Raw genomic sequence first — 144,179 nt, 5'->3', positions numbered from 1 at the left:
GAGGCGAGGCAGAGCCATGTTTACCCATGCCACCATCTTGGCCCTCCTCCTCTCCATGATTTTAATTTTAATTCTTAAAATCTTCAGCATGAATATCCTAGAAGTTGTAAGGAAACAGTGATGTCTTCTCATGAAAGTCTTTCTTGCTTTTTGTTTCTCTCTCTCGCCACCTAATTGTACATCAGCTTTTTCTATCCAGCTTTGACTCTTTCTCTTTTTTCTCTCCTCCCCTATCCCTACATTCTATCTTTGTTCTTTAGTTGAAAATATTTCTTATTATTATTGAACAGAATTTTTTAAAATTTTGTTTATTTTAGTGTTGGTTGGTAAAGAAGTGGTATTTTATTTTATTTTATTTTTTATTTTTTAATTAATTTATTTTTTATTGCTTAAAGTATTACAAAGGGTATTACACATGTCTCCTTTTTCCCCCCCGCCCTTGACAATTCCCTGGCCTCCCCTAACCCCCAGTGTCTTATGTCCATTGGTTATGTTTATATGCATGCATACAAGTCCTTCGGTTGATCTCTTACCACCCCACTTCTACCCCCCTACCCTCCCCGGCCTTCCCGCTGCAGTTTGACAGTCTGTTTGAGGCAGCTCTGCCTCTGTATCTATTTTTGTATAAGTTTATAATGGTCTTTATTATCCATGAATGAGTGAGATCATGTGGTATTTTTCCTTCATTGACTGGCTTATTCCACTTAGCATAATGCTCTCCAGTTCCATCCATGCTGTTGCAAATGGTAAGAGTTCCTTCTTTTTTACAGCAGCATAGTATTCCATCATGTAGATGTACCACAGTTTTCTAATCCATTCATCTACTGATGGGCACTTAGGCTGTTTACAGATCTTAGCTATGGTGAATTGTGCTGCTATGAACATATGGGTGCATATATCCTTTCTGATTGGTGTTTCAGGTTTCTTGGGATATATTCCTAGAAGTGGGATCACAAGGTCAAATGGGAGTTCCATTTTTAGTTTTTTGAGGAAACTCCATACTGTCTTCCATAGTGGCTGCACCAGTCTGCATTCCCACCAGCAGTGCACGAGTGTTCCTTTTTCTCCACATCCTCTCCAGCACTTGTCATTTGTTGATTTGTTGATGATAGCCAGTCTGACAGGTGTGAGATGGTACCTCATTGTTGTTTTGATTTGCATCTCTCGGATGATTAGTGACTTTGAGCATGTTTTCATATGTCTCTTGGCTGTCTGAATGTCCTCTTTTGAAAGGTGTCTATTTAGATCCTTTGCCCATTTTTTGATTGGATTGTTTATCTTCCTTTTGTTAAGTTGTATGAGTTCCCTATAAATTTTGGAGATTAGGCCCTTATCAGATATGACATTGGCAAATATGTTTTCCCACACAGTGGGCTTTCTTGTTGTTTTGTTGATGGTTTCTTTTGCTGTGCAGAAGCTTTTTATTTTTATGTAGTCCCATTTGTTCATTTTCTCTTTAGTTTCAAGTGCCCTAGGAGCTGTATCAGTGAAGAAATTGCTTCGGCATATGTCTGAGATTTTGTTGCCTTTGGATTCTTCTAGAATTTTTATGGTTTCCTGTTGTATATTTAAGTCCTTTATCCATTTTGAGTTTATTTTTGTGTATGGTGTAAGTTGGTGGTCTAGTTTCATTTTCTTGCATGTATCTGTCCAATTTTCCCAACACCATTTATTGAAGAGACTATCTTGACTCCATTGTATGTTCTTGCCTCCTTTGTCAAATATTAATTGAGCATATTGGTTCGGGCCAATTTCTGGGCTCTCTAATGTATTCCATTGATCTATATGTCTGTTCTTGTGCCAGTACCAGGCAGTTTTGAGAACAGTGGCTTTGTAATACAGCTTGATATCTGGTATTGAGATCCCACCTACTTTGTTCTTTCTCAGGATCGCTGCAGCTATTTGGGGTCTTTTTTTATTCCAGATGAATTTTTGGAGAGTTCGTTCTAGATCTGTGAAATATGCCGTTGGTATTTTAATGGGAAGTGCGTTGAATTTATAGATTGCTTTGGGTAGTATGGACATTTTGATGATGTTGATTCTACCAATCCATGAACACGGTGTGTTCTTCCATCTGTTTATGTCTTCCTCTATCTCTTTTTTCAACATCCTGTAGTTTTCTGAGTAGAGGTCTTTAGTTAAGTTTATTCCTAGGTAGCTTAATTTTTTTGGTGCGATGGTAAATGGGATTGTTTTTTTAGTCTCTCTTTCTGAAAGTTCACTATTGGTGTATAGAAATGCCTCAGATTTCTTGGGGTTAATTTTGTATCCTGCTACATTGCCAAATTCATGTATTAAGTCTAGTAGTTTTTTGATGGAGACTTTAGGGTTTTGTATGTATAATATCATGTCATCTGCAAATAAGGACAGTTTTACTTCCTCTTTTCCAATTTGGATGCCTTTTATTTCTTCTTCTTGTCTAATTTCAATGGCTAATACTTCCAGTACTATGTTGAACAGGAGTGGTGAGAGTGGGCATCCCTGTCTTGTTCCTGTTCTTAGGGGAAATGGTGTTAGATTTTGTCCATTGAGTATGATATTGGCTGTGGGCTTGTCATATATGGCTTTTATTATGTTGAGGTATGATCCTTCTATTCCCACCTTGCTGAGAGTGAACAGAATTTTTTTAACCCTTGCTTTTACTTTTAAAGGTTGAAGGGTGAAGTAACTTAGATCCCTATTTATTTGAAGTCATACAACTAAAGCCATTTTTTAAAAAATCTATGTAGAAAAAAATTTCCTCACCAATGCAAGTACACATACACGTATGCTGTGAGTATTAACAAGGTAACATGGCCAATTGTATTATTCGGAATAATGTCCATTGGACTCATTCATTCTTCATCATGGCTGAACTGAAGTTAAGGGGCTAAGATCTTTAAGAAATCAACAAGGTGAGCTCTTAGGGAATCAAAACTTTTTTTTTAAAGAGTTACGTCAGTGACCACATTTTAGCAGAATGTACAGGTGTGTATATGTAGAAAGATCTTGATCTACTTTCTCAAGTCAGATTCAGATTAGGAGCCAACAGTAAACCTGAAGAATTCAAAGTTTGTGTGCTAGCAGCTGCATCACCAGGCAGAAGCTTCACTCAGCAAAACAGAACTCTTAAGCACACTGTCTTGTGCAGAAAAAATTTCTATTCTATTTTTGTTTTGTTGAGACCTAACCATATTTATAGTTATCTCCAAGAGTGTTGGTAATTCCCTTTTGGAAGAGAGGATGGATGTTACTAATTCTTCAGTAACGGCAAATAATTTATGTCTAGCTCTAAGTCCTTGTGCTAGGTGTTGGGAATGCAGACAGGACATAATTTCCTGCTCTTAAGGGGCTTATATTTCACTGGGCAATGAAAAGGTGGGAAATATATGAAAGACTTATTTTTAAACAATATGTTAGTTACATTTTCAAATAATATGCTCAACATATTTTTTCTTTAACCTCCAAAAATGAATCCAGGAGTGGGTGTTGAGGGGGGTGAGATGCAGTAAGCATACTATTTTGCCTGTATGTCCAGACATTTCGGTATATTTACAATTTGGCAGTATATTAACAATTTATCTTTTATTTACTGATTTTTTTTGCTCCCCACTGATTGATGAGATAGCAGAGATCTCTGAAATTATATATAATAATACATGTGGCAACTACTGATAAGAGGTGCAGCTACATCAAGAAGTTTGAGAATCACAGAACAGCACTGCAGCCAGTGGTGCCTGGGCCTCTACACCCTGCCAGGAATATGATCTTGTCATAGACACTTACACATGCCCCCTAATGAGCTACATTTGATAGGAGCCAATAAGAACACTAAAATAGATCTCAGCACACACCCATGGGCCATTCTCAAAATAGTGCTGTGGTGAACTGCACTCATCCTAGCAGGACATGAGTAGCAGGAGGTTCTGCAGAGTGAAGTGGGCAGGCTGCCTTAAGGAACGTGGGCAGAAAGTACATACATGGTAAAAAGCTAACTACAGAGGAAGTCTTGGCATTGCCTGCCTCTGCTATAGTTTGAGAACCCTCAGGACCCTGCCCATCCCCAGAGGAGAACCTGGGGGAGCAAAAAGAAGACTGATGGGCCCTCGTGGCCTCTTTGGAAAACACTCCCTTTCCTAACAGATTATCGTCAAGGTTCAGGGAGAGGGTGTTGGGTTCATGGTCTCCCATCCTGGGTTTAGGACTCCAAGTGCAAAGGCTCCAACTTAAGGAGGGGCCTATTGCCACTCTCTGGACAACTTCCAGGCCATCTGGGTTTTTCATGCTCTCATTCTTCTTCATTGACACTGGAAAGAAATAATCCATGGGTGAAAAGAAGGGGTGTTCCTCAAAGATATTACTGTGGACTTAACCCCGAAGGAATGGGATATTATGAACACTGCTCAGAGCATCCTGCATAGAGATTTGATGCTGAGGGGCCACAGGGACCCAGCCCTTTGGGGGAAGACTGCACTCCCCTATGAATGAGGGCCTCGCCTTTGAAATGACTCGAGTCATTGACTAAGAACTATGAAATATGCACCTGAGCCAGGGGTGCACATTTGGTGGATTGTGTTTTTGCTCTTTATTTTCCAGGGAAAAGTTTTATTTTCAAATCAAGTTTATTAAAATATAATTTACATATATAAATTGTACCCATTTAACGTATACAGATTGATGAGTTTGGAAAGATATGTTGCACGTGTGTCACCATCACCACAATCAAGTTAGAACATTACCATCACTCCCAAAGTTCCTTGTGATTTTTTCCAGTCACACCGGTACCCACCACCTTGCCCTCAAGCAAGCACTGATTTACTTTCCATGATTATAGATTAGCTTTGCTTTGTCTAGAACATCATATAAATGGAACCATACAGTATTGCCCGGGCTGACCAGCAGCCCCTGAACGACGGATGAACAGATTACTCCAACACAGTTTCACTGCTGGGGAGAGGGGTAAGGGGCTTGCCTGGCTCAAGGGTCCTAGCAGCCTCGATTGCCTGCCTCATTAGGCTTTTATTGGAATTTTTATCTTTAGGTACTATCAGTAGGGTGAGTAATCTTGGGAGGACACATGTGTTTACATTGTCCTCTAGGCAGGGGCATCCAGGGATTAAGCATAAGGATTCCAGTAAACACCCGGGGGTCTACACATGCACAGACTTGTTTGGAAAGGTCAAGAAATAATTAGGGGCACCGCCTTCGACACTCCCCTAAGTCTCCCCTAAGTCGGAATTCCAATAAAGAGGGCAGGCGGCCTTCCACACACTTCTCTTTTCTCAGAATGTCCTCACAAACTTTCCAACCAAGCCTCATGTGCTCCCCAACACAGTATGCCACCTTTGAGTCTGGCTACTTTTATTTAGTTTAATGCCTTTTATATTTATCCATGTCATTACATGTTTCAGAAGTTCCATTCTTTTTATTGCTGAGTAGTATTCTGTTGTATGGATGTACCATAATTTACCCATTTACCAGTTGATGGACATATACATTGTTTCCAGTTTTTACTCTTATGAATGAAGTTACTGTGAACATTCATGCACAAAGAAAAAAATTCTGCAGTTCTAGCAAGTTCAGTAGCTAGAACAGCTTGGCAGGTGATAAAGAGAGGACTCAAGTAGTTGATGAGCTGAATTCTGAAGAGCAACTGGTTTTATAAAAAGCAGCTATAACCAAGTTGGCGGGGGTGGAGGGGTGGGAATGGGGGTGGGGAAGAGCCTGTATTGAGCTGAGAGGACTGCTGATTAGGTGTCTTTCAATTGCATGGGAAAATGGATTGCAAAATCATTAGCAGGACAGAATAATACATACACAGGCGTTTTCTTTTGACATGGGCTAGAATTGAGCCAAAACTGGTAGACTCAAACTTTTCCTTGCTACTTCTTCAGGATATGTTTGAAGCCTGCCAGGAAGCATGGACAAACAACTCCAGAGTTAGAAAGACAACTGGTTGAGTAAGGATAAGTAACCTTGGCAATGACTGCCTACCTTAAGGGCTGTTAGGAGGATTAGATGAGAATCTATATAAATCACTTAGCAAGTGTTTAATGAATAAGGAGGTCTCAGTAGGCATAAATTACAGTACTTAAAAATCATGTAATACCGTTGACTTACGTAGAATCCAAATATATTCTTTAGGAAGTTGAAATATGTTAATGTGTTTTTAATTACATGGTGAATCCTTCCTATATTATATATATAACTATTGAAGAATTGAATTATTAATCAAAATCTGGTTAGTTTTTAAAAATATATATTTTTATTGATTTCAGAGAGGAATGGAGAGAGAGAAAGAGATAGAAACATCAATGATGAGAGAGAATCAATGACCCGCTGCCTTCTGCACACCCCCTACTAGGGATGGAGCCAGCAACCCAAACATGTGCCCTGACTTGGAATCCAACGGTGATCTCCTGGTTCATAGGTGGATGCTCAACCACCGAGCCACACCCCCCGGGCATGGTTAGATTTTTAGAGACATATCTTCTCAGTCACGAAAACTTCCAGTGGCTGCTACATTGGCCCATGTTGTCCTGCAGCAGTTGTCTAGTTCCAAAGCTCCCACCAGATGCTTCTCAAGCCTGAAGAATTGGGTTTGTCACTAAATCTGATTCATGAGCACTTCCTCAGGAGCCGATTCTGGGTGTCTGTGGCCTGCAAGCTATACCTGCAATCTTTCTCAGAGGTGCCCACTGCGCCTCCACATCCTCTGAAAGGGTCCCTGTGGTGGAGTGGAATGAGCAGGGGTGGATTTGAATACTGACTGTATTGCTCCCCCCACCTCCCACACCCCTAGCACACACTTGAAGTCTCTTCCCTGACCAAGCCTCACTTTCCTTATTTCTACTGTGGACTAACCTCATCCCACTAGGCTGTTGAAGAATTTCATGACGTTGCAGTGCCAAGACCGGTCAATGAATGCTTGTTGACTGTGTTAATTCCATGTTTTATTTTACAGTCTTTCGTATTTCCCACCGTTTCCAAACTCCCCTGGCTGCATGCTAGTATAAGTCAAATGAAAAGGAGCTTGCTTGAAAGAGTGATTCGGGAATCTCCCTGTAAACAGTCAATATTGTAAAAACTGTCCCTGTATGTTCACCTTCCAGGAAAGGTGGGGCTCAAGTTAGCTCCTGGGTTTGAAGTAGAAGAGGAAATTCTTAAGTTATTGGAGCCACACGTGTAGCCTTGGCTTCAGGAAGGTCGTTACCGAAGACTGAGGGCTGGGCTCGCCGCTCTTGCTCCCATTCTCCCTCCCCTTCCTGCCCTCTCCCCAGGCCCTTCACCCACCTGTTCCCAGACCTGGGCAAACCCTGGCTCCCCGCGGCGCCCATTGGTTGGTTAGCTTTTATTGGTCTGGTCTGAGCGCTCTCCTGGCTTCCGGCGCGGCACCAGGTGCTGACCATTTTGCTCTTCTAGACTCTATAAGAGGGTCAGGTTTTTCCTCTTCCCCGGACCCGTGCGGATCGTCGCTGGCGGCGTGGGCCCCCGTCCTATGGATGGGTCGGGTTCTGGGGCTCACCCCTTTGCGCGCCGGGTGCCCACTGGGGTGGTGGGGAACCAGCCCCGGCTGAGGTCTGCATGGGCAGAGCGCTGCGCGTTTCACTCCCCGCGCGCCTCCCAGGCCCGGCCCGAGCGGAGGGGATGCGAAGGCGGTCGCCCTCCACCTTTGCCCTCCTTCCCCCGGGTGCTCTCCGTATTGACACCCCTGGGAACTTCCCGCGGGGAACAGCATCTCGGGTGAACTCCGAGGTCTTTGGACCGGTTGCTTGAGGGACCAGTGGCGTTTGAATGCCCGCGTTACTCCCATTGGAAGAACGCAGGCCCGGCCCACCTTGAACTGCTGGTTTGGACAAGGGCGGGCTCAGGTGCTCCAATCGCCTTGTTTTGTGTTTGTGTGTGTGTGCGCGCGTGATTTTTTATTTTTTTTACAATTATGTCAAACCCAGGTGGCTTCTTAAGTGTTCTAAACTAGAAGATGGCACTACTGTTTTTCCTCACTTTCTAAAAAAAAGGAAGGGAGGTGTTTTTTAAAAAACCTGTCTTAAGATACCTTTTTGTCTTTAATATAGTCAAGCATGGCTGTTTTGAAATTGCATCTTTATTGAGGAAGGAGGTAAAAGCAAAAGCTAGAGAGACCCGGGAATGTGTTATTTTGTGTATGCGATTGTTTGGACCTTCAGAATTTTCCTGTGAAACACAAGAATAGTTAAAGTAGATTCTAAGTAGCACGAAACATAGATGGCATTCAAGAAAAATGTAAGCTTTAGTCGGTTTGGCTTAGTGGATAGAGCCTTGGGCTGAAGGGTCCCCGTTTCGATTCTGGTCAAGGGCACATGCGGGGACTGTGGGCTCCATCCTCAGTGGGGGGCTTGCAGGAGGCAGCCAATCAATGATTCTCTCTCATTATTGATCTCTCTCTCCCCCCCTTTCCCTTCCTCTCTGAAATCAATAAAAATATATTTAAAAAAGAAAAATTTGAAAAGTAAAATCAGAGTTTTTATTGGGAAGAATGTAATAAAACTCATCTCTCATTTTCAGTTAGAAGGTCTGGTCTATGATCACTTTGGCTTGTCGTTCTGTAATGTACTTACTACTAAAAAGGGGGAAAACAGCTTTTCATCTTTTCTCTCCCCCATTCTGTTTTATTTTTCAGTCCAGAGCACAACCACCAGAAGAGAACAAAAGGAAGCCAGTTTTGGGGAAACTTGGCAATCTGTTCGCCGCAGGAAGGAGAAGGAACACCAGAAACGGGTTAGAGAGTCCCACCAGCTCCCATGCCAAAGCAGCCTCTCCCAAAGACGCAACCTCCTCCCAGCTCCCTGCGCGAGAGGATGAGAAGAGGGCGTCCCCCAGCAGCCCAGCAAAGCCAGCCGACAGGTGCGGGGAGGGCTTCCCCCAGGAGCAGCCCCAGGAGCCTGAGGGCGAGCGCTCTGAGCCCTGTGTCCAGGTAGCCCCCCCGGACGCTCACCTGTCGCCTTGCCCGAGCAGCCGTGCAGCGGCGGCGGGGCTACTGTGCCCTGGAAATGAATCACCTCAATTAGAACCTGTGCACTCACAGGGAGAGCCCTTCCCAGATGCCACGGCCGCTGCCAAGCAGCTGCATTCCTCTCTAGAGAATTCCCCCAGGCGAGAGGACGCAGAGACGCTGGCCCGCAGTCCGGGGGAGGACGCATTGCCCGGCGCTGCTGGCGCACCGGAGGCGGCCCAGGGTGCGGGGGGAGCTCCAGGGTCGCCCACCGCGGAGCGGGCCGCTGACAGAGACTCGCGTGTGGGTGCCGAGGGAGGCTCCCCGGAGCGCCTCGACGCGCACAGCCAGCCCCCGGAGGGCGCGTCTGCTCCGCCAGGTGAGCCTCCCGCCGAAGGTGCGGAGAACAGGGCCGGAGGACAGGTGTGCCGGCCGGGCGAGCGCGCCCATCCCGCTAAAGTGTTAACTTTGGACATCTACTTGAGCAAGACCGAGGGGGCGCAGGTGGGCGAGCCGGTCGTCATCGCTCCGGGGGCAGAAGATTGGGACGATCAGGACGACATGGATAAGAGGGCGAGTGGCCGCAGACCAGGGAGGCGGAGGAAGTCGCAGAAATCCACCGACTCTCCGAGCCCAGACACGGCGCTGCCGGACGGCGCGGCCAGGGACGACTCGGTGTTCGACTACGAGGTGGCGCCAAACGCGGCCGCCGAGAACGGCTCCGCGGAAAAGAAAGTGAAATCTCCCCGGGCGGCCCCGGACGGGGGCGTTGCCTCCGCGGCCAGTTCGGAGTCCAAGTCTAGCCCTGGCTCCAAAGGGCAGCCCCGCGGGGAGCCGGAACGGAGCAAGCAGCCTCTGCCGGCCACGTCCCCCACCAAAAGGAGGGGGAAGATCCGCGTCCCCGAAGCTGTGCTCATCCCGTCCGCCGGCAGCCCGCGGGCTCCCGCCAAGGAGTCCCCGCCCAGGCGGGCGCCCGCGCCCGACTCCAGCCCCGCTGCCAAGGCTGCCGCGGGGGAGAACGGGGAGGAGGCGCCCCGAGTCATCCCCCGCGAGCTCACCGTCCGGAGCAGCTCGCTGCTGCCGGAGATCAAGCCGGAGCACAAGAGGGGGCCGCTCCCCAACCACTTCGACAGCCGGGGAGAGGGAAGTCGGAGCAAGGAGCTGGGCAGATCGTCTGGAGGCCCTGACGCCGAGGGCTTGAAGCCCAGGAACCATTTCGGGGCGGGCAGGTCGACGGTGACCACTAAAGTGACCCTGTAAGTAACCGCGGGGCTGGCTGGGGGGTTGGACCGGGCGAAGAGGCACGTGCCGGTGGCCCATCGGTGTTAGTGGAAGAATATCTGCGCGCTGAATTTTCTCTTGTGTTGAAATTAAGGTAGTGAAGAGCTATTTCACATAGTTCAGGTTTAAGACGACGCATTCGGGAGTATGGTCAGCTGTTAATTCCAGTTTTAATTAAATGAATGTAAAAATGTGGTATCTCTTGAGGCTCATAAGTGATAGAAGACTGTATGGCTTGACATAAGCGAATTTTATTCTTTATTCAAAATGTGGCTGGTATTCTTGGGCAGAACATTCTTAAAACACATATGCAGTGATTTTCAAAACATGGAGCAAACACTAATATGTCCAGTATGTCCCAGGAGCTTTGACATGAGTGAGTTTAAGAGTAGTCGTAGATACTTTTAAGAAAGGTCAGTGGTCTTACTGGGAGACTGTTTGCTAAATGAAAAGATACAGAAGAATCAGGCTCAACAACCGACTATTTGCTGTTAAGTTGATTGATTTTTCTAATATTGAGTACCTTCTGTGCATGGCATTGTGCTATGAGCTATGGGGGGGCTGGGACCCACAACTATGAGTCAGTATTTTGCCCTTGAAAAATTTATGGCTCAGTCTGGAACACAAGATGCTGACAAATCAAATAACAATATGAAGTGATTTCTGATTAAACTGCCAATGGGTGTTACCATCTGTAAAAGTTGGGGATGTTCAAAAGAAAGGAGAAAATCACTGTTGGTGTTGTGTGTGTGTGTGTGTGTGTGTTTTGGGAGGACTTGTGCCTTGATGATAATGTAAGTGGTATGAGTGGACAGGATAGGGAGGGTAATATAAAACTCTTAAGATACTCCCCCCCTTCCCACACTCTCCTCCATCTCCCAGTCAGCATATGTGAATAATGAGTGTTTATCTAAACTGCTTACATTTTTCCTGCATTCACACGTTTTAAAAGAGGTATTTTCACAACATTGTCATTTTTAAACTAAAATAGACCATTCTATTTGACTTCTTGGATAAGTAAGCTTTAGAGTAGGAGATCTGTTTGGTAAACACTTGAGAGGAAAGTCTGCTTAATGAATAAGTTGAGCCACCTCACCAGCTTCGAACCTGGAGACCTTTGATTTAGTCAGCTATTTATTCTGTAACAGCAGTGGTGGAGAAATAACCTGAGTGAATGATGCCCATTATTTGTAGAAGGCCAGTGTGCCAACATTCAGACCTCCTAGTGTGAGCCTCAGAGAAAAGTGGCAGTGTACCTGGTGAGGACGCTTCAGCTTCCCCGGTCTGCCAATGGGAATACACCAGTGGAAGAACCAGAAATGTTACACTGTTCAGGAGCAGGGTAAACAAACCCGGCAAGCGGATCTTACAATGAAACTCTTCAAGTGCTGTTGTCTGAAATAGAACTAAACCAAGTGTCTTTTTCTCAATACTAATTACTTTCTACCTAAAAGTTTTCCTTTGCCAGACACTTTATTTAATTTTGTTTTCCACAAGGGCCTCAACTTAGTGAATTGGCAAACTATTGAAATGGAAAATTAATAATGATTTCTAGTTTTTTCTCTGTGACTGATGGGGTGTTTCAAACCCTTTAACATCTCCTTGATTGCCTTTCAAGAAAATACGTTAACTCAGATTATTTTATTTTATATATACACTAGAGGCCCAATGCACTAAATTCATGCAAGGGGCTCGGCCCTCGCAGCCCCTGCTGCCTCAGCTGGCCCTCGCAGCCCCTCGAAGCCTCGGCTGGCCTTCGCAGACCCGGCTTCGTCTGGAAGGTTGATCAGAAGGTTGCCCGGAAGGTCATTCTGCTGCTTGGTCTAATTAGCATATTAGCTCTTTATTATATAGGATATATGTGTATACACACACACACACACATATTTATATATACATATATATTATTTCAGAGAAGAAGGGAGAGGGAGAGATAGAAACATAAAAGAGAGAAAATCATTGATCAGCTGCCTCCTGCATGCCCCCTACTGGGGACTGAGCCGGCAGCCTGGACTGGAATCAAGCTGTGACCTCCTGGTTCATAGTTTTACATTCAACCACTGAGCAGCACTGGCCAGGCAACTCAGATTATTTAGAAAATAACAACAATTTGAATCTGAAGTTTTAGAGTTAAAACTATATTCCCTCCAAAATAATGACTATGGCCCTAGTTGGTTTGGCTCAGTGGATAGAGCGTTGGCCAGCGGATTGAAGGGTCCTGGGTTCAATTCCAGTTAAGGGCACGTACCTCAGTTGCAGGCTTGATCCTCTTCCCTAGTTGGGGCTCATGTGGGAGGCAACCAATTGATGTGTCTCTCTCACATCGATGTTTCTCTCTGTGTGTCTCTCCCCCTCCCCTCCACTCTCTCTAAAAATCAGTGGGAAAATATCCTCAGGTGAGGATTATAACTAAATAACTATGAAGCAGTATGTTTCTTGAAGTTGTGAGAAAAATGATCTTCTGTTCTCTACCAAGTATTGAATGTTGAGATTCTTAAAATGGTGTAGTTAAAATAAGGAGAATTTTCCTCTTGTATTATAGCCATAGCTTTTTAGGCTCCATTATTTTCTCCTCACATTGTAATGAAGGCATTACAACATGAATTATAGGAGTCTTTTAATCACTTTGAGCTAGGTTAATTGCAGTGACTCTTGGTAGCAGAAGTTAATAACACAGAAAGTCTGGTTGTAAAAATGTATTTTGATCTTGGTGTAAATCTTTAATGTGCAGATGTTTCCTGTTCTTAAGGTAGCTTGTTGGCTAACTTATAGCATTTTCCATTTACATTCATAAGATACACTTTGATGTTTGTTCTTAGAGATGATTAGTGAGAATTTTTAAATGTATATTCCCTGGTATGTGAACATCCCTCATGATAGCTTTCTATTGGAAACTTTCTATTTCTAATCATCTTACTCGTTTTAGAATTTATCTTTAAGGAAGTGCTGATAAGTTAATATGCTTTTAAATTTAAGATATGGGCCCACAGTGTGCAAGCCTAAATATCTAATGGAGATTGGGGGGAAAGCAGCCAGGGAGAAATTAATGAGAATATATCAAATTTAGTATTTAAATAACATTTTAAAAAATGAAAACATAAAATCTTAATGCTGCATTTGGGAAAGAATTCTCAAGTCTTCTCATCTTATCTACAAGGATAAGGTGGCTCACCCAAAGTCATATCTTCCGTTCCTTCAAAAGGCTCCTCAGGCCCAACCTTCTTGAAGAGCAGTGAGTCCATGTGGAAGACAGTGGGAGATTTCAGTGCTTCTCCACTTTGTGTTCTCATCGTGGTGGCCTCATAAAGAGTGATTACTTTATCTTACAGAGTTAAGTCATTGACTCCTTGGATCCTAAGGAGGTCATTGAGGCGAGTCTTGTCCGACCCTTTCTGGGGAAGCAGAACAGTAGCGTGGTTGAGAGCATGGCAGCTGAAACCAGAACAACTAGCTTCAAATCATGGCACTGCCACTTACTAGCTGTGTGACCTCAGGCAGATTACTTGCCTTCTCTAAGCTTCAACTTCCTCATCTTAAAAGAGAATGGATCACATTGTCCCTTAGGCAAGCCATAGAGAGTGTTTCTCCAGGGCTTGGCAATCAGCGAATGTTGGTGGTCATTATCTCTTCCATTTTATAAACCACTAGACCACTAGTTTAGACATTTTTGGTTTTGTTTGGTTTTTTAGCTTTGGAGTCCATTCTTCTAGGAAAGCTTATATAAAAGTGATATATAAAACAGATAAGTAGAGTGATTCTGATTGAAAGGACGGTGGCTGGCCAACAGCCCCATCCCTCAGTCTCTACTGTTCCCAACTGCAGCCCTTGAAGAGAACTCCTTGAAGGGGTGGGGGGATGGGGGAACCAACTCTGTTCTAAACTATCTAGTTTTTGTTTACAGATAGAGAAGGTAGAGTTCGAAGAGTAAAAGTAACTTGACCAAGTACACATAGATAATTAGCGTAAGAGCCAGGACCAGAGCCAGCTAAGGACAAAAAGAAAAAAGTGTGCACATTCAAAGATTTATGATTTCCATTAGGGGGGTAATTACACCCAAGAGAGGAGACTGAGGGGGGAGACCCACTTTGCTCAAGAAATGGTGACAAAACCAACAATTGACTAATTGATAGGTACTTATGGTACATCCATATGACGGGCTCTTAAGCAGACGCTCATAAAACTTTTCAAATAAAAATTTTGGTAACTTAAAATATTAAAAATGTTAAATATAAAGTTAAGTAATCTTATTTTTAAAAACAAGATATCAAACTCTATGAAGAGAATAATCTTAATTCTATTAAGACTATTTAACTACATATAAAAAGACTGAGCATAGTCTAAAATATTAACAGAGATATCTGAATGGTAGGATTATGAGTGATATTTTATATTTTCCAAATTTTCTGTGGTGTGCATACTTATATAATCAGATAAAAATTGTGTAGGGGAAGGATAGTGGAAATAAAATATCCAAAGAGGTAAATAATAGATAAATATTTTTTATAACTTAGTTTTTTAGGATAATATAAAAAATTATGATGAAATAAAAATTACACAGTTGATGTTTAGAGAAATCATTTACGTATTTAAAATATGGGAGTGCATTAAATATTTAAATTTGTTCTAATGTTCTTGAGGCCCTAAGACGTCATAACTCTAGTGCCAAGCACTGTATGTACATACCAGGTACTCAATAAACTTGCTAACTTCCCACCTCTAGACTTTCTTAGTTATATAATTTTCTTACCCCTCACACTGAAGCAAAACATTGATTAAAAATAATTGTTAGCATATTTAGGATTGTTTAAAAACTGTTTCTTTTTTTTTTTTAAGTTACATACCAGAAAAATGTTGGCTTTTTATAGTTTTACTAAAGGCCCGGTGCACGAATTCATGCATGGGTGGGGTCTGGCCCGCCCCATCAGGCCGATCGCGGAGGCGGGGGAGGGGGGACAAGGAGGGGCTGTGGGCGGTTGGCCAGCCGGCCCCGCCCCCTGGTCAAACTCCTGGTTGAAGGGACAATTATTATATAGGATAATAAATTGATATGTTCACTTCTTAAAACTAGGTCGTAACTGTATCATATTGCTTTTTTCTTGCAGCCCTGCCAAGCCTAAAAATGTGGAACTAAATCTTAAATCTCCTAAGAATCTTGACAGTTTGGGAAATGAGCATAGTCCATTTAGCCAGCCAGTTCATAAAGGAAACACTGCCACCAAAATCTCCTTATTTGAAAACAAACGGGCAAACAGTAGCCCAAGACACGCTGACATTCGAGGCACAAGGAGCACCCTTGCCTCTAATAAAACATTTGTCGGGAGGGCGAAGCTGAATTTAGCCAAAAAACCCAAGGAAATGGAGCAACCTGAAAAGAAAGTAATGCCAGGTAGTCACCACAATGGTGTTCTGGTGAAGGAAACGTCTGCAGAAACCAAAGTTATTCTCTCTGAAGAGGAGATTCTCCCAGCAACCGGGGGTCCCGGAGGAAGAGGAATGGAAGGGGAGCCCACCGAGGATCAAGCTCTTGGTCCTCAGCTTAAGCATGGTGATCAAGTAGATGCTGGCTGCCCTTCTGAACCAGTGGCTACTGCTCTGATTCCTGTCAAGGACCACAAACTCTTAGGAGAGGACGACTCAAAGGCTGCTGACAGCAAAAGACTTGTACTTGAAAATAGGACTGAGGCTTCACAAAACATTCCCTCCATTCTTGATACCAGAGACTCACCAACAGCCACACCACAACCACAGGATACTTTTTCTGACTCACAGCCCCCAGCTGAGTCATCTAATCAGCCTCATTCACTGCCTGCACCCATTCCTGTGGATGTGCCCAAAGACACGTGTGCTGAAGCTCCCGTGAGCAGTTTTCCGTGCACTGATCTAAAAGTATCAGAAAACCACAGTGGATGTATCTTGCCTGTGTCTCATCTGGATCATGAGAAAAAGCTCCCCTCCAAACTTGGAGGAAGAAGAGAAGGAGAAGGAGGAGGAGAAGTCAGCCTTCCCTTGTCCACAGAGCACAGCCCAAAAGTTGTGGGAACTGAGAGTCCATCCAAGGTCCTGGTCCAGGTCAGGTCCTTCGTCCTTCCCGTGGAGAGCACCCAGGATGTAAGCTCCCAGATCATCTCAGATAGCTCCGAAGTGAGAGAAGTGCAGTTGCCAAGTTGTCACAATAATGAACTTGAAGTGGTTTCCGTTGCAAGTTGTGCTCCCCAGAAAGAGGAAGTACTGGGCAATAAGAGCACATCACCCAAACACATTCATTGCAAAGAGGAACATGCAGCAAAATCTGGCCCACAAGTCATGCCGCTAGAATCAGAGAAAACTCTGCCTATCCAGGCTCAAAGTGAGGGCGACAGAGCACTCCTGGTGGCTGAATCCAGCCTCACGCACTCCCCTGGTGGCAGAAACCATTTAGAAACCCCTCAGAGGCCAGATCAAAGTGTTGTGAATGGCCAGGACAGCCCTGCCAGTCGTTTGAATGTCTCTGGTGGTAGTGATGATAGTGTACTTGATTCTTCTTCTGATATGGAAAAATTCACTGAAATTATCAAAAAGATGGACAGCACTGTGTGTGTGCCTCAGAAGAAGAAGAAAGCCAGGGTGCCAAACTCTCCTACCCCTCACTTTGTCATGCCTCCTATTCATGAGGACCACTTAGAAAAGGTGTTTGATCCCAACGTGTTTACCGTTGGTTTGGGAAAGAAAAAGGGAAGCCTGCCAGAAATGTCGCCGGCTTTACAGCTGATGCAGAATGTAGACCCAAAGTCCACACCGAGGTCCAAACGCATGTCCACCGAACAGAGTATCCTCTTCAAGTCCTTGCACGCTCACACGAACGGGAAAGATGGGCCTCTGGCGAACCCAGAAGTGAACGACAAGGAGAACAGGGAGGTCACAAATGGTGGAGTTAAGAGATCTAGGCTAGAAAAAAGTGCCCTTTTCTCAAGCATGTTGTCTTCTTTACCACAAGACAAAATCTTTTCTCCCTCCGTAACGTCAGTCAATGCTATGACCACAACTTTCAGCTCTTCTCAGAACACTTCTCTTTCTCGGTCTCCTGTGTTACCGCCTGTGGCTGAGGGTGCCCCACCCTGCTCTTCAGAAAAAGAACAGCCAAATCTTCCGCCCAACAACCTCTTAAAGGTCTTCAATTTCGACTCGTCAAATACATCTCATTCGGGCTTGAAAAGTCCAAGCTACATGGAAAAATACCTGCAGAAAGAGGAAAGCAAAAAAGATCTGGATTCACGAAGCAACCTACACCTGCCAGAAACAAAAGTTTCTGAATTTTCAAAACCAAAGAACAGCGATGATGTGGAAAAGGTTAATCACGTTGAAAGTGCTCTTACATCGAACTTGCTGAGCTATGGGAACAGTGACACAGACTTCATGGATCTTTTCAAATCCAGACCTTTTGACCCAAACATTTCTTTTTCTGGAATGCCGTTGTCAGATCCAACAGTAAGTAGCAACATATGATCACTTATTTGGGGTACTTATAAAGTGAGAGGAGAGACGGACAGTGAGCAATTCATGTTATTCTTTTAGAAATAGTTATGCTGTACACAATCATTTTTTAATTTCTTGAGCGCATATTTGGAAACCTATGTACAAGGGACTGCTAGGGTCCAAGAAAGAGATACTAAGCTTCTGCTCTCAAGGTATTTGTAGTCTAGCAGGGAAAACAAGTTACTGATATTTTAAGGTACTTGTGAATTTATATGCTGTATTAGGAAAGGTATAGATAAAATACCTTGAGAGTTCAGAGAGAGACAAGATTTTTTTTTTCTTACCTAGTTTTGCCTAAAAATGCTCAGGACTATAGTTAGAATTTTGAAGATTTGTGAAGCAGCTACCCTTATTCCTAATCCCTTCTCTTGTGCTGTGAGGTTCACTCTTTCTTCCCATAAGTAGCAATAAAGATGTCTGCTATGCATTTGAGAAAGTATTTTCTCTTTATTTGGAATTACTTTTCATCAGGGGAGTGTTTTTTCCCCACAAAGGCTTTGAGGAGTAAAAAATTTGGGGCTACATTGACTCTTTCCTTGAATATTGTAGAGAGGGCAGCAAAATATGATTTTGAGCAACAATTATGATTTCTCCATCTTCTTATGTCTGACTGCTGATGTTTTCTTAGTCCAATTTTTGATGTGAATTTGTGCCTTTCTGTTACCAAGCTTGATACTCAAGTTGAGGGAAGACAATGAAAGAGGAAAACAGAATACAAGGTTTAGAGGTCAGCTCTGTTAGCCCAGAAACATGAATGCACCTCTATATTCCTGTTGCCCACCCTATGAGCCAGGCCATCTGTCAAGTGTAGACCATCATCTGAAACAGTTTATCCAAGCAGAAAATACCTGGCACCCTGCCTCATGTCCGAGGCACTGCCACATGTTTCAGTTTGTTGTATTGGCTTTTACTGCAAGCCTATCTTAGAATGTAATTCTGGAAGCTCTTTAAAAAAATGTAGTTGGGCCCTGCCAGTGTGGCTCAGTGTTTGAGCCTCAACCTATGAACCAGGAGGTCACGGTTTGATTCCTGGTCAGGTCACATGCCCAGGTTGTGGGATCGATCCCCTGTGCGGGGGGTGCAGGAGGCAGCCAATCAATGATTCTCTCTCATCATTGATGTTTCTATCTCTCTCCCCTCTCCCTTCTTCTTCAAAATCAATAAAAAGATGTTTTTAAAATTTATATATATAGTTGGGTTTCCGGCAAGGTACAGATCCCTCTTTTCAAAAGTTTTCAAACTTTGGGTCTTAGGATGCTTTTATATTTAAAAATTATTGAGGACTCCAAAGAGAGTTTGTTCACATGGGTTTTACTTCTCAGAATTTATTATGTTAGACGTTAACACTGACGAAAGTAAAAAGGCACAAGAACACACAGATGTACATTTCATTAGCCATCATGGCAATGATGTCATGGACACTCAGGGAAGTGCCATTGTATCCTATGAGGTGAAGAGAGTGAAAAAAGTAAATTGCCTCTTCTTCCTATGAAAATAGTTTTGATCTTGTGGACTCCCTGAAAGTACCTTGCGAGCCCTCCAGGAATCCCTGGATCACTCTTTGGGAACCACTACTGCATATGAACACTTAATTTATAACTCAGAGAAATTATAAAATGTTTAAGTATTTCTCTGAATCACAAAATTTCCACTGGTCTACTTCCTGTTCATGACAGCCTTATTCTCTCTTTTTCATCGTTCTTGGGTCACTTCTCTTATTTGACAACAGTCTGGTGAGTCTGACAACAGAATACACAGTTTCCCTGAGGAATCTCTTGAAAAACAGCCAAAATGGGATAAAAAGGAGAAACAAAGTGCTGTAGACCCCCCTTTGTTTTTCTTTAGCTTTGGGGCTTTATTGATTATATATAACTATTCTATCTTATATGTGTTACCTGAATTTTGTCTTAATTTTTAGGCTTTTTCTTCAGCTTATCTATTTCTAATGTGTATATATAAATAAGTCAATGCCATTTTGATTTCTAAAAATGCTTTCCTGAGACCTTCATCTGGTCTCTTGGGCATGTTCTACTCTGGGATGATGAAAGAGTGATCAGATCAAAGGCAGTCCTTAGAGTAGGTATCCTGGTCAGCATTGAAAGTAGTCCATGTTTTATCCTTTTTTTACACGTATAATTATTATTTTTATTGTGTTATGCATTTCTGGTTTTACTGGTCTTTGTATTTTATCTATCAAAAAGGGAGTAATTAAATACTATGTACAAGGTACATTGTGAAATAATCCATAAGCATGTTATTGTGTTGTTGTTTTTTTATTGATTTCAGAGAGAGAAGTGGGGAGAGAGAGAGAGAAACATCGATATGAGAAACATTGATTAGTTGCCTCCCATACACGCCCCTACCTGGGATCAAACCTGCAACCTGAGTATGTACCCTGCCTGGGAATGGCACCCGCCACCTTTTGGTGTACAGGACGACACTCCAATCGACTGCACCACAACGGACAGGGCTTCATCAACATGTTTCTATTTAGACTAGTAGTTGTTATGTGATGGTAGATATTACTATGAAAAAACTATATAGATTCAGATAAGGTGTATATGAACACATAAAATTGATTCAGCTCATTCTAGATAAGTGATTAATACATTATACTTTCTCTTTCTTTATCTGAGATTATACCAAGATATTTTGAATTGTAATCTGCTGAGTTCTTATTCTGCAAATTCATATAAAACATAGGTCTGACTCTTGAGGCCTAAATTTTCTAGATTGGTGAAAATAGCCTAGGCATTTACTAGTAAGTGAAGAGAAATCGAAACGGCGACTTCACTTGGGCATGGGAAGCTCTTAATAGTATAGACTCAAAGAGACTTTTACTATAACTTAGATCAATGGAGACTTGTTTCAAGATTGGCAGATTGTGAAGTGAATATGATCATACTCAAAGGATCATGGGAGGAGAAATGAGGACTGGTACGCAAAGTTTAATAATTTGTTGTGTTTTTGTTCATCTGATTACAGACGCTTAGAGGAAGTGTCCAAAATAAAATCAATCCCCGACCTGGAAAGGTAAGCTTATTTTCTGTTTCTAGTCTAGCTTTTATTTTTGTCTGATAACGTACAGTAAGAAGTGCAACCACTCCCACTCTCTTGTAGGTGGTGATCTACAGTGAGCCGGAGGTCTCCGAGGCGTGCATTGAAGTCTTCAGTGACACCGAGGACTGTAGCTCGTGGAGCCTCTCGCCGGTGGTGCTTGTGAAAGTTGTTAGAGGCTGGTAAGACTGGCTCTTTGACTTCCTGGCTACAGGGCTTACATTTTACATTTTTCATTACCTTTTCGGCCCTCAGTCCTTACTTAAAATTATGCCGTTAGCAATGTAAAGGGCAGACAGTACTAGTCCCAGTGAATATTAAATGGAATTCATAACAAAGAAATATGGTTTTTAATCATGTTTCTGATTACAGGAATGAAATGTATTTTTGTTAGAAAAATCAGGAAAGTGTAGCATTTAAGTTTCTTTCCCATGTATCCCCGTGTGCATAACATTGGTTTGGACTAATGGACATCGGAGTCCATGATATACATTTATTTGGCTTATGAACTTTCAGTGAGGTTGATAAGAGTTATACTAGTTATGTTGGTAGAGTTTTTTAAATTCCATAAGGAAAGACATTTTGCTAACATTTTATACAATAGTTCAGTGAAGGATGAAGTTAGAAGTTATTTTCCAACTTTTTGATAACAGGTGGTAAAGAAGCTGGTGAAAAAATTCTTTTACCAGTTTAATTGCTTCTAGAACATACAAAGGAAGTTGAATTAAGAAACGCATTTAAAAAATTTACTTATGAGGCATGAATACTTATCTTTGGTGCCTATCTGTAAACTTGTTTGAAATAAAGAGATAGGGCTCTTGACATTTGTGGTTTAAAAAATTAGTAAGCTTTTCTTTTGGTTTCCATTTGATTAAATATGCAGCATCTTTCCTAAAAAGTTTTAGATATTTTACTATATTTTTCTATACATTCAACATATTCATTAGAAAATATAATTAGCTTTTGTTTTTAAATTTGAAGACTGAAAATAACATTAACATTTTTGTATAACAATTTTATTTTTAATAAAAGAGTTCTGGTTTTTTTGCAATTTTTGTTGGCTTCCCTCTTCTTGAAAGCATAATACAGGTGGGCAAAAGTAGGTTTACAATTGTGAGTAAAATACAATTTATGTTTGTATTATTACTTTATTATTTTTTTCATACGAACAATTGTAAACCACACCTGTACTGAAGTGAAGTATTTCTTCAGTGTTTGGATATTGTTGTGAAGGATATTTTTTTAAAATGCTTTTTATTAACATCTGTAGTTCTTTATATCAATATATCCATTTTTTAAGTCTCCACTAACTGGCAATTCTATAGAACATTAGTATCTCTAGGACATTAATATTGATAGTGGAATGTTCTCTAAGGTCCTGATATAATTCTTGAATTATCAGAAGCTAAATTTTAGTGAATTTTTGGGTTAGAGAAGGCTAATACATTTTCACAGTGAGAAGGGATTTCAAGGTGGTGGCAGAATAGGTGGAAGCTACACTCACCTCCTCCCATGACCACACTGGAACTGCAGCTAAATTAAAGGAGAATCATCCTAAATAACAACTGAAGGCTGGCTGAAGAGGAGTCTTTAACCAGGGATTTACAAAAGAAGCCACCGGAGTCTGCTCCACACAGGCTGCCGAGGGCCAGGCACAGACAGGGCCTGACATTGGCCTGCACCAGAGACCCATCCAGTGGCCAGCTTCAGACACCAGCGCAGGATCCGATAAACCTCATAAGCAGCATATCGGAAGGAAGATCTCGGCAGGCACTAAACCCTGCTGAGGCGAATTCCGCTTCGTGTGGTCAGCACCTGCACAGCAGCTCGTACACTGTGGGGCTGATCCTCACAATCAGCAGCCTGAGGGTCCATTCCACACATGAACGGGCCAATTGCAATCACTGATAGAGAACTGGCCATAATGTGTTTTATATATGGTGGCTTTTACCCAGAATATTTGAGTAACCTAAACCTCTCCCACCAGGCCCGGCTAATAGTTTTGCTGTGTTTTATTTGTAGTTGGATTTTGTACGAGAAACCAAATTTTGAAGGGCACTCCATCCCCTTAGAAGAAGGAGAATTGGAACTTGCTGGTCTCTGGGGTATAGATGATATTTTGGAAAGAAAAGAGGAGGAAGAGTCTCCTAAACCTGTGGTGATTGGTTCAATCAGACATGTGGTCCAGGTAGGTTATGGGAAAACCAGAATCCATCTGTTCATTCAGCAAATACTTATTGAATGCCAGGGATGAGTCTTACTTTGAGAGAAAAGTTCATTTTATGGAATAAGTGGTTGGGAAAAATATTTGATTGGTGCTTATGGATATACTTTTTATAAGTATTTGTACACTTTAAATGAATTAGAAAAGACTGGGTTATTTCACTTAGCATAAAGTAAAAGGCAAGTATCATATGATTTCTCTCACATGTAGAATCTAATGAACAAAATGAGCTAACAAGCATAATAGAGACAGAGTCATAGATAGAGAGCAGAATGACAGCTGTTGGGGATGGGGGACTGGGGAGGGGTGAAGGAGGGTAAAGGGTGGAAAAATGGTGATGCACGGAGACTTACAGATGATATGTTGTAGAATTGTGCACCTGAAACCTGTATAATTTTGTTAACCAGTTTCACCCCAAGAAATTTTGTAAAATGGAAAGAAGAAATAAAATAATGTCAAAATAATGATTTTAAAAAATGAATTAGAAAAGAAACATTGGTTAGTCACCTTTTTCACAATAAACCTTGAAGGTTAATTTTTTACGCCTGGCCTCCCCATCCCTTTTCCAAGTGTATTTTATATAATAACCTGATTTTGATAAGTTATGAATGAACAGATTTTTCTTTTATTTAGTTTTGTGGGGGTTTTTGTGTGGTTTTTTTTTTTTTTTTTTTTTTTTTTTTTTTTTTTTTTTTTTTGTGCTTACTGAGTGAGTTCTGATTACTTTGAGTGGCTTAGAGAAGTCCTATTTGGGAAAAATAAATAATTCAGTTGATAGTTCGGCTCTGGGGTTTTAAAAAAATAAGTCTTTGAGGCTACATTATGGATTGGGTAAAATTTCCTTGGTTCCTTTTTATAGCAGCATCTTTCTTGTGGCTGTTGAGATTTGATGATTCTTTACCCTTTTTATCTTTTAAAAATGTAATTAATGGTACTTTCCAAATGGAAAATTAAAACTGTGTTTGTAATAGAGATGGGTGTTGGGGTGCAATAGGGAGAAAATGAATGTTCTAAAATGAGAACGACTAAGAATGAGTAAGACTTTTTATATAAGTGCATAATGTGATAAAGCTTAAGAAAGACATGAGGAGCCCCTTTTAAAAATAGCATAGTGGAATAATTTATTTGCAGTTTTTATTTATTGCTGAAAGAATATTGGTAATACAGTAGTGTTTTAAAATAATCATCCAAATCCCACCAACATGAATTTTTCTTGATATTCTACTGTGGTTGCTATCATAATACAGGCACAATGCTCTTTTCCTTTTTTTCACTTAACACTTTAGTTCCCAGTCCGTTTTCTCTTTCCATACAATTTTTCTGAAGATCACACTCCCATTGGTAACATCTCTCACTGATTTGCAGCTGAGGGAGGTATCAGAATCTGGTGGGGTGGAGATTCAGGCGCATTCAAGAAGGTGGGGGAAGGGAAATCGCCTGATAACAGCAGACTTGATGAAGTTAATGCTTCTCATGTCCACATCCTTTGGGGTTTCCATGGAAGTGATGTACCATCATTTATTTTTTCTTTCTACACTCTGTGGAGCTTCAGGTTGTTTCTAGTTTTTTACTATTTTAAATAACGCTGCATGAACATTTTTGTACACATAGTAATTTATACATTTCTGCTTTATTTCCCCGAGGTAAATTTTTACGAAGGGTGTCATGTTAAAGGGTAGGAAAACTTTTACGGCTCCTGATATATCATGAATTATTATTATTATTATTACAGTTTGTTTATGGTTTTTTGAAACACAAACATAAGTCACAGCAAATATTCAAGGGAATCATCTTTTTAGTCATTGTTTCTTCTGTTAATGTTTGAAAGAGCCTCCCCTGAACTAACCCAAGTGTTATTGTTTCTTCTGTACATCGGTTCACCTAGCTAAGCAATCAAATATTAAGAGAGATTTGGTTAGCACTTAGGCACTCAGCCAGGAGAGGCCTTTTGAAGAGTGTTTGATGGGCTGTGGACATGCAGGGCATGGAACAGTGATCAAAGTGCAGGGATTTATGAATCACCATAACTGTGCCTTTGCAGTACTCAAACGAGACGGGCATCATAGGAGTTTGGTCAGTCAAGGAGCGTTTCCAATGGGGGATGGAAGGGCACAGAACAGCAGTGGAGGAAGACTCCTGGCACAACCACTCTATAGACCTGATTCTCTGGAGTTGGGTGGTCACATCAGAGCAAGGAAACGAAAACTCCTGCCCTAGCTGGTTTGGGTCAGTGGCTAGAACTTTGGCCTTCGGACTGAAGGGTGGCGAGTTCAATTCCGGTCAAGGGCACATACCTCGGTTGCACACTCAATCCCTGGCCTTGACGGGGGCATGTGGGAGGCAACTGATCGATGTGCCTCTCTCATATCGATGTTTCTCCCTCTCTGTTTCTCTCCCTCCCTTCCACTCTTTTTAAAATTAATGGCAAACATATCCTCTGGTGAGGATTAACAAAACAAAAACAAATTAAACTAAACTAAAACTGCTGTCACCAAGGAAAGCCAGCAGTTTTCCAGTGAGGATGAGAGAAATAAATATGTCCAAAACTCTAGTTAAATATATTTCTGATGCTCTTTGCTTGAATTTAAAACTCGAATATATGATCAAAGCAATGTGTCTGTCCCAAAAGACCACCTATTATTAAGTCATGGGTGAAAACAGGAAAGGGATAAAATGGCAGGTGCTCTGTGAAAGGTATGTGTATATTTAAAGCTTATTTTAATTCTTTGGGGAAGATGGGCTTACTGTACAGTTTCATTCATGGTGTAATTATTATGTATGTACATGTATTTTTTATTTTTCAGGATTACAGAGTTAGTCACATTGACTTATTTACTGAACGAGAAGGGCTGGGAGTCGTCAATTCCTACTTTGATGACACTGAAGAGATGCAGGGCTTTGGTGTAATGCAGAAAACCTGTTCCATGAAAGTGCATTGGGGCACGTAAGTGTTTTATTTTAAGTACAATTTCAATGAAGCTTTTTTGGTGAGTGTCGTACTGGAAAGAAGACTTAAAATATTCTGTCTCTAATTTGTTGTGTTGCTAAGTGATTAGTTATTGACTAAAAGGGTTGTTGTTGTTTAATAAGGCACATAAATTCTGATGTTGTTGTACAGCTCTTACAATGATTTCTTAGGGGAAAAGTAAGGGGGAAATGCATTTTCAATGTGGGGATTTCCTTATCGCAGAGGAACCTGATTCATTCAAAGCTGAGTAGGAGATTTTACCTTCCTGGTCGTTCAAAGCCTGTGCCCCTGATGTTTCAGCCGGGATAGAGGCCAACGCACGTGGCACTTCCTTTCACGTTTCACACAATGCTGTCCAAAGCCCCTAGGATGTTGATTTCACAAATCACAGGAAACTGCAAGAGTATGTTGAAGGAAATGAGAATATCTCAAATGGGGGAGAAACGAGGATAGAAAGTGCAGGCTGCAAGACTGAAGGATGGGGTCTGTCAAGTGGAGTGCACAGCCTAGGACACATGAAACGCAGCCATTGAGACACAGAAAAAAGCCCAGCCCCAAATACTAAAGTTTCTTTATATTTTATTTAAAATCTCCGTTTAAGATTTCATTTTTGTGTATGTTTTCTAATAAATTCATGATATGTTCAGTGGTAATATGTAATTTATAAATACTCATGTATTCAGAGAATGTGCACAAATTTTTATTAATGGGGTCTGCATAAGACAATGCATGTGTAATGTGTCAGATGGTAAATACTACAGGAACGTAAGTTACAGAGAGGGACAGTGGTAATGCTACTTTAAAGTGGTCAGGAAAGGTCTAACTAGCCAAGCAGACACCTGGAGGAAGCCAGGGAGTCAGCCCTGGGGCTGAGGGAGGAGGGGCAGGGGGCGTGGCCTGGGCAGGAAGCACAGCCTTTGCAAAGCCCTGCTGGGCAAGCTCAGGGAACAGCCAGGAGGCACATGTGGCGACTAAAGTGAGCCAGGACGCCCAGGGGGAGAGGCGTCATGTCATGTCAGGCCTTTTAGGCGTTGGGATGGATTTTAGATGACTTGAAGGGATGTGGGTAATCACGGATGGAGTTTGGTCTCACCTGTGTTTTAGAAAGGTCACTAACTGCTGTATAGAAAATAAACTGTAATGAGGCGAGGGCGGAAGCAAAGAAACAAGTTAGGAGGCAGTTGCAGTTATGTGGGCAAGAGGTTTTGGTGGCTTGGATGGCGCAGCAGTGCTGGTGAGAAATGAACAGATTCTGGATACATTTTGAAGGTGGAACTGACAACATCTGCTGACAGATTGTCTGTGAGGTGTGAGGGGCTGAGAAACATCCAGGGTTTGGGACCCCAGCATTTGTCATAACCTTGAAACAGAAGCATAAGTCACATCATTTATTCAAGGGGGTCACCTTTTTAGTTCATTAAATTTGTTCCTTTTGTTAAAGTTTGAAAGAGCCTCCCCTGAACTAACCCAAGTGTTATTGTTTGTTCTATACATCAATAATAGCCCAGCAATCAAATATCAATAAAGATTGGAGAAGACTTGGAGGAGAGGCTAGGAGGGACAGTGCCCGAGTTCAGTGTTGGAGGTGTGAGGTTGGACGTGCCAGCTGTTCTTTGAGGGTGGAGGCCAGGCAGGAGGCCGGGTTTCTGAGGCTGGAGTCCTGGAGGGAGGCTGGAGATGTGAATTCAGAGTCCTCAGGCGTGAAGGCATGCACACCATGCGCTGAGGAGACCTCAGAGGGAGGGAGTGTAAAGAACAGAAAAGCCATCTGAGCCTTAGCCACTTCTATATTTAGTGATTGGGAAGAGAAGGAGGGATCTAAACAAAAGGAAAAAAAAAAAAGATAAAAAGTCTTCATCTCCTGGCGCCTTTAATTTTTTCACATCAGTGAGACCTAAAGTAAGAATGTCGAGAATATCACTTTCCTCAGAGAGGAATGAAATAGGCATCTGCCATCATATTTTAATCCCATGTCAGAAGGTTTGCTGACTCAGGCTTGGGCTATGGGGAAGCCTAATGAGCTGCGCTTTAGAATCAGTTGACTTGTCTCGTGGGTGGTAGTTAGAGCCTGTCACAGCTTTCAGGGTCTGACGGGCTGGCGTGGCACGGACAGCTTTTCTCTGGCTGTTCATTTCTGTTGCCTCCAGGAGAACAGAAGGCTGTCTTGGATGTCAGTTCAAAGTTTGGGCACATTGAACTTGATAGGTCAGCAGTGGGGCCAGGTCATTAGCACTTTTACAGATCTGCAAGGCCAGTCCTGAGGGGCTTGGAGAATTCGCGGGTAATAGGTAGCTGAGCTCATTTTGCTTCTGTTGGTGCTCCAGTCCCCTGAACTGGTATAAGAAAGATCTTTGCTGTGTAAGGAACTTTTAAAAATGTCTGTAGGAGATTTATTCCAGGCCTGTTTATTCTGGATACACATATACAAAACAGGGTATTACTTGTCATAGTTTTATTTGGGAAAATGAGTGATCTCTAGATACATTTTTCCTTTCATATTCTGTTGCGTGTAATCTGTTTTTAAACCTTCATTTTAATAGCTCACTAATGCCAGTAGCCATCATCCCAGAGGTGAGGGTAGACTTCAGAGGAAGCATAAAGACCATCTGTTCTAACACCATTATTTAGCCAAGGAAGACAGGCTCGGTCATTTACTCAGCGTTACGAGAATGCAGAGGTTCTGAAATCAAGGGACATTTTTAATAGCCAAATATTTTTGGTCAGTTTTATTATGAAATAATTGATAATACAGAAGCATGTATGTATGTGAATTATGAAGTCTAGTAATAAAACAAACCTTTGTGTGCCCACCACCCAGCGTAGGCCCTCCCTCACCATTACTGAAACTGTGCAGCACCCTGCACAGCCCCCCCTGCCCCATCCTCCTGGCCCCTCTCCACACACATAAGCTCTCTGGAATTTTTTTTCTTATACCCTTGTTTTATAGGGTAGCCCTATAGTCTCTGTCCCTACAATATTTTAGTTGTGCTTGCTTTTGCGCTTCATAAAGATATTATCAAAGTTCCCTGTGGCTTGTTCCTTTCTCTCTACATTGTTTCTAAGATTACCCATGTCAGTGAGTATATCTGTATTTTATTTTTTTCTTATTACTATATAATATTCACTGTACTTCACCCTGCATCTCTTTACAAGGACATTGTCCTGCCTAACTATCAGGATCACATCTAAAAAAATTAGCAATACATCCATGATAATGTCTAATCTATAGCCCATAACCAAATTTTCCCAATTGTCTCAGAAATGTCTTTTATGGATTTTTTAAAAGTAGTCAAGATCCAATCAAAGTTCATATAAATATACTTGGTTGTCAGTCTCTTTTAAGTCCCTTTCAATCTCTTAAGTACCCCCATCTTTGTTTCCCATGGCACTGGCTTTTGTTTTGTTTTGTTTTGTTAATCCTCACCCAAGGATATTTTTTCCATTGATATTTAGAGAGAGTGGAAGGGAGGAAGGTGGGGAGGGAGAGAGAGAGACACATTGATTGGTTGCCTCCTACATGCTTCATGACCTATCAGGCCGGGGATTGAGCCTACAACCCAGGTATGTGCCCTTGACCGGGAATCAAACCCATGACCCTTCGTTGCGAGGGCTGGTGCTCTAACCACTTAGCAACGCTGGCCAGGACTTCCATGCCACTGACTTTTGAAGTATTTAGGTCAGCTTTCTTAGAGACTATACCACACTCTAGATCAGTGATGGCAAACCTTTTGAGCTCGGCGTGTCAGCATTTTGAAAAACCCTAACTTAACTCTGGTGCTGTGTCACATATAGAAATTTTTTGATATTTGCAACCATAGTAAAACCAAGACTTATCTTTTTAATATTTATTTATATATTTAAATGCCATTTAACAAAGAAAAATCAACCAAAAAAATGAGTTTGCTTGTCACCTCTGACACGCGTGTCATAGGTTTGCCATCACTGCCTAGATTCATCTCTATTTCCTCATGATACCAATTAACTTGTTCTTCTGTTGCCTGAATTTTCTGTATATCAGGGGTTAGGTCTAGAGCAGGGGTGAGCAAACTTTTTGACTCGAGGGCCACAATGGGTTCTTAAACTGGGCCGGAACAAAAGAATGGATGGAGTGTTTGTGTGAACTAATATAAATTCAAAGTAAACATCATTACATAAAAGGGTACGGTCTTTTTTTTTTTTTTAGTTTTATTCATTTCAAACCACGGCTGGTCTAGAGGTATGATCACATGCAGGTTGAACGGCATAGGAAAAGTATCGCCACATACTTGTGTTGTGCGCAAAGGTGGCACGTGCTAACTAGCTTGCCATTAACCACACCAAGCTGAATTGCTTGGTAAAAATAGTGCCTCCCTCACCTCTCCATTGTAAAGGCACATTTTCCCCTTTGAGAGTCATAGCTCAAACTCTTGAATAACCTGAAAGTTGGCACATTCACATGTAATCTTTTGAATACCAGTTGGTTTCTGTACATAGGCAACACTCGTGTGTAGCCATGTGTGGAGAATAAGACTTGGGATCCAGCTGGAAATACTGTTTTTGATTTAAGTGCAAGTGAACAAGATAAGACAGTTTTTTTTTTCATGCGACGTGAAGGGTATTTCCAAAAAGAGTAATGACACAAGGTTATTTAAAAATAACGGAATAGACGGGCATTGTTATTACTTCAACAGTATTTGTGTACGTATATTTGTTAGTTGTTGTTTGTTTGTTTTTAAAGAAGCCCATACTTTAGAGTTGTGCTGTTTACTCCTAATTCAGGCAAAAGCTACCTAATAAGTACATGGGACAATAAAAGAGACTGAAATAACTGCCTGAAGACAGTTTCCCCCTCTCCTGACCGCCTGGTGAATAATGTAACTTGTTGGCCTAGAATTTACGAAAAATGAATCACTATCTTGTTAGAATAGAATTAAGGAGAAATGAATCACACTCTGTAAATGAGATTTCAGATTCTAAAGTCCATCAGCATCCAGAAATGTCTGCCTGAGCTCCCCAGGCCCTAGGACTCGCTCACCGGGAAGTCGCTCAGAGCAGCAGCCTTTCCAGGGTGTCAGTTTGTGTTCAGAGTTTTAGCAAATCCCCCTTCACCCCAGATGACTTGCTTCTATAAATGTCAGGTGACTAAGTCGCATGTTTCCAGGAAAGTGAAATGGTTGGTATCAGATGAATAAATCCCCTCAGAACTCAGACTATGAAAGGAAAGACTTAATGAAGTCAGCATCATTTCAAAGTCTCAGAGTTACTTGTTTGAGCCATTCATTGTGTTTATGAACAACTTAGCCCATTCACTTGGGAGGAGTCAGACTCGGAGGCCCTTGGCTGGTTAGCCTAACAGCACAATTTATGGTGAACTGCCATTATTTACTTAGGGCATGAAATGAGTGTGTGCCCGTGAGAGCACTGAGTTCTGAAAACATGTAATGCACCCTTCACTGTCATGCGTCAAACATTAAGGAGGGTTAAAGGACCTCAGTCTTTTAGCTTCTGTTTTCTTGTGGCATGGCAGTGGTGTTTAAAAGATAAACCTCTTTTTTTCCTTAAATTTTTAATTGATGTATATATAGCATTTGTACCAAAAGGTGCATGACAAATCACCAGTGTATACGCTGAGTGAATTTTCAAAGTATAACCAGATCAGGAAATAGAATATAACCAGTGTCTCAGAAGCACCCCCACATGCCTACGGCTCATTGCCCTTTGCTCTTGCTGTAACTGTTATCCTGGCTTCTAACACTAGATTCGTTTTAATCCCCACATACACACCACACACAGCCTCTGTGTGTATGTGTGTGTGTGTGTGTGTGTGTGTGTGTGTGTGTGTGTGTTTTGACTAGTCTTTAGTAGGATTTTGATTGTAAATCCTTGTACAGTTAGTGAGTTAAAAAGTTACTGATTTATCCAGGGGAATTTTAAACAATAACTCACCAAAAAAAAATGTGCCCTTGGGCCAAAATTGGGAACACGAGAAAAGCAAAGGGAGAATCAGATGCATGTGCTGGTAAGAGGCTTCACGGGCAGCCACCCCCTTTTTGGTGTGGTTTTCTGGGAACATGGTGGAGTGTCCCCGCTGGGACGCTGGCAAGGCTGACAAAGAGCTGGAGAGAAGTGATCACCAAGAATTCCATATTTGTTTATGAAGAGGGCATATAACACCTGTCTTACATAGAGCTCACTTCTCCAGCTGCCTCACCTTCCCAGAACCCTCCAGGAAGTTGGTAAGACTTTGCACCGTCTTTAGGGGCAGTCCTACCAGGCATGAGTTTCTGGTTTCCTGGTTTCTAGCCCATTAGGGGAGGGTGAGGCGGCTGGTTCCCTGATGAAGGAGAAGTGACAGCTGACAAGCCTAACAAAAGGGTGTGGTTTTGAAAAGCCATAAAAATCCAAGAACTCAGAAAGCTCCCCCGGCACCCCCCTTCCCGCCCCCCGCCCCCCCCCTCAGGCCAGCACTGTGCATTGTCATGCTCCTAGTGGGGATCCTGAGTCATAGTGGAGAGTCAGTTACACCCACGCCCTGGAATGAAAAAACTGCCATAAGAAAATGATTAGGAGCCTGGGTCTGGATCAGTGGGGATCAGCCTTGCGCTTGGTATTTGCAGCTGTGTGGCCCCGGGCAGTGTACTTCACCTCGTCCCTAAGATGGGGACAGTAGGGCTCCTTCCTCATAGCGTTGTTGAGGATTAGATGAAGTTCTGGGTGGTTCCTTATGAGCTCTAGGTGGATGTTAGCAGTTATTAGTCTTTGACACTGTGACTGACCAGTAAGTGGAACATCCTGTTATTTGGTTACAAATGAGATGTTGCCTTTTAAAACACAGCTTGAGGTTTCCTAGTCAGGGTCTCCCTCTGTAAATACATGCCAAGCAACAAGAGAACTGCAGCTGACCCTTGAGCAACATGGTCTGACCACGTTGCTTAGGGATCACATGTACTTTTAACACTTGGAAGTAATAGAGATGGTTACACTTTAAATCAGTTCATAATATAAATTAAATGGACAAAACCAGCCAAGGAGACAAGCAAATAGTCTTAAGAAGAGGCGTGTAGAACGGTTTATTCCTTGAGTCTAACGTTGCTCTGAGCATCACCGTACGTCATGCAGATGCACCCACATCTGCTTTGGTCCTTGTCTTTGCTCGTCAGGGGGCTCTGTGTACTGAAATAGATAACGCATTGTCTGTTTCTGTCTTTCCTCGGTGCTACTTAGATGGCTGATTTATGAAGAACCGGGATTTCTGGGTGTCCCGTTTATCCTGGAGCCCGGGGAATACCCTGACTTGTCCTTCTGGAACACAGAAGTGGCCTACATTGGATCCATGCGGCCTCTGAAAATGGTAAATGCGAAATGTAACAGTGTGCTTGGAGTGGGTGGTTCTTTGCCAGCCTGACACCATTGATTCACAGGATGTGACTTGGAAGCAGTAAAGCAGACTAACAAAATAGAAATAACAGAAAGGATTGTTGTAGGCGGCGGGAATGGCACCAGTTGTCTGACCGGTGGGTCAGATCAAAATTGGGTTCAGCAACCTCGGTACTTGAGGAGGGTGAGGCGCTGGTTCCCAAATTGTAAGAGGACATTTACTTGGTAAATCGCAGAGGTAGAAGAAGTAATTCCCAGAAGAATTGGGCTTAGGAAATAAGTTATGGAGGTGAAGGAAGGGCTCTGGAGCTTGGGAGTGAGGAAGCTAATGGTGCTGTGCCTGGGAGGGGTGGGAGGGAGAGGAAAGTGGAAAGGGAAGGGAAAGGCACAGGTGTGCTCCTGAAGAAGAGTGCACTAGGTCCTGCACCCCAAGGGTTTTGAGGGTGAAGACTTTAGGGAAGGTCCTAGGGCAGTGGTTCTCAACCTTCTGGCCCTTTAAATACAGTTCCTCAAGTTGTGACCCAATCATAAAATTATTTCCGTTGCTACTTCATAACTGTAATGTTGCTACTGTTATGAATTGTACTGTAAATATCTGATATGCAGGATGGTCTTAGGCGACCTCTGTGAAAGGGTCGTTCAACTGCCAAAGGGGTCGCGACCCACAGGTTGAGAACCGCTGTCCTAGGGAACGATCTTAATGGAATGTTCAGTAGCCTCCCAGGTGCATCCATTCAGGGTTGTGGTCTCCACTGATTGATTGGCCTGCACCAGAGCAGGGCGTCATTTTTAAATGCAGCTGGTCCTGACGTCAGCTGTGGCTGGCTTTGTTGTTTACCTGGGCCTGGAGCTGAAATACAACTGAGACATAGACGCTGTCTCCAGGGAGGAGAGGTCACGGGGTTCAAACCAACGATATGCCAGGAGAGGAAAGGTCACCCTGCGGGTGAGGTCCCACCCTACCATTGATTGTCCTTTGCTAGGCACCCCGGGCTTTCCACCCTGGTGACCTTCTGTGCTGGCCCGTGGTCCTTGCTCTGCTCATGTCTGTCTGCCTGCAGCAGGATAACTTGCTAGATGCTTTAGGTGAAAAAATGTGGCACCGCCCTGGTCCTCTGCCCTCAGGCATTCTCAGCCCTGCAGAGCCCCAGGTGTGTGCACGGGCTTCAGCACAGGGCAGGCTTAGGAAGTAAAGAAAATGGACACAATTGAACCTTTCTGGAAAAACAGGGGGAAGGACAGATAAACTCCAACTTGTTGGTGATGTGACCGGGAAGGGGATACTTGGGAGGATAAATCGAGCTGGGTCTTAGATGGCTGGTTTTAGATGGCGATGTCAGAGAAGGCCCGCAGGAGCTGGGCTGGGGCTGGGCAAGCTAGAGTGACAGGAGGCTGGACTGGGCGGCAGCTCTGGGGGCACTGGAGCTGGATGTCTAAATGAATGTTGTCTCCCCAAGCATTTGCCGTAGAGGGGCCTGTGCTTGCTCTGCCCCCACCCCCACCCCCCCACCGTGTTGTGCCCTGTTGTCTGGTTCCTGTGCTGGACTCTAAGCCTTGGCAGGATCCAGGCTGCAACTGTCCTGTCCCCGTACTGAGCAGTGTGTGCCAAGGTGTGGTGGGTACTCCCTGAATCTGCCGGGCACCAGGGAGGCTCTCCTTACAGACATGGTTTTGAAATTCCACTCTGCGGTTGTCTTCCGAGTCAGTTTGAAATAAATGAGAACTTCAGGAAGACAACTTTTTATCTTAATCTCACCCCTTCTGCCAGAGCTTGTGGTTATGTACCTGTGTATTTGCTGGTTTTATTGTAAATGATTTGGGTTTTTTTTTTCTAAAACTAAATCCACTCTCAAAGAACAAACTTCTGTTAGTTGTGTGAATGTATCAGAGAATTGCCCCTAATTTAAAAGGCAGTTTTTAGTGGTAATTTACAAAACTGTGAAATTGATGGCATTCAAATTGGATTACTTTAGAAAAGGGTACTTGCTTCTATAAGCTGTAGTTTGTTGACAAAAGCAAGCACATTCCTTTATAATTACAGGTCATTTGGTACATTTGAGCATCATAGGCTGTGCTTTTTATTTATTTATTTAAAGCTGTTAAATATGTATTGGTGAAAAATATCCTTCTGACTTTCCCACCGCTGATGTTAACTTTACCCTGCTTACTATTCCTGTATAATCCCTTTTCTATGGTTTGTTTTAGTGAATTTTAGAGAATTTAAGAAGTTGGTTTTTTTTGTTTTTTTTTTAAATATATTTTATTGATTTTTTACAGAGAGGGATAGAGAGGGATAGAGAGTTAGAAACATCGATGAGAGAGAAACATCGACCAGCTGCCTCCTGCACATCTCCTACTGGGGGTGTGCCCGCAACCAACGTACATGCCCTTGACCGGAATCGAACCCGGGACCTTTCAGTCCGCAGGCCGACGCTCTATCCACTGAGCCAAACCGGTTTCGGCGAATTTAAGAAGTTTTTAATTATAAAAGTATAACAACCCCCATAGGCCCATCCTTTGGTGTATTTTAAATTTTACCTGACAGTGTAATTATTTCAAGAGTCCTCCAGACCATATTGTGAGCTTGTATGAACTTCAACAGTTTTGTAAGCCATGGGTTGCAAAATCAAATGCCTCTGGGAGCAGGGCAGCAAATAGACAGGAGCGAGGTTGGCTGGGACTGGACCGAGGGAAGGTGGAGAGAGGCAGACCGGAGCCTGAGTCCTGGCTGGAGGATGAGCACAGCGTAGGGTTAGTAAGTTCGGGAGGTGAAGTTTATTGCCTGTGAGAATTTGGGTCCAGAAATGTCAGATCTTAGGACTGTTTCTTAAACGAAGTGAGAATGTGCATTTTTTAAAAATTGTTTTCAGAGGGAGAAAGGGAGAGAGAGATAGAAACATCAGTGATGATAGAGAATCACTGATTGGCTGTCTCCTCTACCCCCTCACCCCCACTAGGGATCAAGCCTGCAACCTGGGCACGTGCCCTGATAGGGAATCAAGAATCAAACCTCCTGGTTTATAGGTCGATGATGCTCAACCATTGAACCACACTGGCTGGGCTGTATTTTTTTTTTTTAAAGAAATTTACTGAGTTAAAAAGAAAACAACGAAAAGTTACTGAGTCAAAAAACAAAGCTGAGATGTAGATGCAGCTTACAGGCCAGTCTGTGAGCCTCTGCCCCAGACCAGCTTCCTCATGTCTTCATCTGCGTTGTTGGGAATTTTAGAACTGTCTCAACATAAATGTAAACAAACTGGAATGTTCCCTCGCTGTGAGGTTTGATGGTGTAAACTGACATGTGTAATATAAAAAGATAATGTATCACTGAAAAACCACTTTCCTCACTGTGTTATTTTCTTTTCAGGGTGGTCGTAAAGTTGAATTCCCTGTAGATCCAAAGGTAAAACTATATATATTTTAAATTTTATTTCCACTCTGTCTCTATGAAGAGAATACTTGTGTGATTTTACAGTTCAGCCTAAATGAAGCATAATTGCAGCCAAAGGAAGTTATCCCAACTGGCACGTGCCGTCCTTCAGGCTGGGAGATGCTGCTGATGGCTCTAGCTGTCGCCAACAGCACGTGCTTCCATGGCTCACAGGTTCATTGTTGTATCACATTTATATTTTGTAGTTGTATTTACTAATTATAGGGCCTGTGGCTGCTTGCCAGTTAGTTAGGAAAAAGCTTTCAAGACAAGTTCTCCCACCTCCAAAAGGCTTTCTGCTTCCCACATTTATGACATAGTTTGATCTCTAGTTTGTTTCGTTTTTGTAATGTTTATCGACTTTCAGAGAGAGAGAAACATTGGTCAACTGCCTCCTGTACATACATACACGCCTCCCATCGGGGTTCCAGCCCACAAACCAGGCATGGGCCCTGACCAGGAATCAAACCGGCAACCTCTCGGTGCACAGGACAACACCCAACCAACTGAGCAACACAGGCCAGGGCTAGTTTGTTTCATTTTAAAAACAACTTAGACCCTTCTGGTTCCTTAGTTTGCCCTAAGTGAAATTCTAAATGTCAGTTCTAGACATTGAAACAAGACCCAATTATTTATAAACTGTCTTTTGAACCTTAGCTTTGGGCTGGATCCCGACAGGAAAAAAATTCTGATTTTTTAAATTATAAGATACTGTTATTTAATTAATTTTTAAAAATATCATGAGAAATTTTAATTTTGTTCCAGGACTTAGTGCTGTTAAATGATTGATTTAACATTTAGCTGTTGAGATAGTTAACGTCTTACAAATTACTGGTATATCTCATTTCTGTTGCAGGTGGTTATTTATGAAAAGCCTTTCTTTGAGGGAAAACGGATGGAACTGGAAACAGAAATGTATAATTTTATCACGGAAGGAGGCGAAGCAGAGGAAACCGAGGGAGATGCCTGTTTGCCGCTGACGTCGGTGGGGTCCATGAAAGTTCTCAGGGGCATGTAAGTAGAGAGGCACAGCCGTGAGGATTCCTTTTTCCTCTTTAATCAAGTGATAACATGCATGCCCCCGCCCCCAAAAAACATTCCAGATGGTGTGGTAGAGAGTTTCAAACGTGTTCTCCTCAGCCAGTTGTGGCCTGGACTTGAGAGCAGCAGTTTGAGGGGCTGTTTGGGGTCAGTCAGCTGTGCAAGGCTGGTAGATTAGCCCATCCAGATTGACCAGATCTGCAATCTCGTTTATTAATGTCATGCTCCAAACTATGCAACTGTTGGTTTGCTTTTCATTTTTTATGATGATATTTTGTACTTTCTAGATCTTATATATTTCCTTGGAAGTACACTGCATGTGGTCTGGTAAATAGCCAAAAACATATAATATTTTAATTGCTATTTGGAGAAAGTTTATCCAGTTTTATTTGCTGATGTCCTTTTGAGTCAGTTCTTGTTAAACACACACACACACACGCACGCACGCACGCGCGCGCGCGCGCACACACACATGCACAGCCCTATCTCCTCCTTTACACAACATTGATGTATGTTTCTTAGATTGTTTTCTTAGGGCCATTCTGTTAGTCGCTTAAATTTTAGAGAAGAATTCGCATTATCAAAATGACTAAGCCCATCTGTGGCTTTATTTATTTTTTTGTTAATCCTCATGCAAGGATATTTTCCCATTTATATTTAGAGGGTAGAAGGGAGAGGGAGGGACACAGAGAAACATCCATATGAGAGAAACACATTGATTGGTTGCCTCCTTCACCCACCCCACCGGGGCCAGGGATCAAACCTGCAAACCAGATACGTGCCCTTGACCAGAATCAACCCAGGACCTTCAGTCCATGGGCTGATGCTCTATCCACAGAGCCAAACCAGCCAGGGCCATTTGTAGCTTTATAATGATTTGTATTTGTCAATGAAACTGATATATACAATGGAAACATTTTAGCACTCCTGAGAATTTCTACTCCTCCATTTTTTTTTTCTGTTGCAGTTGGGTTGCTTATGAAAAGTCTGGATTTACAGGTCATCAGTACTTGCTTGAAGAAGGAGAATACAAGGACTGGAAAGATTGGGGAGGTTACGATGGAGAACTTCAGTCTTTACGACCTATATTAGGTGTAAGTCAAAGAAAAGTTAATGGCTAATACTTGGTGTTTTAGGGTAATACACCAAATGGCTAACCTTTGAATTTTGATTTTTTTTTCTCAATAGGATTTTTCAAATGCTCACATGATAATGTACAGTGAAAAAAACTTTGGATCCAAAGGTTCCAGTATTGATGTATTGGGAATTGTTGCTAATTTAATGGAGACCGGATATGGAGTGAAGACACAATCTATTAATGTACTGAGTGGAGTGTAAGTGAAATAGCCCAACTTGGATTTTAAACATGGGTTTCACCTTGGTTTGTGTTAAATTTATACCTTCTCTGACACAGAGAATTAAACTAAATATTAAATCAGTCCTTTAATACCTACTGCCACTATATTTTCATAATTGCTTTTTAAAACCTTTCTCATTTCATTTTTTCATGTGTAATAGAATATTGGAGTAGGCTTTGGGGTTTATGATAGAAATCCACAGGCGCTGTTCCCCTGTCATTCTGCATGGAGACATTTCATGAATTTCTTATGATGGGAATCAAATAATAACAGTGATTTAACATGAAAGACCTGAGGTTGGGACAGAGTTCCATTCCATTTCCTGTGGCCCCACACCTACCCCATTATTTTGACATAAAACTAATTGTTTCAATGTCCCTGGAGTTAGCAATTGAATGCTTTAATAATGCCAAACTAAGTTTTTATTGAAAGGTGATTAGTCAAGACACCTTGGGATACAAGTGACGGCAAGCCAACCTGGGTTGGTGTAAGTGATGGGAATGGAACTCACTGGCCTACATACCTGAAATGCCCTGCTGAAGGTTTGCTTCAGTCATGGCTGGACGCAGGGGCTCAGACACCTTCATCAGGATGACGTGGTCTCTCTCTATCTCTCTTGGAATCTTCTCTATATTGGCTTCACCTTAGGCAGGCCCTTCCCTCTAGTGGCCCGGGGCAGGGCCCTCTAGCTTTTGTTCTTCCATCTCACTATCCCAGTGAAAAGAGCTTCTCTTTCCCACAAAAGTTCCAGGTGTGACTTTGATTCCGTGGGCTTGAGTCCTGTGAACCTGCCTAAGTCAGTCACTGTAGCCAGGGAGATGGCTGTGGCTGTGTTACGTGCCCATCGTTGGAGCTGAGATGTAGTTCCAGTCCCCTAGGAACCACTCATATATGATTGGTGTGAACAGTTCCCAAACATCAGAGAGAATGGGCACAGATACTGGATTGGGGGTGGGGGGAGGTGTCTGTTAAAAGGAATTCTACCATTATTCTTATGAACCAGGCTGATGTCAGTTATAATTTGCTACGAGTGAGAGTATTCTTAAATGGTTATATGAAATCATTTGACATTGGTTCTGCTGAAAGTGCTTGATGTCAGGTTTTTTATGTCATGAGTAGTAACATAGGCCATTTGAATCATTCTAACCTCAACTCCATTGCATTTCATGGGGCCTTCCACAAGATCCCTGGATATCTGGGGTGTGTCTCAGTGTAGTGTGCTGTCCCTGTGAGTCATGTCCACAAAATTCTTGTGCAGGCTGTTGCTTGTGGCTCTATCTTGGCAGAATGACACCAGGGGCTTCTGGGTCTGGCATTCTTAACAGGAAATATGTTCTACTGGGTCCTGTTCTGGAACCCTAACATTTTAGAATCTGCCATAGATTAAAGGAATGGTATGGCAGAAGTCATCTGAAATACTGCTGTGGCAATATGTAAAGACTGCCGTTGAAGTTAAGTATTTAGAAGGAAAATATAGTGGCCAGGTCTAGGTGGCAGTTGTACATTTTGATACTCAGCAGGTGTGTTGGTTCAATTAGTCAGAGCCCAGTCATGCAGCCTAGAAGCGGAAGCCCGGCCAGGCTAAGCAGAATTTCCCTGGGGCATTTGTGTAGATTCTGCTGTTGGCACAGATAAGAATTTCTGTACCCCTGCCAGTCTTTTTTTAACCCAGCCCTTGTTTATTTGAAATCACTTTTCTTTATGAAATGTTGCTTTTATGTGTTTCTATTTTTAGTCACTTCTAGTAGCATTTCCTGGCGTAGGCTCTTGTTCTGGGTGTAGCAGTTGAGGTTTAGTATTGAAGGGAGGCATGCGTACCCACACCACTTCCTTTCAAATTGTGTGGCTGTGGGAAGGGCCAGCTGCTTCCTCATATTTCATTGGTCGTTTGACAAATATTTATTGAGGCCTATTATGTACACAGCATTATACTATGTCCTCAAAGAAGTTACAGTATTTATATAAAATATAATTATTGCTACAAAAGACATGGGGATTAAGTGCTTTGAGAATCCACATCAGAGGGATTAATTTCCAGTGTGAACTCAGGGATGACTTTAGAGGCGCTAGCACTGAGTTGGGGCTCGTGGGGTGGGAAGGTGGAGCTGTGCCAAGATCTGAGGGAGGAAGAAGAACCTATTCGTGTTTCATGGTTTTAAAGAAAAGTTATCTTAATGACTTTATTCTTATTGGTAAATAAGCAGTTTAGTTTGGTTCTTTATTTCCTAGTATGGAACTCAAAGTCAGAAAAAAAAACTTCTTTGAGAGTCCTGCTCTGTGAGTTTTTGTTGAAGTCAGGCCCTTTACATAGCATATTCGGAATCTGTTTTAAGTACGAAGTGTGTGGCCTAAAAGGAAACTTTATAGGACAATTGGCAGTTGGGGTCAGGAAGCGAAGAGAACCTGGTGAGCCTCAGGAGACTCAATCATGGGTTCGATCATCCCTGGCCACTAAGTGATGATGTCACCTTGCACAAGTCACTTCCCATTCAGAACAAACACCAAAAAATAATTCCATTCAGAACAAACACCAACATATAATTCCGTGAGATGCTTGTTATTCATCTGTTAGCTTTGGAGGGCAAGGATTTTGTCTTCCATCTTTGCACACCTCGTGCCAATCTAGTTCCTGGCATATGGTAAGTGGCTAATGTTTGTTGAGTGAATAAGTGAATTAACTTTTAATAAATGAATTAGATGTGAAAGCATTCTGGAAAGTTCTTAGTATGCACACAGGCATATAGGTTTTAATCCTTTAAGCTTCGAGAGGATCAGGAGGGCAATGAATTAACTGGGGGAAGATATTTGAATGTAACAGAATTGAAAAACTTTCTCTCAAAAGGCTTTATCTTTGGGTAGGAAATAGCATCCAAGAAGTTGGTTTTGTTGATTTCCCTCTCCGAGTATAGATCACTTAAAAGATAAAGGAAAACATTTCAGAGGGATTTGTCTTTAGTATTTCTGAGAATTTGATCAATTTTGCTTATTACATAGTTGTGTCATGTTGGAAATCTGGTTTAAAACAAAATTTTTGTTACTTACTTGGTTTTTTTGGTGTTTATTTCTTCTGTCAACTTTTCCCCCCAGTGTGGTTTGTAGTGTAGAGACATAGCTTCCTGTAATACCAGTGTGTTTATAGTTGTTTGTATGAAAAATAATACAATCTATAATAACATATAATAATAAAAGCATAATATGCTAATTAGATTGGATGTCCTTCCACATGAAGCCAGGGCTGTGAGGGAAGCCTGGGTCCCGGGTGTCTGCTTGTGGCCAGAGGGAAGCCCGGGTCCCAAGTGCCAGAGGGAAGCCGGTGCCAGCAGCCGGGGGAAGTACGGCCTACTCTTGCATGAATTTCGTGCATTGGGCCTCTAGTAATCCTATCTAATAATAGACAAACATGGTAATTGACCGTACCTTCGCTACGCCTCCCACTGGCTAATCAGCATGATATGCAAATTAACCACCAACAAAGATGGCGGCTAATTTGCATACTGCAGGCAGGGTGGGACAGCACCATCCCACCTGCCCTGCCGCCATCCAGGCCTGCTATTTGCCACCCGGGGCGGTGGGGCGGGACAGCGCCATCCCGCCTGCCCTGCCGCCATCCGGGCCTGCTATCTGCCGACCCAGGGTGGCCAGGGGGCGCATCAGCGATCGGCCGGCTCGCCCAGGCATCCCGTGTGCGACGCAACCCGACCCAGGGCAGCCGGATGGGGCAGCGAAGGCTTGAAGGCGGCTCCGGCCGGAGCAAAGGCCTGGGTCCCGGGTGCCGGAGGAAAACTGGTGCCGGCAGCCAGGGGAAGGGAAAGCCTATCGCACGAATCTTTTCGTGCAACAGGCCTCTAGTTAATAAATAATAATAAAGAATAAACTATGTTTCGTGTACTGACAACTGTAGACCTATTTTCCCCCCAGCCAGTATACTTCTGGAAAGAAAATTTAATGTTGATAACAAAAAGAAGTATTTGCCTACTAACAGAACTTTGACAGCTACTTCTTGAAAGTCTAAATTGTTTCCTTGGGATAGAATTAGAAATACAGATATATCCCCACTGGCACTTTCTCAAGGCAGAGGCTTGGATAAGTTTGAAAACACCCAAAAGGGTCACACAAAGATACTTATTCACTTGCCACTTTGATTTCTAATCCAGACAAATCTATCTGCTCTTAAAAGATTAATGGAGAATCAGGAACATTATTAAGGTTGCTGATTGGTGAAACAAATGAAAGTTTCTGTATGATACAGTTACTCAGAGGTGTGTGACAGTTTTGTTATATATGTAAACTATGAACTGACTAACCAGTGTTTTTGTCTCTTTAGATGGGTAGCCTATGAAAATCCTGACTTCACAGGAGAACAGTATATACTGGATAAAGGCTTTTACACCAGTTTTGAGGACTGGGGAGGAAAAAATTGTAAGATCTCTTCTGTTCAACCCATATGTCTGGTAAGAAGTTATATTTTTGTATGAGAACACTTAACTGAAATTTGCATTTCCTTAATGTGTGCTTCTGATTCATGTATACTTAACACTATAGAAGCAATGCCGATATTTTTTAACAGTAATTGCTAATTTGGAATAAAAATGTATTTTAAGATGTCTGCTCTACTTATTTCCTTCTCTCTTCCCTTTAAAACACTTTAGGATTCTTTCAGTGGGCCAAGGAGACGAAATCAGGTAACTTAAAAAAATATCCTATCTTTATCATTAGGAGCCATCCATTGAAAAGCTGAACATACATGTAAAACTTCAGACATTTGGGACATTTTGATAGTTTTAACCATTTTTGTGCCTGAAAATATAACTATTTTTAAATTAGATTTAAATTTTCAATGCTCGATAGCATTGACGCATATCTATATACTTATAAAATGGTCTCATTATGTAATGTTAATTTTCATTTACTTTTTAAAAATTTATCTTTATTGTTGAAATTATGACAGATGTCCCCTTTTTTCCCCACTGATCCCCTCCACCCTTCCCCCAGCCCCCCTAAATTTTTATATCATTATATTGACTAAGAGTTTACATGAATATACTAAAATATTTCAAACAATATAGTTATTGTGATAAACAGTATGAGTTTTCATATTTGCTGTGTCTGCATTAGACAAACACTTTATATGGTCTCTTGAACATGGTCTCTCACTGGAGCCATTACACTTATTATTTGGGCTTTTTAATGGAAGTGTTCAGACAGCCTTAATTACAGAGGCACAAACACCACCGTAGCCTCCTTTACTGGCATACACAAGATTCTAATAAGTCAGCAAGTATCTTCCATTGAGAGGAAGGAAAACTATAGTGTTTCCAAAATACAGTTTCCTGTTAATGTTAGAACTGATGAACAATTTACTTTTAGCCACAATAAAGCTTTAAAATGCCTCCCGGCTTGTTAGGACAGGGTGCACTATAGAAAGCTGCCTCTATTGTTGGATTGTCCTTTGGTGTCTCTGAATTAAACAGTTGTGACTGGTACAGCCCAAGTATTTCTAACGAGATTAGTGTAGAAGTAGAAAATTAAAGGATTTATAAAATTCATGTCAGTTTACTGTAACAAGCTAACAGGTCGTGGTTGGGTCATCATTTCAAAGGCTGATTGGGTTAATGTGTCTGCAAAATGATTTTATGTATTTCCATTTACTTTTTCCAAGATTCACTTGTTTTCGGAACCACAGTTTCAAGGTCACAGTCGATGCTTTGAAGAAACAACAAGTCAAGTTGATGATTCATTTTCTACCAAGTCTTGCAGAGTTTTAGGAGGCAGGTAAGCAAAACAGTGGACTGGCAGAGCCTCATCACCAGGGGAACATAGAATTCACACATCAGCAGTATTTAGTGCCACCTTTAGATGCTTGGTACGAGATGAAACCGCCCAATAGTACAAGACCCTGGAAGTACTAAAGTATACTTTGCTGGGGATAAGTGCTGGACACAGAGGACCTGGAGATCAGTGTGGGTTGGGGAAGTTAAAGATCACCATCTCATGGGGTTTAGACCAGGTCCTCTACTTTCTAGGCCTATCCCATCATCCATAAAGGGACTCTGAATAATCTCTAAGGCACCTCCCAAGGTAGATTTTTTTTCAGGTGGATAGGAGGATAGGCATTCTGCACGATAGGCGAGTGCATGGCTGCAGTGGAGTTGGTGTGTATGCTGACTAGGTAGCACACACCCTCTCTAGCTGGGAGGGCTTTGCACTGGGGAGGAGAAGCAAGTCTGGAGGGTAGGATTGGGTCGGGAAGGCGCCCCCCTGAGCATATGAGCTTAGATAAATGCCATGGGAAACACGATGGGAAAGGCAATGAGCTCAAAGTGCCATGCTGAAAACTGGTTCGAAAGCTTTAGAGAGGGGAGAGCCCAAGGTCAGGGCAACCTGTGCCAGGGTGATGAGGACTTCTGTCTAATGACAATAGTAATAGTGCCTTTACTTATATAGTTCTTTATGGTCTAAACAGCACCGTCATCACACTTAGCATGGCAGAGTGGAAAGAGCACAGACTTTGCATTCAAATGCAGATTTACAGTAAAACTTCACTGCCAATCAGCACATCCCTCCACCTATCCTGGTTCCTCTTTATCACCTACCTACTTCATTTATTACCTGCAGACATAGGAGTTTTTTGTTCATTTATCATCTTTCTCAGCTCACTGGAATGTAAACTTCGAGACAGCAGGGACTTTGATTTGGCCTCTGTTCTATCCCCAGCAATGGAAAAGTATCTGACACACAATTAGTCCTCAATAAGCATTGTTGAACTAAAAAACAAAACAAAGAAACGCCACTCTTCTAGGCAAGCTGATAAATCACCATTTTATCAATAATGCTGAGGCCCAAGGGGCTAAGTGACTTGGGTAAGTCACAATGGTATTTTGACTCCTGGCCCGGTGCTAAGGTGTTGGAAATAAGGAAAAAGGAATGTGAGAGAAATTTTGGGAGGAAATCAAGCAGATCCAGGCAACTGACTGGCTGTGAGGGTTGAAGGATTATTGAGAGGACTCCAGGGCTTAACAACACCTCACTGGCTGGGAGAACGTGGCACCCAGGAGAGGAGCAAGGAATGCTGGCAGGTGGGGAAGAAAAACATGAATCATTTCATGGAGAGATTTTATTTCCCAAATGCAAAGCTAACAACTGACTTATTATAAATATTTGTCACAAGATTGAATGCAGAAAATACGTCTAGATATTTTTGAAGAACACTGTTAGCCACAAGCATTATTTTATAGCAGGCTACCTTTAAAATCAGATTTCTCGAATAAGAATACTCCAATCATGTGTGTGTGTGGTTTTTCCTATGTAGCTGGGTTGCGTACGACGGAGAAAATTTCTCTGGTAACCAGTACGTGCTGGAGGAAGGCCACTACCCGTGTCTCTCTGCAATGGGATGCCTGCCTGGAGCAAGTGTGAAGTCTCTTCGTTTTATAGACGTTGTGAGTATGTCCGTGTGGATGTCTCGTTACGGAGCTGTATGGTTCACATGGCTGATGGCCAGAGCAGAAACCAGCAGGTAGACCTACTCCAGGCTTGAAGTTGGAGGCAGAAAAAACAGTTGCAGTACAACTTTCTATCCTGTAACTTTTAAATCTCCTTTTAGATGTTTAACATATAAATTGTTTTTGTTTGCTGTTTTCTTAGACTTCAGGTGAAGTACTGACTCAGTCGTGGCACACAACCATCATGAGTTACTAGTTCAAGGCCGCTCTCCTGTTTTTTCCCATTTTATATCTGATTCCTCTCCCTTTCATAGACACCCATGGAATGTGTGAGGGATATAACTTGGATATTCTTATAAAACATATGTTTTCAGAAAATCTGTATCTAGGCTTCTTAATGTTTCTATTGAATTTAGAGAGAGGAAGGGAGAGGAAGAGAGCGGAAAAGAGAAACATCGATGAGAGAAATATTGATCGGCTGCCTCCTGCATATCCCCTGTGGGCATGTGCCCTGACCAGTAATTGAACCGGCTACCTCTAGGTGCATGGGACCATGCTCAACCAACTGAGCCACGCCAGCCAGGGCTATATATAGGCTTTTGATTTATATACAGTATTACACTATAGTTCTTACTGCATTATAAACATAACAATACTTATATTAAAATTTTAAAGAGCTGTTCATTATGCTGTATGTATATCTCATACATAACTGATGCAAGTATCCCATCACAGTGTTTTATTTAATTCTCATCTGTGCCGCCCCATAGGCCTGTGGGGATCTCTTGGGCATGTATATTAAAGAGTGCATTTGCTGGGATTGTGTACATGAATATGCAGCTTCACTAAGTCCAGTTCTACCACTTCAGACTCTTGCTGGCAGTGCGTGTGGGTTTGTTTTCCACATTGTTGCCATTACTGAGTATTCTGACTTTCTAACTTTGGAAGGAACTGGGTAGAACGTATTCTCTCATTGTTAACTTGCCTTTTACTATTAGAGAAGTTGGTATTTCATATACTTATTAATCAGTTGGGTTTTTTGTTCAGTGAATGGCCTATTATGTCCTTTGCTCAGCTTTTTTATGGTTTTCTGTATATCTTGTTGTTATTGATTTGCAACAATTCCTTACAGTTTTAAAATTCATTACTCTGTCTTTTAGAGATTTGCAATCAAATGGCTCCTCCCAATTTATTATGTGTGTCCTAAACCAGATTATAGTGCCCCTTTGAACAGAAATCTTTCATTTTAATGTAGTCAAAGCAATATTAAATGGAAAACTCCAAGATAATGTTCAGATGTTAGTCTGAATGTGTAGTTTTGGAAATATTTTAGTTTTTGGTAGCTGATCTCTCCTAAGAAGCTTTAAACATATAGCTGATTTTAGGCAGGAGTTGGCTTTATCTCATCCTTTGCTGCTTGTTCAACTGACTAAAGTGTTGACCTTTCTCGAGATGTGACAATAGTAGCCATGGAACATGGGATGATGTGGTACCATGCCACACAAACTACCTCTGAACATTAATGTGCTGTTTACTGGTCAACAGAACCTATGTGTCAGGGCACATTCACATAAATGAAGCAAGTCCCACACCCTTGCCACAAAACTTGAAGCAGGTAGGGAATTTCTGATGATCATTTATGATTTTAGGATTATCATCATTAGAGCTTAGTCTAGGGTCATAAGGGTCTATAATTTGAAAGTGAGTTTGAACATAGAGCTTCCATCCGGTAGTTTTCTCTCCTCCTAACAATATTCCTACAGGAAAGTTTGGGAACATGCGTGCACAGAATCACTGTCTGTTGACAATTAAAACAACAAAAAAAGACAGTTGAAAATGCATACAAGGAGGTTCCTGACTAGCAATTCCACTAGACCCTAAAGACTGCAATAGGCCTCCGACCCTCGCCATTTACGTCCATAGCTTTCCAGTCCTCGCCCCTCCTTATCCTAATAGAAAATAGCAGGATTGAAAATAAATTCATTAGCTGTGTTGATATTTCAGACTCATATACCCATTCCTTTGTGCCTGGGATATCCCCCACCCTTCATAGCACTGTTTACATTCACCTGCCTTTCTATGCAGTAGGAAAACTTCCTGTCCCCCCTTCCTTCCTCTCTGGCTCTGGAGTGTATAAACACCCCAACTTCCTGGGAAAGGGAGGTTATGACAGGCCAAGATCTCGTGCTCTGTCCTTGTGACAAGATGGTTTTCAAATAAGTTCAAGTTACCATTAAAGATGAGTAACATTATTTTTGTTCCTAAACAGGAATTTTCTGAGCCAACAATTATTCTTTTTGAAAGAGAAGACTTCAAAGGGAAAAAGGTTGAGCTTAATGCAGAAGCAGTCAATCTCCGATCCCTGGGATTCAACACACAGATACGCTCAGTTCAGGTGATCGGTGGCATGTGAGTTACCTACTTGTTCATTCAGTAAGAGATGATTTTAAAGATTAAGTTTGATCATATTTCTTTTTCTCCTACGTTACCTTAAACAAAGTGACGTAAGCCCCCCTATTTTCTGTAAGGGTCAATGATTACGCACCTTTTCGCACTGGGAAGAGCCATGTGTGAGGCCTCTCTCAATTCCTCCAGGCTTTTAGTTTACTTAAGGTAAGGACTTGGTCTTCAACCCTCAAAGTTTCTAGGGGAATGCTTTGCAAAACAGTGCTCAGTAAGTTTACTGACCACTCTTTAGCAAGTATGAGAGAGCTCATTTTTCTTTTCCCTTCGAAAGACCAAGTCCTTTGATTTTGGAGTCAGGGCTGGGGTTTTACTTTAATTAGGAGTGACTAACAGATGCTGTGCACGCTTAAAGGTCAATATGGGAAGATTTTTCTCAACTTTGAATAATTGTGAAATTAAGTAAGATGTAAAAATAAGTAAGCACTATCAATGTAATAAATGTTTTTAAGAAAGTATTTTTGTTTCACTCTCAAAAATAGGTATGGTCCACTTGTATGCATCAAGTATTGGAGGGGACTATAGCTGTTTAAAAAACAATTATTTGGGTGCTTTAGAGTTCCAGGATGGAAAGTCGAGGACATTCTTCCTTGGTAACACATGGGCCAGAGGAAGGCTGCTGGGTGCCACATGCCATTGCGTGCAGGAGTCCACATGTCTTCAGGTGTGGGCACCAGCATCCCTAGGAGACCAGAGTATCGTTAGCAGTTTTCTGGACTGAGGAAGATTCCTCTCATTTTAAACAAAAATTTGAGTTATTTACTTTTACTTAAATAGCCCTTTAGTATTTATCATATGCCACACAAGAACTTTACAAATATTAGCTATTTTAAATAAAAGATCCATTATTTCAACTGGAAATGTTTTATAAAAAGCTCACAGGAATACTGGGCTGTCCCACTAAGACTATAATCTCTATTTCATTGCAAAGGTAGAGGAAAAACCTTACTCATTTCTCTTCAAGAATGGTTCTTTTTAGCATAAATAAGTACCAAGAATTTGCTATTTGTTGAGAAAAGGGTGCTTGAAGTGTTTTAGAAAATAAGGCAGTCCCCCCCCCTCTCCTGCCAATGTATATTTTAGGTATAAAGCTCAGTCTAAAAATTGAAACGTCCTAAAATATAATTAGGGCTCATTGTCAAATGGATATTGCCACTTATTTGTGGTTATCTACTTTTTTTTCCAGATGGGTTACTTATGAATATGGCAATTACAGGGGACGGCAATTCTTACTGTCACCAGCAGAAGTACCTAATTGGTATGAATTCAGTGGCTGTCGCCAAATAGGTTCTCTACGGCCTTTTAATCAGGTATTTTCTTTTTCTCCATGTTTGAATAGACTCTTCTCTGAATTTTTTTTGTAAATGTAATTTAACATTTTCAGTTTGAAATTTGCCACTCCCTTCACCACCATGAACTTCTGAATTTGGGCTGTTTCTGACTGCTTTCAGAAATGCTCTCATGCCTGACATCAAAACGTGGTGTGTCCCAAACTCCAAGCGCTGGGTTCCCACAGGCAGGCTCTCTGCCCCAGGCACTTCTTTGACATTTCACCAAAATCTTCTCAGCGAAAAAATCCTAAAGCCTCTGGGGCTCTTGGGTATAGAAACTGTCCCTAATACAACCTCACCTTGAATTTGGCCCCTGCTGTTGATGCTTGTTCAGAACTTCTAATAGTACAACTTACTTGTGATCATTGCTGGGGTTTTGTCTTCTAGAAACGTATTTATTTCAGACTTCGAAACAAGGCAACAGGGTTATTCATGTCAACCAACGGGAACTTAGAGGACCTGAAGCTTCTCAGAATACAGGTCACGGAGGACGTCGGTGCTGACGATCAGATCTGGATTTATCAAGAAGGATGCATCAAATGCAGGGTGAGCTTTAGGATAAGACAAAGGTCTGTGACGGCATTTTTCAAATTAATGCTATTTCATTAATTTGGACCACCTTCAGAAATAAGTTAGGTTATCCATGAAAATATTTCTTAGCTCTTATAGAACCAGTCTACAAACGTAAAATGGGAGTAAATCTAACTCTGATCCAAGATAGAGCACTGATATCTATACTTGATTTTTATATAGTAACTAGAGGCCCGGTGCATGACATTCATGCACTGGGGGGAGTCCCTCAGCCCAGTCTGCGCCCTCATAGTCTGGGACCCCTCAGGGGATGTCTGCCTGGTGGGAGGGGGGAGACTACCTTATTTTCTAAGCTGGCAGGCGAACCTCCCCTGAGGGGTCCTTAGTGCTGCCGCAGAGGCGGGGGAGGCTCCCACCACTGCCACTGCACTTGCCAGCCATGACCAGGCTTCAGGCTGAGCGGCGCTCCCCCTGTGGGAATGCACTGACCACCAGGGGGCAGCTCCTGTAGAATGTCTGCCCCTGGTGGTCAGTGTGCTTCATAGCGACCAGTTGTTCTGCTATTCAGTCGATTTGCTATTAGGGTTTTATTATATAGGGTAGAAAATTACATAGGAATTTCTACTAGGTATAGAAATTAACTATAAGCCCCAGCATTATCAACAAATTAGTCTTGGTTTGCTTCCTTTTTGGAGGATCTCAGACTAGAATTAAGGGTGAAGAAGTACCAGCTTGCGTACCATTTCCACATTGGCACACCTTGAGAATGGACAATGTCCCACCTCCCTCCTATCACTCCTCCATAACACGATTACGGGCTGCAATGAGTAAGCGTTTATAAGAGGAGCTCATGCTTCTGTTGCAGATATTCTTTTTAACTTCCTGATTTTATGGGCTTGGCTGTTTGCTTCCGATTTTTTTCTAACTGTGGTGCCCCATGAGTCAGCAGAAGGCACACAGCCTGTGAAAGGTGTGTTAATTAGATCTGTGGGGCCTGAGGGAGAGGCATCCTTCCAGTAAGCATAAGGGCTGTTTAGACTTGCACAGAAGGAATAGCAAGAGCTGTTAACAGAGAAGCACAAAAAGCCAATTTCTGCCTTTGAATTATCTTAAACAATTCAAGAAATTGGAGCCTTTCATCAATTATTTGTAACAGATATTTTAGTGATGTTATTTAACGACTTTGAATTGAGTAGGTCAATGAGAGGTAAAGTAGCCTAGATCATCACAGTCCTTTTATCTCAAGTAGAACAGTACTTTCCAGTTCTCTCCATGAGCATTTTCTTCAGCGATCTGTGTTAATGTCATGTGAACATGCGACTACCATACACTGTTTATATATTGAGAGTAGTACACTTCAGAGAAGGACCCATAAAATTCCTACATGAAAATACCCTTTACTGTATTGGTATTTTCTTCTTTTTATGGTTGGATAGCATGCCTTTTTAGAAAATTTGACATTTCTCATGAAGAAAAGTCAAGAGAAATAAATGGGATTTCAAGGTTTAAAATGACAAAATGCCCTTTTAGCCACTTTAGTGCTACAATAGCCTCCAAAATTAGAGGTGCAGCCACATTCTAGAAGGGTCTGGCTGCACAGAGGTGGTTCTGTGGGGGTAGGTTTGGTGGCATGATCAGCCTTGGAGGACAGTCATTTCTGGGAGGGAAAACCATCATAAGGGGCAGCTTTGATGTTCTCAGGCTTCTCTCACTAGGAAGACAGTCTCCCAAAGGGCAGAAGTCCCTTAAAATGGGTAAGAACAGAGAACCCTCTGTCACTCGTGTCACCTGACTAAAGGGCATAAGGGTGAATGAAGTCAGGATCTAGGGTGGCTTTAAAAATCAGCTTAAACAGGGAACTGATCACAGTGACACTTGAACGTGTGTTCCTAAGACACGTATCTCTGTACCAAGCAGATAGCAGAAGACTGCTGCCTGACGATTGTGGGGAGCCTGGTCACTTCCGGCTCCAAGCTGGGCCTGGCCCTGGACCAGAGCACCGAGAGTCAGTTCTGGAGCATGAAGTCCGACGGTAGAATCTACAGCAAACTGAAGCCAAATTTAGTTTTAGATATCAAAGGTAAGGCTTGTTCCCTTTATCTTCTTGGTTGTGCCTTTTTTTAGTTAACTAAAAATCTCTTCTTTACTTTTGAAAATGGTGAGCACTAGTATAAATAGTAAGAGATCTTTCACTATGTCAGCCACTGTGCTAAACACTTTGCATTGTCATGTGATCGTCACAGCAAATTATGTTATCCCCTCCTTCCCATCCCACTTTACAGCCCCCAAAACTGAGGCTTAGAGGCAATAAGTGTTGAGGTAGAGTCTGGACATGGGCTGTTTCAAGCCTTTTATTTTAACAGTGAGAGTGAAAATCACAAGTTAAAAGGCTGTGGTCTCAGTATAGTTGATGATTCTCATGTCTATACATGTAATCTTTCATTGAAAAGATCTAAGATCTAAAAGGAATTAACAGAGCCAAGAGGATTTCAACTGAACATCTGTTCAATGAAAATCCAAAGCAAATTGATGGTGCTTGAGAAGAACAAGGAAATTTAGGACAGTGTTTCCCAAACTTTATCTGTATCAGAATCACATAGAGGACTTATTAATGGAGACTTCATTTCCTACCAGGAAAGCCAACAAGATTATGTTTATAAATTTAGTGAAATGGTTATAATGTAGCCTTACTATATCACATACTTCATTTTAAAAAATTGCTAGGAAGTTGGCTCAATTTTACTTTAATCAGGGCTCTCGGCCAAGCTGTCATTAAAAATTGATATAGGGATAAAGAAGCAGCTGCAACTCAGTTTTAAAATAATTTTTCTGGATGATGGAGAAGCAGCATTTTTATCAGGGACTTTGGGGACTGTGTGAGGAGCAGAGGTGGGCGTCACCTGTGTGTGACCTCCAGGTGGATGGTGGCCAGCCCACTTAATAACAGGATTAGAATTCACAAGGAACCTGAGAAGCTGGAAGGGTCCTCAGGGGCAAAGGCAGAGTACACTTAGGGCGCACAAGCTAAGTAATATAACAGGCTGGATGGGAGCCAAAAATAACATCAAGTGCAAGATATAAGAAAGTAGATGTAACATTCAGAGAATGAATGGTGATATAAATACACCTCCTTCACATTACATTGGATACAAAATTTGTCATTTGTGGACATTCTACAAATGGTCAACTGGAAATTCAGACTGGTTAAGAATCACAGAACCAGACCCTCCTCGACTCTTATTTTCATCAACCTGTTCAACTGGAACTTCTCGGTCTATAAGATAGTTCAAAACCTCCAAAGAAGCCAAGGAAAAGCGACTGAGTTGGAGACGTGGGTTTTTTTGAACACATGGATTCATGTTTCTTACAAATGTGATCAGCTTCTGTGCGAGGCTAAGGACACTGTCATCCTTATGAGCTAACTTCTTGGAGCATTTTTTCTTTTGTTCTTTCAACCTGTATTTACTGGCTACTCACCAGGTGGAAGGCTCAAAGTGGGAAAAAGGATACTGTCATGGCTTTAGAGAGCTTACCTTCTAGAAGTGCTAGGCATACAGGACTTTTCCCCACTTGCTACATTAACAGCTGACCTGGGAGTTAGGACACCTGACTTTTAGTTTTACTCTGACAAGAACTATGGGACTCTAGGAGGTTCCTCCTTAGGACTTTAAGTTCCAGAGTCCCTTCCTAAAACGCACTGAAATTAGCCAAATGCCTCTTGAGTAAGGATATTGTCTGTAGGCTTGTGAATGCTCAGTCTATCTAGTATGGTAGCTGCATTAGTCACTTGAGGGCTTGTTAAACGGAATTTGTCTCAGAATGTGGGAGAATGGTGCCATCTTGTGGACATGAGCAAGTAGGGCCACATCCCACAGACTGCTAATACAAATACATCTCTTTGGTGCACTTTATAGGAAACTATAATTTTCATTAGCTATAACTGTGGAACCATTTGTTACCTAGTGATTTTACCATAAAATTTATTAGACCTGTCTCCTGGTGTCTGGGGAGCGAGTTGTTTGGGTAGACAATCACGTATTGTTCCAGACCACAACATGACAACAGTGGGTGCTGATTCATGCTCACTTTAAAAACATCAGATGTCTGGGCTGATTTTAATTCTCCCAAAGGAAGAAGAATGAATCAGATTATTTCTCAGGAACTTTATAGTCTTCATGATTCTAATTAGAATTATGCTGTAATGTACACAGAAAATAAGTTAAAATACTATAATCTTGAAGAAGGGAAAGAGGACATTGGGACCTTGAGAGGGCACTTCCAGAAATCCCAGTGGAGCACACTGTGTCTTGATGGGCACAGTGGGATTTACTGCAAAAGTACATGTGGAAGGCCGAAGGCGCACTGCCCTTGTAGTCTGTGCTACACCTAGCCGTGTGCAGGCTCTAGACCCGTGGTCGGCAAACCGCGGCTCGAGAGCCACATGCGGCTTTTTGGCCCCTTGTGTGTGGCTCTTCCACAAAATACCACGTGGGGGCGCGCACGTACAGTGTGATTGAAACTTCGTGGCCCATGCGCAAAAGTCGGTATTTTGTGGAAGAGCCGGTATTTTGTGAAAGAGCCACACTCAAGGGGCCAAAGAGCTGCAGTTTGCCGACCACTGCTCTAGATCAAGTATGTCAAACTCGCAGCCTATGGGCCGCATGACTCATATATTTGGCCCATGTTAGCCTTTGAGTTTGACATGCTTGCTTTACGGTCAGTGATGATAAACCAAACTCTATGAGAGGAACACTAGATAAGAGATGATTTCCTTCCCCAGCTACCCAGCTCTATAGTGTAAGTTTTCAAACCTTTTGGATATTTTGTAAGTGCTTTGAAAGAGAATAAGGACATTTAATTCTTAGCTTGAGGCTGCAGTATGATTTCATTGCCAGTCACACTAACCCTGCAGCCAGATGAAGATTTTTATTCTGATGGAGTCCTCAGTGACATAGCCTTGGTGCAGAGACTTATGCTAGAAAACTATAGGGTATCTGAAAGGATGTTTATTCCACACTGGGGGGAAAGTCAGATGAGAAGACGCTTTAACACTCTGAAATATCTAGTAGGTCCTGTTGGGAAATATTCTTACAAACATTCTGGTGAAAGGAGTTTATGGAGACCATACTAGTACAATGGAACTCAGCATCTGAAACGCCGTGAATTTTATACACCAAAGCCTGTGAGCTCAGTAGTGGGAGTGCTGCCCATACCTCTGGTGTCATTCAGGCCTCCCCCTTTACCTAATACAGCCATTTTTCATTGTTCATGCAAAACCTGTTTCAAAAAGACAACCATCCCACTATATCAGGTCTGCTTGCTTTTCCCTCACTGATACCTCAAATCCTTGACCCCACCACTGAATATATTTCAGTCTCTGCTCCTTTTCCCTTCTCTATATTCTTCCCTGTGCTCCAAATATCAGACATCTTAATGACTGTGGAGTAGGTTTTGAGACTTGCATAGGAAAAGGAGCCCAGAAAGTAGATCCTGTGTGGAGCTGCTGGTGCCCTTATGGGATTTTAACACATTTACCCCCAGTGGCTGAGCCTGTCTGAGCCTATCAGACTGGGTACTTGTCAGGGTTCTGCTCCTGCTTTGTTTCATGCGGCACATGGCTGTGCACCTGGTTACTTCTACTCTCGTTACTCTGGTGCTGAGGTTAAATGTGTTGGCTTCACGGTGGGGACATTTCCTTTCATGTTTTCCTTTTTTTCAGGGGGTGCACAGTATGATCAAAACCACATTATCCTCAACACCGCCAGCAAAGAGAAGTTAACACAAGTGTGGGAAGCCATGGTCCTATAACCCTGGACAACGCAGGAGGACTATTTCTGGAGGTCTTCCAGCTACCTTATTTAAAAAGAAAAGGACTGCGGACAGGAACCAAGAGGAAAGCGGATGTGCTCCTCAGCAACTCTAAATTCACTCATGAATCACAGTGCCAGGAGCAGGACAACTGTCTCATCTCTTCAAAAGACTAATGGTTTTAAACCAATAATTTGTTCTTCTTTCACTTCTTGCCTGTCAGTTCCTTTCAGCAGCTGCTTAAACAGGTTGCCTCATTAGCAGCGTTGGGGTGTTTTAAAAAAATCTTAAGTGCGTTAAGACTGTACATTTTACATGATTTCCAAAGACAGTGACAGGAGAGAACAGGAACAAATTCACCGACTTGGTGAACCTACATCGCCTTACACTTTAAAGGGAAGGGTAAAGCTTAAGTCTGTAAGGTAGAAACTGTTTAGACCTTAGAAGAAATAATGTATTAGGTCTATAGTTTTGGTCTTTGACCTTCTATTTTCTGAAATCATTAATTATGCTGTATAGCCAATTGGGAAATTATATATTCAGACATATGTTAAGGAATTGAATGAGTATAGACAAAACACTTGAATATTAAAAACTAGAAAATTTAAAAGATTTCATGTCCATGTCTGCTTACATTTATTAGCAGGATTTGGATTATTTTAATTCACCGTGGGCTGCCCTAGATTTTCACACGAGTGTTGTTTGAAGCTTTTCTTACAGATGCTGCTAGAACAGTATACCATGACCTAATTTATTAGCCCATTCCCACTCATCTATAAGTAGTTCTGAAGCAATGTTATGCAATCCTTTGCTAAACTCAGGTAATTTAGCCTAATTCCCTGCCCTCCTCCCATCCAGCTGCACTGGCAGGCCTGCGCGGGGCTACCTTACCGGTGATGTTGCACAGTCATGCTCCGAGGACAGCTCAGGTCTCAGGGTATTGCAGCCCATGGTCACTTTGGGTGTGGAAGGCTCAGGAGGATGACCAGCAATTCTCCAAAAGGAAAGGACAGGAGGCCTTCAGTGATGTTTGTTGGTCAAATCTTAGAACTCTGAAAACCCTAAAATTCAGCAAGCACTTCAATGAAAGTTCAAAATGTTTAACTGCTGACGATACACTGCCCAGATGGTGCTGTTCATACTGTGGATACTCATTTTGAACAAAACTGCTAAAACAGTCTTTGAACACCCTCTTCCTCTTTCTGTCCCCACTTCATTGTCCTCGGCACTGAATGCTGGTGCTCTTGTCACAGGAAGAACAAACCTGGTTTCCTTTTCATGTTTCCCATTCTGAAGTGTTGATCCTCTCTGGAGTCTGTGGTAAGCAATTATGGTCATCATAGTAGGATCTTTGGTTTTAAAGTAATGTTTGTACATGTCCAATAGCAGCCAGCATGTCTGTCTTGTTCTGAGGTGTGTGGCTCTGATTTTCGGCCTTTGTGCATCCATTACAGTGTGGTGGGGTAAGACATCATACAGTAGCCGCTGTTGAATTTATCTCTTGAATAAACTTGTTTCTGGTTAACTGTGTTATGAAATCGGTTAGTAGCCCTCATTAACACTTCAAAGAGAGTCAGCTGGCAGATTAGAAACAAATGCCTGATTAGGACAAAGCAAGTTTCAGGGGGGCTAGAATATGGCAGGGAAAGGTCAGCTGACTCCCCTCTTTCCAGACACTGGTGAAAGGGTGAACTACACTTTTTTGAGTGGACATGAGGGGGAGTGAGGTCTTGCCTTGAGTTTACCCTGCACCACCCCCTGGGAGTCCTCAGAGTTAAAGAGCTGACTGTTCAGGTGGAAGTCAAAGTGGTGTATTTACAACTGAAAAAAAAAAAGTTTTTTCTTTTGAGATAAGTCTGTAGTGATGAGATCAGCAATTCCAGAGAAAAGCCCTCATCCAACACACTAGTAAATGAGTATCTAATAGGAATAAACTAAGCAGAAAGTTACTCAAACAGGTCTATATCAAAAGCTAAACGCGAGTGTCTAGGGTGCAGTAATGATCAGTACAATAGGAAATCGACACTCACCTGCAATGAATGAAGGGCACACTAGAGATTCAAAAGCCGCACTGGGCATTTGCTAGTAAAGTCAGAAACTGGAGAGCTGTGGGCCCCAGTGGAATGGTGGAAATTTCCCTGGAAAGGTCCCCAGAGAAGCATGTTTCACTGGTTGAAGGAGGTCTAGCTCTTATGCAAAATGTAAGGGTTTTTAAAAGTTAGGCACTTTAGCATCACTTTCAATTTCTAAGAGTAAACAACCAAATCCAGCCAGATGTTTACATCTGACCCCAAGGGGTTCAGAACTCAGCAGAGGAACAAAAATCAAAGGAAAGCGTGCTCACTGCTGAACCTAAGAGGGAGCATAAAACAGTAAAATCCGTTTCAGCCACTAGGACAGAAGGTGCCACAACAATTTGCAAATCTGGTGTGAAAGAACAGCTCAGAAAAAACAACATGCAATTTTCACCGACTTTATAGACAAGCCCAAGTGTGGCTATGTTCACAGTGTGTCTTACATGTGCATCCATTGTGCTGGGCAGAGGACAGGCCTCGCAGCAAACAGGAATGGGTTACATCAGAAGGCACTCGGCAGGGCAGAGGGATGTGTGGAGGGTGGCGGTGTGGCTGTAAAATCAATCTCTGCTCAGTTTAGAAGACAGGAAATTACTAGCAAAAAGTGTTCTTTTTTATATATATAACATGGAACTTATAGTCTAATCTGGAAAGGGATGGCTAAAAAAAAGTTCGGGCCCACCAGCACTCACCAAATAAGAGAGCCAGTAACCACCAAACACTATTTATTTAAATGACATTAATTACAGTCTTTCCTCGTGCATGTCCTCTTTCCACCTTCAGAAAGGCTTCTGGAACTTCAGAAAAAGGAAAGGTTTTTTCAATAACTGGCTGAATCTGTAAAACACAAGAAAAGGTTGACTGGTGGGTAAGAACAGTGACATCCATCAAGGCAGGTAACGTCTATAATCAGTTTCTTCACTAAGACAGACACAGTCTCTCTCCGGTCTGTCTGTGCCTCTGGGGAGGAGCTCTGTGCCAGGCCAGGCCTGTGACTGCTGTCCATGCTCCCGACTGCTGTCCCTGCTCCCATCTGCTCCTCCCCTCTGTGAGGTAGCCCAGCTGCATCATCACTCAACCTAACTTCTGCTCAGTGCTGGTCATGTCACTCTCCTACTCAGAACCCTTCAACAGCTCCCAAAACTTCATTCAAAGGCCACCACCATCCAAACCTCAGCCCTTATGCAGACTCCACTCTTCACCAAAATGGTCTGCTTGTCATTGCCTGACATGGTGAGTTTGTGCCTCTCTGTGTTCTACCACCCTTCCCGCCCAGGCCTCACACGACCCTTCCTGACCTCCCAGTTTGCAGTGTTCTCTCTGAACTGCTACAGGACCCATGAGGCCCTCTTCATGGACTGCTTGTTACAGCTGAGTACACGTCTTACCCACCCAATTGGGAAATACCAAAGAGGGTACCCCAAGGTTCTTGCTGTATGTATACCTGTGGCCTCCTCACAGGCAGTGCACTGAATGAGGACAGATTTCTCTGTTTTAATTTGTTAACTGTTTGGCATATTTACTTGACCCAAGCTGAGGGTATCTGTGGTATAGGCCACCTCTTTTGTATCCTCCACAACACCCAGAACAATGCTAGGCATGTGACAGGAGCTCAATAAATATCACTTATATCTATGACAAAGGAGGCAAGAATATACAGTGGGATAAAGACAGTCTTTTCAATAAATGGTGTTGGAAAAACTGGACAGACACATAAAAAAAGAAACTAGACCACTTTCTTACACCATATACAAGAATAAACTAAAACTGGATTAAAGTAAGACGAAAAACCATGAAACTTCTAGAAAAAAACATAGGCAGTAAACTGTTTGACACCGCTCAAAAAGCAATATTTTTTTGGCTATATCTCCTAGGGCAAGGGAAACAAAAGAAAAAAATAAACAAGTGGGACTACATCAAATTAAAAAGTTTTTGCACAGCGAAAGAAACCAACAAAATAAAAAGACAACTTACTGAATGTGAGAAGATATTCACCAGTGGCCGAAACCGGTTTGGCTCAGTGGATAGAGCGTCGGCCTGCGGACTGAAAGGTCCCAGGTTCGATTCCGGTCAAGGGCATGTACCTGGGTTGCGGGCACATCCCCAGTGGGAGGTGTGCAGGAGGCAGCTGATCGATGTTTCTCTCTCATCGATGTTTCTAACTCTCTATCTCTCTCCCTTCCTCTCTGTAAAAAATCAATAAAATATATTTAAAAAAAAAAAAAAAAGATATTCACCAGTGATACATCTGAAAAGGGCTAATATCCAATTATATAAGGAATTCATACAACTCAACACCCAAAAACAATCCAATTAAAAAATAGGCAGAGGACCAAATAGACATTTCTCCAAAGAGGACATACGGTGGCCAATAGACATATGAAAAGATGCTCAATGTCAGTAATCATCAGAGAAATACAAATTAAAACCACAATTATATATCACCTCACACCTGTGCTTATCATTAATAAATCAACAAACAACAAGTATTCACTGCAGCATTACTAGATATGGAAGCAACCTAAGTGTCCATCAATAGACAACTGGCTAAAGAAGATGCAATACATATATACAATGGAACATTACTCAACTGTAAAAAAGAATGAAATCTTGCCATTTGTAACAACATGGATGGACATACAGGGTAGTATTATGCTAAGTGAAATAAATCAGAGAAAGACAAATACCATACAATTTGCTTATGTATGGAATCAAAAAAGAAATGAACAAACAAAACAGAAACTAACTCACAGATACAGAGAACAAAACCAATGGTCAGCAGATGTGGTTGAGAGGCTAGGTGAAAAGGGGAAGGGATTAAAATGCCAGTTATAAAAAAAGTCACAGGATATAAAATACAGCGTAGGGAATTTAGTCAATAATATTGGAGTAACTGTGTATGGTGTCAGATGGGTACTGGAAATATCAGGGTGATCACTTTATAAGTTATATAAATGTCTAGTCGCTATGTTGTACATCGGAAATGAATATAATGTATATCACCTATACTTGAAAAATAAATATTTTTTAAAGGAATACAGAAAAATAAGACACAGTAAATAAAAAAAACTTTTTTACTGTCACTTAGGTGGAAGCCAGTCAGATAACTGGAAAGTAAGAGTCGTATGTGGGCCAAAACCGGTTTGGCTCGGTGGATGGAGCGTCGGCCTGAGGACTGAAGGGTCCCAGGTTCGATTCCGGTCAAGGGCATGTGCCTTGGTTGCAGGCACATCCCCAGTGGGGGGTGTGCAGGAGGCGGCTGGTCGATGTTTCTCTCTCATCGATGTTTCTGACTCTCTGTCCCTCTCCCTTCCTCTCTGTGAAAAATCAATAAAATATATTTAAAAAAAAAAAAGAGTCGTATGTGGGCAATGTGGGCCTGAGGAGAACTCATCCAGGGCTGGAACTGCCTTGGGAGACTTTGCTGAACAGCAAAGATGTTGGTCAGAATTTACACAAAAGCCGCCTCAGCCATTCAAAATGCCTGAATGTTATTTTTACCATACAGTTCAACAGTACTACCAAACACCTCCTTCAGAAACTAGGTCCCAGGTAGCACCCTCTCCTCATGCTGAGCTCTTCCTTTTCAAAGCTTCAAGCAGAGTTAATAATTGACACAGTGGACCACCTACTGTACCTCCACGGATGAGTTGTCAGAAGGCATAAGCCAACACATATGTTTTCTGACACCTTTCCTTTTACAAAAGGAAGAAGAGTTATGTAGTGTTCGGATGCACCTTTCTCTTGTGTGAATTTCCCAGCTCAGCCACCAGAAGAGCACCTCAGACTCCAAACGTTCCCGTCTCCAGAGTTGGAAATCCTTCTGTACCCACAAATCACACTAAGCTCATGATAAAAGTAACAGCTGATACGTGTTGTCCTCCCTGCGACAGGTGCCCTTCTACGTGCTCTATATAGTTTACCTCATTTAATCCCTATAACCACCTTACGAGGTAGGTACTATTCCCACTTTACAGATGAAGAAATTAAGGCACAGAGTTAAGTAAGTTGCCCAACACATAACTGCCAAGTGGTAAGGCAGAATTCGATCTACTGCCAGAGTCTGTGCTCTCACAACTGCTCACTGAGCCTTTCATATAATGTCAGCTGCTTTCTACAGCTCCTTCTAAAATATTAAGGTGGGGAAAGGTAGCCAAGGATTATAACCACTTACCTGTATCTTGGCTCGCATGCCTCGTGCTATGGGATCATGCCAGCTGCAGAAGTGGTCCCTAAACCCTGTGTCCAGGCCACTGAGATGGTAGATGTGTGGTATATATGCCACCCCTCCCATCTGCACCATGGAGGACATCCTTGATCAGTAATCATGGTCCTCCCAGCAAGCTGAGCATGACTTTCAGAACTCAACACTGCAGCCACTATGAACAGATCTGAGCCGGCTTGTTAGATGAAACCTATTTGCCTTCTCTGCTAAAAAGAATGGAATGCACTAATGTTGTGTCTTGCATGTCCCATATCAAACCTCCTAACCCTCCAATCTCTCTAAAGCTCCTGGGACATTGTTTTCTGGACGCTGATTACCTGAATGCATGCTCCTTGGCCTCCTGTTAGAACTAAATGAGAATCTCTAGGGATGAGGTGGAGACAATTCATTTGAAATAAGCTTCCCAGGTGAAATTCTGCACATTAGCAGCCTTTTGCCCTATTCTTAGGGTCCCTGACTCATATCATACACACATTTATTCATTCCACAAAGACTGACTATGTGCCTTCTAAGTGCTAGGCACTAATCCAAAGCCGAACACAAAACAGGCACCTGTGACAAATTAAGAAAGGAGGCAGTAACATAGGCTTGTCATAGAACATTGGACACCAGTCACAGAACCAAGGCAGCAGCATGGCACCAGAGGCCATAGAGGACCCCGAATTCACTGCTCCGCTCCAGCACGAGCTGCCTCGGGTCATCCCGCTCTGGTCACTTTACACTCTGACGGGAGACCGGGTCTGGAACTGATGACACAGGCCGCCTGCAGCACACTTTCATCGGGTGGTCAGGCCTATTGTGGGGATAAGCCCAGAAGGCTGACTGTGGCATAATGAGTCATTCAGCTCTTCCCATAAGTGACAATAAAAAGAGGCTCTTGATTAACGGGCAGGCAAATGCCAATGTTGGCCAAACATGTGATAGCAAATGGAGATTAACTAGATAATGAGGCAGTGCCTGTGGACAGCTTCGCTTCAGACCTACAATGCTCGTTTGTTATGGACAAAGGGATCAGTAAAAACCCAGAGGGGAAAGAAAGGTGACTCGCAGTGAGGTGGAGACATTTATGTGATGACACTGCTATAGTCCACCCAGCTCAGGGAGCCCTGTTATAAAGCGAGTGGGCTCAACACCACACCTCCACTATGGATGGGGCTCACAGCTGACCAGGAGGCAGATGCCATGGCAGCAGCACTCATTCCAGTCTTGGCCCCAAACTCGGGGTCTCCTGAGGGTGCCTTATCTTCCTTAAACACAGGCTGTAGAAAGCCAGGCCCCAGGGGTTGGCACTTATTGCCTGACATCCCTCCTACGAGGAGTTAGGGACAGTGGGAACCTCAGCCTCCCTTTTTCCTCCGAAGCATACTGACGCTTACCAGCCTCGGAGCAAAACCCTGTCTGCCCCTTGAGGAAAGAGGCAAGAAAAGCCCGCTCACCACAAAGCACAGGAAAGCTGGTGGTGCAAGGACATCATCCAAACAGGCACAGCAGAAGGTTTTCCCTCAATTCCCATTTTCCCAGTGAGAGCTGCAGAACAGTAGAGCTTAAAAGGCATCCCAATACTAAGCGAGCCTATCTGATAGATTGGGAAACCGAACCGCAAGTGATTAAGTGCAAGGTCAGAGCGGTCAGCAGAGGAGACACACTCAGGACAGCATGTGTGAGTGCACTGTGGGGAGGGAAGCTCAGGGCAGTCTGCCCAGCTGTCCTCCAGACCCCACCTCAGCATCCACTGCACATGGAAACCGCAGATCTCAGAGGGTGGGGTGTATGAGGAGAGACAGACGAGTGACAGGCACCAAGATGATCTAAGGGTCCTGGCATGAGTCCAAGTCCACACTCCTGTGGACAGACACCAGGGAGCCAGGGCAGGGTGACAGAACCACAGTCCCAGCCTCTAGAACAGGTATGGCCCTGACCTCCGAGATAGGTTCAATATTTCCAGGGTCGGGGTAAAGGGGAATGAGGGGACTTAAACTAAGGAGACATAAAGAAGACAAAAGAAAGAGGCAGACTTTGTTTGGATTTGCTATTTCTGGAACTTCCTGCCCTAGATAGAAAACATTAAGCTAGAAGATAGGCGGTGAGATGGGGTGGGATGGGGATACTCTCAGAGGGAGTAACTGTGCCCATTTTGGAAAGCATCCAGGACTTATCCCTAGATCCCCATGAAAAAAAGGCACTCCTTCCTGCCAGGTGTGAGGGAAACTCTGACTACATTTCCCCCACAGAAATAATCTCAGCAGCATCAGAAAACGTCCGTGGCGTCAAGGCTTCAGATCCATGAGGCACTTGCCGTATCTGGCAAGATAACCCTTTTCTAGTGTTCCTAGGATTCAATTCCTGATCACCGCATTCTTTCTATGGAGGAAAAAATCCAGTTAAAAATAAGGAGCCTACAGTTTTGCAATGTAATTAACTGCCTAAACTAGGGGCTGGCCATCTCAACAGAGGTCTGGGAAATTGCCTGACTCGGAACTTGATACATTTTTTCTCTAAAACTGTACTGTCCAATACGGTAACCTCTGGCCACGTGTGGCTATTTGAATTTAAGCTGATCAAAAGTCAATAAAATGAAAAAGTCAGTCTCTCAGTTGCACTAGCCACCTTTCAAGTGGTCAACAGCCACATGTGGCTAGTGGCTACCACACTGCACAGTGCAGACAGAGAACTCCTCCATCCTACAGGGAGCCAGTGTACAGCACTGCTTGGAGGTAACTCAGCGTTGCCAAAATACCTCTCCACATCCTCCTGGGTAAAGCAGAGTACTTGTGGGCCCTCAGTAAATGTTCTGAATTAAATTCGAATTAGTACATAGGAACTATTTTGATGCTGGCTCAAATAAAGACATAAACAGAAGTATCTACAGCATCACTCAATCAAGAAGCTTGGCTGGTCACCTAGGATCTTCAATAGACCTGTGGACATTAAGTATATGCCATCAAAGGTCTCTAGTAATTACATGAAGAATGTGTGCAAAGAAACATACTCAAAAAGATGAAAGGGTACAAAGAAAAATTTCCCTTCCATACTTGATCCCCAGCCAACTAGTTCCCCTCCTTAAGGGCAACCAGTATTTTAATTTTTTTTTCATATCTTTTGAGATATTTTATGCTTGTGGCGGCCAGAGTAACAAAACCTGCGAATATGATAATTTAATTTGCAAAAGGGTCTCTGCAGATGAGACTGTGGTCAGGATCTTGGGATGGGAGAATTAGCTGGGTAAGTCCAACATAATCACAAGGGGGAAGCAGAGGATTAGTCAGAAGGAGAGAGATGATAATGGAAGCAGAAGTCGAAGTGACGCAAGGCCATGAGCCAAGGAATATACGTAGGCAGCCTCTAGAATAGCGGTTCTCAACCTGTGAGTCTTGACCCCTTTGGGGGTCGAATGACCTTTTCACAGGGGTCACCTAAGATCATCGCAAAACACATATATAATTACATATTGTTTTTGTGATTAATCACTATGCTTTAATTATGTTCAATTTGTAACAATGAAATTGGGGGTCACCACAACATGAGGAACTGTATTAAAGGGTTGCGGCATTAGGAAGGTTGAGAACCACTGCTCTAGAAGCTGGAGAAGGCAAAGAAACAGACCCGCCCCACCACCTGCCTCCAAAGGAACACAGATCTGCTGACCCATTTTGGACTTCTGACCTCCACAACTGTAAGATAATAAGTGTCATTTTAAGCCACAACACTTATGGCAATTTGTTACAGCACCAATAAGAAACTGACACATGCATATAAAGGCAAAGATATATAAATATTTTCCCTCAAAGCACAGTCATTTTTATCAGTGGCTGATTGTGATCTTAAGTCTGCCTCATCACTTCCTCTCAGTCCTGAAAGATACTGACAGATTCAAGAAGAGAATACTGTAGATCGAATTCAAGCTCCACCTATCTAATACATGGATGACTAAGCAAGCAGAAAACAATGAAGGTTCTGTGAGAAATTTATTTTGATTTTTTAAAGATTTTTAATTGATTTTTCTAGAGTAAGAGGAAGGGAGAGGAAGAGAGGAGAAAAATATCAATGTGAGAGCGAAACATCGATAGGCTGCCTCTTGCATGCCCCCTACTGAGGTTAGAGCCAGCAACCTTTTGGCTCAATCCTCACCAACTGACAATATCCAACTGAGTCCTACTGGCAAGGGAGAGAAATTTAGTTTTTAACTATTATTGTCCCAATCTTAAAGGCAGCAAAGGATGATAGAAGGAACTGTCCCAGAGGTCATGAGACCTGGACCCTGCCTAGCTCTGTGACCTTGAACATGTCATTTAGTCTCTTAGAGCCTCAGTCTCTTTAAATGTGACACAGTGGTAGGATGGGGAGTGGAGGGAGGCGAGGATAGTAAGCTAGATATGTGCTAGGTTTTCATGTTTTTAATCTTTGAGTATGTTAATCAATGACACATGTTTGGCCCAAATCTAGTATTTGCTATGGCCCTCCCACTCCCAACAAAAAATGATTGCTAAATAGTATAAAAAAACAGAAAATGCTTATTGTGCTTAGCAGAAAATGGCACAAGGCACAATTTCAGCTGCCCATTACACTCAATGTGTTGATTATAAGCCATTCTCTGTATCAGCCTACTGATACACAGAACATATTTGGAATACCCAAAAAACTGGTAACACTAGTTGCATCTGACAGGGAGAATCTCAGTCACTGAGGGACAGGAGTCAAAGGAAGATTTCTTAAAATTACTTTTCCTACCTTTTAAATTTAAACCTTGAAAATGTATATCTATTTAAAAACTTTAAATATTTTGAAAGAGTAGGCTCTTTTGGTTCATGGCTTCACAGTGTCAAAGAACAACTAACTATAGGTCCTCTATCAGACGCCTTGAATTAGAGTCATTAAGCACTCAGCCAAAGCTTAAAGAATGTCAATCTTTACTAACCACATGTTAGTAAACACAGGATAAGTAGACCTGATACGTAATCCTTTCTGATTTCCAAGTGTAGGCAGTCAGTGACCTGGTGCACCCACAACGAAGCAGGATGCACGATAAGAGAGCCGACCTCACCAGGACATCCAATGTCACATATCAACTTCCATGGCTCCAGAGCCCTTCACTGTCAGAATTACACCCAAGCCCAAGTAAGTCTGGTGCAGAGAAGGTCAGAAGAATATTTCTTCACTGCCCCTCATTCAAGGATACTTCAAGGGCATCTTTATTTATATCATTTCCTATATTAGCCATTCTACCAGTTATCTGCCAAATTTAATAGATATATATACACAAGTCACCTCTCTTCTTTGTTTAGTAAATAGTATTTTCCAGGTAGAGAGAAAGAGGCAGTGTTTTGAATACAAAGTGGTAGTGGTAAGTGGACAGCCTGAAACAGCTATCAGGACAAGCACAGTTGTGTGGTGGCCGCTGTAGGACAGGGACCTAACAATGGAGCTCCAACCACATGAGCACTATACAGAATCATGGGCCAAATTATCTTACAATAGTTTATTCCCGCCTTTCTAAAAATAAAATAAGCATCCAAGGGATGTGGGAAGACCCCTGCAAACGGTCACTCACACAGTCATAATAAGGATGAGCCCTCCGTCTACACACCCAGATTCAGAAGTCCGAGAAAAGGCATGCAAATTTGGAACCAAAAAATTTAGGGAAGAGTAGTAGGTCTTTACTATCACATAATGTATGTAGTTCCTTGGCTGTAATAGAATTTTAAAAAAACAACACTACATGCATAAAAAGAAGTCAGGAGTTCCTAAAAACAGTCCATTCCACAACTGAAATGGAACAACAAAATGGGCCAGCAAGGGGCAGGTGCCAGCAGAAGCAAGTCCATCGCAAAGGGTTCTTTGCAAGTGGCTTAGCATGGATCACGTGGAGGTAATGCTGGCCCTGCTCCAATCACTATCCCTGCCCCCTGTAAAATGACAAGGGAAGTCCAAGATCAGACTTAGGCACTAAGATTGCAGCTGAAGGTGGAGAAGGAAAAGCACAGGACTGGGAGTCAGGAAGTATGAGTTCTGGTCCCACCTCTGCAAATGAGCAAGTCCCATTATCTCTTTGAGCCAGTTTTCTCATCTGTAAAATGGGAATGATTTTATCTATGCCCTCTAGAGTATATAAGGTTCTCCATCCTATAATTCCATATAATCTCTCAATAAAGTCATAAATATCAGCACCAAAATATGAGTTTGCCTTCTGGGTTATCCTTCAAAGATAGAATATCAGAGAGATTAAGATTGTGTACAAACTCAAATAAACGGCAGTAGCTGAGTAGCCTTTCAACCCTCAACAGCCCTGAATGGCCTTTTGATACCCCAAAAGATATGACCTGAATATAAGCAGCAGTCCTTCCCCACAATGCCCACTGCAGGATGGCCACAAGTGGTCGGAAAACCAACCAGTTATCCCCACAAAGTCTCCATCCATCCTCACCCATGTCCTGCCCATCAACCCTCTCAGGCATACCATTTACTGGCCCTCGATTTTCTTACACCAGCCAGGGGATAGGAGACCCCGGTACCTGACTTTCAGTCCAGTTCTGTTGGGGTTTAAATTCCAATGTTTGGTCTCCTTGCCCGTCTGGAAATCCGCTTACCTCCAGAAGCAGTTCTATCGTAAACTCACGAGTATGCCCCCACCTCCTTGCACACTGCCTTCATGGTGCCTTCTTTTCAGGACCATTAGCAGATAGTAGCAGCCCAGCTACAGACCCCAGTTCTGCTAACCACTAACCAATGGTCCTCAGGGGAATCATATAACCTCTCTGGGCCTGCGTTTTCATCTATAAACCAAGAGGATTCGACTAGACAGTGTGAGCTCTTTTTCAGATATAGCAGTCTACATCTATGATTCCCAGGGAGGTAGAACCAAAAACACGGCACTTAAACTTGGCCATGTGAGGCAGCACGCATGCTGGTCGAGCCCACCTCTGCAGAGTTTCCAAGGACTGGGCTTGGTGGGCAGGCTGCCCAGATTACAAGGAACACTCTAGCAACACAACAGGCTGCACATACCTTTCCTTCATCCACCAGCTTTGCAATGTCATCCAGATATAGACCACTGGCCATGAAAAAGGCCCAGCGGTAATGGACTCCTTGCCAGAAATGCTAAAATGAAAAGGAAAAAAAGACATGTCAAATACAGAAAAGGATAAATTCTGACTAAATGCAAATTTAGAGAAAAGTATTTTCTGGAGGACTAAAACAGACAAACTGACTTCCCATTTCATGCTGCCACAATGAGCTGTATGCCCAGCACCTTGGCACAGTGAATGACAGTGAATGCTCTGTGAATGTTTAGTAAATAAATGAATGAACAAAAACAATCCCTGTGAACCCAGGCTTCTTCACCAATGTGTGATTGACAAGTAAGCACAGGAAAGCTCTCCTTAAAATGACAGTCTAGATCAATGGTTCTCAACCTTCTGGCCCTTTAAATACAGTTCCTCATGTTGTGACCCAACCATAAAATTATTTTCGTTGCTACTTCATAACTGTAATGTTGCTACTGTTATGAATCGTAACATAAATATTTGATATGCAGGATGGTCTTAGGCGACCCCTGTGAAAGGGTCGTTCGACCGCCAAAGGGGTTGCGACCCACAGGTTGAGAACCACTGGTCTAGATGGTCTTATACACTCAATTTCTTCCCTACGAGAAATTACGGCTGATACCTCTAGGCCTTCTCTACTAAGGTTTGAGTTAAGGCCGAGAGGCACCAGAAAAGAGCTTTTTACCTAATTCAAGAATTCTTTGAGGGCAATAAGGCATCAAAATATAATTTTAGATAAGAAACCCACAGGTTTTTTTTTTTCTGGCTCTGAAAGTAATAAGATAGTTTTAAAGGCAAAACAAAGTTAAGGGTTTTTAATGTATCATGGCTGGGTCTTCCCCTATAGTTACAGCAAGTCCAAAGCCACCTAATTTATAATGGGACAAAACACCTCCTGGTGAAGATAAGCAAAAATCTTACACCAAGAGGGTTCACGAACACTCACTGCCATACCTACTTTGAACTGTTATTATTTATTATCATTAGGCAATGATGAAAACAACAAGTGAGCTGAGGATCTCCATGATACCCCACTGACCTGCCCAACTACACTTGGTCGGATGTGAGCTATCCTGAGGCAGCCAGGACCGAGTGCCTCCTCCCCGCATGTGCCCACAACTGCTGGGATGGCTGACTTCTCTTCCCTGAGCCCGCCCGCAACGTTGCCTCAGCGTGAGTCAGCTGCTGCCAAGGCATGGAGCTGGCAAGTATAATGGAACTCCCCTGCTACTCGAGCTCAGGCACTTAATAGCTGTGTTATTTAGGTCAAGCTACTTCTTTCAGACTGTTCCCTGGCCTGCAGAATGGTGATGCCACCACCTAGCGCCCAGGGTTGTTGGAAGGATTAAAGGAGAATGTATGTAAAATGCCTGATACATAAAAAGTATACAACAAATGTTCCCCTAGTGCTAAAGTAAAGCTTGCTGAGGAGAGACTGGGGCCATGTCAAATGAGAGTTAAGACTAGAAAGAAAGACAAAACCAAGCTGTTGTCTAGGCAGAGCTTCACAGCAGGTGTGTCAGGAATGGCTTACGGGTTTGGTCAAGTGACCCTACAGTTTACTGTCTAACCTGGAACAACTGTGAGAGTTAAAGGAGTCACCATTAATAATTATCCCAAGACCACAGACGCAAACAGACCCAAGTTTACCCTAGAATAGGTGGAACAGGACATGGATGCCTGTCAGCCCCTGGGATAGCAGGGCAGAGCCTGGGCTGCAGAGGCTCCAGGTAGTTTGCTCCCGGAGGAGCCTCAACGTGCTCTTCAAATACTTTCATATTCTATGTGTGTCAGGGCATGAAAGAGGTTGGGAAACACTGGTCTAGGTAACTTAAAAAAAAAAAAAAGGCAAAAAAATTCAGTTTGAAGCACTGAGATTATCCCAAGCTTACAGGGGGCCCAGTTAACTACACTCACAGACAAGCTCATGTACTTCCTGCTAAGGTCTAGCTTTACAGACTACAATTAAAACATTCTGGTAATTGTTTAGGATTTTAAAGAAGGAATAGCAATAGTTACCACCGTCATGACTATAACTCTTTACAGTGGGTTGCCCTGTAAAGTGAAACTTCTGTTCTGCAAAAGCAGAATTTTTACTTTTTTTTCCAGGCCATTACAGGAGAGAGTAAACTAAAGCAGGCAGGAGAGCCCAGAGCATTACAATGAGGCTTTAACTGCACATTCTAGAAAGACATCAGAAACTACTTAAAAGGTTTTCACATGAGATTACCACTATCATCTTTCAAGCAGGGAGAAAGGGAAAATGAAGAGAGCTATGCCTATTTTACTCTCAGAGGCCAGCTCTGAAGGTTAAATTGTAAGGGGTCTCACTGGAATACAAACTGTAAAACCGTTTAGAAAACTTAAACTTATATTTTAAAGCTCTTGGAAAGCCTGGGTTTTGTGAAAAAGGAAAGAAGAGACAAATCATAGTACGTTTCCTTTCTCTCACAGAGCACCCTGTGCACACTTTCTGGCTGCATTTGGATCCAGTGAAAATGTGCTGTGTGTTCACTGTGTTGGGTGTTCACCTCTATCACCCACACACGGTTCCTAAGAATTGAGTGCTGGTCTCTTTTATCACAGCTCTTCACTACTACTTCTAAGTGTATAGTTAGTACACAGAATCCGAGAGACCAAAGTCCTAAAGTTCACTCCCAGAAAGGTCCCAAATTAATTTCTAGAATAAAAAAATGTTAAGATAATTATCAAGCCAGTCATCTCACAAATATGGGTCAGTGACGGAGGGCTCGACACAGTGACCCACAACCTTTTACTGTAAAGGAACCTTCTACTGCCTTTTTCCTGGGCCTAAAGTATTTTGTCTAATTAATGAAATAGAATTTATCTTCCTTTTTTGTATCACTTATTCCACCTTCTCACTAATTCAGATTTTAAACCAATGACCTATAATTACCAACAGTGTATAAGGTGGAATTATGTAAGGTTCTGTCATCATTGTGAGGACAAGGCTATCATGTTAAGTAAGAACAAACACTCAGGCTACCAGTCCTGTGCGTCTCCAGGCCCACCACACACTGGATGTGTTCAGGTGGGGGACAGAGCTCCTTACAGCCCTGGTAACAGTGGCCCTGTTAACAGTCAGGCTGACTAATCAAGCATCAGAAACTCCCAGAATGCCATCAATAGCTAGAGTTTCTGATCCACATGGGATATGCAGTGTTGGGACAATCAATATAAATCCAGGAAAGGCCTGATGGTTCTATGAGTCTTTGTAGTCTCACTGAGGTAAGACTACAATTTCCTTCAAAAATTGCCCATGGACTTCTAATGGTCTGAAAGCCCCAACTGGGAATCACTGGCATATCCCAATCCTACGAACATAAAAATAGCCACTAACATTTTCACCTTCCCATACAAGAGACCTTATGTGTTAAGACTGGTGAAGATAGCATCAGATATAGGCAAGAAAAAAGCAGAAGGTATATCAGATGGTAACAATAAAGGCTAACATTTAACAGGACCTTTCATTGTGCCAAGTCCTTCACATGGATGATCTCATTTAACCCTTACAACATGAGGTAAGGCATATATCCTACTAGCCCCGTGTTACAGGTGAAGACATCAAGGTCTAGTGACAATGATTTGCAAGGGGTCACACAGCTACTAAGGAGGATAAAATTTGAACACATTCGACTCCAGAGCCCATGCTTGTCCCCAAGATGAAAGAAACTGTCTGGGTAGAAATCAATTTCCAGGAGCAAGAGGCACTTGCTTGTTCTCATCAACCAGGACTTGAATCCTTACCTTTAGTGTCTTAGAGCCCATGGTGACACCCGTCTGCAACATGCCGTCTGCTACGCCCAACCGGTCCATGTTCAGGAGAAAAGGAGTCACCAAAGTCACGTATGTGGCTCCTGACCATTTCTTGAGTAAATTTAGAGCCCACGTTTCAGTGGACCCACCAACATTATCAAGGATAAAATCAAACCTGGAGAGGAAGAAGCAATCAGAAGATCCTTGTCAGTCTTTACCCAGGGCTCCAACCCTCCTTCAATCCCATCACCAGTAGCCATAGGGTTTCTTTCAGTGACAGTCACAAACTCAGCTGTGCTGTGCTATCCAGCCGAGGGGTGGCTGCTTTGACAAAGGAGTAAAGGGAATAGCCACTTACCGAGTCTCTGGCTTTTCTACTAGATAAGTCAAACATGACTGATTTTTTGTGTCATAAAATCAAATTTTCTAATACTTTAAGAATGACTTAAACAAGTGGTTGTTAACAGAGGGTGATTTTAGCTCCCAGGGGACATATTAGGCAATGTCTAGAAACATTTTTAGTTGTCACAACCCTGTAAGGTGGTGAGAAGAGGCTAATGGCATCTAGAGGCAAGGATGATGATAAACACCCTACTGTGCACATAACAGCCCCTCACAACAAAAAATTATCCAGTCCCAAAGGTCAACTGTTGAGAAACTAAGGTAGTCAAGGTTGAGAAACCCCGACTCTAGCTCTATAGAAAACTGCAAAGCTATCCATGCGATAAAAGTAAAAGTCTTCTTTAGTGCACAGAAGCACTGGAATGACAAATATGTAAGGTTTTCACCTACAAAAACAATTTGCTTTAATCCCTCTAGACTTAGAACTGCTTATAGAAGCATCCTCTTTCCCTGGAATGTTCTACCTTTTTTTGTTGTTTCATGCATAGCATCGGGACAATGTATAAAGAGCATCAACAGCCTGCTCTCAGTCTTCAATTCTGCTCTAACATGCCCAGAAAATCCAGGCATGATGGAATCCACAGGAACTAACAGATATTCAACTCTTTACGTCTAATCTAAAGCTGCTATAATCACTACATTCTCCTTAAAGGGGATAAAACTCAATGAAGCTTTTAAATATTTGTTAAAACAAAGATCTATTTAGAGACTGTATGCTTATACATTAAGCAAATTGATAAATTTCTTTTTGATAAATCCATTTCTCTGCTAAATTCATATGGATGAAATCAAGCATCAGAGCTACGAAAACCAGCTTCGACCAACTTTGTGCATCTTTAATCTTTTATGGGACTAAACTAAAGAAGGGCAAATAAAAATGGAAGGCTATGTGTGCAAGAGAATGACCTTACTAGAAGATTATTCTTTTCTTTAAAGAGAATAAAAATTGTGAATTTAAGTTTCTAAAATTTCTGCTTTTAATTTTCTATTCCCTTCCCAATTTTTAAATAAACAAAAATGATGATACTTATTTTAAATAAAACTTAAGGGCAGCCTGGTATCATAGAACAGGCACCACCTGAAAAAGAAGTCCTGAGACCAGGTTGTAGATGCAGTTCTCCCATCCATGACTGAGTGGCATGACCTTGAGCATTCAAAACTTATATCCCCTCTACCCGATTTTCTCAACCGTAACATGATAGAGTTGGACTGAAGAATTTTGAAGCCCTTTCCTGCTATAAGACTCTAAGATTGAAATCTAAAAAGCTGTGATTTAGAAGGAGGAACAAATTTATTCTAGGTAGATTCAGAGGCCAAACTTCAGGTATAAGTTATAGAGATGAATTTTAACTAAAGCTGTCAAAAAAAAAAAAAAAATTGGTCTGCATTTGTAAGCTGATGAGATCCCCCTACTGAAAAGGAGTAAACAGGACAAGCGATGTGGAGGAGCAAACTGTAGCACAGCTGTGGGGGCTGGTCTGAGTGTGCTACAGCCTTCCATGTGTCAGGTTCCCTGTTCTCTGGTGACATACTCCAGACATGTGTAAAAGGTAAGGTAGATGGAGGGCAATGGGTTGGCCTTGGCCTCAGTCTCATACTGCTGTTCCTAGAGGCAGCAGAAGGTATGAGAGCAGCGGAAACTACCACTACCTAGAAGCCAGATCTCGAAGGCCCAGAGAGGCCTAGGTTCTGACACACAGGGTGGAAGGCAGTGGATAAGATCTCTGCAAGGGACAGTGTCATCCCTCACACATGCCAAGTGAGTTCCGCCACGGGGGTTTTATATTTGCTGTTGCCTCCATCTGGAACAACTGCTCTGCTCCTAAGTTTCCCTCAATAACTCAGTAAACAAATATTTTGGTTGTTGGTTTACTTTGTGTGTTTTTTTGCTTATTGAGCACCCACTACATGCTACTATACTGCTCCAAGTGGAGGGATACAGCAGGGAACAGGTTTTTAAAAATCCCACTCTCCTGGCTTGCCCACAGATGCCTCTGCTCCAATGCTTCAGAGGCATTTTTAAAACACCGTATATCACACAGACTCCTCACCAATCATTTGTTTTCCCCTTTCCCTGCATCGGTGTTCTTGAGAGCACTTGCCAATGAAACCTCCCTGACTAGAATATAAGTGCCATGAAAGGGAAATTTGTCTTGCTCACCAATGTACCTCATCCTATGCTTAGAACACTGTCTGGCAAGAGTGGAGGCTCCATAAACAGTTGAAGGAATAAGGAGTCAGTTCCTGGGTGCACCGCCATACTGCTGTTGGGAGCTGGGGGTGCTGGCTGAGAAAGGCTAGGCAGTCAGACAGGGGCTCCCTTTTTTTCTCCTCTTTTTTTTTTTAAGCCATGAAAATATATTTCTACACAAAGTGGGCAAGAATAATTGGCTTCTGAAAAGTAATTGAAAAAGGAAACACCTTTGAAAAAGAAGTAGTAAGCTCTGGCCCGTGTGGTTCAGTTGGCTGGACATCAGCCTATGCGCTGTACACTGAAAGATTGCCAGTTTGATTCTCAGTAAAGAAAAAGAAGCAGTAAAGTAGCTTTCCAAACACTGCTAGGTTATGCTCTCAGCATATCTTGGCCAGATGAAGACCAGATTAATAAGCGCCCACAGTCAAGATGAACAGGGCCTTGGAGAATGCCTGAATCTGCTCCTGTTTGTACATTAGGCCAAACCACAGCCTGGCATTCAGCGGCACTGAGAACATTCACAGTGCTCCCATAATCAATATTTATGCTGTCTTTGTTTCTGTGAAGCCCTTATTAAGCCAAAAATGTGTTTAGTGCTAAGCATAAATTTTCATGCACTGCGCTAAGTTCTTCCTGTGGTGACAGATGCCATCAAAAGGAACACACTTCCAATTCTGCCTTCAGACCTGTTACAAGCCAGTAATGAAAGTTAACTGAAAAGACCATGTAAGCAAAATATCTTCCTCAATACCTATCTCATTGTGTTATTGTGCTATATTAACATCTGGAATTAACACAGAAACCAACCTAATGATTTCTAATGACACTGAATATTTTCATAGATACTTCTCTAAGATTCCAACATGATCACCAAACCACCTCAGGCTTTCATTATCAACTGTGAACATTGTTCTAATACATACGGTTTTAAAGATTTCAACTGTTCTTCCACATTTCCAGATTTGTAATCAATTACATCATCTGCCCCAAGCTTCTTTACAAGTCCACTGGCATCCTGAGAGCAAACTGCTGTCACATGAGCATCCCATGCTTTCATTACCTGCCAAATAAAAGGGGAGGGGGGAGAGAGAGAAAGTAGAAAACCGCATTTTTTAAACTAGCTGGCACCACATGTACATGTATCAGCCCGATCTCTAGAGAACTCTAAGTGCTTCATCTTAATGAACACAACAGGAAGCCATCTGTCAGAAACTAGTAAAAATGATTCAACTTTTGTTCACTCAGAAAATTCCAAGAAGTAGATCTCATTTTCCCTGGATGCGACAGCCAGTCGCCTGTTGTCATGAAGTTATAACCAATCCAATCAGAGAAGAGCTCAATGCTTCACCAGTATCAGGAAAGACAGGAGTCTATAGCCTCAAGTTTAGTACTTTTAAGGTTGACAAAAATAAATGGCAAATCTATATATATAAAACCCTAAAATGCAAATAAGACCGAACGGCGGAACAACTGAACAACCAATCACTATGATGTGCACTGACCACCAGGGGGCCCACGCAGAACATGGCAGGTGTTGGCAGTGGTGGGATGGTGAGCAGGTGAGCGACGGGGGAGGGGGGGGTGCGGGGACGGACGGACGGACAACAGCAAGGGAGGAGGGGGGTGCCAGAACAAGGTGGGGCCCTGGTCGCTGTCATCGGGGTGAGCCTCTGGTAGTTACTGAAAATTCTTTGCTCCTGAGTGCCTCAATGCCTGGCGCTGGTCCCAACCACTCAGCGCCATCAGTGGGTGCGAGCGGCAGCTGCTGGCCCCGATCGCCCCTCAGCGCTTCTCCACCTCCCCCTGCTCCTGAGGGGCAATTAGGCAGCCATGGCTCACACTTGCTGCCGGCGATGGCCCCACTTGCACCTGTTGCTGGTGCCAGAGCCGCCACTTGCACCCACTGCAAACGCCAGGCACCTGTCCCAATCTCTCAGGGCCATCAGCAGGTGTGAGCGGAGGCTGCCAGCCCTGATCACCCTGAGGGCTTCTCCACCTCCCCTTCCTCCTGAGGGGCGATGGGGGCAGCAGTTGTCGCTCGCACCTGCTGCTGGCACCGGCCCCAACTGCTCTGCGCTGTCAGCAGGTGCAAGCAGGGCCAGCGCCGTTAGCGTGTGGGAGTGGTGGTGGTGGGAGTGGGGCTGCCAGCAGATGGGACCAGGGGCCGTGGCTGGAGGGGCCTGGTGGGGGCGTGGAGGATGGGCCGAGACCCATCCCTGTGCCCACCACACCCTCATGGCCCACAGTTCCTTTCAAGGTGCACAAATTTGTGCACTGGGCCCCTAGTAAATAAATAAAAACATGTTCTCAGAAAATGACAATTTTAAATATATTCAGAACATAAAAATGCAACATTTCTTCATCTGTATCTTCAATAAGAGTTAGTACAGTCTTGAGTAAGGCAGCTGTATCAAACCAATTAGCTCTCCCTAGCTGGTTTGGCTCAGTGGACAGAGAGTCAACCTATGGACTGAAGGGTCCCAGGTTCAATTCTGGTCAAGGGCACATGCTTGGGTTGGGCTCGATCCCCAGAAGGGGGTGTGCAGGAGGCAGCCAATCAATGATTCTCTCTCATCATTGATGTTTCAATCTCTCTCTCCCTCTCCATTCCTCTCTGAAATCAATAAAAATATATATTTTTTTAAAAAGCAAGTAGCTCTCAGTACTAGGTAATAAATGATTGGATCAGTTTTTAAAAGAAGTGAAGAAAATACAACCACTTTATTTTTAAACATGATTACCTTGGAAGTAAAAAGACCTAAATATATAGTTCCCCAGATATAAAATGTGGATGCCTTATGTTTTTAAAGTAATAAGGAATGTCCTGGTTGGCGTGACTCAGTTGATTGAGCCTCATCCCAAACACAGGAAGGTTGCCAGTTCAATTCCCCTTCAGAGCACATGCCTGGTTTGTGGGCTCAATCCCTGGTAGAGGGCATGCAGGAAGCAGCCAATTGATGTTTCACACTCACATCAATGTTTCTCTCTTTCTCTCCCTCTCCCTTCCTTTCTCTCTAGAAAAATCAATACAAATCTTAAATACAAAAAAAATGAATAAAGGATTTAAAAACCATTTATAATCTTACCTAATCTCTCACTTTTAAAAGCAATATTGACCAAGGTTTTATATGCCCTGGAAATATGAGGGGAATTAAAACATTTAGGAGTGACATCATATAAAATGTATGATGTTTATAGGCTGCAAACAGAGAAACTTGAGTACAATGACATGTTGCTTTCAACAGCAAGTCCCAATCTATATTCAATTATGTCAAGAATATAATCCAAGATAAATATCCAGTACCTATATATAAAAAAGAAACTGGAGGACAGAACCTAGAGACAGGACTTGGCTGGAGATCCTAGACAGAACCTAGAGACAGGACTTGGCTGGAGATCCTAGACAGAACCTAGACACAGAACCTAGAGACAGAACCTAGAGAGAGAACCTAGGGAGAGAACATGGCAAAAGATCCTGGACAGAACCTAGACAGAACATGGCAAGAGAACCTGACTAGAACCTGGTGACTGAACCTGGCCAGAACCTGGCTGGAGAACCTAGCAAGAGAACATGGACACAGCACCTGGCTGGAGATTCTGACCAGAACTTGGCTAGAGATCCTGGCTAGGCTGCTGATCAACTGAACCCTGTCTCCATGTCATTCCTTCTTTGCCGACTCTGTCCTCACCTTTGGGGACCCCTGGACCTGCTGGGGTTGGACCCCAGCAAAAGATAATTTAACTTTTTACAAAATACATGTTTTTATTGATGAGAGAGAGAGAGAGAGAGAGAGAGAGAGAGAAAGGAAGGAAGAGGGATAGAGAAATAGAAACATAATTGGCTGCCTCCTGCATGCTCCCTACCTGGATGGAGATTGAGCCCACATATACCCTGACCAGGAAGTGAACCAGTGATCTCTTGATTCATGGGTCGACGCTCAACCACTGAACCACACCGGCTAGCTTTAAGTTGGTAAGCTACAGTCAAAGCTGTCTACAGATAAATTTTGGAAAATCTCTTTAAAGATCTTTCCCATTCTCACTGCTACCTCTGTAGCACTGGGTACATACGATTCGCCCATCTATCAGTAAAACAAAGAAGTGGTCTGAATAAATATCATCTTCTCTGAGAAGCAAGGATGTTGCCCATTCAAGCAGGACGCAAGATTATTACTTCAAAAACTATTCGTGTAACCCGCATTCTTCAAAGTGTGCATGTAGGCTTCTAATATAAAAAAAAAAAAAAAAGAAACTGGAGAAAAAGGAAATTATGTTTTAAGCACTACATTTAATGGTTTCTTTAAATAGTATTAAATCCTCAGGAAGAATTTATCACATGTTGAAACAGTTCAATGAATTTCTTCCAAATTTCTAGTTTTTCCTCTCCCACTTAGAACTATCTAGTATCTTTAAACACCACTAATAGATTTTAAAAACAGCTTTACCTTTAAAATTTTTTTTAATGTAAAATAAAGCACAAGCATAAAAAAATTCGTACATGGCAGACACAATGCAGAAACACAAAACAGCAGCCATGCCAAAAGCTTTTCTATGTGCCCCACCCCAACACAAGTCTCTCCCTCCCTGGAGGTCACCATTATCCTGATGTTTATAGTAATCACCTCCTTGCATTTAAAAATATTGTTTTAGCACCCAGATATGCATTCCCTAGACACTATAGTTTAGTCTTGTGTATTTTTGAAATTCAATGTCTTCTAAGTCTCTTTTTAAACTATAGGTTCCTCTTCTATCCCTTTACTTTGTAATCATTTATCTGTGAAAAAATCCAGGCCATTGACCTGACCTGCAGAGTTTCCCCAGTGATGAATTTCTAATTGCACACTCAGGGCTCAGGGCCACATGCCGCTCTGTGCTCTGTGTCTTCTGTTTTAATCCCTCTAGCAAGACTATGGACAGTGTCTGGCAAAATGAGAACAGGCACATCCTGTCTGGTTGTTGCTCTTCTTATTATCTTTGCAGCTGTCTACTGGTGGTTGCAAAATAATAATATTCTTTTTTTTTTTAATTTAGTAGTTGGAATACTTTTATGAAGAAACATGCTTTGTTTACTCAGGTAAAGTCCATACAGTAAAGGCAAGACACATAATTGTTTACCTTTTTCAGTTTTTAAATAAGTTGGTCCTCTTCCAAAACTGACCACTTTTAAAAAATATATCAGCATGAATTCATGGATTTAAATATATTTAAAGGGTTTTGATCCATAATAATTACCATTATTACTGAAACTCAAAGTGTAACATCTTTGGGAGTTCCTTTAAGTTGACAGTTTCCTTACTATTTAATATACTCCATGCTTATTCTTGTACATTTTGTGACCCAGATCTGTAATCTGCCATTTCTCCAAAAGCCCTGCTTTCTTTTAAGGAACAAAGATATTTCACGAGACAGCTTTGCATACACCAGTACACAAAATATGTTGAGTTCATATTGATACTTCCTATTCAAATTCAAGACTACAAAGCTTTCCAACATTTCTTATACAAGACATCCACAAAGTAACTCATATATTAAACCACTGGAAAGATTAACACTTCCTTCTACATTAGAAAATTTCCTTCTTAGAAGGGCAAGTTGAAATTACAGTGAATTTACTGAACCTACCTTTCCCTCAGGCTTTTAAGAAAAAATAATTTATGTGAATTTAGAAATTCATGAAATAATAATCTTTCTATTGACAAGATAAAAAGTCATCTTACATTTTTAAAAGAAACTGAAGGAAACACAAAGAAATGGAGATTCTGTGCTCATGCATTAGGATCAATATTGTTAAAATGTCCATATTACCTCAAGTAATCTATGGATTCAATGCAATCCTTATCAAAATTCCAATGGCATTTTTCACAGAAATAGAGCAAAAAACCTTAAAATTTGTATGGAACCACAAAAGACCCCTAATAACCAAAGCAACACTGAGAAAAAAGAACAAAGCTAGAGGTATCATACTCCCCAATTTCAAACTATATAACAAAGCTACAGTAATAATAATAATTAAAAAAAAAAAAAAACCAGCATGGTACTGGCAGAAAAACAAACACAGTCCAATGGAACAGAATTGAGAGTCTAAAAATAAACCCACACATATGTGAACAACTAATTTACAACAAAGTAGCCGAGAATATAGAGAAGAAAAGTCCCTTCAACAAATGGTGTTGGGAAAACTGGACAGCCACATCCAAAAGAATAAACTAGACCACTATCTTATACCATACACAAAAATTAACTCAAAATGGAGTAAAGACTTGAAAGATCTGAAACTATAAAATACATAGAAGAAATCATAGGCATTAAGCCTCTGGACATTGGTTTTAGTGATGATTTTGTGGATTTGACTCGAATAGCAAGGGAAACAAAACAAAAATAAACAAATGGGACCATATAAAAAATACAAAGCTTCTGCAGAGCAATGAGAATTATCAACAACAAAAAGGCAAGCAACTGAATAGGAGAAATATTTGCAAATGATATATCTGATAAGAAGGTAATATCCAAATATATAAAGAATTCATATAATTCAACAACCAAAATAAGAAAAACAACCAACCAACTAAAAACTACATATACAATGGAATACTACTCAGCCATAAAAAAGACAGTATTGCCATTCGTAATAACATAAATGGATCTTGAGGATATTATGCTAAGTGAAATAAGTCAGACATAAAAAGAATAAAAACTGTATTATTTCATTCACATGTGAAATATACAACAAAAAAGAAACAAACAAAACAAAACAAAAACTAGGAACAATAGAATAGTGGTTACCAGAGGGGAAGAGGTGAGGGGAGATCAAATGGGTAAAAGGGGCTAAATATATGGTGATGGATGGAATCTAAACTTTTGGTGGTGGTGAGCACTCTAATATATATATATATTAGAATGTTATCTAAAACAAACAAACAAACAAAAAAACCCTAGCAGGCTTAAATAGTTAATGTTTGTAAAGTGCTAGCATACTATATGTGGCTCAAAATAAGTCTTAAACTATCATCATCTCCATCATCATCAATCAGTCTTATTATTTCTCTTGTTAATGTATTAATTCTACTACAACAAAAAACCCTAGAGCAGCACATACAAATCTCTTTTCAAAATTAAAAGAAAACAATTGTTTACCTGTATAGCAAAAGTACCAACTCCACCTGAAGCACCCAAGATTAAAACACTGCAATGCAAAAGAAACTACAATTAATGAGAACATTAAGCCAATAAAACTGGGTAAACAAGATGTTTTCACCATGCAACTGGCTCAAAGATAAACAATCCCAAAAGCAAATGAAGTCATTCAGCTTCCCAAGATTCTATTACACAAGGATTTTTATTTTAAATACACCAGTAAGCTATAAGTACTTCAAGTTAGACATTCTATATACTCTTTACCAAGAATACCAAATACCAAAACTATCAATAATTTGTCTTTTTTAAAGAAGCTCAGATGGCTCTTGGTAACATCTGACTTACAATTTTTCTAAGTTAAAATTATCATGGCTTTCTCTGTAAGAGAGAGAGCTCTGGGACCCTTTTTAGTGTGTTATAGTAGACTCAGTTGCTCTCTAAGAAAAATCACATTCTTGACCACATTCCAGCCAAAGTGGAATAAACATCTTTTGTTCACACATGTCCCGTCAAGCTCATTGACTTTCATAAATGGAAATCTCAGCCTCAATTTGGCTTCCTGTTAAAGCAGATGAATCTGTCCTATCAGCACAAACATTCTTGTGCTCCAGTTGTTACCACGTTTGATTACTGTAGCCCACCTGCAACTCTAGACCAAGGGTATACATCAGGAAGAGTATGGCTGAGTGAGAGTGGGAGGGGGAAGAGTGTGAACCCTCCGAAATTGTGAATAGACTAAAACAATGAACAAAATTTGGAATGCTTATGCATATGTATGTGCACTGGGGAGAGGAACCCAGACCTATTATCAATTTCCCTAAGAAATGAACCCAAAAAAGAACCTCACTATTCAAGAATCACTGCTTTACATACTCTTACTAAATTTTATTCTTGACTTAAGCCAGGGCACCAGTGCATTACCTTTTTGAGACTGCAGTTTCAGGTCCCCAGACAATTGTTTGTACTGAACTGCACTTTGATGTTATGCTACCAATATAGGCTGAGGGACATTATAGTGACAGTTTGACTTTTAATACTTTAGTTAAGGCAGTGGTTCTCAACCTTCTGGCCCTTTAAATACAGTTCCTCATGTTGTGACCCAACCATAAAATTATTTTCGTTGCTACTTCATAACTGTAATGTTGCTACTGTTATGAATCATAATGTAAATATCTGATATGCAGGATGGTCTTAGGCGACCCCTGTGAAAGAGTCGTTCGACCGCCAAAGGGGTCGCGACCCACAGGTTGAGAACCGCTGAGCTAAGGAGATACTGTTGAGGAAATTCTTCATAAGAATTCTCTTTAAGAGTGCCTCTAGAAAAACATTTTTCTGAAGATTAAGTGGTGGGAGTAGCTGTGCTTCTATTTGTCATGACATATTGTGTAACTGCTAGTTGTGGGTCCCTCTTTGCCTTGGCTGCTAGGAAGTACGGAGAATTTTGCCGCCGGTCTCTAGCAAGTACACCAGAACTTAGAACATGTATTCTGTCTGCAATCTTAACCCTAGTTTCATTTTAGGTTTTTCTCTCTTACCCAAATTACAGAAAGCTGGTTGTCACGCATTAGATCAAGCATGTCAAACTCAAAGGCTAACATGGGCCAAATAAACAAGGTTTAAGTTTATGTGGGCCGCAAAAAAACAAAAGCTTCAATTTTCATAGAAATGTAGGTTTATTTCCATAGAGACATGATGAATACAAAGGGCTGAAATAAATGAGCAGCCATTAACATAAAATAATAGAACATTTTAATAAAAATTAATATTTTCTCTTGAACTTTAACTGAATAACTGGACAAATTAATAAGCATAACGTAAATAAACCTATTTTTCTTGTTCTCCGAAAGTGAAATATTTCCTGTTGCGTACACCAAACAAGTCAGTCCAAGACTAATGATGTGGCAATTGGCTACTAAAATATTCGCTGCGAGTAAGGTGCATAAGGGTAATCATTCACGATTACCCTCTTAGTGTGGCCCATTCTTATAGAAAGGTAATTAGTCAAACTCTCATTTAAGTTCTTCACAATCTAATCTTCATCTGAATTCTGACCCCTCTCACTATTTCCTGAAAAGAACTCTCAGCAACATGATTATAGTAATCAGTCATTAGCAAACATTGTAGTTCATTATTAATAATTATGTATAACAGGATATTTTAAAAATTAAGTTACAAAATTTTTATTAAAATGTTTCTAACATACCATTATATGGCCGGGCCATAAGTCTGACATGCTTGTTTTAGATCTTAAAAGTTACTAGTAAAGTTTCTGAGCCAGCTGCTCCCTTTAAAATTAATATCATTAAATGTAATTTTAAAAGTCTCCTTGTAAATTTATTTCTTCCAGAGTTACATTTAAATTCACTAAATTATAAATAGAAGAAACTTAAAGATCAACTCCTCTAAAATCCCTCAATTTGCACATTTAATGGCTTTAGTACTTAAATGAAGGGAAAAAGCATTAAAACTGCCTCACTGATACATCCCAAGATTAATTCATTCACAATTACCCTCTTATTGTGGCCCATTCTTATAGAAAGGTAATTGGTCAAACTCTCATTTAAGTTCTTCACAATCTAATCTTCATCTGGATTCTGACCCCTCTCACTATTTCCTGAACAGAACTCTCAGCCACTCTGGGTCCCTCACTTCTTACCTCAAGTCCCATGCACATGAGCTCATTCCTCAGGCTCTCAAATGCCTTCACTATCTGCTAAGGTCTCCCCTTCCTCTGAAGGCTCAAGTCCCAGTTTTCCTGCACAATACCCCTGAGATAGCCCCAAACCTGATACCCATGCCACTGCATTTGGCATTTGTCACATTGTTCCTTTTCATTCATTCACTTGTTTCCCAAGCGATTCTGCAAGGTTTTGAGTACAGAGATCTCACATTATGCCCAAGCACTGGGCATACCACCCTAGATGCAGCAGACACAGTGGGGGTGGGAGTGGGGGTAGGGGTGGTTACTGAGCAAAAAAGAAAAAAGAGAGAAAAAACTCATGGACAACAGTGTGGTGATTGTAGGGTGGAGAGAGTGGAGGGAGGTGGAAGAGGGTATACAGGGGATAAATGGTGATGGACAGAGACTTGACTTTGGGTGGTGAACACACAATACAGTGTACAGGGAAAAAAAAATCTAAATTAGCATTATATCCTATAATTAAGGCAGTAATTGCTATTGCCCAAAAGAATAAATCACCTGGCTATTTGAAAAACTGCATTAAAGTTTATTCTAGTAAAGAAAAGGGCTTTAAATAATTTTTAATTCTCTGAGAATGCTGGATTTAAGAGGATGACAAATATAATGGTTGCTTAAGGATCCAACTGCCACACATGCCTCTGACCTCATTATTGTCAGTTTATCGCTTCCCTATAATTCTTGATCCAAAGCAGTATCATTCCTCCAAATTAAAATGCAAAAACGTGTTTTTCAGCAGTGCTTGGCAGAAGAGGGAGAGCTGCAATAGCAGCTTCAGTTCTGGACATTGCCACTTGATGGCACCCTAGTGCAAAACAGGAAAGGAGCAAGCCCACTGAGGTCTACATACCATTAGTCAGCTTGTAAAGAAGCCCTGGGGACACATCATTCTCTGGTCCTGCAAACTCCATGTTCTGTGCAGGTTCAACCAGGGCCCGTACTTTGCTTCAAACAAAGAAAGTCCCACAAAGGGACAGCAGGCAAAATAAATTTTCAAGCCAGCACTAAGTCAGTTGATTCTCTACAGTGTGAAGTCCTGTGGCTAAACTAACTATTCTCGTTGTACTCTTCAAAGCACTCTCACTACAAAGAGAAAGCACTGCTGTGCTTACCCCCAGCTGCCCTTCACTTATGTGCTGTACTTGGAATACTTTCTACCCAGTAGCTACAATGGTTATAATATATACTCAAACCTCATTAAGCAGAAGCCTGTTATAGTAAAGAAAGGTGTGCTGTATTGCTTAGTTGTTTATACAGAGCAAGTGCCAGGAAATACTCTATTTGCAAAAAGCACTATAATTGAAAATTGCCAAGATTTTTTATCGCATTTCTCTCATACTTCCTAAGTCCACATATAGAGCTTCTTTTGAAGTCAGTGGGAATTACACCGTGGCAGATTTATAAAATATGGGCAAAAGTATGAGGAATTATTTCACTGCTTATGTATTCTTAAACCCTAAAATCTAATTTTATGTCATTTCTGTCCAACTTCTGAATTCTAAATTTTTCTGACTATTTTTTATTTAGCATTTCGGCACATATGCCTTCTACAATCACGTTTTCAGTATTATATGAGGCAAGGGTATCAACACCCTAATTGCCTTACAAATAAAAAATATATGAAATATACTACAAAATAGCAGGAGATCCAGAAGTAGGGAATCATCTCTCAAACTTCTATATTCTGGATTAGCCCCAGAAATCTCTGAAAGCCAGGGCTGGGCACCTAGAAACCTGAGGTCTAGTCCCAACTCTCCCACTGACTATCTAGGCCTCAGATTCATCACCTGTGAAAGGATGATCATGAAGGTATACTATAGGAGTCAAGGAAAAAGAAAGAATTGGCGTCTTCAATCTAATTTAAGCTTATGTTTAGTTTCTCTGCCTTTCTAGCACAGAAGCAAATGACCTGCACAATTCCCCTCAGACCATACCCTTGTGGGAGGAAACAACCACATCATAAGAGCAGAGTGCCCTTTATGAAGTCCTAATGGCTCAGAAACAAAGATGATTTAAACATGGCTAAATCTTCCATCAGTAGAAACAACTGGTCTTTCAAAAATAAGGATGATGCTTTAGCTGGTTTGGCTCCGTGGAAAGAGCATCAGCCTGTGGACTAAAGGGTCCCGGGTTCGATTCTGGTCAAGGGCATGTACCTTGGTTGCAGGCTGGATCCCCAGCCCTGGTTGGGATGTATGCAAAGGCAACCAATCGATGTGTCTCTCTCATACTGACATTTCTCTCTCTCTCTCTCTCTCTCTCTCTCCTTACCAATCTCTCCAAAAATCAGTAGAAAAATATCTTCAGGTGAAGATTTAAAAAAAAAAAAAGTGATACTGAAAATATGTCATTTTATTTTTCAGACACTTCTTTTTAATCTGAGCAAGGGGCGGAGTGGGGGGGACAAGTGAAAGATAGCAAAGTATATCATAACTAGAGGCCCAGTGCACAAAGTTCATGTACAGGGGGAGGGAGAGTTCCTCAGCCTGGCCTACACCCTCTCACAATCTGGGACCCCTCAGGGAATGTCCGGCAGTCGGACATCCCTCTTGCAATCCGGAACCACTGGCTCCTAAATGCTCGCCTGCCTGCCTGCCTGATCACCCCTAACCACTCGCCTGCCTGCCTGATTGCCCCTAACCACTTCTGCCTTGGCCCCCGCCACAGTGGCTTCGTCCGGAAGGACGTCCAGATTGATGTCCAGAAGGTCATTTGGCTATCTGGTCTAATTAGCATATTATGTTTTTGTTAATATAGATCTGCCAAGTGGATTCCCTGAAGTGAGTTAGAAACCCAATCTGAATAAGTGGAATATAGCTACAAAACAAATCAACCAAACATGACTGAAACAGCCTGGACTTGTGTGTCCTTCTTTTATGCCTCAGTAATTCATGTAGACACATTCCCCAAGTTATAGAAGAGTTCATGTTGAATTAGTTTGGAACTTTAAACAAATTTTCCCATGAAAACAAAGCTATTTATACATCTTGGCAAGGTGCCCAGGGTAGCAGTTTAAAAAGGTTTAGTTAACCCATAATGGAACAAGAACCTCATGCAAAGTATAACAATGATTCTGTGGGAAATGTATTCAGAATTAACTCGGGGTACTGGGAACACATCTCCCCAAATAGGATAGGCAGTGGGAACTGGTTCTTTCAATCTGGTACAGGATGGAGGAAGAGAGAAGAGGGCAGGATCATTTAGGATGCAACAATAGGGTGGATGAGAGAGAGAAGTGATGTGGCCAGAGAAGGATTTACCATCGAGCTGATGGGGTTCAGGACAAGCAATCTCAAAATATGGCACCTTAGCATATTGAATCGTTTAAGCTGAAGGTATCGCCCATATATACGTGAGGTATACATGCTAATAAACTTCTATTGGTTTTCCTCTCATCAATCTTTTATTCCAGGGCTCTCAGCAGAAAACTCAGAAGGGTAGAGTGAAAATGATTTTTCCTCCCCTACTAATCACAATCAGTTAAAAGTTCTGTCTCTTCACTCCTACAGTACGTTATACTTCCCCTCTTCTCAGATGACACTAGACTGGGCTAAAGGAAAATTGATTTAAAAACACATTTGCTTTGGGTTTAATGGGAAATACTGGTGTGTTCATTGTAATTTCTGAATAGAGTTGTTATAGGCTATCTTGACAGAAGGATGCGGAAAGGGTTCAGAACAGGCTCCCCAAGATGTGCCATTGTGGTATGTGGATTATTTTTTTGCTGAAAACAATCAAGACCCTTCAGGCTTAAGAAAAATTTTTATCTCCCCTTTAAAGAAGTTAAATTAGGGATCTTGCCCATACTACGCGTTATTACCAGAAATAACTGTTTATGACCTATCTCTAAGGCAGGGTAAACTTCTAATTACTGAATATCCAAATGACCTTCCTCCCCTCTGAAGCCCCAAGGTGACTTACCTCGTCCCTAGCTCAGAACGCCATTTATAGCTCATTTTAACTTTCTGTCTCTGAACCTCTCATGTATGTGGGGTCTTGGACTCTCATGTATATGGGGTTCCCATACATATATATATAATTAAACTTGATCATTTTCTCTTGCTAATCTGTCTCATGTCAATTTGATTAGCAGATCAGCCAAAAGAACCTAGAAGGGTGGAGGAAAGTCTCTTCCTTCCCATAATGGCTTCCAGGAATATTCCTACTTCCCACTAATATGTCTACACAAATATACTGCTGGGGGTCCTCTCAGGGCCCAAGCTTCACTGGCTATGTAGGAGAGGGAAAATATGTTTTTTCCTCTACCCTTTGAAGTTCCTGGCTGGGGCCCCTGTAAAAAATGACAACACAATAAGGCATTATGAAATTTTATTATGATATGATTAAGGACCATTGTGCCCAGCACTAGATTATGAAAGCAATGAAAAAGGACAGAGTCAAACAAGGTTTGAGATGTACAGAATCAGAAGTTAGTCTGTAGAAAGTCCTTACAATTAAAAGACATCACAAATCTAAACCTAAGTCAGCTTGCATTTATGAGAAATGCATCGCTGCCAAGGAAACATAAAAGCAATCACAATCCTCCAATTCAGCTTTCACTGGCTTACCCTATCCTAGAAAGCAGGACCCCTGAGCCTCACCAATCACTGACCTCCTCACCAATCACTCCGTTTCCATGTTGCCTTTTCTAACTTCTATAAAGCATGCTCTTGTCCAAAATCGGGAAGAGTGCCCCACTGCTTGTGAGGCACTGACTTCCCCCAATGCATGGAATGCCTTCCCTTGAATAAAGAACATCAAACTGGTTACTAAAATGTATTACTTTTGCTATTTGACACCACTATAGGGAAGACATCAACAACAATTAGTTAATGACGGTTGTCGGTTAAAATGCAAAGGTATGTTAGGCTTATTCACTGCAGGAGAAAACTTTAAATGCCTCACAATCTATAGCTCATATATTAAAGAAATTTTAAAGATGTTTTTCCAAATTTGACAATCCTAAACTTTACATGACATGAACATAAAGAGTTGTACAGTGGAATGGAAAGGACCAGGGTTTGTAAATGATTATCAGATTCTGGCTCAAGGTAAATCAGTTAACTGACATTAGGAATCTATAGGAAGCCAGGGTGATTAGTTAGTCTTCTTTTGCTCAAGTTGAGTTTCAGATACAAAGGGGACATGGGTAGAGAAGTTGGGGTTATAAACATAAATCTGCAAGTTACCAAAATATATAGAAGTGGGAGTAGATGAGATAATCCTGGGATACAGGAATGATGGATTAGTACACAGGGAAAAGAGTAACAGGAAGAAAGGGGGAGAGTAGGCTTTAAAAATGATAAGAACTGGTCAAAAAGGCGAGAGGAAAATTATAGGAGCCTGGTGTCCCTGAAACCATGGGAAAAGTGAGCATTAAGGAAGTGGTCAATGGTGCCAGATACTTCAGAGTTCAAACTGTAAGAACTGAAAAGGCCCTAGCTGGTTTGGTTCAGTGGCTAGAGCGTCAGCCTGAGGACTGAAGGGTCCAGAGTTCAATTCCAGTCAAGGGTACATGCCTGAGTTGTGGGCTAGATCCCCAGTAGGGGGCATGCAGGAGGCAGCCGATCAAGATTCTCTCTCATCATTGATGTTTCCATCTCTCTCTTCCTCTCCCTTCCTCTCTGAAATCAGTAATACATATATATATATATATATACACACACACACACACACACAGTGAGGCCTTGACTTACGATTTTAATTCGTTCCGAGACCGAGCTCGTTAAGGAGCTCATTAACTCAAATTACTCTACCAACTCAATGCAAAAAATCAGCTGAGAGACACAGCTGGTATCTCAAAAAACTAGTTAGTCGGGACACTGGTAAGTCAAGGCCCCACTGTATCTGAAAAGTATCATTTCGTTGGTGACTTAGTCAGCTATGACCCCATGAGAACAGCTGCAGTTGAATGGCAAGGCTGGAAGCTAATTATGGTGCATTGAAAAGTAAATGACTTCTATACTTCACAAGATAGTTAGCCTGCCACCTAGAAAACGAATCTGCAAAACACAAATTTCCAGGAAAAAGTTTTCTACTAATTCATTTAGCTGAGTCCTGCAGCTTCTAGAAGAGCAGTCCAGGGGTAGAGGCCAGATTCATTTGCATCACACTGGCCAGGCCAGAGCCTCCACTCTCCCTCTCCTCCTCTTCCAAACCCCACAATTTCTTTCAGCAAGTAAAATGCAAGAATTTCTTTCTTCTCCCACTGCCCCTCTAACTATACAACCTAGTCAAGTGCAAATAAAAACCCAAAGTCCACAGGGGTGGTGCAAATAGAGAGGGGAGAAACAGGTGGGTGGTGGGGTGAATAACAGGCAGGTGAAGGCATCTGAAAAAAGGAAGCTGTTATGATTACCGATATAAGCATATTGGGGAAGAGGGGTAAATCCAGTGTTTTTAAGTTTGAGCCTGTCTAATTCTATAAACAGAATTAATCAGATACCTAATTTAACCTTACTTGACAAAATATGACTGTCATGAAGCCTGATATCAAAGGAAACAATTCCTAAATTCACTGCACTGAGTTTCAGGTACATACAATTTAAAAGTGAAACTTATTTTGTGGAGGAGGAATTGTTCAATTTCTAACACTTTCCAATACTTCCGTCTAACAGAGTAAAGTACAACTTTCCCAATAAGAGATGAATTTCAGGCAGAGCATGAAATAGTCAAGGTGGACCATGACACTACTAATAAATATAATCATCAAATCAGACTGCTTTAAAAAATATCTAGTGTTGCCCAAGCTGGTTTGGCTTAGTGGATAGAACGTCGGCCTGCGGACTGAAGGGTCCCAGGTTCGATTCCGGTCACAGACACATGCCTGGGTTGCAGATTCGATTCCCAGAAGGGGACGTGCAAGAGGTAGCCAAGCAATGATTCTCTCATCATTGATGTTTCTATCCCTCTCTCCCTCTCCCTCTCTGAAATCAATAAAAATATATTTAAAAATATATATCTAGTGTTGGCACTTTTAAAGAAATTTGTATTCATTTTAATAGCCCTAAGTTATCTATGTGTTCCTACTGAATAAATCCTGAAGGAACTATGATGGGCAGGTAAGAAGGAAATCATTTCACCTGAGATTTTCTAGTGATACCAAAATGTGGGCAAAAATGACATTTTATATGGCATTAATATTAAGTTATCCCCTTGGTTCACTGACGCTCAGTTGTTGCAAAAATTAATTATATAACTAAAAGGAAAAGGTAAATACCATCAAACTCTTAGAAAGCGTTGTCTTAATTTCAAAATGCTGTTTGTCATTACTCCCAAGGTGCTAATGGGTGTTTTTATCATTGCTGGGTTTTGTTTTTTAATTAACTGGTTAGAAAAACAGACTTTACACACAATATAATATACAGATAATGTATTACAGAATTGTGCCCCTGAAACCTATATAATTTTATTAAGCAATGTCACCCTAATAAATTCAATAAAAAATAATAGTGAAAATAAAAACAGACTTTAAGTCCTTAATAACAAACACTGACCTGTTTTGTGCAAACTAAAGAGTGCCGATAGCTAACAGAAAAAGAATTATTGCTTAGAGAAGTCCCTTTGGACTCTGGAACCTCTGGGTTTATGTATAGTAAAATTCCACTCTGGTAGTAATTTCTTCATATAGAAGTATTTTTCATGGTATTTTAAGGTACTTAATTAACTCTCTCATGTGTTTCTCACAAATAAGAAGTTGGAGAGGTAGGCCATTATTACCACCCATGTGTAGTAATTTCCATCAACTAAAATTTCTTAGAGCACCAGGGCCAAGCTCTCACTGTCATTTGGAACAAAGGCATCCTAGGTCACCATGCACGCGGGAATGTGGCAGAAGTCTATGATGTGAGCTAGTGAGGCTCTTCACAACAGATACACTCTGGTTTGGTTAACATGTGACTACATCAGTGAACAGACCCAACTCAATATAATATATAATCATCTTATAGGGGATAAAACTTTCCACTTCTCACAGCTCTCCTAACAACCTACACTGTCCTACATTCAGTACCTTGGAGGAAAGTGTGAAGAGACCATAGATAGCATGCATGTGGTTGCTTGACTAGTTAGCAGCAGAATGGACAATAGAACCCAGGGCTCTACTTCCCCAGTTTCAAACCATTATTGGTCAGATAAAAGATAACACAGTATCTAAGAATTACCCAGAAACCCAACAATAAAATCTGTGTATCTGAGAAGAGAGAGCTAGATCTGTTTCTAAATTGTTTTCTTCAGGGTACTAAATAAAAGTATGCCTGGAGAGCCCCGAACTAGCAAAAGGAATGACAGATCTTTAACCACATAGTCATGTGGGCATAGAAAGTATAATGCTTTTAAGGAAAAACAAAACAATAAAGCATCAGTGTTAATGCAGAGTCTACAATAATAATAAAGGTCTAAAAATCTTGAATAAGATTTTTGCAAGGTTATTAACCATGACAAGCCATTAGAAAAATTCATGTGGTCAAACTAATTTAATTTAAACAAAGTGTTGAGCCAAAATGGCAACTTCAAGAAAGATAAGCCTCAAAGCTTAAAAAATAAACATGGTTGACCTTTAGAATAAATATTTGCTTTGAATTCTACGATAAAGGGTAGCACCTCATTAGATGAATAGCCTTCACACTGTTTTCAGGAATACAGCTTTCATGAGATCCAATGCTCTGTAACTCAACACATTAAATGTGAAGTGCAATGTTTCACAACACCACGAGTATGAAATGGCACAGACTTCAGTTATTTTATCTGCACAATCCTTAGCAATCAAAAACTAAGTTATTGTAATTTATTAAAATTTGACCTATAGCTCTCTCCCTCATCACAACCACTAAATGGTTCTTAGTACTAGTTTTCATCAGTTTTCCCTATGATATCAACTTTCTAAGATACAAAGAATATAATCTCATTGCTAATAACAGTAGCCACTATTTATTGAGTGCCTCCCATGCGTCACAACCTGTGCCACTAGTTTTAGTTGTATTATCTCATTAAAAACAAACTCACAGAGAAGTGACCAAGTGGGCCGCCCAGTTAGAAAGCAGCAGAATCTGAATTTGAACTCAAGTTCATCAAAGATATTTCTACTCACTATTGTTGCTAACTTAAACAAGCATTACTTTCAAGGCCTTGAAGCATCAGAATTAACCTAAAGAATACCAAGCACTGAGCTAAGAGAACTCAAGATTATTCAGCAGTGTTTTGCATTCTCTTTCTATCTGCTTTTCATAGACGTTCACAAGTATGAGAGAGCAACTCCTAGAAGAGGTAGGAAAAAAATACCTGCACCTTTCTTTAGAAATTATATAAAGTGATTCTTAACCCTTTTAGGAATCAGGTAAAAGCTACAGACCTTCTTCCCAGAGTGTTACATAAAATTTTGCATTATTTTGGAAGGTTCAGAGTCCTAAAGCCGATCTATACATTTCAATTTTAAAATTTGCATTTGATTGAACTAAGAATCAATAGAATAAAGTTAAGAAAGTGCAAAATGACACAAATAGAGTTCTTTGGAAATTGTTTTAAATGTCAGCACAACTCTGCTCATGTAAGTGATCCTAGTTTTAATGCTTCTGATAATCTATGGCAAAAACCTTACAAAAGGAAAGGGAGAAGGTTTAGATGCCACCATTGATACTTACCGTTTTCCTGTGCAATTTTTTTCATTCAGGCCGCCAACCTTGTTTATGGCAGACCAGGCTGTGAGAGCCACATATGGCAAAGAGGCAGCTTGAGTATGAGTGAGTGATTTGGGCTTGTGAGAGACCTACATTTGAAGATAACAGTAAAAAATAAGCAACGACTTACAAACCTATGAATGCAATTAAATACATTTACCTTCACAGGAATCCAGCCATTCTCATAGATAAGTCTATAATATTCTGCCAGGTTCAGTATTTATTACATACCCTACTTTAAGATTATCCCTAAGGAATATTCTCCAAATGACTCAACCTGCCCTCCTGGGGTCAGAGGCTCAGTAATGTTTTACAGGCTACATTATCAGATATAGCTGCTTAATTCATAAAAAGGCCACATTCAATAATCCCACTAGTCCTAACACAGAAATAAATCCAAATAAACCTTGAGCCCTCATAAACACATTGTAATTTGCTTTTTTTAGATCAGTTGTTTCCTTTACTCCCATTTACTGGAAGGTAATCTTTCCAGACTTTTTCTAATCTTAGTAATATCCCTTCTTCCCTCCATACCCTCCCTTCTGTAGCCAAGTTCCGCAATGTTAACCCCTTTCTCTCTATTCAAATTGTCAGACTTCCTGACTGTATTTGATTAGACTCCTGTTTTTAAGGTTACTTGAAACAATTTGATACTTCCATGCTTCTGTTTATAATTAACCAGTACACTCCATTTGGTGTATTTGGTTTCCACTACTTACAGTGGGTAAAACCAAGAAACACAGCAGGGTTTCTAGGTCTCACTCCAAGTCCCAGCTCCACAAGACAAAGATACCACTTTGGCAGGCAGTGTTATTAAATGACATCAAATACTTTTCTAATCTTTCAAAAATTCCTATTCTCTATCTTAGCTCTTTTAAACCTACCCATTAAACATGAACCTGATCTGAAAAAAAACCCACAATTATTTCAGAGATATCTGCCAGTCTTGTTTGTACTTTCTAATGGCATTTCAGCACAGAATTGGTGAATTACCTCATTCCCACTGACTACAACAAACTCTGAGAGAGTGCCTTGTTTCCAGGGAGGAACTGCAGCCCAGACCTGAAACACACACACAACTTCCTTAGAAACAAATCTTTTTTTACCAAAGCTAAGCATGAGGGTAGTCCCCAATACATACTCCACCCAATGAAAAAAGCACAAGTCAGCAATACAACAACCAAAAGTTATTTTTACATAATATAAAAGTATTATTTAGTAAGCTTCTGCACTTATCAAGTCAAGCCACACTGGAAGCAGATGCCAGTAAATCCTGCTGTATTTACTGACTACATACTTTAAAATACCACCAAGAGCACGGTCTCTGGGGCATGAATCCTGGCTCTACCACTTACCAGCTGTGGAACTTCTGTGTAGCTGTATAGCTTGGTTTCCCCATCTGTAAAGTGGGCCTAACTGTACTTACAACATAGAGATTAAAGAATTATTTTATGAAAAGCAACAAGATCAGTGTTAGCTATAATTATGAACTCACTTTAATTTCTTGGTGTAAAAATTCAAAGTGACAAGTGACAGGTGATTATACCAAACTTCAGCTATTTTAAAACTAGCCTATGAGGTAGAAATTGTCACTTAAAGATTCTTTCAATAAAAAGAAAAACAGTCCCAATCACACATAAAGTCCTGCAATCTTTAAGCACTAGATTTAGAACACTTGAGCACAGTCAAGCTATTCTGCCAGAATCAAGAATAACAGAGGTAAGAAAATAAGGGTTCCAGCCAAAGCTCAGTATATTTGTTGTAACGAAGAGGAAAGGTCACTGATATGGAATATACTTCCAAAAGCAGCAGAATGAAATTTGCATATTTAGAAAGGGAATAGCAGTATTCTATAACTCACCTCATCTCCAGGCTTGAAGTACTTCACATCAAGTCCACATTCCATCACCACACCAGAGACATCCCGACCCAGAGTCAGGGGGAATTCTTCTCCTTTGATTTTAATATGTAAAGGGTCACGTTTCATATTTAAAGCTGCAGCTCCATAACCACCTATAAAATACAGTTTTATCTGTTTCTTCCAAAAGAATGTAATGATTTAAAAACTACTACAGGGTATAGGCCAGGTACAATTCTAGATACTCTGGATATAGATTATAAATTAATAAAATTTATAATTTTATTTTTTGCCACCACACAAGAAATCATAAAAACAATGAGTGCCAAAGGGGGGTGGGAGGCAGAAATGGATAAAGGGGGGATAAATGGTGATGGAAGGAGACTTGACTGGGGTGGTGAACACAATACAATATACAGATGATGTTTTACAGAACTGAACACCTGAGACCTATGTAATTTTATTAACCAATGTCACCCCAATAAATTCAATAAAAAAGAAACAAAATGAAAGAATGAGTGCTGTTCCTTTCAAAGAAAATTACTTGGAAAGTTATAATCACTTATTAAACCAAAGCTACCATTGCTCAAAATGTCTAAAATTCAATTTTGAAACTGCCTTCAGTACTTTCGGTATTTTCTCTTATAGTTTTAGTTTGTTCTCTGAAGACAGTTTCTTTAATGTATTCACTCATAAGCTTTTTAAACAACAAAGTTGTCTGGAGCCCAGTCTGGTGAAGAAGAGAAACCCTAAAGCTGTTTGAAGTTAATAAACCAATAAATAAGGCATAGTTATATTTGACACTGACATTGGTCTATAAGTAATGGCCCCCACCTCCCAAAAAGCCCATCGATTGACTCTCCAGTGAAAAAGAACCACTCATCTGCACCTGTTCTAATACGTTAAATCAAGTTAATTGCTTTATTATACATATCCATTTATTTTTAAGAACATTTACATAAATATCAGCTAAATAGAGCTGAAAACATTCTGATCATATTTTTTGGTTCAAATAAGTTGGCTACTCTATCTACAATAATCCGAATATATAAAATGGGCGAGCTGGCATGCCTCAGAGGTTGAGCATCAACCTATGAACCAGGAGGTCATGGTTCAATTCCTGGTCAGGGCACATCTGGGTTGCGGGTTCGATCCCTAGTAGGGGATGTGCAGGAGGCAGCCTATTAATGATTCTCCCTCATCATTAATGTTTCTCTCTCTCTCTCTCTCTCCCTTCCTCTCTGAAATCAATTTAAAAAAATAATAAATGTATAATTATAAATTATATATATATATATATATATATATTTCCAAGACACAAAAGTATCTGTAATTGTCTCTCTACTTGACATCTTTTTGAGAACATGTCGTGCAGTTCTCTAAGATAAGCACTCTGCTTACCTTTCTAGTGTCATGTACCACAATTTAAATTCCAGAATCACTAAACCAGTCTATAAGTCTCCTTTCCCCGACCCACTCTCAGGGGTAGTACATTAGGTGACCTTGATAGGAGCAGTTGCTGTGGCGTGGAGATACAGAGAATGGGAAGTAGGAGACAGTGGAGAGGTGCAACTGAGATGGAGAGAGGATTTTTCAATGTGTTTCTCCCCCCCACCCCCCTTTTAAGATGGGAGAAGTAGCAGTCTGTATGCTAATGGAAATGACCCAGTAGAAAAGAAAAGATTGAAGATGCAGGAGAGAATTGCTGAAACAATCCCCCCACCCCCCCACACCTCCCCCGCCCCAGGAGCTGAGAGATGGAATCTAGAACCTAAGTGGAGGGCTGGCCTTACAACAATGACAATTAATCTATAAAGCAAGAGGGGATGTAGGAGAGATAGGGAGAGGTGCTAACAGGTGGGTAGCATGCAGAGCTGTTTTTCTAATTAAAGACATATGGGAGAAAGTGTTTGAAACTTGGGATAGTCCCAGAAAATCTAAGCCATCATGCTGGTATTACACATTTGTCATCTAGCTAGTTAGGTGTGCACTCTATCAGGAAAAGAAAGAAAAAAAAATCTTCACATGTAATACAAAAGCCATGTTTTACTTTTCCTGTCTTACACTTCCACCATTAAAACACATTTAAACAATTATTTACTGAAATTCCTATGTGGTTTGAGCAACAGAAGTAGGCATTTAGCCATATCAAATATTAGCTGCTGTTTGAGAGTTGCAAAAGGCTTCAGTCCTCTCTGAGGTACAGACCTGCAGGGCAGTTATTTCAATTTCTTGGTCACCGTGATATGCCAATGTATCAACTGAATAGCCCCAGCTCACAGGTATTAGCTAAACTAGTCCCAAATCCAAAATGTAGCTGGTAGTTAATAACTGAGAACCTGTTTGATGACAAAGGGGGGCCCTTAGGAGCTTCATCCCACTGTTAGAGGTGGCCAGTTGATTGGGTCAGAGTTAGAATAATTTGGAAAATCATAAATCTGTCATCAGTTTCAAAGCTTTAATTCCACCTAAAAAAAACAAATTGTTGGTATGATGTTGTTGGCTGTATTTTTTATTTTAAAATTATTCTATGTTCACTGCAGCATTCCTAGTAATGGCCAAGATATGGAAGCAACCTAGCTGTCCATCAACAGATGAACAGATAATGAAGATGTGAGATATACAGTAAATACACAATGAAATATTATCCAGCAGGAAAAAAAGAATGAAATCTTGCCATTTGCGACAACATGGATGGGCTGAGGGTATTAGGCTACGTGAAATAATTCAGACAGAGAAAGGCAAATACTGTATGATTTCACTTAGATCTTAGATGTGGAATCAAAAAAAACAAATGAATAAACAAAACGGGAAAGGACCCAGAGATTTGGAGAACAAGTTGATGGTTACCAAATGGGTGGGGGATGGGAATAAAATATTTTTAAATGAAATAAATTAATTTAGCCATTTATATAAGTTATGATTTATGTCCAACAATAATGGCCATCTCTAGAAAAACAGTCTACTTTCATCTTTCAAAAGAAAATAGCATGTCCTTGCTTTCTTGTCAAGGAAAACTACTTCCTATAGTTTACAAGCTTCTATCTAGTTGTTACTATTTCCCCAAGCTACCATTTCAGATACCTCCTGCAACAACAACTGCACATTCTCAAAAAGAATCCATGAGCAGGACATAAAGAGAGTAACTTGCAAATAATATTGTCCAATCAAATCATAAACTAAGATATCCTAAGAATACTATATAAAAATAAAATGTTACAATATTTTGTTATTAAATAGCAGCAAAGAAAGTCCAGATCCAGCCATTCTACTGAAATTGAAATGTACACAATACAAATTATGCAGGTGCATTCAAAGAAATGAAAGTTAGCAGTTCTAAATGAAGACAAATGTAAATAATGCTCATGGATAAAATACTGCTAATTTTAGTTTGTAATCTTAAGTTAGAGTGAAAATGTAAAATGCCATAAAAATAATGACTGCGTGACAACCACATATGTGAAGTACTGTACTGAAACAGATAGTTGTTAACAGAGTATACAACCTACCTTCACAATTTATACTCATTGATCATTGGGTATAAACACTTATCATTGGATGTAAAACAACCACTTAAAGACATATCCTATAAAAACTAAATTATCTTCACATCCAGTGTAAATGGAATAAAAGAATATGCCCACGTAATGGTAGCAATTATTATGTCAAAGTGAACAACAAAAACACAGTAATTCCTGACTTAAAATCATGGATACATTGGGACAGACTGAATACAGAAATACATATGAAGATCCAGTTATCTTATTCTAATTTCTAATAAGGGAGATATATTCATAGCTATAACTCACATAAACAAAAGCCAAATCATTATTACGCATGTAAAGAGATCTTAAGAACACAAAAATTGAGAGTTGCTATTCTACTCTATCACACAACTCCTAGAAACAAAGAGGAAGGACTTAAAGAAGTCAAAGTTTCAACTTCTTTCATATTTCTCTCTAAATTCCACAAAATGATTCACTCTAAATTAATCTTAATTTTGTTATTAGATATATACATATATGAAAGAAATTTAATTCATCATGCAGAGTTCACATACATGATGGGGCAAAAGTAGGTTTAAGTTGTTTGTATAGAAAATAACACAATAATTAATAAGTAATACAAGAATAAACTGTATTTCACATACAACTGTAAACCTACTTTGGCCCCACCCTGCACAATTGTTATTGAGGCAATCCGATGAGTAGAACTGTAGGTCTACATATAGGCCTTCAAAACACAGACACGTGACAAAATTATACTCATATGGAAGCTTGTTTAGAACACTGAGGTTAACTGACCAATCAATCATCCCAGATGGGGTTTTTTTTACTTTTTCAGAAGACATGAATAAGTTCCCATAAGCAATATTTTTGTCACTACTCTCCAAAGTTATTCACAAATAGTAATCAATTTTTTCAGCACTATAATTACATGGTATATATTTAAGGAATCATAGTGCTCTTCAATTTTTGTCAGTATATCCCAGAAGAAATTAAGATACAGTAACACTGTCCCCACTTAGGATAACAGAAAAGTGTATTTTAACTGCTGAGGCCAAATCCATCAGCAGAAAGGAGGAAAGTACTGTGTCCATATCCTGGCAAGGATGGAATTTCTGAAGAAATAAGAAAGCTGTGAACGGTGAGAGAGCAAAGAAGTATTACAAAAATGCAAATTCTGAACTGATGTGAAAACTTACAACCGTACCTCTGAAACCTGTGATAGACCTCAGAATATCACAAAATCCCCCCAGGAGAGGATACCAGAAAACTAGCTGCGGACACAACTCTCGAGTCCCAATTTACATTTTAAGGAAGCCTGGAAGCAATTCGAACTTACATTTTGCAAAAGATTAAAGTACACCATGGGCATTGCAATTTCAAACATCTTGGAACTATCTGCTGACATACTGTCAAGAACCTAAACAATTCCTTTGTGTTAGCCAAAGAAGTATACTAAAATAACGATTGATCTTTTAAAATTACTGATCCCTAATGAAGTTCTCTTAAGAAAAACAAACAAAAAAATATATAATAACGAGGAATGTCTTCCAAACTTACTTCTCATATTAACATCTATGGGATTTACACTCGTAGCGTGCACTTTGATAATGACTTCGTTCGGATAGTGTATGATGGGCATCCTCATGTTCTGAGTGAATCGAAGCACTTCATTCTTCCCGTATTTGTCTATCACCCACGCGGGCATGACAGTGCTCCTCGGAGAGGTAGTACCGATCTTTCTAACGGAAAGCTTTTGTATAACTTGGCTTCTCCAGAAGCAAACCGTGGTCCATGCCTTTCTCCTAAGCACACAAGTCTTCAGAAATTCCATCGCAAACACGTGGTTGAGTGGCGTGCCCTAATTAAAATGCACGGGGATGCGATTAACCTGTCACCCCTGAAACAGGCCAAACGCACTGTTCGATCTCAACACGGAGAATTCAGAAATGAAGTTAGCCCTAATGGAGCAAATGAAGGGAGAAGAATATGGAATTAGATGGCTCTTCGCTTAGGAAATGCTCCAATTAACGTTCCAGTCAGTATCCTGTCCATTCTCTTCCCTGCTCACACCCCCTCCCTTTAAAAACAGACCAAAGTCAAAACCCTTAGAACTCTGCCCCGCCTCGGGAGCACTCGGCGGGACCGACGGACTCCGCTCGCGAACCCGACGCCACAGAGAAACAGACGCTTCCAGATTCCCACCGCGACCCCAGCCCGGAGTCTCCTTTCCAGCCGTTCTCCGCCGCCGCGGGACGTGCCTTGTGGCGCCAACCAATCGCGTGCAGAGATCATGTCCTCGGGCTGCAATCCGACCAATGGGAGGACTCGGTGTTGAAAGGTCCAGTGACGAACCAAGATGGCTGCGCCCATGTACTCCCCGTAGCGGTTGTTGACCTTTGTTTTTCCTCCCTGTCACCCGGCCCCTGTGGTGGCAGGCTGGGCACGAAGACTATGCTGGGCCGGACCCTCCGAGAAGTGAGTGGAATTGGCTGCTGAGGGCCCGGGGAGGTCGGCCAGATTCGTGGAGTCCGTGGTCATGGGGTCCGCGGGCCTGGCCACGCTTCTCGGTCAGCCCCGCCGCCTCCTTCCCCGGGACTAAGTTGGGGATTCGTAGCTGTGGGTCCTTCGGCTGTACTCTCCGCGCGGGTTCCGGAGTGAGGACCTTAGCAGGGGAGCTTCTGTGCCGCGGAGCTGTGGGTGGAAGTGAACCCCAGCTTCTCAACTGGACGTTTGCTGGGGCTGGGGCGCTGCCAGAAAAGGGGGATTGCGCTGGTCCCCCTCCGTGTCTCGTCTGCCCCCGACCACTCGTTTGATGCAGTTCTAAGGAGCCCAGCAACTCTGTCCCTTGCAAAAGCCAAACTAACGATTCCCCCCTCCCCTTTCTCCTCCGCCCTTGGCACATCACTCTCTAGGCTTTAACTACCACTAAAATACATACCAGTGATTCCTTCATCCTTGTCCCTGCTTCCCGGACGTCCTTTTGTAACCCTAGGCTGTATTTGTGAGTGTCTTCTGGACATGTCTAACAAATGTCCCTTAAGCACCTCAAACTCAATTTAACCAAAGTCGACTTCCTTGTAACAGGACCCCCTCTTACCTCTCAGCCTCCATCTTTAAAAAAACAACAACAAAAAATACAAAACCTGATTTCCGAATCCTTAATAGCCTCGTATTAATGGGACAACCTTATCTTCGTTGCCTTTAGATTCTTCTTCATCTGTAATATCCAATAAGTCACTAACCCCTATTAACTCTGTCTTGAAATTATGTCTGCAATCTGTTTTCTTGCTCTATCCCTGCTGTTTGGGTTTTAATTCGGGTCTCTGCTTCCTGCCCTGGATCTCTCAGCCTGTATGACTGCCTGCAAGCCCTCTGCTATCAGACTTACCTCTCGCCCTTGTTAAAACTCAGCTGTGTCCCCGGAGGCAGATCTGTGTGGTTAGTCCCAGAGCAGTGGTTCTCAACTTTGGCTGCACATTAGAATCACCTGGGAATCTTTTTAAAATCCTGATTTCTGGGCCTCGTCCTCTGGAAATTCTGTTTCTTTGTACCCACCCCATAACAAAGAAACAGAATTTCCGTAGGCTGAGGCCCAGAAATCAGGATTTTAAAAAGATTCCCAGGTGATTCTAATGTGCAACCAAGGTTGAGAACTACTGGCTTAGAGTCTCACAAGGCTGAAATCAAAGTGTCAGTCAGGGCTGTGGTTTCACCTTAAGTTGTAGGGTCCTCATTTGTTGTTGGCAGAATCTGTTTCCTTGGGGTTTTAAAACTGAGGTCCCCATTTTCTTGCTAACCTTGTAGGTAGTAGAGTAAATGAGCTTAAGGGACAGGAGATGTGGGATAACTAGAATTGAGGTTTATACAGATACTAGTGTCCTGGTGCATGGATTCGTGCACACTAAAAGGAAATTAATTAGAAGAAATATTTTAATGTTGCTATTCGCCCTTTCTCTATAATAAAAGTGTCAACCAAATTCACAATCGTCAATGACAGATCGAAACACATGTGTGCAATTGGCCCCAGTGAGAGCTTTATATGTATTGCACATGCGTGAGTCAACTTAGCCTTTTATAGATATAGAATAAACTTGCTTAATTAGACCTGCTTTCTGATTTAGCTAAACTTTTTCCAGCCCAATGAAGCACCCCAACTTCTCTTTCAGGTAATTGTCAGCAACACAGCAGTAATATCAACATGAAGCAGATTATTATTGTAGATCACACAGGGAGAACAAAGGGTAAAATATTTAACTGCAGCAGTGTTTGACTATATTCTGCACAGTGAGAAAAACTGAAGTCATTTTCAAGTTCCACCATTTCTTCTTTTCAGTCGGGTCAAGTTTCTAAACTTTCTAAATCTCCATTTTCCGGCTAATGAAGAGAAAATAGGATTCTACCAAGTCTCCTTCCTATCTACCTACTTCAGGACTTCTATGAGGATCAAATGAAATGAGGCATGGGAAAATGTTTCACAAACATTTGGTTGAACTGTAAAATGTTTGCACCTGGCTATAAGTCAGGTTCCTGGGCTGAAGAAACTGCAAGGAAGCTAATTGCTAGGGAGAGGAAGCCAGGCGTTGCTACCTGGCATTATCACCCGGCGCCCACAGTGACTGTTTCTGGGCTGGGCTGGGCTGTGGGCTGCATTTTGCACCATGGGGTCTTGGCAGCGTTGGCTGCGATTTGGTGGGGTGTCGCTCTGGGGTGGTGGCGGGGCCTGTGTCCCACTTGGGGGAAGCCGAGTGTTGGTTTGTCAGCACCAGGTCCGTGGTGCCATTTATTTTTAAATGGCCAGTGTGCATCATGGCAGCTCCTGTGTTGAGCATCTGCCCCCTGGTGGTCAGTGCACGTCATAGCTACTGGTCGGATGGACAGACACTTAGCCTTTTATATATATAGATTGGTAATGATGTAGTCTGGGCTATGACCATGTGAGTTGGTCACTGGTAAGATGGAGGAAAGTTTGTGTAAAGTGAGGTCAAGAACTGAGAGGCCAGGTGTCAGTGTGCATAACTTGAAGTTTGAGTTCAACAGAAATAGGAACAGGAGCCATAGTAAAGAAGATTACAGTGAGCTAGCTGCTCAAATCTTCAATGAATGAAAAGGAGAAGTAGGGAGATTTGGTGTAGGGAGACTTGGAGAGTAATATAATCCCCTCCAAGGCCTGTTCTTCAGATGAGCTGGGTTTTGAAAGAAGAGGGAAGAGAAAGGCATTAAAGACCGAGGAGGAAGCTTGCCCACATATTCTTTTCTCCTCCTCTGGACTCTGCTACATGGTAGGTAGGAGCTAAAAAAAAGAAAGTTGCAGGAGAAGCAATGGCCTCAGAAAAGCCTAGTTTCCTAGAGGAAAGAAGTGCCAGGGAGAGAGAATTTGTTTTTTGATGTTTTGTTTTGTTTTGTTTTGTTTTAATATGTTTTTATTGATCTTTGAGAGAAAGGAAGGGAGACAGAGAGAAAGATAAAAACATACATTAGAGAGAAACATCAACATCAATTGGCTGCCTCTTGCATCCCCCCTACTGGAGATTGAGCCCACAACCTGGACATACACCCTGACCACGAATCAAACCAGAGGCCTCTTGGCGCATGGGCTGATGCTCAACCACTGAGCCACACTGGCCGGGCAAGAATTTGGGTTTTTTTTACAAAAAGTTTTATATTTGATTTCATCCTATGTTCAAATATGACAGCTTTAGTTTTGTCCCAGGAGAACTGTACTATTTATATCTCATATTCCTTATGCTCAGTCCATTCTAGTTCATTAGCATCTTTGTTTTCATTTCTCTTCTCCAATTCCCTTACTGATTTTCTCAAATCTGGATTTCCTAAAAATGGTCCTAACGAGCATCAGCACTATTTAAAGTGCATGCTCCTGGGCAATCTGATTTCTCACCACTGTAGCTCCTTATTACCTCTTATTCTTATACCAGTTGACAAGTCAGAAAGCAGTTTGAGGATAGTGGGCATTAGAGGACTTGAGGCAAAGAAGGAGAGAAAGTGGCAGACATAATTTTCCTATTACAACTTTGCCATGGGATAGGCCTGTCTATATAGCTATCTGCCTCTCTAGCTTTGGGTGTTTGCTAGTTCTGACTCTCTTCTACCCAGCCTAATACTTTATTCTTTCTTCTCTCTCCATATTTACAATTTTAGAACACACTGCTATCATTTTATTTCTCTTCGGCTCCTTTCTTGTAAGTTCACATTGCATACAAACAATTGAATAGAAATATCTCTTCTTGTTACCAGGTTACCACCTTTAAGTCAAGCTCAGCTCCCCTCTCCATCCCTGAGTCACTCACCCAGACTCTCCATGGCAGTTCTTTCCTCCTCTTGTCCATCAGCATTAGGTCCTCTCAAAGGTCTATCCCACAGCTTTTCTCATTTAAAACCCTCAGCCCTAAGAATACTACTGCTTTGATGACTTACTCAACAGCTAAGAGCAGATCATTTGCAGATTTTCCCCCAAATGCAAACTCCTGTTGCTTGATGTGCTTAGGACGCGTGAAAATACAGTCAACTTAGAGGACAAACTAAGCTTCCACTAGTGCAGAGAGAAATGATGAAGGGACATATGTTAAAAAATTACCTCTACCCTTTACCATTTGTGTGTCTTTGGACAAATCACTTAACCTCTCTGACCTTCAGTTTCTTCATCACTAAAATGATGTTAATAATACTTAACTTCTGTAGTTGTTTTAAGGATTAAATGAAGTAATAATGCATGTAAAGCCAACAACAATGCCTGGCACTTGGTAAATACTCAATAAATATTCTCCCCCCCCCCCCCCCCCTTATCTCTGAGCTCCCATCTGTCTTTTCATATTATCTCCAAAGATTTGGTATTATCTTCAACTTCTTGTTACTTATTTTAAGTATGTAGTTATTACTTCTATAGGAAGTATTAAATAATTATCACTTCACCTGAGGCTTCACTTACCATCAATATGCAGGTTCTGATAACTTGTAGTACAGTTTATTTTAATGCTTTCTTTACCAGTCTTCCTGATGCAGCGAAGACAGGATTTCAGGAAAGTTTGTTTGCTTTTGAATCCATATTTTGCTAAGCATTTTTCTTAATGAATAGTGGTTTTTGCTTGAATTCTCCAAAGATCTATTTAATAAAGATAATTTATTTAGAGCCAAAAGTCCTGTATTGACTTGTCTAGTTCATTTTTTCTTTCTCTATGGACTGCCTGTGTTGCGGCTAGGCTACTCTCTGTACACAATCTATCCTAAACCATGCTTCACCCATGCTGGACCTCTACTTCTCCTGGGCAGGATGGTTTACCTAAACCATTGCTCTTGTTTGTTCAAGCCTGGCTTAGAAACAGTTACTTAGCTAGGCCTATGAATGTGATGTCCTCAAAACCATCTTCAAGCTGATCAAGGTGTTACCCTGGTTCACTACACTAAGTGTAGAGTTAATAGGTTTTCTTGGTTTGGAATCCAAGCCTTACTTCAAAATTTATACTTAACCACTCTATCTGACTTCCTCAGTGTACTATTTGAAACTTCTGCAGACTCACCAAAGGGTTTTTGAACTGTATATATTATAGGTTTCTGCTGCACTGAAACAAGGCCAAATTACTCCAACTGAGCTCTGTCAAAAATGTCTCTCCCTGATCAAGAAGACCAAGTTTCTAAATGCTTACATTACTGTATCAGAAGAAGTGGCCTTAAAGCAAGCTGAAGAATCAGAGGAAAGATATAAGAAAGGTAAATTACTTTGAATTATACTCAGTTGTTATATCCTTAGAGAAAGAGTTTCAATTGGATGTAGCAGTCTCCATTTGGCAAGTGAATTTTTTAACATAAAGCATTCCCTTATTTAAAGAACTTGCCAGGCGGTATAATAAAAAATGAGGCGATTGGATATATGATGCTTTTTACTGTCCAACTGCAATAATTTCTAACCTGAATTTTATTTCTGAAGAAGTATCTTTACCAAGAACTAATAGTTATTAACTAGTATTAATGTGTCATTATATCTTGAATTAGATACTTCTAGTCTTTTGGCTTTTTAACACAGGTCACTCACTTGGGGATTTAGATGGAATTCCTGTTGCAGTAAAAGACAACTTTAGCACATCTGGCATTGAGACAACATGTGCATCAAACATGTTGAAAGGTAAAGTTTAACTGATCACAGCATTTATTAAAAATAAGAATTTTTCAGTTTAAATTAAAGAAAAGATAGTGCTGAAACCGGTTTGGCTCAGTGGATAGAGCGTTGGCCTGTGGACTGAAAAGTCCCAGGTTCGATTCCGGTCAAGGGCATGTACCTGGGTTGTGGGCACATCCCCAGTGGGAGATGTGCAGGAGGCAGCTGATCGATATTTCTCTCTCATCGATGTTTCTAACTCTCTATCTCTCTCCCTTCCTCTCTGTAAATAATCAATAAAATATATTTTTTAAAAAAAAAGAAAAGAAAAGATAGTAAAGCACCAATATAGTCTCAAACTAATTATATCTGCAAAGAAGATACTTAGGATGAACTATTACATTTTTTCTATTTGCTCTTTCAGAATGCAAAATTATTCCTTAGAGGTAGGCCTACTTAGTGGATGAATGTAATTTAGGAAGTTTTAGCAATCCTATTTAGGAAGACTCAGTAACTAATCACCACAAACACACTAAGCAACCTCTAACTCCCACTCCTTGATAACATGGGAATAGTATGAAGTGGCTGTCATTACCCATCTCTGAAGGATGGTGTGAGGATTCGTTAGCCATTACTGTCCAGTTTTTTTATATATATATATTTTTTTTATTGACTTTACAGAGAGGAAGGGAGAGGGATAGAGAGTTAGAAACATTGATGAGAGAGAAACATCGATCAGCTGCCTCCTGCACACTCCCCTACTGGGGATGTGCCCTCAACCAAGTTACATGCCCCTGACCAGAATCGAACCTGGGACCTTTCAGTCCGCAGGCCGACGCTCTATCCACTGAGCCAAACCGGTTAGGGCAGTCCCGTTATTTTTTATTTTTTGACTCCTGTACCTTTTATATCACTACTAGAGGCCCGGTGCACAAAATTCGTGCACAGGAAGTCCCTCAGCCTGTACCCTCTTGCAATCCGCGACCCCTTGGGGGATGTCCGACTGCTGGCTTAGGCCCGATCCCACAGGGCAGTCGGACATCCCTCTCACAATCCGGGGACAGCTGGCTCCTAACCACTGGCCTGCCTGTCTGCCTGATCACCCCTAACCCCTCTGCCTGCCTGCCTGATCGCCTCTAACCTCTCTGCCTGCCTGCCTGCCTGCCTGATTGCCCCTAACCGCCTTTGCCTGCCTGTCTGATCACCCCTAACCTTTCGCCTGTCTGCCTGATCACCCCTAACCACTCTGCCTGCCTGCCTGATTGCCCCTAACCACTCGCCTGCCTGTCTGATCACCCCTAACTGCTCAGCTGCCTGCCTGATCACCCTTAACCGCCTCTGCCTTGGCCCCCACTGCCGTGGCTTCATCTGGAAGGACGTCCAGAAGGTTGTTCAGTTGTCCAGTCTAATTAGCATATTATGCTTTTATTATTATAGTTATTTATTTGAGTATTATGTTTAGTTTTATTCTTTACAGTTTAGTAAGTCAAAAAGGAATCACGTTTGTCAGGATGCTTGGATCCTAGAAAGAACATGAAATGGGAAAAGGTTATTCAGAGTACTGTATACTAAAAGTAATATTCTGAGGTATGTGCCTAGGTTCCTCTGATAGGTAGACTGTTGTTAATTGTTTTTGAATATACACTACATGGAGAGAATTTTAATTAATAATAAAAATCTATTTCTGACTAGAAATGGATAAAAATCACTGTGATATAGCATCATCTGAGAAGAAAAAGTCAAGTACAATAATCAAAAATATGATTTGTGATTACTGTCAAGTGAATTAGGCACACCTTTGTCATTCAATATTTTGCAGGACTGTTGTTATAAAAATAGTGAATATAGACTGCCTGCCTGCCTGCCTGCCTGATTGCTCCTAACCACCTTTGGAAAACATATAGCATTTAGCAATAGAAAAAATAAACTTTTGGAATAAAGTACAACCTACTAGTCAAATTAAGAATAATTAACACATGTCAATACAAATTGCTTAATTGCAGTTTAAAATCTTGTTTCTTTAATATGTTTTATACGTTCACTGTTGTTGTTTTTTTCCTGTAATAAAAATTACTGAATTTTTTTCAGGTTATGTACCACCTTATAATGCCACAGTAGTTCAGAAGCTGTTGGATCAGGGAGCTCTACTAATGGGAAAAACAAACTTAGATGAGTTTGCTATGGGGTAAGTAAAATTGAAATTCTCTTCTCTCATATTTCTTCGATCTGTCTTTAATTTCATTATGTAGCTCCCTAAAATTATTGAGGTGATTTTTTGAGGATTCTAATGCCAGTTTCTCATTCCCTCTGTGAGATTATGCTCTACTGTCTAATACATATATAGTCATATTTCATTTTAGTTTTAGTTTGCATTTCCATGATGACTAATGTTAAATATTATGTGGTTTGCCACCCATATATCTTCTTTGTTGAAGAATCTATTCAAATCTTTTGCCTCCCACCTTTTTTTTTTTTTTAGTTGGGTTGTTTGTCTTATTGAGTTGTAAGAGTTCTTTCATACAATTTGGATTCAAACCCATTATCATACAGGTGATTTGAAAATATTTTCTCCAATCTCCGGCTTGTCTTTTCATTGTTTTGGCATTTAGTAAATACATATTGAATAGATTAATCCCTGGGACTAAACTCAAACATAGGTTATTAGGCATTGCCTTGAATAGCTGATCAAAATGAATATCAATGAGGGTGAAGTGAATATCATGTACTTCCAGATGTGATTCCCCAAGAGGAACACACCATCATTTATGCAATTTTCCTATCCTAAAGTAATAATGAGGAAACAAAAGACAAATCTGAAATTAGAAACATTCTATTAAGTGTCAATATCTAAAAAGCATAGGAAGGCTGTGAAAATGTTCTAGATTAAAAGAAGTTAAAGAACATAAAACCCAAAACTTAAAGAAGAAAAGGTAGGAGAAAATCTTTATGACCTTGAGTTAGCCAGATATATTTTAGAACACATAAAGTACAATTTGTAAAATAAAAAATTGATGGTTTGAACTTCATTAAAATTAGTAACTTCTGTACTTTGAAATATACTGTTTAAAAATGAAAAACAACAACACTACAGACTGAAAGAAAAATACTTGCATTACATATGTCTGAGAAAGAACATGCATCCAGAATATATATAGACCCTTTCCCAACTCACTGAGAAAACAACTCAGTTTTTCTTTTAATGGGTAAAAGATGTAAGCAGACATTTCATTAAAGAAGATATACAGTTGGCAAGTAAATACATAAGAAATGCATCACGTTAAGGAAATGCAAATAAAAAACACAATGAGATACTTATACTTATTAGAATGGCTTAAAAAATGAGAATATCAAGTGCTGACAAGGATAAAGAACAATTGGATTTCTCATACGTTGCTGGTAGGGAATTCAAAATGGTGTCACCATTTTAGAAAATAGTTTGGCAGTGTCTTATAAAATTAAACACACTTACCATATGACCCAACAATCTCAGTCAAGAAGTGAAGAAGTATGTTTACACAAAAGCACTGTCTATGGCCTTTCAGTACAATATTTATTGTGACTTTATTCAAATTGCCAAAAACTGGAAATAACTCAATGTTCATTGGCTAATGAATGATTTAAAAAGTTAAAAAAAAAAAAAAAGAGGCTTAAGAGATAATGATAACTAACTGTAGTACCTGCCCCTAGATCTGCTTCTGTACTGGGAGGGTGTAAAATGCTATAAAGGACATTATTGGATCAGCTGACAAAATTGGATTATATACATTAAATTAGATAAAAGCATATTAATGTTAAATTTACTGATATTTATAACTGTACTGTCCTATATAATAAAGAGCTAAAATGCTAATTAGACCAAACAGTAGAACGACCCTCCGGATGACCTTCCAGACGAAGCCAGGGCTGCGAGGGCCGAGCCCCTTGCACGAATTTCGTGCATCGGGCCTCTAGTGACTATATGAGAGAATACCCTAATCTTAGGAAATACATATTGAGTACATACTAAAGTATTTAGGACTAAAGGGCCATAGCAATATAATTTACCCTTAAATGGTTCAGAAAAAAAAGTGTATGGACACACATACAAAGAGCATACAAATGATAAAACAAATAAGGTCAGATGTTAACAGTAGGTGAATCTGGGTAAAGGCTGTAAAGTGCTTTTCATGCTCTTTTTATTTTTATAACTTTTCTGTATGATTGAAATTATTTCAAAATTTTAAAAAAATAAGTCACTAGTATTCTACTTATAATGCTTTTCTTAAAACTTCTGATTAAAATAGGGTTTCCTTTAAAAGACTTTGTGTTAACCGTTTGAATGTTTGTGACACTATAACCAGAAGACCTTAATTTACAAGGGAAATCATCTTAAACTGAATTAGATGATCAACTGGGATATAAATCTTCATTTCTTAGTAGACTAGTTTTCTCTACTTTCTATCGCAAATGCTCTTACTTTCTATTCTCCACTCCTCAACTATCTATTTGAATAAAACTACATCTAAGCAGGCTTCCTTTCTTTTCCAATTCAGTTTACAGTGGATTATACAGTGTCAGAAGTAAATAATAATCAGAAGAGGAAATTTTCACATGAAATGAAAGTTTTATTAGATATCTTGCTTCACTTCTTCATCTCAGATCTGGTAGCACAGATGGTGTATTCGGACCAGTTAAAAACCCCTGGAGTTATTCAAAACAGTACAGAGAAAAGAGGAAGCAGAAACCCCATGGTGAGAACGAGGAGACAAATTGGCTTATAACTGGAGGAAGCTCCGGAGGGAGTGCAGCCGCCGTATCAGCGTTCACATGCTTTGCGTAAGATGTTTTTTCTATCTGTACTTTAAAACCTAACCTGGTACAAATAGTCATAAACTATAGGCAAAATCCAACAATAGTCAAGTTCATACTTCGGTATTTCATATATATAAAATACATATGTATATGAATTTTATAAAATGCATATATATATATATATATATATGTATACACACACACACACACACACACACACACACATTATTGATTTCAGAGAGGAAGGGAGAGGAAGAAAAATAGAACATCAATGTTGAGAATCATTGATCGGCTGTCTCCTGCACCCCCTACTGGGGATCTAGCCCTCAGCCCGGGCATGTGTCCTGCCCAGGAATCAAACTGTGACCTCCTGGTTCATAGGTTGACCATCAACCATTGAACCATTCCAATTGGGCAATACCTCAGTATTTTTATTCCTTTTTAGTGAGCTATTTGTGTCCAGAGATATATCAAAATTATATCTTATTAATACATTTAACTATACATCTATTTTATACATTTAACTTTAAGATAACATTTTGCCTTGGGCAGCATTGGTCAGTGGTTAGAGCATCAGCATGTGCACCAGAGTATCTCAGATTCAATTCCCGGTCAAGGGCATATACCTGGGTTTCAGGTTTGATCCCCACCACCAGTTGAGACGCATGTAGGAAGCAATCGATGTGTCTCTGCCACATCGATGTTTCTCTCTCTCTTCTCTCTCACCCTCTTCCCTCTTCCTTCCACTCTCTTTAAAATCAATGGGAAAAATATCCTTACCCCTCAGATGAGGATTAAAAAAAATAATAATAATATAACATTTAAAGTCTTCCTATATAGTATCTGGTTCTCTTAAAAACATGACTTTATGGATCTTGCAGAATAAACCAGTTAGCATAAATGGACTTCATTGAATTTCATTTTTTAAATAATTTATTTGAGTATCTGGTTACTGATTGTACAGATATTTAAGTACTAACATACCGTGGCTTTAGCTGAGTGCTGCTGAGCTAAATTGTTAGCTATGGTTTATCCTTCACCTAATTCTGACTTTTGTCCCCGCAAAAAGGAAAGAAAAAAATGCTCCTAATATATATACATCAATAGAATATTTAAAAGTGTTTTTATCAATCAGCAACTAAAAATATATATCAGTAAGTAAAGGTTTTTCAAGTTTGTAGAGAGCTGATTTGTTCAACTGTCACACTTTGTATTTGGAAAGCATCAATCATGCTTTATCTCTTAAGTCCCATTTGTAAAGCATTTCCTAACCATCTAAGGAAGAGTAAATAAATATTGCTGTTATTATAGTTCTCTTTCCTTAATTATCCACTGTAACTAAGCTCTTTCAGGGACATTGCAAGCAATAAATTATTTATATTTTTAGAGCTAGGAGGATTTATTAGACTCTACAGATTTTTTTTTTTTTTTTTTTTAGTTTCCCTGGAATCTTGTTAACAAGTAAAACCATTTCATTTTATCTCTGTGAAATTTTATAGCACTGCATTAATATTAATGAGAGTTCTGATAAGTTAGGCCTGCCAGATTAGGTGCTCTTTCCTATCCTCATCACCCCATTCAGTGTTCATCTTTCTGAATGAGCTTTCAGAAGATGGCATTTTGACACATATTTCCTATGGAAATGCAAATTTTACTTTACATAGCTGTCAGTGAATCCTAATAAGAAAATGTATCGTTTTAGAAATTGTGAAAGCAACAGTCTGATTTTGTGACTCAAATGGACTTGGTAAGAAAGGCATCTAATTTGCATTTTCTGTAGAACACAAGGGCCATGTGACTGGTAGGAGCCTTGTTTAATCCAAAGCTTCACTCTGGGTGTAGTCAAGAGAAGCACAGACCCAAACTAAGTCCAGATTGAATGGGTCCCAAAATATCAAGTGTTCTGCTTTATCTGCCCCCACCTTTTGATTCATTCTTTCTATAATAGTTTTAAAAATGAGAAGATTCTTGGAATACTATGCACCATGAAAAAGAATGAGCTAGAGCACTGGTGACATGGGAAGACAAGTATAGCATGTATAGTATGACCTTAGTTTTATTAAAAGTAATAATTATATATGAATATATGTATGTTAGTTGCATGGAAGTGTCTGGATGAATGTATATTAAAATTGATAACTAGATTTTTATCAGGGTAATTATAAGAGAAATTTTACTTTATATACATCATACAGTAGTAGGACATTATAATTTTTCCAGTAGCCATGTACACTTTTCTAATTAGAAAAACTTTTTCTGAAACAGTTTTTTAAATGTTTTTAATTTTTAATTGTAAAATATACATAACATAAAATTTACCATCTTAATAACCATTTTTAAATGTGCAGTTCAGTAGTGTTAAATACATTCACATTGTTGTGCAACCAATCTCCAGAACTTTTTTCATTTGCAAAACTGAAACTTTGTATCCATTATACAACAGCTCACCATTTGCCTGTCCCCCAGTCTCTGCCAACCACTCTTCTTTCTGTCTCTATGAATTTGACTACTCTAGGTATCACATATAAGTGAAATTATGCAGTTTTTGTGATGGCTTATTTTACCTAGTATTATGTCCTCAAAGTTAGTTTTTGTGGGAGTTTTTGTTGCTTAATAAGAAAAGCATATACTCTGTGGGTAACTGGGCAAAACAATGAACAGACACTTCATAGTTGGGTAATACAAATACAAATAAATGTGAAAAATTATTTTAAAATACACATTTACAAAGCTTTTTGGTTATCACTTTAACCATATTTTAAGAACTGTTAGTACTCAGTGGAACAATGAAACATTAAACACAATTTGATTCACTGCAAGTAAGAATATAAATTGGTACAACCTAATGAGTAATTTGACTGTATATATTAAGAACTTATAATAACAGGCAGACTCTTTGGCCCATTAACTCTATTTCTTAGAAGCTAACTTAAAAAATAATCAGACATATGGGCAAAGGTTTATGTTTAAAGGTGTTTATTACAAAGTAATTTATGATGCAGTTGTTATTCTAGTTGGCAACAACATAATGTTTAAATAAATTAAAATACATTTCTACCCATGATTCTAAATGGGGTAGTAGAAGGGCTATATCTTAATTTCTGGGAAGGGTGTATTCAGTTGTTAAAAGCATACTATAAAATTGCCATTAAAAGAAGGCATAAGATTTGTATGTATATTGATAAGAGAATGTGCTTTAAAATATTGGGAATTGCCAACTGAGATGATAGAATATTATACATATTTTAAATTTTCAGTAATTTTAATGATCTAATAAAAGGCTCATGATTAGCAAAAAAGAGATAGAAACTTATGATTACAGAATAACCTGAAGTATGAAAGAGAAATGCATTTTTAAAAAGACTTGAATATGCCATATATTAACAGTGTTTGCCTCAGAATGGTGGAATATTTTGTTACCTCTTATCTTTTTCTATATTTTAATAATTCTCTGAGATAAGCATGTTTTACTTTTATATAATCAGCAGGAAATACAGTTTTAAAATATACATTTTAAAAGGTAAATTCCAAATGTAAATAGAGATATGTCATTCTTCTAAAGAGAATTCCATTTAAATTCCAGGGCTTTAGGATCAGATACAGGAGGATCAACCAGAAATCCAGCTGCCCACTGTGGAGTTGTTGGTTTAAAACCAAGCTATGGCTTAGTTTCCCGTCATGGTCTCATTCCCCTGGTGAATTCAATGGATGTGCCAGGAATCTTAACCAGATGCGTGGATGATGCAGCAACTGTGTTGGGTATTTATATGATTCCATGTAGTTTGAAAATGTTACAATTTCACTGTAAAACAATGATGTCTGTCACTTCCAAGTATTTTTCTTTACAGGTGTACTGGCTGGGCATGACTGCAAAGATTCAACTACAGTACAAGATCCTGTTCAATCATTTATACTTCCCAGTTTGACAGATGTAAGCAAACTATGTATAGGAATTCCCAAGGTAATTCTTCCCTTTCATTACTTTACAGAAGTACTGTCATGTCACATACAGAGCACAGATTTGGGAAACAGATTGGTTAGGTTTGAATCCTTGCTCTTCCTTTTATTAGCTACTAGAGGCCTGATGCACGAAAATTCGTGCAAGAGTAGGCCTTCCTTCCCCTGGCTGCCAGCACTGGCTTCCCTCTGGCACCTGGGACCCGGGCTTCCCTCCTCTGGTCACCAGCAGGCATCTGGGACCCAGGCTGCTTCCCTCCTCCAGCCGCCCGCAGGCACCCAGGACACCAGTTTGCTTCCCTCCTCTGGCCACCTGCACGCATCTGGGACCCGGGCTGGCTTCCCTCAGGCTACCCGCAGGCACCCAGGACCCGGGCTGGCTTCCCTCCAGCCCTGGCTTCGTCAAGAAGGATGTCCGGAATGATGTCTGGATCACATCTGGTCCAATTAGCATATTACCCTTTTATTATTATAGATGTGTAACCTGAGCACACATGGTTTAATCTCTCTAAGCTCAATTTCCCTATCTGTAAAATGGGGATAATAGTAGTATTGATTTCAGAGAATGGTGAAGTTTGAATTAGATAATCATCATAGGGATATAATACAGAGCATGGCAACTATAATAATAAAAGCATAATATGCTAATTAGACCAGATGAAGCTGGGGCTGTGAGGGAAGCCTAGGTCCCGGGTGCCAGAGGGAAGCTGGTGCCGGCAGCCGGAAGAAAGAAGGCCTACTCTTGCACGAATTTCGTGCATTGGGCCTCTAGTAGTTAATAATACTATATAGCATATTTGAAAGTTGCTAAGAGAGTCTTTAAAGTTCTAATCACAAGCAAAAAAAAACTATGGTGACAGATGTTAACTAGACCTATTGTGGTGATCATTTCTTAATACATTTCTTAAATATCAAATCATGATGTACACCTGAAACTAATGTAATATTATGTTGTAAACTATTAAACCTAAATAAAAAGAATTAGATAATCATGTTAACACATTGCGTACCAATGGCCAGTTAAGTTTCTATTGAACGAGTACAAAAAAGTTTTATATAATGTTAAAGGCACGCTTTAAAATTAAATACCCATTGCATTTTGAAGTTATTTATTACATGTTCTTACAAGCTAATATCTTTTTAAACTATGATACTTTGTAAAACACTGTGTAATATGAAGAATTCTCGTGATCCGTCTGCAATGTGTTAAGCAAGGGTCTGTAAGATTTTTCTATAAAGTATCAATTAGTAAATATTTTAGGCTTTGTGGGCCATGCAGTTTGTCATAACTACTTAACTCTGCCACTGTAGTAGTGTGAAAGCAGCCATAGACTGTATGTAAACAAAGGAGTGTGGCTGTGTTCTAATAAAACTTTATTTTCCAAAATAGCTATCAAGTCACATCTGACTGATGGGCCTAATTTATTAATCACTGATGTAAAGGGCATAGCCCAAGATATACTTTGCATAGTAAAGGATCAATAAATGTCATGACATTACTATTAGTATTACTACTATATTTATTATGGTAGCAATTAAGTAATCCATACATGAAAGTAAATATATTGAATTACTGACCTTTAAGCTTAGCAGTAATTTTTTTTTAATCCTCACCCAAGGATATGTTTATTGATTTTAGAGAGAAAGGAAGGGAGGTAGCGAGAAAGAAAAAGAAACATCAGTGTGAGAGAGACATTAATCAGTTGCCTCCCATACATGCCCCAGCCCAGGATCTAACCCACAACCAGGTATGTGCCTGGACTGGGATCAAACTCCCAACCTTTTTGGTGTACAGGACGACACTCCAACTAACTGAGCCACCCAGCCAGGGGCAAAAGTAATTTTTTTGATATTTTTTTGTTGTGGGAGACTGTCCTATGCATTGTAAGATGTTTAGCAGCATCACTGCCTCTACTCTTAGAGGTAGCGCCCCACCATACCACAATCCCACAACCAAAAATGTTGCAGATACTACCAATGTCCCTGCTTGACAGGAAGAGGATAAACTTGCCCCCAGTTGAGACCACTGCTGTAGGGAAATTGTACTTTCTTTAAAATCTTCAATTAAGGTCATAGCTGTGCCTTCTTTTAGGGGCCTAGAGAAAGCACAGGTTGTAGAAACAGACATAGTTTAGAATCCTAGATCCTCTACTTACCTGCTATGTAATATTAGTAAAGTTACTTAACTTCTCTAGTCTCTATATTTTTTATTAATAAATTGAAAAATAATACCTACATCATGGGATTATTAAAAAGCATTAAAGTTGAAAAACTTTGAAAAGCATCTAGCAGGGTACCTGATATATAATAAACATTTAACAATTATAAAGTCTCCAACCAAATCGCCAATCTTGACTATTGTTAAAGAGCTCACTCATATCTAGTACTGTGCTTGTCATGCCATGAACACTCTTAAATTAGTTCAATCTTTCTGGCTACCTACTAGCAATTTAATCAAATTTTCTAATGTATTGTCAAAGGTCCTGGAGTATAAATTTTTATAAATCATCAATACAGAGGTTCTAATTCTGTTTTTTAACTTTTTCCAATAAGGAATATCTTGTACCAGAATTATCGAGTGAAGTACAATCTCTCTGGTCCAAAGCTGCTAAGCTGTTTGAGTCTGAGGGGGCCAAAGTAATTGAAGTGTCCCTGCCCCACACCAGTTATTCAATCGTCTGCTACCATGTATTGTGTACATCAGAAGTGGCATCAAATATGGCAAGATTTGATGGGCTAGAGTATGGTAAGATGGTTGTGTTAAGGTAGTTGTCTCAACATTTGAAAGGTTCGCTTTTTAGTGACAGTATATGTATATTGCCCAAGATAGTGTTGATGATTTAGAAAAGTAAATCAGTGAATCTTTTAGCATTATACTTACACTATTTATCATTAATATCTCTGTGTGTTCAATTCACTTTTCTGGACTGAATACCTTGAAGAGATAGTATCTTATCTTTGTATTTTCAGTTCATCTAATGTAGTGCTTAGCACATGGTAGATGCTCAGTAAACATTTCAATGAACGAACAAATGAGGAAGTGAACAAATAGTGTCTCCGTCTTGGTTATTTTCTTTTGTCTCCTTGAATGCTGACTGGCCACTCACTCACAAGGCAGATAAAGAAGGGAAACCAGGAAGGGCAATCCACAATTTTTGTATTGGTCACAAATGTAAATTTAGGTCTGTTTTTCAACCAAAACTTCCTTCTTAAGTAATGTTTATCTCTTTTTGGTTTTCAGGTCACAGATGTGACATTAATGTGTCTACTGAAGCCATGTATGCTGCAACCAGACGAGAAGGCTTTAATGATGTGGTGAGAGGAAGAATTCTCTCAGGAAACTTTTTCTTATTAAAAGAGTAAGATAATTAGTTTAGGAATTTTCCCCATTCTTAAAAACGCAACAGTAAAGTAGTAGCAGATCTTATAAGTTGAAATATTTGCTAAAGAAGCAAAATCTTTATGATTTTAATTAGAAATCAATTAAAGGCTTATTTATGATACTTTAGGTTTCTATTCAAAAACAAAAATGGGAAGTTTTAGTTAAATGATTAGTAAAAACTAAGTAGGAAGCCCTGAGGGATTTTGGCCTCATTAAATGTCCCCTGACTATTATTGCCAAATTGGCTTATGGCTGTGAGAGCCTTAAGTAGTTACTTTGGTGTCCCTTGAGAAAAAATTAGGGAATCAACTTAGTTTTCCCTTCCACTATGCACCTGTTTGCTCCAAGAAAGAATTCCAAATTACTATGACTCCTACCTAGATAGTCTTCAATATAAGTTTATTGACCATCTTGTGAAGGCATTATTCTAAATGAAATAAGAAAAAGATAAATACGATATCATCTCACTAACATGTGGAGTCTTTTAAATAAATAAATAAATAAATAAATAGAAAGAAAGCAAGCCTAACTCATAGAAACAGAGTAGAATTGTGGTTGCCAGGGGTTGGGGCTCGGGGGGATGGAGAGATGTTGGCCAAAGGGTACAGACTTCCAGTGATCAGATGAATAAGTTCTGGGGATCTAAAGTCCATCATTTTTACCGTAGTTAACAGTACTGTATTATATATTTGAGAGTTGCTAAGGGAGCAGATCTTAAATGTTCTCACCACACTCAAGCGATCCCTTGAGCTCTGAGTGCTACTTTCCTATCCAATACTCTGCTCTGGCAAATTGTGGCTGTCTGCCTCTCCAAACTTTCCATCTTCCTCTTTAACCCAGAGCCCCATTTCCCCACTCTTAAGCTCTTTTCAGGTTCTGCCTCTCTGGGCTCAGGCCTGAAAACTGCCTCCAGGCGTTACTCTAGGGCAGCGGTTCTCAACCTGTGGGTCGAGACCCCTTTAGGGGTCGAACGATGCTTTCACAGGGGTCGCCTAAGACCATCGGAAACCACATATATAATTACATATTGTTTTTGTGATTAATCACTATGCTTTAATTATGTTCAATTTGTAACAATGAAATTGGGGGTCACCACAACATGAAGAACTGTATTAAAGGGTCGCAGCATTAGGAAGGTTGAGAACCACTGCTCTAGGGAAATCAAAGAGCTTTTCACATACTTGCTTCTCTTCACTGAGAGCTCCCTCTTCTGAATGCCTGTTGTCCAAGGTCTGAAAATGGTAGTTTTCTTTTGTCTTGTTTTCTGGTTGTTTAATATGGTAGTTTCCTTTTGTCTTGTTTTCTGGTTGTTTAATATAGCATCATTGATGGAAGCAGAAGTTCTGCTTTTGAACGTATTTAAAGGAGGAAGAAATTTCTTAGAGAACAGAAATATTTGTTCTTTTATAAAATTCAGGTTTGGGAATGCTGTTAATACATTATTTAAGCCACCAGCTGTGATTGTTGTGTAAGTTACAGGCGATGTTTGCATTCTTCTCTATAGACACTCTGGTCAAGTGATAGCAAGGACATCTGACAGTTCTAGAGCATTCTTTTAGGGTAAAAGATTTTTACGTTTTTATCTCATTGTATTTGGTTTGCAGTAAGACTGGAGTTGTGATATCCATTTTTACAGGTGAGGAAACTGAAGTTAGGATAGTGAGTACTTTTGCCAGCCTTCATTAGTTTCAGGAGGATTTAAAGAGCCTTTTCTTTTCCCTTTCTTTGCATAATTGACTTATGTTAACTCCTATGTCTGGCTAATTCCTTAATCTTTTCAGTAAAGTAAGCATCTTTTCTTGAATTGCACATTTCCATTCTGGCCTGTGCCTATCCACAAAATACAAAATTGCAAGCATAGCATACTTTCCCCGGTTTCTGTTTGCAGAGCCTGTTTTCTAATGTCTAATTCTGATGGCATGTTAGAATTTTGCAAAACTTCCAGTGTCCTTCTGATAATTAGTTATTATACTATAGATGAATTAGACATTATAATAGAAAGAGGATTAAACTGAGCCTCCAGGAACCCAGTTCTAGACTTTCCTCTACCATTGCCAATCTCTGCAACCTCTGCAAAGTTATTTAATAACTATACTTGATTTTCCTCACCTGAACATGAATGTTCTGGTTTAACGATTCCCTGGAAGTGTTAATGTTTTATGATTATACTAGAAGCCCGTTGCATGAAGATTCGCGCAATAGGCCTTTCTTCCCCTGGCTGCTGGCACCAGTTTTCCTCCGGCACCCGGGACCCAGGCCTTTGGTCCAGCCGCAGTGGAGAAGCCAAGCTTCTTCAGTCTTCAGTCTTCACTCCAGCCGGAGCCTTCAGTCTTCGCTCCGCGCCTGCATATGCAAATTAACCACCATCTTTGTTGGGTTAATTTGCATAGTCACTCTGATTGGCTGGTGGGCGTAGCGGAGTGACACCAATTTGTATGTTTCTCTTTTATTAGTGTAGATATGCAAAATTGCATCTAGTAGTGACTTCTGATTGATTAAACTATAGACCTACCAAATTTTCTAATGACATCACAGTTGAACAAAATTCATTTTTATGTGTTGTAGGAATCTAACTCATAAAGGCCAAGAATCCAGTGATTCTTTAACAAGCCTCATGTATGAGAATTGTTCAAAGAAATAACAAAAAGCCCTTAAAATATCACCAATTTTTTTTCCACAGAAACTATGAGAATTACTTCATCAAAGCACAGAAAGTGAGACGACTCATTGCTAATGATTTTGTGAATGTTTTTAACTCTGGAGTGGATGTCTTGCTAACTCCCACCACCTTGAGTGAGGCAGTGCCGTACGTGGATTTCATCAAAGAAGACAACAGAACGCGAAGTGCCCAGGGTGATATTTTTACACAGGCTGTAAATATGGCAGGTGGGGGTTCCTCAAGAATGTTTAGGTTTTCTTTACATTTTTAAATAGGCACCCTGGTCTTCACTTAGGTTCTAGCTAGATCGTTCCCTAAAGGCAATTGCTTGTCCTTCTGGAATGCTTAGAGAAGTGTGTGTGTGTGTGTGTGTGTGTGAGTGTGTGTGTGTGTGGTGCATGGGCATAGGTACACGCATACTCAGATTCAGCACACATACACTTTTTCAGAATCAGTTCACTTAGTAGCATATTTTTAAACTTTAAAAAATTTTTCAAACCTATGAAAAAGTTGAAAAGTCACATAATGAACACGGCTATGACCTTTGCCTGTATTCACACTTGTTAACATTTTGCCTCGTTTGCTTTCTCCTTCCTCTTTCTCTCTTTCCCTCTTTCTCTGTCTCTCCCTCTTTCTCCACACACACACACTTTTCTAAGTCTCAACATCGCCGAAACCGGTTTGGCTCAGTGGATAGAGCGTCAGCCTGCGGACTGAAAGGTCCCAGGTTCGATTCCGGTCAAGGGCATGTACCTGGGTTGCAGGCACATCCCCAGTAGATGTGCAGGAGGCAGCTGATCAATGTTTCTCTCTCATCGATGTTTCTAACTCTCTATGCCTCTCCCTTCCTCTCTGTAAGAAATCAATAAAATATATTTTTAAAAAATAAAAAAATAAGTTTCAACATCATGACACTTCATTTTTATCATGAGTCTTCTAAGAATGAAGACATTCTCCTATATAACCACAGTTCCATTATCTTACCTAAGAAGACTAACATAAACACTGTACAATAATTTGCCAAATGTAGTCCATTTTTAAGTGTTGCATTTTAAATTTAAATAATTAAATTTTCTAAATTAATAAAGTTGAATTATCAATTGTACCAAAAATGTCTTTTATAAGTTGTTTTTTCCTGATATATACATTCATTTATGGTGTCTTTTTTAAATCCCTCAGCTCTCTGTCTTTTAGAACCACATCAGGCTGCATTATAATTCTTATAGCAGTGATCAAACATAGCATAGAACACTCAAGAGGAGATGGAAATTCTACTGTTCTTACCTGTACTTTTGGTTATTGTGTTTATTTCTCCCTGATCTGTCAAGATTTTTTGTTTTATCACATCCTTTCTGTTTAGAGAAATTCCGTTAGCCATTTTTTTTTAGGGTAGGTCTGATGGCAACTAATTCTCTTCGCTTTCTTCCTTTTCATTTTTAAAAATTATTTTTGCTATATATAGGATTCTGTTTTGACAGTTCTTTTCTTTAGCACTTAAAAAAAATGTGCTGCTTTCTTCTGGCCTGCTTACTTCTGATAAGAAATCCCCTACCTTTTAACATTTTTCTTTTAAGTGACATTGACTTTTGAAAAATCTAGTTCACTTGCCCTGTAGGATGTCCCCTCCATAATCTGAATTGTCAGATTGTTTCCTTGAGATTGAGTTGAGTTCAACATTTTTGACAGAAATACTACATATTCTTGATGTCAGGAAACAATTAACATTAGTTTGCTCTGCTTTTGGAAACTAAGTTGAACCCTTAGTTAAGGAAGTAACTGCAGATGTTTTCCTTGTAGAGTTACATTTTTCCTTTTATCAGTTGTAAGCATTTGGTGAAGTGATACTTTGAGACCATGTGAATATCCTAGTTCCCAATAAACTTGAACTCAGTTTTAGCATCCATTTGATGCTGACTGCCTGAGTTAATACCTAGAGAATTACAAAATGCTGACCTTTCTAATTATAGCATCCCATCTCTGTATATTAGCAGTCTTCTCTAAAGAGCAGCTTTCTTTTTTGGTTTTAATTCAATGTAGTATAAGCAATTACTATCATTATTGTTTTTGCTGCTCATATTGCCCCAGATTTAGTCAACAGGAGCCCCTTCAAATTGCATATATCCTTTAGACCTGTCCCCAGTAATTTTTGAAAACTTCCTTATTTTATGACGTAACAAGATGTCCCAAGATTTTATATTTTCTCTGCTCAAACATGGAATTAAAACTACCCTGAGCTACTATTTCTCATCTAACAAATTGGAAAAATTTACAAGTTCAACAATTTAGTCTATTGGCAAGGCTGCAGGAAAAAATCCTTCACCTTGCTAATGGGAGCTCAGAATGGTACAGCTTTTTTGGAGGGGAATTTGGCATTATCTAATTACATATTTATTAAAGGATAAATATGGTGAAGCAATCATCTTTGTTGAGAAACTTTCAAGAATATCAGAAAACATGTACACAGTAATTCACTAGGCTATAGCGTGAAATAGCTAAGCACAGAAAACAACCTACATGCCGAACCATAGAAGAATGGCTGAATAAATTATGGTAAACCCACATAATGGAATAGATGCAGCTATAAAAAGGAATGAAGATGTTCCAATAACAGTGATTTTCAACATTTATCATTAACTGAACAAAGGAAGGTACAAAAGCATGTATATCATATAGTTTTTGTTGTTTTTTAAGACTTATCATGGACCTACTAGCACTGGAAAGTGGAAGGGGTCTCTGCTTCTTAGAATGGAGAATTAATCAACTAATGGGTTTCTTTCTTTTACTCAGGGTTGCCAGCAGTGAGTGTCCCTATGGCCCTCTCCAACCAAGGGTTGCCAATAGGACTGCAGTTTATTGGACGTGCATTTTGTGACCAGCAGCTTCTTACAGTTGCCAAATGGTTTGAAAAACAAGTACAGTTTCCTGTTATTCAACTTCAAGAAATAATGGGTGATTGTTCATCAGTCTTTGAAAATGACTTAGCTTCTGTTTCTCTAAAACAGTAGTGACAAGTATATCATGCAAACTAAAATGACTTAAAGATTTTATATTCTAGAAAAGTCAAATGATCTTGGTAAGCTCTGGCACTTTGGTTCATTGTCAACATACTCATTCCTTGGAACCATTGTCTAAAATTCTTGTAATATAGTTAATTATATGTAATCTGCCAGCATTTATTAAGCATCTGCTAAGTGCAGAGTACAGGATTTCTACTGTAACACAAGACACATGTTCCTGAAAAACGATGCATTTTGCAAAAATGTCCATTAAAAATAACAGCTTGTTTACTTTATTAGATGTATTGATGTTGAATAACTATGTTGTACACCAAAACTAACATAGTATTGTATATTAACTATTTTAATTAAAAAAAGAAAAACAGAGTTTACAGTAAAAATAACTATAATAATGAACCTCTCAAAACGTATGCATCTTTGTAACCAAAATATTAACAAAAACAATAATTGAGGCCTCCAGAGATCATCTGGACAACCAGGCAGACAGGCAACTCAACATGTGATGGAGGAGCTCTGATCACAGGAGGAAGTGCAACCGGCTGGGGCCCAGAGTCATGCAAGACTGGGAGTATGCTTCCCCCGTAGGCACCTGGGGCTTCTCTAAAAATAGACCTGCACCGAATGAGAACTTTCTTTCATGCTAAAGGGTAAAATTTTACTTCTGCTGTTCCAGACCCCTATGCCAAGAAACCAGAACAACTCCATGTTACACTGAGCTCTTTCTCCAATTAACTGATCACAAATGAACTCATTAATGTCCCAGAAACATCAGTTGTAACCTAACAGACCATGTTGGACTTAAAACTTTGGTAGGTTGTGAAACCTGGTTTTAATGAGAAAGTTTCAATATACAGTAGTCTCCCCTTTTCTGGAGGGAATATGTTCCAAGACCCCCTATCTATGCCTGAAACCTACATATACTATATTTTTTTCCTATACATACATACTCATGATAAAGTTTAATTTATAAATTAGGCACAATAACTGATAATGAAACAATCATAACAATCTATAATAATAAAAGCTTAATATATTAATTAGACTGGATATCCTGGACAAAGCCGGGGCTGCGAGGGAAGCCTGGGTCCTGGGTGCCTGCCAGGGGCCAGAGGGAAGCTGGTGCCAGCAGCCAGGAAAAGGAAGGCCTACTCTTGCACGAATTTTGTGCATTGGCCTCATCTATATATAAAAGGCTAAGTGTCCATCCTTCCCTCCAACCGGTAGCAATGATGCTCAATGACCACCAGGGGGCAGACACTTAACACAGGAGCTGCCATGACACACACTGGCCATTTAAAAATAAATGGCACCACAGACCTGGCCCTGACAAACCAACACTTGGCTTCCCCCAGGTGGGACACAGGCCCCGCCACCACCCCAGAGCAACACCCCACCAAATTGCAGCCAACGCTGCCAAGACCCCATGGCCCAAAATGTGGTGCCCAGCCCAACCTGGAAATAGTCGCTGTGGGTGCTAAGTAATGATGTCATGTAGTAACCGTCTTCCTCTCCCTAGCAACTAGCCTCCTTGCAGTTTCTTCAGCCCAGGAACCTGACTTGTTTTATAGCCAGGTGCAAACATTTTACAGTTCAACCAAATGTTTGTGAAACATTTTCCCATGCCTCATTTCATTTGATCCTCATAGAAGTCCTGAAGTAGGTAGATAGGAGACTTGGTAGAATCCTATTTTCTCTTCATTAGCCGGAAAATGGAGATTTAGAAAGTTTAGAAACTTGACCCGACTGAAAAGAAGAAATGGTGGAACTTGAAAATGACTTCAGGTTTTCTCACTGTGTACAATATAATCAAACACTGCTATAGTTAAATATTTTACCCTTTTTTCTCCCTGTGTGATCTACAATAATAATCTGCTTCGTGTTGATATTTACTGCTGTGTTGTTGACAATTACCTAAAAGAGAAGTTGGGGTGCTTCACTGGGATGGAAAAAGTTTAACTAAATCAGAAAGCAGATCTAATTAAGCAAGTTTATTCTATATCTATAAAAGGCTAAGTTGACTTGCACATGCACAATGCATATAAAGCTCTCACTGATGCCAATCGCATGCATGTGTTTTGATCTGTCATTGTCGATCATGAATTTGGTTGATACTTCTATTATAGAGAAAGGGCAAATAGCAATATTAAAATATTTCTTCTAATTACTTTCCTTTCAATGTGCACAAATCCATGCACCGGGACTCTAGTATAGTATAATAAGTTATAGGAATATGGCATTAAGTAAAATAAGGGTTACCCAGACACAAGCACTGTGATGTCACAATGGTCAACCTGATAACCAAGAGGCCTACTAATTAACGGGCAAGTGGTGTATACAGCCAGACAAATGGATGACTTCTGTCCCCAGCTGGTTGGATTTGACAGCTCAAGATTTCATCATGCTACTCAGAACTCCACACAATTTAAAATGTATGAATTGTTTATTTCTAGAATTTTCCACTTAATATTTCAGACCATCAGTAACTGAAATGACAGAAAGCAAAACCACAGATAGGGGGAGACTACTGTATCCAAGTAATCTATACTAATGAAAGGGTAATATGCTAATTAGACCAGACATCTTCCGGATGTCCTTCTGGACAAAGCCACAGTGGCCGGGGCTGAAGCAGAAGTGGTTAGGGGCGATCAGGCCGGCAGGGGAGAGCAGTTAGGAGGTGATCAGGCCAACAGAGGAGGGCAGTTAGGGGGCAATCAGGCTGGCAGGCAGAGGCGGTTAGGGGTGATCAGGCCGGCAGGGGAGCAGTTAGGGGCATCAGGCTGGCAGGCAGAGGTGGTTAGGGGTAATCAGGCAGGCAGGCGAGCAGTTAGGAGCCAGCAGTCCTGGATTGTGAGAGGGATGTCCCAGATTCAAGAGGATGCAGGCCGGGCTGAGGGACTTCCCCCCCGCTCCCCCCCCCCCCCCCCCCCCGAAATTCATGCACTGGACCTCTAGTATCCTATATAAAAACTTGTAGATAATTTGGTGAGGAGGCCCAGGGCCTTCCTTACTCCAGATTCTCTATTCCTTATGATTTCCTTACCCTATTGACTATCTTTACAAGTTCTCTTTATGTGGGCACCTTAAGCCAAAAGAAATTTTTAATGGCTACCTGTATTCAAAATTTTTTTAAAAATCCGGTGAAAATCATACCACTCTCTTTAAAGTTTCACCACTGACTTCTTTGTCTTTGTCAGAATATCATCATCACATGTGGATCAGGCATTCTCATTTGGCACTTACATATTGTTGATAAGTATAAGTAGGAAGCTGAATTATTATTTAATAAATTCACTTTAAAAAATATTTTCTAGCTCCCAACACGTGGCTCAGTTGGTTGGAGCATCATCCCGTACACAGAAAAAAAATAAAAATAAATAAAAGGTTGCGGGTCAATTCCCAGTCAGGGCACATATGGGAGGCAACCAATCAATGTTTCTATCTCATATCACTGTTTCTCTGTCTCCCTCCCTCCTCTCCCTTTCTCTTTCTCTTTCCCTCCCTGCCTCCTTCCCTCTTTCTTTAAAATAAAGAAACATATCCTTGGGTGAGGATTAAAAAAACCTGTTGTAAATATGAAGTACATGAGGGAAAAATATAAGAAGTGAAACCACTGGAATGTTGCATGATAGGAATTAACCTGCCCATTAGTTTTCAATAGTTTTCTCTCCTCACTGGGATCCTCCCACTCCCAAATAATCAGTAAACTTCATATAAAAACTTCCTGTGCAGGTCCTTATTAATTTTGACTGAATCCCTGAAAGAGGAAGAAATTCATGAGAGAGAATTATATCACTTTATAACAAGAGAAAACCACCTTATTTGAAGGAGCTAGTAAGATGTAAAAAGCAAGCGAATAAATAAACCTTTTCTCTAGTCTTTTTTTATGTGTGCATAATTTGAAATAAAAGTTTTTCTAAGAGTTTTTATGTAATTTCTCTTATTCCTATAGCTCTCATTTCTACTTTAGCTGCACTAACAATTTGAATCTAAAAATAGGGGAGTGAAACATTGACCGTCCTCACGTAACAATACCCAACTAGCATGAAATGATACCTAATTTGTTCTTCTCCTCCAACTTTCCCCTAACTCTAGCAGATCTCATTTTGCCAAATTGCCATCTGGGAATTAAAGTGAGAAACGGTTTCTGTATCTCGGCTAATTAAACTCTAAAACTGTTAGTGGCAGGGCCGCCAGAGCAGAGCCCTTCTGAAAGGGGAAGGTGGGACAGTGTGAGATGAGTGCTTTGATAAGGGGCAGCAAAACAAAGAGAAGGTTAGATTTGGCAGCAACAGCATGGCTAGAGTGAAAAACTGGGATGAACTCACAAAAGTAGGCACCGTATCACCACCCGGAGCCAAGGGAGCAGGTAGTGGGAAAACCAGTGTTCCGTGTTGGCCCACACTCAGCGTTACCAAGAAAACCACTTGAACCCGGGGAGGCAGAATATTGTCCTTGGCTAGTTGACATCAGCTCGTCGGAAACACAGAGGACCTTGGGCCATCTAGGAAAGACAGCCTGGCACAGAAGAAGAGCTAAAATAACAAGGGTGATTCATGAGGAAATCACCTGTAGACAAATGCCTGTAGGGTTTTAGAACAAACAGTAAAAGATCTGGTTACAAGACACCAATAAGAAGACGTGGGGATTCTGTAAGTTGTGTCATACCCTGGTCACTCAAAGAATATTCACAATAGCTTTTAGTATAAACTTTTCACTCTGTTTCAAACTCCCTTTCCTCAAACATCTGATTGTGTATACCAAGGCTAAATGTGTGTTGACTGTGCAAGCCTAGGATAAAATTCACTCATTGTGTTTACAAGCACCAGAGGACAGTGGAAAATACAAGGCTTTCCTCAGTCATTTCATAACTTAAGCAGTGTGTACACATAAACCTGAAAATTTAATAACGGCAAGGGACACAAGAAAAATCCAGCCAACATTAAATAAAAGTAATAATTACAGGATTTCAGACGGGCTTTTTGATTTCTTTTTCTTTAGTATACCTCAATGGAAAATAAATCCAAAAGGATCTTAAGCAGTTTATTAAAAATATATCATTATAATGGTATAAAAGTAAATAGTTGAAAAAACCAGTGAAGTGATTAAAAAAAACATGGAGAGGATAAAACCAGAATAAGATTAAAAATAAATGCTTGTTAAGGTCCTTATACAGATGCTTTAGGCTGTATAGTGTGATATAATGGGAAAATTCCCAGTAGCTTTCCTAGTGGGTAAGCGTTAAAAGCCTCTTTTTTTTTTTTTTTTTTTTTTTTTTTTTTTTTTTTTACCAGATTTAAAAATCAGATAAACCTGGATTTGAATCCTAAGACTGCCATTTCTGGACCATGTATCCTGTCTGAGCTTCAGTATTCCGACCTATAAAATGGAGACACTATTTACTCCAAGGGATGGTTGGGATGATTAAATTTAAATGGTTCACTGATAGCACCTAGCATGATGCCTGATAGAATAAGAACTCAATAATTTGTAGCTGTAAATAAATGTGTACAATCATGAATTGAAGTCATTTTCTTATAGATTTATGGTAACTAATGGCATTTAGACAAATGGCAATTTTTGGAAAACTTACGCTAGAGACCAGTTAAATAGCTCCCTGATGACCTGGCTTCCTCTGAGGCTAAAGTTTAACATACCTGAAAAAACTAATGGATTGCATTTTTTTTTTCAATTTTATTTTTTCCATCACCATTTATCACCTCTATGCATTCTTCTACCTCCACACTTTCCCCCACCCCACCCTCACAATCACCACACTGTTGTCCATTTCCTTGAGTTCTCTCTTTTTTGCTCAATCCCTTCACCCCTGGATTGCATATTTTTAAAGCAATTTCCATGATAAAGAACTGGCTAACACAGGGTGGTCTTTAAAAGGCCCCTGTTAAAAAAAAGCAAAACAAAAGGCCCCTGTACTCTGCCAACCAAATAAAGATGAAGCCTCCCAAAATAAGGCTACATGTTCCTGTGGTGGAAAAGGTCCTTATACAGATGCTTTAGGCTGTATAGTGTGATAGAATGGGAAAATTCCCAGTAGCTTTCCTAGTGGGTAAGCTTTAAAAGCTGCTTTTTTTTTTTTTTTACCAGATTTAAAAATCAGATAAACCTGGATTTGAATCCTAAGACAAGTCTATCATACAACTTAATTCTACTTCAGCATATAGATACATAATTTAGGCCCCAAGTTATTACGTCTTAGCTGCAATTTTAACATGAGAAAATTTTAAGGTTGATGTTCCCGATAGCCAGCTAGTGTAGCCATGGTGAGCGGGGTGTGGGGAGGAGTTAATGAAATGCTCATGGGGCATCTATGATAAGCAATTTTACTCTTTGGTGAGTCTTTCAAGATATATTAGTTGCAAAATGGATAGGGGTGAATGCATCTAAATCATCCAAAACTGACTGCAAGTCATTAACAGGCAAGCTGAAAGGAACTGAGGCTAGAATTAGAGTTGTAAGACTTACAATAACCAAGTAAATTGTAAAATATATTCTATCAGGAACCATTCTACAGCGAGCATGTAAAAAGATATAGAGCATCAAATTATGGGGAAATTATTTTCTTAGCTAGACCAGTCTATTTCTCTATTGAAATGACCACTAGGATGCAGGTTATTGGTGGTGCTAAAGGGAAAAGAAGTAAGATATTATAAAGTGAAAATTAGGAGAATTTAGAGTTTTGTTGGATTAGAAGGCATAGGAGAAAGAAAGAAAAGAAATGTGATTTTTATCATGAGAAATGTTCACCACTAGAAGAATGATGTTACCCTTAACAAAAACAAGGAAAGCAAGAATAATTTATAGGGGCTGGAGATGAATTCCACAATCAAATTGAAATACCTAACAGGTAGCAGAAAAAGAGGCAAGTAGCTAAGATGGAGTTTGGAGGTCAGAAGAATAGGTAATGAAGTCTTCATATTGGGTTCCTTCTTCACCCATGGGTTTTTGTGTGTTGTTTTGTTTTGTTTTGTTCTTTTATTGTTGGCACTATCCCCCTTTCCCCTCACTTTGCCCATGTTTTGTTATGAAAATTTTTAAATATAAATCAGTGCACACCTGTATATCCAACCATCAATATTCTACCATTTACTATATTACATTCCTAACCCTCTATTATCTCTATTCATCCATTATTCCACTTGAATACTTAAGCATACTTATCACTAACTTGAGTTCAATATTTGTTTATGCATTTTAATGTAAAATATATACAATGAAATGCACAAATCTTAAGTGTACATTCCCTGAGTTTTGACAAATGCATAAAGCTGTGTAACCAAACTCCTATTGACATATAGAATATTACTATAATTTCAGCCACCCCAGAAAATTTTCTCATGCCCTTTGCTAGTCAATCCCTGTTCCCACTCCTCCAGAGGCAGCTATTCTTCTGATTTTTCTCCCCAACACAATTCAGTTTTGCTTATTCCAGAATTTCGTATGAATACTAGAGGCCCAGTACATAAAATTCATGCACGAGATGGGGGGGAGGGGGTGTCCCTCAACCCGGCCTGTGCCCTCTCGCAATCCGGTACCCCTTGGGTAGGGTCCCTAGGCCTGGCCAGCGATCAGGGCCTATCAGGGCTTTCCTTCCCCTGGCTGCCGGCAGCTGGCCCCGCCCCCACCGCCGCCACTGCTTGCCATCTGTGAGGCCCTTCCCCCCCCCCCCCCCCCCCCCACCGTTCGCCTCCCTCTGCAGGCAACAGGCATGGGGTGCGATTGCTTGGCTGGCCTGGGCCTCCCTCTGTGGGGTGACCGATCACGGGGCCCCCCCGCCTTGGCCGGGAACTGGGAGGAAAATGGGGATAGGGAGTCACTGCTAATGGATGTGGGGTTTCTTTGTAGGATAATAAAAAAGTTCTGAAATCTAGTGGTGATGGTTGTTGCACAACTGTGTGCAGTATGACACAAATTTTACTTTTCATCTCTACAGACTTGTCTTTTCTGGACAGTTCATATAAATGGAATCATACAGTATGTGACTTTTTGTGTCTGGCTTCTTTCACTTAGCATGTTTTCAAGGTTCATCCCTATTGAAGAAGTATGTATCAATATCTCATTGCTTTTTATGGCTGAATAATATTATAATGTGTAGATATATCACATTTTGTCTATGTGATTAATCACTTGATAGATGTGCATTGTTTCCATTTTTGGAATGAATAATGCTTTGAATATTCATGTACAAGTGTTTGTGTGAATGTATTTTTATTTTGCTTGAATATATACCTAGGTGTGAAATAGATGGTTCATGTGGAACCTCTGTGTTTAAATTTTTGAGGAACTGCCAAACGGTTTTCCAAAGTAGTAGAACTATTTTATATTCCTATGAGCAATATATGAGGATTCCAATATATGAGGAGTCCATGTCCTTGCCAACACTCGTTCTTGTCTATTTTTTTTTTATTATAGCCACCCTAGTGAGTCTGAAGTGGTATTTCATTGTGGTCTTGATTTGCATTTCTCTACTGACTAATAATATCTTTTCATGTACTTACTGGACAATTATATATACATTAGAGGTCCAGTGCCCAAAATTCATGCACTCAGGGGCGTCCTTCAGCCTGGCCTGCACCCTCTCGCAGTCCAGGAGCCTCGGGGGATGTCCAACTGCCAGCTTAGGCCCAGGGAGCGGGCCTAACCTGTCAGTTGGACATTCTTAGTGCTGCCATGGAGGTGGGAGAGGCTCCTGCCACCATCACTGCACTCGGCAGCCATGAGCCCGGCTTCTGGCTGAGTGGCACTCCTGCTGTGGGAGCACACTGACCACCAGGGGGCAGCTCCTGTGTTGAGTGTCTGGCCCCTGGTGGTCAGTGTGTGTCATAACAACTGGTCGTTCTGCTATTTGGTCAATTTGCATATTAGCCTTTTCTTATATAGGATACAAGAGGCCTGATGCATGGGTTCATGCACCTGTGGGGTCCCTCAGCCTGTCTTGCAGTGTTCGGGCTAAAACCAGCTCTCCGACATCCCTCAAGGAGTCCCGGATTGCGAGAGGGCAGTTCTCGGGTGACACACCCCGGAATTGGGCTCCTTTCTCCCTGGTTCCGGGTGTGTCACCCAAGAACCACAGCTGCCAAGTCACTACAGCTCGGCAGCTCCTGTTGAGCGTCTGTCCCCTGGTGGTCAGTGCACATCATAGCTACTGTTCAGATGGTTGGACAGTTGCTTAGACTTTTATATATATAGATATATTTTTGGAGAAATGTCTATAAAATCTTTTGCTCATTTTTAAATTGGGTTGACTTTTTATTGTTGAGCTGAAGGGGTTTTAAAAGTATATTTTGAATATAAGTCCCTTATGAGGTATATGATTTGCAAATGGTTTCTCCCATTCTATGAGTTGCCTTTTCACTTTCTTGATGGTTTTTTTTAGTTTTTGGTGAAGTGTAATTTAGCTATTTTTGCTTTTGTGGCTTTTGCCTTTGGTGTCATATGTCAATGTATCTGTAATATATTTTAGTAAATGGAATGAAGAAAAGATCTTTTTAAAAGAAAACTAATTAACTGTACCTGTCCACACCATTATTATAGTCAAACACTTATGTAAAGCTAGGTCTGATTTGGGCTCATTGTCAAAACTTTGTTAATTTTTCTTAAGGTGGTCCCCAAAGTAGCCTGAGTGTAGAATTCAAAAGAAATAATGATACCTAAAATTTTGCATCTGCCCACCTTTGTTAACCAAGTATCTCGCACTCTAAGGCATTTATTAAATGCTGATTGAACTGGGTTGGATTGGGTTGGAAAGCAATTTTAGGGAGACGTGAACAATCACAGAATAGCCAATACTGTGATCCAGCACTGTTTCCATTTCTGCTTGGGTCATCTCTGTTCTTGTCAAAACTGCTCTTTCAATACATTTTTAATACAATCATAGTAATCATTAATGTTGTTTGTCAAATATTTCCAGTTCTCTACCCTCTGAGACCCTCTTATGGGTAGGTACAATCCTGTGCCTAATTCCAGCCAATGCATTAGGAGTGGAATGTCGTGTCTGGGCCAGAGTTTGCTGGGTAGACACTTTCCAGCTGGCTGCTCCATCAGCCTGGTTCCTAAGTGATTAAGGTTAACAGAACTCCTTTGTCAACTGATTGGATGAGTAGCATGAGCAGAAATAAAACTTTAAAAAACTTTTGTTGTAGCCCTAACCGGTTTGGCTCAGTGGACAGAGCGTCGGCCTGTGCACTGAAAGGTCCCAGGTTCGATTCCAGTCAAGGACATGTACGTTGGTTGCAGGCAACATCCCCAGTAGGGGGTGTGCAGGAGGCAGCTGATCAATGTTTCTCTCTCTCTCATCAATGTTTCTAACTCTCTATCCTTCTCCCTTCCTCTCTGTAGAAAAATCAATAAAACATATTTAAAAAAAAAACAAAAAACTTTTGTTGTTTTAAGCCATTGAAAATTTCAGCAGAAAGTTAATGAAGTATAACAGCCTATCCTAACCAATCTACCAGTCACTGTCCTCTTAATTCACTGGTTTGTTTTCTTGAATGGGAGATAAAGGGATGGTTTGAGGTAGAGCATGAATAAATTGGGCCTGAAGTGACTTCACCTTTATATCTTCATTCACTCTTCTCATATGCATAACAACTACAATTACATTTTAGTGTAAGCCCACCATTTGTAAATAAAAGCTGAGTGTTCCAGAAGTACTCCAGTGTTCAAAAGTAAAAGCCCTGGAAAATGAGCAATTCCATAGAAAGTAAAAGAAACATATATGTAGCTACACTGAATAGGTAATAACTTACAGAGAAAAAATACCAGTTTTCAATACAAGGCAAAAGCTTCAACACAGCCCAGAAAGACTACTGTAAAGAAATGTGAAATTCATTCACCAAAATTGATACAAATTTACCATTTTCAATCTATTCCATGGCCTTCTTATGCTTCTATTTAGTGGGCATTTACAAAACTCTTGACATTCATGTTTGCCCATTCTCCGAACACACTGAACACCAAGGCCTCAGCAAAATGTAAATTGGCATAAACTATCAATTATTAATATAAAGAAAGTGCATCTATATGTGATTTGATAAATTGATCATTTGGCAAGGTGCTGTCTTGACCTAGAGCTTTTACAATACTGGAGCTTTTATAATCATAACCCAGATAAAATAAAGAGAGAGGAGTAGCATTATGTATCCAAGAGTTTCAATACAGATTATTCATTTCTGCTTCATGATGATTGGTTATAATTTTAGCATTTCTAGAAGAAACAATCTGGCCAAGAGCTTCGGAGGAAATGTGTCTCTTTGGCTCTGTGTGGAACATGATACCGCCTGGTATAAAGCACTTCCACCGGGAAAGGATTCTACATTTTGAGGCTGAATGAATTACCAGTATGAAATAATTACTAGCAAAGAAGCTGGGTTTACTATAAAATTAATTTTGGAATTGATTTTGAAACTAGCTTACCAGCTAGTACTGCCACCATTATAGGCAGGCAACTTAAACAGCTGTTGAAAATAACAGTTTTATTTTTATCATGCATTTTTTATTAAAATGTTCATACTTTGCAAACATAAATGTAGTTTCAAAATTTGCCTGATCAATATGTTGTATAAATATTTGATCAAATGCCTATGAAAAATTAACACCCTGAAATCTATGGCTTTTTTATACACCAATAATGAACTCATAGAAAGAGAAACTAAAAAAAAATTTCATTTACCATTACAACAACAAAAAATTAAGATACCTAGGAATAAACTTAACCAAGGAGGTAAAGGACCTGTACTAAGAAAATTACAGGACGTTGAAAAAAGAGATAGAGGAAGACATAAACAAATGGAGGAATAAACTGTGCTCATGGATTGGTAGAATCAATATCATTAAATTGTCCATACTACCCAAAGCAATCTATAGATTCAATGCAATCCCCATTAAAATACCAGTGGCATATTTCAAAGACCTAGAACAAACTCTCCAAAAATTCATCTGGAATAAAAAAGACCCCGAATAACTGCAGCGATCCTGAGGAAGAAGAACAAAGTTGGAGGGATCACAATACCAGATATCAAGCTATATTACAAACTCAAAACTGCCTGGTACTGGCACAAGAACAGACATATAGACCAATGGAACAGAACAGAGAACCCAGAAATTGACCCAAGCCATTATGCTCAATTAATACTTGACAAAGTAGGCAACAGCATCCAATGGAGTCAAGACAGTCTCTTCAATAAATGGTGTTGGGAAAATTGGACAGATACATGCAAAAAAAATGAAACTAGACTAGTAACTTACACCATACACAAAAATAAACTCAAAATGGATAAAGGACTTAAACATAAGACAGAAAACTATAAAAATCTTAGAAGAATCCATAGACAGCAAAATATCAGACATATGTCGTAGCAATATCTTTACTGATACAGCTCCTAGGACAATGGAAACTAAGGAGAAAATAAACAAATGGGACTATATCAAAATAAAAAGCTTCTGCACAGCAAAAGAAACCATCAACAAAACAAGAAAGTTCACTTCATGGGAAAACATATTTGCTAATGTTATCTCTTATAAGGGTTTAATCTCCAAAATTTATAGGGAACTCATATAACTTAACAAAAGGAAGATAAACAACCCAATCAAAAAATGGGCAAAGGACCTAAATAGACACTTTTTGGAAGAGGACATACAGAAGGCCAAGAGATATATGAAAATATGCTCAAAGGCACTAATCATCCAAGAGATGCAAATTAAAACAATTTCACACCTGTCAGTATGGCTAACATCAACAAATCAACAAATGACAAGTGCTGGAGAGGATGTGGAGGAAAAGGAATCCTCTTGCACTGCTGGTGCGAATGCAGGCTGGTACAGCCACTGTGGAAAACAGTATGGCATTTCCTCAAAAAATTAAAAATGGAACTTCCATTTGACCCAGTAATCCCACTTCTAGGAATATATCCCAAGAAAACAGAAAGGATATGTGCACCCCCATGTTCATAGCAGCACAATTTACAATAGCTAAGATTTGGAAACAGCCTAGGCGCCCATCAGCAGATGAGTGGATTAGAAGACTGTGGTACATCTACACAATGGAATACTACACTGCTGTAAAAAAAAGAAGGAATTCTTACCATTTGCAACAGCATGGATGGAACTGGAGAGCATTATGCTAAGCGAAATAAGCCAGTCAGAAAAAGATAAATATCACATGATCTCACTCATTTGTGGAATATAATGAACAACATAAACTTATGAACAAAAATAGACACAGAAGCATTGAACAGACTGTCCATCCTATGAGGGAAGGCGGGGGGTGAGAGGGTAAGAGATCAACCAAAGGACTTGTATGCATGCATATGAGCAAAACCAATGGACACAGTCAGTGGGGTGGGGTGGGGGGGCAGGATGTGCTGGGGGGTGGAAGCAGCTGGGAAGAGGTCAATGGGGGGAAGAAGGAGACTCATGTCATATTTCAAACAATAAAGAATTTAAATTAAAAATAAATAATTAAATAAATGTAAAAAACAAAACACTAAAATATTTACTTTATAGATGTTACTATCTTCTTAGTCCTTTTCCACCTTTCAATGGATTAATTTTAACTCATATTTTAGGACTTGGCCCAGGCATCTTCTTTCCACCCCTGCCTGCAGACACACACACACACACACACACACACACACACACACACACCTCTTAATGTGCTTTGATGTCATTACCACCCTCAAAACTCTTGCATATTTCTATTATGGGTTTTATTATACTGTATGATACTTCTCTGTGAGATAGTCCTATCCACATTCTACAAATTCTTGAAGGCAACGAATATGTCTTAATTATTTTATATCCTCCAAGATCTAATATTTGGAAGACAATGAATGTTTGTTGACTGAATTAATTAATATCATGAAATTGTCAATGTACCACTGTTTCCATAAAACTAAAAGACAAGAATAAATAGAAATTAGATTAATTGGAAGGAAAGAGATAAAACTATCACTTTTAGGTTATACATTTGCATACTTGGAAAACCCAAGAGAATCAACTGGAAAACCATTCTAAATAATAAAAGATTAAGGTGGCTGGGCACAAAAATTAATGTGAAATCAATAATCTTTCTATTTATAAATAAGGATCTTTTATAACTTCCCCATCTAATAAAGTAGTCATAGATAGCTACTTAAATTTTAGTAAAAAGTATGTAAAATTTAAAATTTGGCTCATTAGTAACATTACCCATATTGCAAGGCCTCAATAGTCACTTGAAATTTGGGGGAAAATAGATAATCTGAAACTATTTTCCATAGGTTATATGAAAAAATAAGCAATAAAGGCAGGGAAAATTCTGAAAAAGAATAATAAGGTGAACAACTCTATAAGATACAAGGTTATGATAATTAAAATGTTTGAATAGACATTCAACACAGAATACACATAAGTAAAACAAAATAGAAATCCCAGAAACTTACTACAATACCTATAAAAAAATAGAGGCATTTTAAATCAATGATAAAGAAGAATTATTCAATAAATTATGTTAGGGTTGGTAGCCACCTAGAAAAATATTTGTATTCCTACTTCACTCCTTACTCCACAAAGAATGTCAAGTGTAGCAAAGATGTAAACATAAAAGAAACCTATATTACAGCATTCCTTATGATAGCAGATAAATAAAATATTTTCCAATTAAAGATTGGAAACAGCCTAAACGCCCTTTAATGATTAAATACATGTATAATCATTCAATTTAATACTATTTAGCCACTGGAAAAGAAAGTTTATAGCTCTGTAATGTTCTTATATGGATTGCAGAAGTACGTGGTTAGCTGGCATTTGTGTAGAATCTATGGGTAGGCTTGCGTGTGTAGAGCACCTGTGGAAGGGGGAACACACGAAATTGGTTTCCTTTGGAGAGATGAACTAGTAGCTCTGGGCACTGGTGAGAAGAAACTGTTTCCACTGATGACACTTTTGTACCATTCAGTTTTGCACAATATATATGAATTAATTATATTTAAAATAAATAATTTATCATAAATCCCAAAGCCTAACATTTATAAATCTGCCATGTAATACAATTTAACACTCAACAATTCCTTTTTATCAGCAGTTGGTTTAAAAGACAAGATAACCGCTGAAACCGGTTTGGCTCAGTGGATAGAGCGTCGGCCTGTGGACTGAAAGGTCCGGGTTCGATTCCGGTCAAGGGCATGTACCTGGGTTGCGGGCACATCCCCAGGAGGAGATGTGCAGGAGGCAGCTGATCGATGTTTCTCTTTCATCGATGTTTCTAACTCTCTATCCCTCTCCCTTCCTCTCTGTAAAAAATCAATAAAATATATTTAAAAAAAAAAAAAAAAAAAAAAAAAAAAAAAAGACAAGATAACCACTTGACACATAAAGTAAATCTATTTATCATTAAATTTATTGTCCAGTATTTATAGACAGGTCTCATTGGTAAAACAGAGTCTATCTGAGCCTTAATTTTCTCATTCATCAAATGGGGATAATGATATCTGCTCTAGAGATACTGGAGGGTTACTATGAAAAATGAACATGTGAAAGCAATTTGAAAGATGTCAAAGAATCTTAAATCACTCATTAACACTCCTTGTTAAGGAAGAAGCAACGGATCCCTTCTAAAAAACCATTTGACTCAAAACATCAATAATACTGGATTGAGAAACCTGCCCTAAATCATGTAGTGCAAATACTTCCAGCTTCTAGTTTTTTGATGCTACCTCATTTTTTCTTCTAGTCTCTTCATTTTGGTGTTTTATGCCTTTAGATCCTTTACTGTCATTTAAGAGTTATTTTTAGTAGAAATGATAGTAAAGTAATTGTTTAATTGGCACATTTAACCAGAGCTCACATGGTGACATTTGAATTTATATTTTTTGAAAATATTTCAATTCCTGTCCCAAATGCTGGTGTAGACAAATGTTTATTATTAGCAAGAACGTGTGAATCAAAGAGTGAAACAGAATGTATGTGGAATCACCTAGAAATGGACTTTGGGTCTTTCAGAACAAAAAAGAATAAAAGCTGCAGACAATATCACCTACACACGATCGGTTGAAATGTATAAATACTTTTTAATCTTCACAGGGGTGGACGAGAATTTTTGTGAAGGACATTTTGTACTCCCTGTCATTCCACATACGTTGTGTAAACTTACCATGCTTTTCTCGGAGTTATTGCCACTTCTCATCAGTTGTTCTGGTCAATGAAGTTTGTTACACTGAGGCGAGACTATGTCGAACTTACTGCATTTACTCTGAATCTTAAAATAGGAGCCCAGGAAGCCAGCAAGAAAGAGGTTTTCAAGGTGCTGAGTCTAAGAATACAGAATGGAGGCTCTGTTTCTTCCAGCAGTGAACCCGCCATTCACTGAGAGCTCCAAGCGGCAACAGGAGCTTTGGGGCATATTAGTGTATTTTGGCCTTTTATTTTGCTTCTCATTTAAAAGTGTAGCATTTGTATAGTATTTCTTGACACATTCATAAACCCATTCTTTAAATTTACATGGAATGAAGATTGTTTTTGTAGAGTCTAATTAAAAATTGCTCTGGACTAGAAAGCGAGTTTAAAAACACAGTTTTATCTATGATACTTTGCCAGTGGACTTTGGGAAAATGATACATTTCTATGTAGAAAAAAAATCAAATGAAGTAAAAGAATCAAACACTGTGGCAACAAGAATAAATTTTGCATACCTTTGCAAGATAAGTTGGGTAAGTTCTTGAGGAAGCAAATGTGTAAAATATAGGTTAAAATGAAATTTTAAAGAACAGGTTGTAAATTTATTCTTTAAGATTTTTTAAACTTTAAGCTTCTCCTTATTTCAGATATCTATCTATCTATCTATATATATAGATATATATATATAGATATATATGTAGATATATATATATATATATATTTTTTTTTATAAAAGTTAAGTCTTTGGTAGAAAATAATAA

The 144,179-nt window shown here is 40.4% G+C and overlaps 3 protein-coding genes across 7 annotated transcripts in view; 2 read left to right on the top strand and 1 right to left on the bottom strand.

The window, feature by feature from the left end:
* The window catches only part of CRYBG1 (crystallin beta-gamma domain containing 1), a 181,178-nt gene extending 122,901 nt beyond the window's left edge, over positions 1-58,277 (top strand). For both annotated transcript variants that reach the window (XM_070417992.1, XM_070417993.1), the window contains 20 exons: positions 8,639-10,206; positions 15,334-17,695; positions 20,729-20,776; positions 20,864-20,982; positions 22,823-22,988; positions 25,829-25,968; positions 33,196-33,322; positions 36,716-36,751; positions 37,635-37,792; positions 38,787-38,913; positions 39,008-39,153; positions 43,502-43,628; positions 43,827-43,859; positions 44,837-44,949; positions 46,487-46,616; positions 48,889-49,028; positions 50,269-50,392; positions 50,801-50,959; positions 52,862-53,024; positions 56,664-58,277. In XM_070417992.1, coding sequence (XP_070274093.1) covers positions 8,639-10,206; positions 15,334-17,695; positions 20,729-20,776; positions 20,864-20,982; positions 22,823-22,988; positions 25,829-25,968; positions 33,196-33,322; positions 36,716-36,751; positions 37,635-37,792; positions 38,787-38,913; positions 39,008-39,153; positions 43,502-43,628; positions 43,827-43,859; positions 44,837-44,949; positions 46,487-46,616; positions 48,889-49,028; positions 50,269-50,392; positions 50,801-50,959; positions 52,862-53,024; positions 56,664-56,752 — 6,075 coding nt within the window. In that variant the 3' untranslated portion in view covers positions 56,753-58,277. The remainder of the gene's footprint in view (positions 1-8,638; positions 10,207-15,333; positions 17,696-20,728; positions 20,777-20,863; positions 20,983-22,822; positions 22,989-25,828; positions 25,969-33,195; positions 33,323-36,715; positions 36,752-37,634; positions 37,793-38,786; positions 38,914-39,007; positions 39,154-43,501; positions 43,629-43,826; positions 43,860-44,836; positions 44,950-46,486; positions 46,617-48,888; positions 49,029-50,268; positions 50,393-50,800; positions 50,960-52,861; positions 53,025-56,663) is intronic.
* A 1,258-nt stretch (positions 58,278-59,535) lies between these two features.
* Positions 59,536-103,600, bottom strand: RTN4IP1 (reticulon 4 interacting protein 1). Of its 2 annotated transcripts, XM_070417997.1 has the most exons (9): positions 102,896-103,600; positions 97,833-97,984; positions 96,965-97,033; positions 95,936-96,060; positions 83,600-83,648; positions 77,389-77,525; positions 73,861-74,044; positions 70,055-70,147; positions 59,536-59,664 (listed from the first exon to the last, which is right to left on the bottom strand). In XM_070417997.1, exons 1-9 carry the CDS (start codon positions 103,167-103,169, stop codon positions 59,557-59,559), a joined length of 1,191 nt encoding a protein of 396 aa, XP_070274098.1. In that variant the 5' UTR covers positions 103,170-103,600; the 3' UTR covers positions 59,536-59,556. The 2 variants fall into 2 exon arrangements, with proteins under 2 accessions (XP_070274098.1, XP_070274099.1); XM_070417998.1 differs by lacking the exon at positions 96,965-97,033.
* Positions 103,601-103,707: 107 nt separating this feature from the next.
* On the top strand, positions 103,708-127,524 carry QRSL1 (glutaminyl-tRNA amidotransferase subunit QRSL1). Of its 3 annotated transcripts, none has more exons than XM_070417995.1 (11): positions 103,708-103,813; positions 108,901-109,060; positions 109,374-109,472; positions 111,534-111,630; positions 114,084-114,260; positions 117,820-117,995; positions 118,085-118,197; positions 120,747-120,939; positions 121,435-121,552; positions 124,256-124,428; positions 127,022-127,524. In XM_070417995.1, the coding sequence occupies exons 1-11, from the start codon at positions 103,790-103,792 to the stop codon at positions 127,237-127,239; spliced, it is 1,548 nt and encodes a 515-aa protein (XP_070274096.1). In that variant the 5' UTR covers positions 103,708-103,789; the 3' UTR covers positions 127,240-127,524. The 3 variants fall into 3 exon arrangements, with proteins under 3 accessions (XP_070274096.1, XP_070274095.1, XP_070274097.1); XM_070417994.1 differs by having other exon boundaries at positions 124,256-124,461; XM_070417996.1 differs by lacking the exon at positions 109,374-109,472 and having other exon boundaries at positions 124,256-124,461.
* Positions 127,525-144,179: the final 16,655 nt, after the last annotated feature.

The sequence above is a fragment of the Myotis yumanensis genome, unplaced genomic scaffold, assembly GCF_028538775.1.
Source record: "Myotis yumanensis isolate MYYU_CA2020_CCGP unplaced genomic scaffold, mMyoYum1.0.hap1 SCAF_6, whole genome shotgun sequence".
Taxonomy (NCBI): domain Eukaryota; kingdom Metazoa; phylum Chordata; class Mammalia; order Chiroptera; family Vespertilionidae; genus Myotis; species Myotis yumanensis.
This window is presented reverse-complemented; position numbering and strand designations above follow the sequence as displayed.

Coding starts and splice junctions, on each gene's coding strand:
- RTN4IP1 (XM_070417997.1), bottom strand. CDS start 103,169: ATGGAATTTCTGAAGACTTGTGTGCTTAGGAGAAAGGCATGGACCACG. Junction 96,061..96,964: donor TTGTAGTCAGTGGGAATGAG/GTAATTCACCAA, acceptor CTTCAAATGTAG/GTCTCTCACAAGCCCAAATC. Junction 74,045..77,388: donor CAGTTGAAATCTTTAAAACC/GTATGTATTAGA, acceptor CTTCCTCTCCAG/GTTTGATTTTATCCTTGATA.
- QRSL1 (XM_070417994.1), top strand. CDS start 103,790: ATGCTGGGCCGGACCCTCCGAGAA. Junction 103,814..108,900: donor TGGGCCGGACCCTCCGAGAA/GTGAGTGGAATT, acceptor TATATATTATAG/GTTTCTGCTGCACTGAAACA. Junction 109,061..109,373: donor AGAGGAAAGATATAAGAAAG/GTAAATTACTTT, acceptor TTTTTAACACAG/GTCACTCACTTGGGGATTTA.